Source organism: Cupressus sempervirens, chromosome 3 (genome assembly GCF_028749045.1).
Source record: "Cupressus sempervirens isolate cs-2001-9-10 chromosome 3, ASM2874904v1, whole genome shotgun sequence".
NCBI lineage: Eukaryota > Viridiplantae > Streptophyta > Pinopsida > Cupressales > Cupressaceae > Cupressus > Cupressus sempervirens.
In genome coordinates this window covers 161,691,657-161,835,835 of record NC_143120.1, presented here as the reverse complement: position 1 = coordinate 161,835,835, position 144,179 = coordinate 161,691,657, and the positions used below count along the sequence as shown (strand labels likewise).

At 35.5% G+C, this 144,179-nt stretch overlaps 1 protein-coding gene across 2 annotated transcripts; it reads right to left on the bottom strand.

The window, feature by feature from the left end:
• Positions 1-32,068: 32,068 nt before the first annotated feature.
• Positions 32,069-129,901, bottom strand: LOC149565262 (phosphoglucomutase, cytoplasmic). Of its 2 annotated transcripts, none has more exons than XM_089818813.1 (19): positions 129,742-129,901; positions 129,548-129,640; positions 126,562-126,643; positions 124,756-124,811; positions 124,535-124,648; positions 124,176-124,238; positions 110,222-110,341; positions 109,977-110,077; positions 91,730-91,789; positions 91,433-91,532; positions 91,123-91,280; positions 90,910-91,005; positions 74,139-74,202; positions 73,960-74,041; positions 61,268-61,443; positions 61,081-61,157; positions 32,669-32,801; positions 32,457-32,573; positions 32,069-32,361 (listed from the first exon to the last, which is right to left on the bottom strand). In XM_089818813.1, exons 2-19 carry the CDS (start codon positions 129,626-129,628, stop codon positions 32,290-32,292), a joined length of 1,752 nt encoding a protein of 583 aa, XP_089674939.1. In that variant the 5' UTR covers positions 129,629-129,640; positions 129,742-129,901; the 3' UTR covers positions 32,069-32,289. The 2 variants fall into 2 exon arrangements, with proteins under 2 accessions (XP_089674939.1, XP_089674938.1); XM_089818812.1 differs by having other exon boundaries at positions 129,790-129,901.
• Positions 129,902-144,179: the final 14,278 nt, after the last annotated feature.

Sequence of the window (144,179 nt, the reverse complement as noted above, 5' to 3'; positions counted from 1 at the left end):
GTGTGATAGATATTTGTAGCAATCTGAATGTTGTATGGATGAGTCATGAGATCATAAGGACATTTCAGGATAGCATTGATATACTGGACCAATCATGGTCTCTACAAGATAAATAAGGTTGAAAATCCTATTTGATATTCATTGTGAGTGAGATAGAGGCAAGAATTCTTCTGTGATCCACATTGTGCCAGATTTTCTAAAGCCCTGAGATATGTTTCAAGACATAGCAACACTACTTCTTAATCAATTGATGTGCTCATTTATTGCCTTTACTGGAAGTAATAGAGAAAGGAATATGCTGTAAAATCTTTAAATATTTGTCAATAGGGGGCCTCACCATTGATTTCATATAAAACTAGTCGAGGTACACAAACCTATCTCAAAGGAGCAACAATTATAGACTGACACTAGCTTGACATAAAATCAATGGATCATCAGATTGAAAAGTATAAAAATAATTTATGTTAAATTAAAGACAATAGTTGTGGCATGTTTGTGATTGCTCATTTGATTTTTTTATGATTATTTTTATTGATTTTTTCAAATATGGGGTAGTTCTTGAAGGCTTTAGACGTAGAACCATTTGAGATGGATATTGTTAATGGGTTCTGCCAGTTCTTCTCCATCACAATCAAAAAGTTTGTAAGTACCCATCCTAAAAGATTCTATGATGATATAAGGGTCAATCCAATTGGCCTCCCACTTTCCTTTCTTTTCTCTTGCTACTTTATTCTTAGGGTTCTCACAGAGGACTAAATCTATGTTTTGAAAAACATGGGTCTTGACCTTTTTGTTGTAGTGTCTAGACAATATGTTCTTATACACTTTAAGATGTTTGTGTTCTATGCATTGATGTTCTTCTAGGAATTCTAGTTGTTCTAACTGGACCACTCTATAGTCCTCATGTGACATGACATCATAGAGGGTAGCTCTCAGAGATGTGATTTCATTATCTAAAGGGAGAATTGCTTCACTTTTGTAGACCAAAGAGGAAGGTGTTGCACCCGTAGGCATTCAAACACTTGTTCTATATGCCCATAGGGTAGAATTTAACTATAGATGCCAATCCATACTAGTATCATTGATGATTCTTTTGAGGATTTTAATGATGCTTTTATTGGTGGCCTCTACTTGGCCATTGCCCCGTGGATAGTAAATTGATGATGAATGGTGGATGATGTGAAATTTTTCACATAGCTCATCAACTATTTGGTTTTTAAAGTACAAGGCATTATCTATTAAGATGGCATGAGGTATGCCAAACCAATAAATGATATGGTTCAGGATAAATAAGGAGATTTTTTTGCTAGTGGGGTTTGTGAGCGGTGTTGCTTCGACCCATTTGGTGAAGTATTCAATTTCTTGTAATAATCCATTTGTGTCCACTAGAGGAAGGTGGGTGAATTGCACCAATCAAATCAAACCCCCACTGATAAAAGGGCCATGGTGTGGCCAATGGGTTGAGTTCCTGGGCTAGAGCATGAATGAGGTTACCATGGATCTAACACTTCTTACAAGTCTTGACATAGTTGATAGAATCCTTTCCCATTGTGGACCAAAAATAACCCATTCTAATAATTTTTTTGGCTAGGGTGAAAGCACTAGAATTTGACCCACAAATACTAGCATGAACCTCTTGTAAAGAAAACTTAGAGTCATCAGTTTCTAGACATCTAAATAAAGTTCCATTTAGACCTTTCCTATACAATGTATTAGCCACCCATGTGTAATGCGAGGTTTTTCAGATAAATTTTTATTTTTGGTCTTGGGATAAGAAGGCATAATGTTATCGTGTAAGTAGGCAAAAATGGAATTGTACCAAGGGGAATTGGGAGTGTCTAAAAGGAAAGAAATTTGGGATTTTGGTTGAGTAAATGTAGGTTGAACCACCTCCTCTACTAAGAACTCATATCTTTCTTGTTTATCTAGTAACTAGAGTAGAGAGGCCAAAGTAGCCATAGCATCATCTGCCCTATTCTTGTCTCTTGGAATCTACTCAAATGTAATTTGAACAAAGCATGCCTTGAGAGTATCAACCAAGTGTTTGTAAGGTAGCAATTTTTCATCTTTGTTTTGATATGTGTCATATAATTGATCGATGACTAGCTGGGAATCTCCAAAAACCTCTATTGCCATCAATTTCCATTCTAAAGCTAATTTAAGACTAAGAACTAAAGCTTCATATTCTGCCATACTATTTATGCATGGGAACAACAATTTGTATGACTTTGGTATGGTCATGCCTAAAGGTGTGATGAATAGAATGCATGTGCCAGAACCATGATGTGTGTATGAACCATTGAAGTAGAACTTCTAGGTGACTGGCTCTGTCTAGAGGATATGTGTATTGAGAAAATCAGCTAGGATGATATTGGAGTTTTCTTGAGGTGTATTCTATCAATATACTCAATGTCAAACTCATTTAGGATCATTACCCATTTAGCTAGCCTTCCTGTTAATGTTGTTTTACTCAAAAGATACTTGAGTCGGTCTATTTTGGCTATGATTTTTATTTTGTGGGTCTGGAGATAGTGATGTAGTTTTTGGGAAGTAAAAACTATTGCCAAACAATCTTTTTCAATGAAAGTGTAGTTTAACTCATAGTTGACCAAGGTTCAACTGATGTAGTAAATGGATCATTCCTTGCCTTGGTCATTTTCTTGTACCAAGAGGGCTCCTATTGATTTTTCTATTAGAGAATATATAACAATAAGGGTTTGTGCAGCATAGGAAGCGCCAAAACAGGTGGATTCATTAGGTAATTCTTGAGAAGGTCAAAGGCCACTTGACATTGATTGTCCCACTTAAACTATATCTTTCTGAAGGAGATGGGTAAAAGGCACACACTTCTTGGCTAGCTAAGATATGAATTTAAGAATTGACTAAAGTCTCCCCTAGAGGGAGTGTAGCTAGCTTAAGTTCTTGGGAGGTTGCATATTAACAATAGCTTGGACCTTTTCAAGATCAACTTCTATCCCTTTTGTAGAGACAACATAACATAGGAGCTTTCTAGATTGTACGCCAAAAGCACATTTCCTAGGATTTAATCTGAATTTGAAGGATTCCAAGCATTTGAATATCTTACCTAAAATTTTCATATGGTCTTCATGGGTATGAGATTTTTCTAAAAGGTCATCTACATAATCCTCCATAAAGGTATGCATCATATCAAGGAATATAGTGGTCATAGCTCACTGATACGTAGCTCCTGCATTTTTAAGACCAAAGGACATGTCATTCCAAAAAAATGTTCCCCACGTACAAGATTGTTGTTTTTTCTTGATCTTCAGGTGTTATTCTAATTTGGTTATAACCTGAAAAACCATCCATGAGGGAAAACATAGAATATCTTGGTATTAAGTCTATGATGGTGTCAATGATGGTTAACGAAAAATCATCTTTGGGACATGCTTTGTTGACATCACATAAGTCAATGCAGATCTCTATGCTATCATCTTTCTTGGAAACAGGCACAATGTTTGAGATCCATGAAGTGTAGGCCAATGGTCTAATGAAGTTGGTTTGAAGTAACTTTTCTAGCTCTATTTTGACCAACAATGTTATATGCAAATGCATTTTTCTGAGTTTCTATTTGATTGGATTGGCATCTAGAGAAATGTTGAGGTGATGAAGGATTATATTAGGATCTAACCCTAGCATGTCATCATAGGACCATGCAAAATTAATTTGTCTATCTTTGAAAAAGTGAATAAATTCACTTCTTTCTTTTGGAGTTAATGACTATGCCAAGTGTATGATTCTAGGTTCTTGCTCTATTTCAATGTTAACTTTCTCTGTGGGCTCAATTAGGATCGATGACCGCTACTCTGAATATTTGGGTAAGGTATCAATTATCTCATCTGTGGGTGCCACAGTTGGGTTTTCACCATTAGATGTGTCACTTCTATTTGTTTCTATTTTTTTATCTAGACTTGCCACATTGTGGTTTGGGTTGTTGGGCGTGTGAAATATTAGACCTCTATTCATATGACTAAGATGATTGATACCAGACCCATCCATAGGTTTTTCTTTTGGTCCTAGTTTTAGAGATGGTTCAACTACATTAAGGTATACACAAACATCGCAATTAGTGTCAAAATTGGAAATGTAATGAGACTCGGTTGTATCCCAATCAATAAGCTAAGGATGGATCAAGGATAATGGCTTGGGATATGGATATGGTTTGACTTGGATTAAGGACATAACCTCATTTGGTGACTCATACATTTTATTTTTCAAGTCTATAATGTGCGCTTCTTCTAAATTGTCTAGGAAACTAGAAGTGTCAAATTGCTCATTGTCCTCATTTTTAATTTCTACTAGAAAAAAAATCTAGAAATAGGGTTTGGAATTGGAATTCTTCATGTGGTGCATTATCACTCTAGGGAGTGAGACTGGGTTTCTATTCCATATCTTCTTCTAAATTATTCTATCATGAATTGGTTTTGTGCAATAAATGGGAGTTTGAGCTAGAGGCAAACTCTTGTGTTATGATAGTGCTATGTGTAAGAATGTGAATTACATCACATTCTTTAACATGAGTAGATTCCTCTGATAGTGAATCAAATTCCAATTTTCTAGAGGCATCATCATCTCCATCATTGATGGCATCCATGAATGTTTCTTCTACAATATGCATATTAGGGATCGATAGATTTATATGCTTTAGATGGGATGCACTCTGATCTACAATGTCCTTCTCTTTTGGTACCCAAACCAAAGAGGAGGAGGAGGAATCTTTGTGTCTAATTCATGACTTAGCAAGGTGTGATGGCTTAAGATAATGTGGAAAACCTTCCTTTTCTTGTTCTAAATAGCCCATACCTATTTTTTAGTTTGTTGGATCTGAACTATGTTGTTAGCAGTTCCACAATACCTTTGCCTTTTCCCAAAGGACCATCCCCCTGGTAACCCATTTTTTTCATCAACTCATAGCCTTTTCCAAAAAGGTGGGGGGATATATCAACATGTTGTATTCTATCATCTTCTTCTTCTATTGTGCTTGTAGACATACCATTTTCTTTAATAAAGTGTCCATTTTAAGTGTTCTTTGTAGGTGGTTTACCATGTGATTTAGGAGATGATGGTGGGTGAAACAATAAAAATGAATATTCACCTATGCCCTTGCGTTTTAGTTTGCATTTTTAGTCAAATTATTTCATTAAGAAATCCATTTTCTCATAATGTGTTTGTTTAGACTCTCTTGATGATAGTGGTGATGGAGTGGAAGAACTAGAACAAACTACTTTCTCTTTTCCCTTAGATGTGGTGGATGAGCAGTTGTTGTCTTGACCAATGGAGCTTGAGGCTGCTGGTGATGTGTATTGGCTGACAACACTTGTTAGAATGTTGATTTCTTCTCAGTTATGAGGGACAAGGGAGTTACACTATTGTGTATAGTTTTGGTCCTTGAGTATGGTTACCTCTTGGCCCATGTATGGAAATTTTAGACATTGGTGATAAGAGGAAGGGATTGCTTGCATATTGTAGATCCATGACCTGCCTAATAAGATGTTTTAGGTTGGCTTAAAGTCCAAGACTTGATAGATGGTTTCTTTTACAACCAAGCCGACCCTTATGGGTAAAATTACCATGCCTTTAGAAGATCTCTCCTCATCACCATAAGCTTTAATTGTGATCTTCTTCTTTGGGTCAACAACATCCTCTATATACCCTAGTGCTTTTAACAAACCTAGAGTGCAAATGTTTAGACTGGCCCTGTCCTCAACCAAGGCTCTCTTCACTTTGTTCTTGTGTATGAAGACTTCAATGTGTAATGGGGAATTTTGGGGATGAGTGAAGGAAATTTCATCCTACTCTAAGAAGGATACATAGTGAGGAGAAACAACATTTCTCACCATGTTTTGGAATCTATTTACATCAATTCATTGGGCACTAAAGCTTTGGTGAGTATCTCCTTGTGCTCTATGAGTAGGGGTTTTCAATAGTTGATTGACTAGACTATATTTGGGTATGGTGGAACTTGTTATGGCTTGGTTTGAACTGGTGGTTGCCTCTAACAAAACCACTTTAGAGGCTTGACCTTGGGTGATGATGTTCAAGGCTTGTTTCTTATATTTATCTTTGACCACAATGACATTGACAGTGTCATCAAATCCTGAAATCATGTTAATTGTGTTGTCATAATTATAAGCATAGTTGAACTTGTAATTAAAGGATGTGGGTTAATTACTTTTGGAAGACACACCTTTCTTATGATTCATGAAAGGGTTTTTGAAGGCTGTGTGCTCCTCATTATTGCGAAGATGGTTTACTTCAATTGTCTCATCATCAATCAATTTTTGGATGGCTCCTTTAAGAGCATAATAGTTATTCATAAGATGTCCTCAATTTCAATGATAAGCACAAAAAAGTTTGTCATTCCACCACCATGGTTTGACTTGTGGCTCATAAGATTTAGCTTCTGGTAGTACAATGAGCTCATTAGTTAAGAGCACTTGTAAAGCTTTGTTGTATGTCTCACCAATGGTTGTGTATACTTTGGGTATGTTGGTGGACTTGTATCCTCTTGGGGGAGGAGTTTGGTTGTATGCTACTTGTTGATTGGGATTGCTTTGCATTGGAGGATTAGTTGTATTTCATTGGTAGAATGGACAAATGTTATCTTTTTTTGGTGGGTTTTGGCAAGTATGAACATTGGTGTTATTGATAGTTGGGTATGGTTGATTTAAATAGGGGTGAGGTTGTGGTTTAACATGATTGGCTTCTACCACCTCGTCATTTACGATATTTTTATTATTGTTCTTCCACCATGATTTTTGTTTGTCATTTTCCTAGTCAGATGAGTTATGTGGCTGCAAGGAATTGTTTGAGAAACCTTTGCCATCTTTCGATAACTTAATGATGTCATTGCTTAACAAGGTTTCTTCCACTCTAGCTACATTTTCTAAAGTGGTTTTAAAGTCTTTTGTACCTTGGAGCTATAGCCACTAATTCATGGGTTTAGATAGGCTATTGATGAAGATGTCTATCTTTTCTTTTTCAGGAATGTCTCAATGATATTTAGTGAAGGTATCTCCCCATCTTTGTAAAAATACCTTGAAGGATTCTCCTGGGAATTTTTTTGTATTGCATAAGTCAATCATGGTAACCTCCCTTTCAATGTTGTATGAGTATTGTGCGATGAAAACTGAAGCTAGCTGATTGAATGACTTGATATTGGAGGGGAGTTTGGAGAATTATTCCATGGCTTGTCCTCTAAAACTCCTAGGGAATAACCGCATGAGGTAGGTCATGTCATGAAAAAATTACATACTTAAAGTATAGAATTGTCAAAGGTGATCTTGATGATTTGATGTGTCAAAATACTTGTCATATTTTGGTATCTACATGTTTTGTGGAAAGGGTGTCAAGTTAATGACTCTGTCAAATAAGAGAGGGCATACCTTCTCTAGACTATTGGAATTTTCCCCATTTCATTCTCTTCATTTCTAATTGTAGGTCTTGGAGTTTTTGAGTGACAACCTCTAGGGGTGATTCTTCTTGATCCCTCCTAAGGTTTGATACATCGAAGTCAGATGGTAATTTTACATCTTATTGTGCCAAGGATAACAAGTAACATTATTTATGTTGTTAGAGTATCTTTCCCATTGAGTCAACAAGTTTAGGATTTTTTGGAAATACTTGATCTTTGTTTCAAGGCTATTTTCATCCCATATTTGAGATGAACCCATTTTGTTGGGGGATTCTAAGTCCTATTATTTGAACAAGGGTGATTTGTTAGCATGGTACTTGATAAGCAATCAATGGGTGTAATAGGCTCAATGATATTTAGAGATTGCACAGATTTGATAATTCGTTGCACTATTCTGGCACTTACTCATATGGGCAATCTTTTTGCTTCCCTTTGTTTTGTAGCTACATTGCTTTTACGTAGTGGCATGAGATGCAAATGAGACCCCTTTAGTTCCTCTACATTTCAATGCTATGAGAATTTTTTTAGACCAAAATGTGTTGGAACATCAAGCTATGTTTCAAAAAGGTGTTTTGTGATGTTGATAATGATAAGACTCAATTATGTGAAGTCAGGTAAAGGATGGATGTGTATTTCCATTTGTGTCTAACTTGAAGTACGAAGTTGAGGTAACGATGGCTTATTGGATAAAAGCCCCTATGTACGGATGAAACATTGCTTGCTTCAAAGATGTTGGTTCTTTCAGGATTCCTCCATTTTGTAGAATGTTAATGAAGGAAAAGGGTATCCAAATCTACTGTCTATTTATGGATATTCTGTGCACAGATAGCCTCTATTTTGAAAATGGTCACAGATGCACTGCAAGAATCTTCTAATGCACTATTTAAGTTCTTATATGCATCATTTCATGGTGTGTCATGCATTGTTCTACAGGGTGAAAGCACTGTTATATATGCATATGCGCTATTATATTGTTTAAATGCATTGTTTCACTTACCAAATGTGCCAGAACATGATTCAAATGCACTACAAAAGTAATCAGATGCTCTATTTTAGGTATTTAATGCATTATTCTATGGTATACAATATCATTTGTGTTTGGTTTAGTGCTAGTTTAAAATTGTGTTTAAATTGGCTGGTTTCTAGGGTCTATCTGCTCTGGCCTCCCCTGGCCTCTGCACTGGGCTTCGTACAAGAATCCTCCATTGTGGAAATGTTGTTGCCTTGCCTCAACTCTCATACCTCCCGTGCACTCTAGATCCACCTCTGGATCTACCTCTAGCTTGACGTCTAACCCTGACTCTCCCTCATCCATCATCATCATCATGCTTTCCTCCACTAGAATACTCCTCTATCCTAGGTATCGGCTCTGCCAGATTTGTGTACCTCAAAAAGGGATGCTCTCTGAACCACCGAGAATAATCTCCCTCCATCCCCATATTTTCCTTCCCATCACTCAGTGTTCATACATGTGGCATCTCTATCATCTACATAAATGCCTCTCAGTAGGCTTCATACTCTAATGTCAAACCCTATACGAGCCTCTCTACCTGAACTCGAGCATAATGTTGCACTCCCTGGGGCATCCCTTATCAATGATCAAATTTTCAAACTACCCTCCTAAATAAGAATCTCTCAATCACCGTCAAGATTCGGTCAAGAAAATATTGAGGAGCAAAGAAATAAATTGTCTCATCATCATCCTCTGCCCATGGCTCTGTAAATCTGTACAGTCTCCACATGACCTCATCGAGGTCATCCAACATACATCCCTAGTACTCTATCTTTCTCATATGGGGCTAGGTGATCACACCTAAATATACATAAATGTATGGCATATCATGTAGCTAATGACACACACATATCAGTCGGGTAATGGGCAGATGTTCCCATGTCCATATCTATAATACTACCACCCCTGTCGATAGTGAAGCTACCCTTGAATGCACCACATGTTGTAAATCATGATACAAGTGGGCCAATATGTAGCTCTCCTAAGAAAATCTTTGCGGTCAGTTAATCATATCCTTAATGATACAACCCCATCCAAGCAGACATCCACATCCTCTCCTATCTGGTAGAAGAAATCCCATTATCAATCTGGCTAACACCACAAGCAATGAATCATACTATAACATTTGGAACCATGGAAAAATATCATCCCCAATGATGTTATCCCCAAGTACATCCTTGAATGTTGTCCCATCAATAGTCTGATCATAATAAGCAAGATCCCCAATAGTAGGGATCTTGAGAATCTTGTATACATCCTTAGGAGTAATCGTCATCTCTCCTAAGGTCATGTGAAAGGTGTTGTGGTCCAAGTGCCACTGCTCGGCTACAACTATCAATAATCCTATGTTTACTCAGAATTGAAGCATCTATAGAAGGCATGTGAACCCACATCTATTAATCACCTATCAATCGACCCCTGATAATCTATCAATAGACTCCAATGGCCACGGGTACAATCCCCAAACCATAAGATTTTGCTCACATACTTGTTTCATGAAACAACCAAACAATGACATCAGTTTTTCATCACAAGTGATTATCCTACATCAGTAAAAACCAAACATCTAGCTATCATGCTAATTGTTCTATCTTGAACCTATTATCTGTCCCACTCTGTATCTAGAGACAGACATGTTATTTTCCCTACTCTTTATCCTGAGGGGGGCAATTTTTCTATCTATCAAAAATCACCTAATTGATTTTGCAAATCTCTTTGTGACCACACATTTCCTATTATCTGCCTCATTATGTGAATCGGTCCTTACAACAACTCCAAGCTCATCAATTCCACATTAGGATTATATCCTATATCCTGATCAATGATACACACATTTGACTCTACCTATCAGGACATTCTACTATCAGAAAAACCCTTAAACTAGCCTTATGCACTATCTAATGCATCCAAAGCACTACAAGATCATTTTGTGCTATTTCATTCATCATATGCGCTACTAAATTAGGCGTTCATGCAACAAAAATTGAATGTGCTATTCTAATGATCACATGCGATATTTCCTAGCACGGATGTGCTACAACAACTATAAGCGCTACCACCAGCAGTATATGCACTAGTAAACAGATTGAATGCACTACAACATGTAAATGCACTACTTCATTCATCATATACATTATCTGATTAAATGGATGCGCTATAAAAGACAAAAGCAATAGGAAAACTAGCATATGAGCTACAATAAATGCATCTAACTTGACATTTATCATCATGTCAACCCAACAAATCATAACTATTAGATGTGTTATTCTACCAGGTATATGCACTAAAATGCATGCATCTCATATGCACTAAATACTCAAAAGTGCTACGCCATCATGCATATGCACTATGGTTTTATGATATACGTTGTTTTGTCAAACCTAGGTTCCTATAAAAGCATTATTCCACACCATGGATGTGCTATCCTAAGTCGCGGTTGTGCTAACAAATTTTAAATGTATTAAAATAAACTTCAAATACACTAAAACATTGAACCTACACATTTATGGGGCTAATTCATGCAAAAATTTAAAAATTCATTCAAAAATCCAATAATTTTAATTAAACAAAGGATCATGATGACTTACTAGGGCACCATAGTCAATCGGATGCTCGTATTGATGACCCCTCTCGAATCTATGCTCTCACAATCAAACAACCATCCTCCCTAGCTCAAAGCTCCAAGACAAAAAGGTGAAAATGGAGTGTAACAATGAAATGGGTAAAAGGTCCTTTAACCTATTTAACCCTCCCTTGGGGCATTTTTATGAATTTTTTCAACATTCTACACCCAAATTAATGCCTTTTGACCCATTTCTTTGACCAGGGCATTTTTCCATTTCAAATCCAACATTTTTGTCCACCCCAGTCTACTGTCAAATTTATCATCAACATTTTTCAGAAATCAAACTGGAATCTCCCATATTGCGGATAATTTTTTTTCCAATTTAATTTATGAGGAAGCATTATAACCTACATCAGACTGGGGCATCAAAATGTTCAAACATAAAAAAACATTCTACCCCAACTTTCTACCCTAGCTAAATTTCATCATCAAATCAAATAAAAGTGGGGCATCCAAGCAAGTTATCCTAAACAAAGGATTTTAAACATCGCAATATTGACTCAAACGTCAACAATCAGACATTGTACGAAATTTGAATAAAACATTGTACCAACTTTGAATCAGACATCGTATCAACGTCAACAATCCAACATCAAATCATCAACAATCAAGAAAACATCTTCGATTAGACACTCAAAATGCAAAATTTGGCCTAAAATAAGAAAATTAGAAAAATCTTCGCACTAATATGCTTCACATATTAGACCAAAAGGGTATTTGTAGACACCCTAAAATTGGCAAGACCTAAAACAATGAGAATTTTGATCAAACAATGAAAATTAAGGACAAAATTAGATAACAAAGGAAAACAAAAAACTTTCAAATCAATGATAACATCAAGTCATTCAAGTGATTAAATCAATCAATCACCTATCAAATCTAAAAGGACCAAAATCACTTTAAAAAGAGGAAAAATAATTCATAAAATCATAAAACAAAATTAAAAAGGAAAAAGGTAATTACAAAAGTTGAAAGTAAATGCAATATTTTAATAAATCAAGAAAATCTATTTATCCTCTCAAAAGTGAAAATCCTCCTTTTTGAAATTAAAATAATTGAAAAATCCTCATTTATCCTCACAAACTCAGTCTGTTGGACTTTTCCTCTTGGTGCCTTATGAGATATTTTCAGTTTTACCGTTATCCTCTAGTGAAAAGTAAAATCTTAATCCTTATCCCAACCCCCTCCTAAAATCTTATAAATAGGAAGGAAAAATCAAGAGCAAAGCGACCCAAGCTTGTAGACTTCCATACTATAGGCATTTAGAGCTATCATTTAGCATCATTGTTATTGAGAATTAATGTCATTTTTGTTAATATTAGATTTTAACATATGAGTGACTACACAGTTAGTCATATTCATAAAGTGCATGATGAGTAAGTAGTGTATGCCGACCATAAGTTGTCAGATATTGCATGTGGAGCAAGATATGTAGTATGTACCGAGTAGACAGTTAGTGTTGAGTCACTCTAGTGATGAGCAAGTTAATATATACCTAGTGATTCAGATGTTGAGTGAACAATGGATGTCGAGTCATTAAGAGGTCATGTTACAACATTGAAGATACAGTGAATGGTGAGCATCAGAGGCTTCAAGTGCTAAGTAAACAGTTTTTGACATAGTTATTTGTAATCACACAAACTCTTATTTAAACCATTTTTGGACCGACTTCAGGATTGTCTTACAATTCTAGATGATAAGAACAAATCTATATTAAGAATCCCTATATGGTACATGCAACCAATTAGATTAAGGGATGTTCTAAGTAGTGAAATGGGTGAATCACAATCATTGATTCTCACCTAATCTTAGGTCACCTAGATATTCTTAAGGAAGACAAACCCTAAAACATTGTATGAGCGAAGAGAGAAGTTTGCATGCACAGAGTACATAGCATTCATGGTGACTAAGGAGTTGTGATTGAGATATGAATTGCAAAATTATTTAGAGAGAACAGAGGAAAAAACTAATACATCTGATTAGAGAGGATCAAGCATACATTAGGAAAGAGGTGATCTGATATATATCTAGGAGAGAGGTGCTAACTGAAGGATCAAGGCTAAGACATTTGAGCAGGAAAATTAGTAAAAATCTCTTAACTGAGTAGTCCTAGCATGCTTTTGTAAATCCTTTAACATGGTGCTTACTTTATTATAAGTTGAAGTCCTTTAACTAGGCACATTTCTAATTGCGTGTTGAAATCCTTTAACAGGGTAAGATCTAACAATCATTGTAAGCCTTTAACAAGGTAGAACTTTCATAGGGTAGATCATAGTTTATGATAAAAAATTATAACCTTCATTGGATACACTTTACAACTGCGGTAGTGAAGATTTGTGGTTGTCATCACTACCCCAGTTTTACCTTCTCATTGGTGGGTTTTTGGGTAACCAAATATCTTGTGTCATATATGTGTGGAATTTTTATTTTTTTTCATGTTGTGGATGAAGATGCTTAGTTTGGTATTTTAGTTTATATGCAAATTATGAGATGGATGTGTGGTGAATGTTTTAATGGATAAAGTCTTGAAGGACTGATTCACCCCCCCTCTCAATGGTTACTTTCCCTATTGTATTTCCAACAATTTTATTCATTTTAGCATCATTTTGATATCTACTTGAAATTGTTTAGTGTTGTTTCGTCTTATGCACAAACATATTCTATAATTTTAGTGTTATTATCTTCATATAAGCCACATTTCATATAGATCTTGCATAGACTTTTGTAGATCTGCATTCATAGCATACTCTCGTTCTAGAACTGTCACCAAGATGCTGGTCCGAGAGCAATTTTAGTAGTTGTAGTAAGGGAAACATGAGATGTTTATGGAGTCTTTATTTAACAATGATTTCTTGGGTTTAGATTAGTTCATTTTTATTTCGATTGCACTCTACACTAAGGTCTCATGAATATGTGATTTCACCATGTACAGAGTCATTATGTGAAAATGGGGTTTCAAAGCTATAATGGGGGCATCTATAAAAGACCACATTGCATTATGTTGTGGATATTCGTAAAATTGGACAAGCCATACAATATCACCAAGGAGGTTAGTCAGAGGGTAACAAGATTCAGTAGCACTAGAGGGAAGCTAACCATTCAGAAAATCATCATTAACAAATATATGAAACTAATAAGAGCATGCAAAGACAAAAAATCATGTTTTATTAATGATATTCCAAATTTGGAGATAACATTTGTCATGATGGTATTTTCTTATTGAATCTCTTACTTTAGTAGACAGAACAATGTGTTGAGTGGAGCACCATACAAAGCCTACCAAATTATTCACAATTGTGTTGCACTTGACCTAAGTGGGTGGATCCACAAGAAAATAATGATCAATCTGCACAAAATCAAGGATAATTAAAAGGTACATGCACTGAAATAAGGAGCCATAATCGTAACTACATTCTTTTATTTCAAAAGATAGTTCCTAAGATATCCACCCTTCAACTGGAAAAAGGATATGACAATCACAGAGAAACTTTGCAAAATATATATGCAACTAGGAGATAAAAAGAGATGACTTGATAAGATCATATTTCCAAAAATTCCAAATATACATGCACAAAATGGAGAGAATTCCCTTTACCCTTGTTGAAGAGCATAAGAATGAACTGTGTTTTCTGACAAGCAAAAATTACTGTATGGTGCAAGTTGTTGAACCATAAAAACATGCTACTTGACAACATTTCAATCTAAAATGACTAAAGAAGAGGCAAGGCCTCACATTGATGTGTTAGTGAAAATGTCGATAGACTCTAATTTGCCAAAGTTTGGCACAATCATGATGAAGAGAAGAACTCATCAAAAAAAAGGACAAAGAGTTGGAGAAGAAAAATGAAAGAAAGCCCAACATGAAGAAAAGCATAAAGATGGCCTAACCAACTAGGACTTAAGAGATAAACATATAAGAAGAGTTAGCAATGCCCCCCCTCATATAGAGATTGTGGAGTCTGGAAGCTCCAGTTAATCCTCTAACTCGGATGATATTCAAAGCCTCAGTTCTGAGAAAGGCGGGATCTCTTCTTCAGGGAAAGCAGCGACTTACCATGCTAAAAAATCCCACCCCCCATAACCCCAAGCAGAAAAATCCCTAGGGATCTCAAGCAGAAGCAGGCTGAGAAGGCTGAGGAGGGAGGTAGTGACGATGAGGAGGATCTGGAGTCTGAGGAGGTGGTTAAGGAGACGCAGGAGGAAAAAAAGGAGGAAAGTGGAAGGAAGAAGCGCAAGAGGGAGATATTGGAGGATGTGCGCTCTCAATTTGAGGAGGCGTTTGTGCTGCCCCTTTCTCCTATCCATCTCCACCCTGAGGAGCAGAAAGAGGAGAAAGCTAGGTATGCGAAAGGGGAAGTGCAGACCAATGACAGGAGGAAAGCGTGGATCAACTTCAATGTCAAGACTGCCAAAATGGGAATCTTTAGGGAGGCCATGAATCCCCAAATCCTCGTGGATAATCAAGAAGAGTAGCGGCTGGAAGAATTAATTGATCTGGCAATTGTGGCTATTTCAGATAGAGCCAGGGAGACAAGGATGAACCTTTGAAATAATGCTTGCAACAGCATGATTCATAATTTCAGATCAATCAAATGGCTTTTCCATGAGCTTGAGGAGGTTAAAGATCAGGTGAAACATATTGAGGCAACAAGGAAAGGAATGGATGCCAATAGGAGGACAGATTCGGCTGACAGGCTCAGTCTAGCAGAACAGAGGATACACAACCTGGAAAACTACAATCACAACCTTGAGAATCAAATGTTTTCTTTGTTAAGCTCCATCAACAACAACATCATCTCTCTCATGGGCTGGATTAAAGACAAAGAAATGCATGATGATGAGGATGGTAATGACAGGGATGAGGCCAGAATGGAGGATGACCCTGCAAAGGACAACTCCACTCCTGCTCAAGACCAGGGGAATCAAAGGGCGCAACAGATGGAAATGGAGGAGAATCAACTAGCCTTTGAGGATGCTTAGGTGATGCATGATCTGGAGCAAAAGAATGAGGAATAAATCTCACCTGTACTTTTGTTTATCGTTGTCTTTTGGCTTTTTGTTCTGGCTTTAGGTCATAGCTTTGTTTGTTTCCTTTCCTGGTCTTTTCTCAGAACTCTTTCCTTTGGCTGGGCTTAATGCTTATTATCAGCCTTTGAACTTATACTTTTTTGGCTGGGCTATCATGCTTATTATCAGCCTTCTTATGTACTAACTTTCAAGTTTTAGGTTCCCTTTAAAACCTATTTATCTAATCAAAAACATATAAGAAGAGTTGGGACTCACTGATGAAGCTTCATCAAGTCCACAACTATAGAAAAATGTTCAAGGGAACATTGATTCAGGTTGAGAGTCCTCACATAAACTAGAGAGGATTGTAAAGGATACCAAAGAGAAATAAGTTGACACTAATCACACGGTCAAGATGGAAATATACAAAAGGAAGAGGAATCACCAAGAAAAAGAGAAAGACAAATCACCTTCTCTAGTACTCAGAAAGGAAACACCATCTATAAGAGAACTGACAATGGAGGCAAGAAGAAGAGTGAAGGGAGGTAAGAACCAACCTACTCCACTTTTAATTGAAGATATTGTGAATGATATTATACATAATATCAAGTACAATAAATTAAGAAGTAGTTGTTAAAACTTTAATGAGGGAGACGAAAAAATTTATTGTGTTATTTTACTTAACTTAAGAACATATAGTAGAACCCTAGCCAAGATAAAATATAAGGTTCCTAAATAAACAACACCAATTATTTAGAAAATATGGCAAGCTAGAATTTCCAAATTCAAAGCTATATTGAAAGATGCATTGTCAAAGGTAAGACCAAAGTATGCACCATCAGAGAAGACATATGTGAAGGCATATAGAGACAACTTTGGCACACAAGAACTTGTTGCACTAGTGATCACAAGAAGAGGAAATGACACCTTTGAGAAGGTTGTAAATTTTTGGAACACCATTGCACTACAGTTGAAGGAACTTTGCACAAAAAAGGAAGAGAAAGCCAAAGCTCAAATATCTGAGCAAACTAATCCAAAAGGTAAGATCTTTTTATAGAAAGAAACGAGAGAGAAAATGAACTAGTTGGATCTAGTTACATTATAGAGGAAGAGGGATATGTGGAAGAGATACCAAAAATATTGATCACTTATAACCCCCTCACACCACCAACGAGAGAGGCACACACTACTTCTCATAGTGTGGAGATTCCCCAGAGAGAAAAATCCCTAGAATTGATCAATCCATTAAGGTATTCACCTAAAGAGAAGACAATGAGCACAATAGAAGAAAAGTCACCTAAAGGGGACTACACTTCAATAGGGGGGAAGCTAAATAAAAGAAAAGAAGAGGAAGCCTAAGATGCCTCATCGGTCCCTCCTATGAGCTCACCTACTAAAAATACTCAACAACAACAATAAAGAAATATTGAGGAAGTAATAAATGTTGAAGAAATGAATCTAGAATGAGATTATGACATGTCAAAGGAGGACACATCTGCACAAGAAGCAGAAGAACAAAAGGAAAATGCTCCTAGTGAAGGAGTAAGGAATGAAGATTCTGAATAAATAACTACACAAGAAAAGAAGACTACACAAACAGAGACACTCTCTATAAATACCATACCAATTGTGGATGGAACCAAAAGTATAGACATTCAAGTGCCACTAATATAAAAATCTCCTAAAATGGAGAGAATAGGGGAAGGAAATAAGAATCCACCAATAGAGATGTCATCTCAAGGAGATAATGTTTCTACAAAAGAGAAAAGCCCTTACAAAAATAAGACTCATTAATAGGACAAGAAGACTTCATAGGAGGCAACATGATAGAAGCATAATGATGACTCACCTATCATGAAGGTCACACCAGACTAGTCTAAGATGACCAAAGGTACACATCAAGAACCCTGAAGTACAATGAAATCATGATCTACCAAGAGGAAACTTAGTATGGAAAGAGGTAACACAAAAAATGGAAAAAGGAAAATGAGGAAAGGTCAAATATCAACATTCTCATCCTCATTGGCCACTTCTAGTTTGGAAAATGAAGGAGCAATTTTGAACATAATGTTGAAGATGTAGCGGAAATTGACATTATCAAACAAGAGATTGACAAAAGTAAAGGTAAACTCAATGAGATGAGATGAATAGGAAATCACTAGATATTACAATTTGATTTGTAACAAAGCCTACTTAGGCAATCGAGAAAGAGGTAGAAATGAGCCCAAACATTGGTAAAGTCCAAAAATGTAATAATGGGATTGTCTATTGATGTCCACTATGATGGAACTACATATTTGATAAGTCAATTGGCACAAATAATTGAGACCATTGACATAAAATTCCAGATGAGATTGTGGAAAAGAAACATAAATAAAAGATCACAAACTTGATTAAGCAACAAAGATATGAGATTACAAAAGCCCAGGATGCTATAGTATAAGTCTTAAATCATGTTTCAGTAGTCTTGCAGAAAGTATCATATCCATCAAGATATATGCCTAACCTAGAAAGTACTATGAATAAATCTCAATAGGAGTTGATGCAAATGCATAATTATTTTGATGTTATAACCATTTTTGCAACATAATGCACCACGCTGGTTTGGTCAAAGCTACATATTATCAATAGTATCAAGGTTGAACAAGAGAAACTCACTCTAAACCTCTTAGAGTTGTAATGTTTTCTATCACCACTAGTGGGAATCGTACAAGAGTATGTCAAAGATGTAGAGATACAACTGACCCAAGGCCCTATGACTTCATTCGTTAAATTCAAGGACCATTTGGTGAATAAAATGGTTGAGACAATTACTCTTAGAAACCTCAAAACTTCATGGAAAGTACAAGTAGATAGTGCTTATGCCCGTAACCAGGGACTTTTGTGACCCCGGTACCTAAATGCTTTGTCATTGATGAAAAAAGGGGGGAGGATAAACAAAGGAGGAGAATAAGTAGAGTAGGAGAAACAAATAGGGGGAGACACCCTATGAGACAAAGAGGGATAAAATACAAAGGAGATGTAAAACTTAAGAAGTTGTGTAAAATAGAGTCTATGGGTACTAGTAGACTCTTCATCAATGTGTGGACTGAGTTGAAAAGAGGAAGCAATGTTCATACTATCTCACGGCCACCAATAAACATATACACTGGTCAGATCAAGTGAGAAGTTGAGGACAAGGTAGCACACAATCAAAGATAATGTGTTAAGTCATAGTTAGCATGGTGAGTTACCACCAATGTTACACAATAGCGAGACACACACTACACTGTTATGTGACTAAAGTTTAGATAGAGCAGTGGAAATATGGAAGAATAGAGAGGCTATATCTAGGCCTACAATAGGACTGATAGAGCTACCAATCTAGACACTACTAAATAGGTGGCATGTGTGTCTGATATATAGATCAGACATGTGATTCAAATTTTGAATGCATCGACTTTGGGGGAGATGTTTTTAGGCTTTTGGCATCTAAAAGATTGTGAACATATATAATTTGGAAACTTCATTATTGAAGTGTGGAGAGAGGAAGTGGAGAAAAGAGTGTGTAGTGTTGTGCAGAAGAGGAACTAAGCCAAAAAAAGAAGACAACAATACAAATGAGCTACTAAAGACTGGTGAACTATAGACAGAGAGGAGTAGAGAAGTGAAGAGGCGATACAACATATATCACAAAAGGAATCCAACACTATGAGAGAAGCTCAAGCCATCTTCAAGGTATACACTAGAGATCTACAAGGCAAGGTGTACTACTTATTTAGATTAATCTTTGATTTCTTTCTTACAATTGTAATAAGTTGTACGCTCTTGACTAGGCATGCTTCAGTAGCAATCATATTGTAAATCCTCTAACAAGGTACCTCTTAGAAGGAGAGTTTAAATCCTTTAACAGAGTATCTTTGACAAGCTTATGTAATCATAAGAGGTTGCTAACATTCATAACTAGATGTAATATGGGAAAGAATAGTTGTAGCCTCTAACCGGGCAACCTTTGATCTATAGTAAAAGGCCATGGGAATATTACTCCCATCATGGTTTTCATCCTCTCATTGAGGGTTTCCACGTATAAAACCTTTGTTACTTGATGTATGATTTTTTATGTGAGATTACATGCTTTTATATTACCTCTTTTATGATTGTAATATTAGTTAAGTGGATATTATCTAGTTTTCTTGGAATAATAGTTCAATAGACTGGTTGGAAAATAGTTCATCAAACTAGTTGAAATAAGTAAAACATGTGAAAAAGATAAATGTAAGTACACCTTGCTTGTCAACCCTTGTAGATGGGTACAGATCCACTATATCCACAAAGATGTACACTTTCTTATATGTTGGAATGTAGGACGTAGGATGCCCCCACTTTATGCAATAGATAAATATTTCTCCAAATCATGAATCATTGATGTATGATTGAAGAAGGAAGAAGAATGAATGATGTGGATCTCCTCTCTTGATGACCAGCTCTTTTTCTTCCTATAGGGAAAAAAACTAGATCTATAGAAGACAATTATCCAATACTTAATGGATAAAAAGCCTGGTTTCTTGAATTCCTTAAAGACATAATACCTTGCTTCGCTCTCTTGAAGTCTTGTGTATAATGCATCCTATATGTCTTTAGATGTAAAAATGAGGGGAAGAGGCCTTCTTTTATTGTGGTTTTAAAGATTTTTTGAGAAGTAAACTCCATAAAGAGATAAAGGGAAAATATCTTTCATCGGGCCCTAAAACCCTTTGAAATGTGGGCCTCATAGAATAGGGGAACCCTAGGAGACCTATATTGGTATAGTACTCCAAGATAAAGAGATGTTGGGTTTGAGGGGTATTTGAAACTTTGACAAAAGATAGACATATTAGTGGGAAAATCAAATGTAAAGGTTGAACTAAGGCCAAGAGGGAAGGGGAATAGGGTAAATAGACAGATAAATGGGAAATTTTGCATAGGAATTAGAACCAACATAGATTTTTTAGCAATATTGGAGGTGGAGATGAAATCTTGATTTAAATAGTGTATGAAGTTAAGTGTAATGCAAGATCCTATTGTAAGAGGCCACACTAAGGAGGGTTAAAATGGCCTCAAAAAGTACATATAAAGCAAGTGCTTACATTTTAAAACTATACATTTATCCCCCATTTTAGTGAAAGTATGAAACAAGATCATGCTCATGGTAAAGTAGATACAATACATAAGGAGATTTTATCAAAGCCAAAGAAACAATAAAACATCAAAGACAAGGAAATTTCAAGCCCCCAAGTGATTGAACTCCTTATTGAATCCAATACTAAGACAAGAGAGACGTCACTAACAACAAAGATAGAGAGATGGGTTCAATTACTTAGTCCCTATAGTAGTGTTTGTCTTACTATAAATCACACAAAGAAAAGAATTGCAATAAAGTTGGCATTGAATCTCGAGTGGAGTTTGTGTGTCGTGCTAGTCAATCCATATAGGACCCATCCTTAAGGATTGTATGTCAAAAAGGGGTCCAAAAAGAGTGATTTTTCCTTACAAATCATATCTCCATAATGGATCAAGTGAAAAGAAGGATCTATCCTTAAGGATTGTAGGTCCATGTGGGATCCAAGTATTCAATAGCATAAAAAATAGTCCATGTATGCAAAATGTAAGAAGAATGTATACCTCCACGTTAAATCTATTACAATCAACTTAGTTAGAAGAATGACTTTAACATAGCATATATGCATTCATTAGAGACGTTTTCACTAATAACAAGCCTCCAAGAAAGAAAATTTTGAGAAAAATGAGCACATGAGGTATCTACCAACTCTTTAGGGTTAGTATGACCATATGATATTATATATAATATATTATGTCAAAATAAAATGTCATCGTTACCCAAAGGAAGTATTACTACAACACAATGGAGGAAAGGCACATAAGAATTATGAAAAAAATGATTTTTGGTCCACGTCACGAAGACTAAAAATAATGTGGAGCTATCATTTTTCATTATCCCAAGTGGACAATCACAGACGCACATTTATGAATAATAGAACATGTACACCACAACATGTAACAAGATATAAAAAGTGAGATACAAATAGAAGAATGATTACCATATGTGTGTGTCCTTAATCACCTTGCACTAATAGAGAAATAACATTCATTTAAAGAAATCTAAACAAGATGTATAAAACAAGAAACACATCTTGAGAGAAGTACATAACAATAAGAAAACACATAAAATCCATCACACAAGAGGAGCTAATCAAGTGCATCACCCACATCTTGCTCCATACTATTTAAGGAAGATGGGAAATTCACAAGAGGAAAAAGACCAAGTACAAAGGATGGAACAATAGTTAGTTCCAACAAGGACCATGTTATAAAGGTAGGTCACTATATTTGTCAGTAGGAGTGATAGATAATTGTTGTGAAAGAACAACTAGTAAATCATGGCCAATATCAGTAGTTTCATATATATAATTAGAATCACTGGCATGAATATCATTGTTAGTATAAATGACATAATCATCTAGAGTATCTTCTTCACTCAATATTATTCATAATAGAATCCAAAATATGAATGGAATTAGCATGTTGATTCATTTTAACTTGTTGATATTCACTTCCTCCATAGGCTCAATCATGTGATAATAAAAGCGAAGTGAAGTATGGGGAGGTGTATGGGGTCAAGATATGTTTTGAGAAGCATGGTCATGGGCTCTAGCATGACACTTATGATGGAGATCTCAAGCATGTCATGTATGTTTGGTTTTACTATATATATGAGGTAGGATAGGATCAATCAACATTGAATTATTTTCTTCTTTAAGAGGAAGAACTAAAGTCGTGGTGCTAGATTGAGAGACATGAATAGAATGTGTCTAAGAAATAAGGGTCTGTTTGGTTCGTGGAAGATGATAGGAATTGACTTTTCCAAATTTAGGATTTGAAAATTTTTGTGTTTGTTTCAAAATTGGCAAAATGGAATTAGATTATTGGACTTACAATTTTGTCTCAAAACCAGGTTTTCTGACTTCCTACTAGCAAGTAGGAATTGAAAAATCAAAACCTAGTTATGTTTTTTGAGGAGTGTAAAAAACAGATTGGACTACTTTTTGAAGTCTGCCTTCAGCTCCAAGTTTATGCATAAAAATGTGTCTTCACACACATCTTTCGAGGAATGAAGATTTGAAAAATCTTGATTTGGGAAAACCAAGATTTGTAGAAATCCCAATTTCTACAATTCCACGAACCAAACGAACCCTAAGAGATGGAGAAGAAGTATACAAAGGAGGGATAGATAGTGTAGGAAGAAGGTCACTACTAGGAGCATCCTTCAATTTTCTTAGTTTGCAAATCTTTTTAATTTTTGTTAGCAAATAGATTGATCTCTTCAAATTAATTAATTTGACTCTTTTCTACTCACTTATGAGAAACCGACACTACTAACAATCGGAGAAATTATTATAAGATTAACAATTTTCTTCTGAATTTTATAGGCCCAACTCCCTCCCTAGATATGTAATGAATTATGTTTCAACTTTTAGGCGTATGCTCTTAACCAAAGAGCATGAGAGGCAATTAACAAATACCCATTGAAATACTAAAGATTAACACATTGTCAACACCAGTTTCCATTCTCACGTGAGAATCAAATATTAATGGGACAAGCTAATCTTCAGCCAAATGCACTAAAGACAAAACAAAATTGTGATAAATCATTTTCTTCCAAAGGATGGTAGTACCATGATTCTACGCAAGCAAGCATTTTCTAATGAACTTTTAAAATACCAGAACTGATGTATTAGAATTTTACTCGGGTTACTTTCTGACATACCACTTTTATCATTGATATTTTTAGAATATAAAGATATTCGGAGAAGAAGCCTTTATTGTGCTAACCCAAACAGCAAAGATTTTAAGTCGGTGGCAGATTTGAACCCACGACCTCTTGTTTTCCAGCATATGCCTTCATCGCTATTATTAACTTTAAATCACATGTACCAGCTGAAATTATTTTTCCTTGAAAAGACGCATGAACTCATTCTAGCATGCCCATGAACATGAAGAAACTTTATGTGAAGTGGCTGCCGGGTTTTTGGAAGGATCTCCTCGAAACGTTTGGGGATTGTATGTAACCCATTTGAAATTCGATGATGAGTTGTGAAAATTAATAATTCCCTCCTCGTAGCTGATTCTCAAATTTCAACAAAGCCCAACCCAATCGTCAAGCCCTTTGATTGCATTTTTGTTCCCAGACTGCGGGGACATATCAGACAAATTCAAGATATTGGAAGATTCTGAAATTTTTTGGGGTGAACCATCAATAGGCCAACAATTTTGCAAGGCTGGTACGATTGGAAGAGGCAATAAGGATGAATTTTAGTTTTTTAAGGCATACAAGACTAAAATACATAAAATTTGATGGAGTCTTGAGGTAAGAAAGGTGACTAAAGACTATGATTAATAGGCATTTATGAATAGGAGAATCCATAGCTTTTATAGAGGTAAGTCAAGGAAGATCAAGTTTAACTTGAAATTGATCAAAAGTAGGAATGACAACAAAATTAATATTCATAAATTAACTCCAAACTTCCACATGAAAGAAGATGGGCCCGTTGGAAGGATACTCAAAACTACTGAAAGTGGGATAAAAATATTAGAATTATTATAAGAACTTTATGCAATTCTTTAATTAAAAAATCTACTCTTCATCTATCATATTTATCATGCAAGTGGGATCAATAAGGGCACCATGGCAATGAAGACCATTAAACCTAGCCAAAATTTAAGGAGAACCATTGAGTGTCTTACTTGTTTAGGCTTAGGGTTAGGTTGAGATTGAGATTGAGGTTTGGGTTGGGTATGATCAACTTGAATGACAATACGATTAGCTTCTTAAACCTTCTAATTATTTTTTGTTGAAAAAGAATGTTATCGAATATTGTTGGTGGAATGAGAGGACAAAGTATTAGTGTATATTTAAAAATTATGATCAAAAGGTGCAACTGATTCATTTCTAGAATTAATATCAACATCAATAGATATAGCACTAAAATTAATAAGATCTTGCAATACATTTTTTCAAAGAATAGCATTTCTTAGTATCATGACTACTTTGACAATTATATTGGCAAAAAGATTTGGATTCAAAGAATCTAGGAGGTTTAGAAGGGTCAATTGGTTTAATAGGAGGAAATTTAACCATATTTCCATTCATTAACTTTGGCATCACATTATGTGAAGGCTCATGAGTAAAAGTGCAAGAAGGTCTATAAACAAATGATATAGGAGCCACACCTTTGGATATTGTTGCCACTTTTTTATCTACTATGTTGGATGATTTGTTGATCATATGTTGCTACTCTTATTATGTTTATTGAAATTGGATGTGACATCACTCTTATCAACAAGAACATGAGCCATTGGAGTGTTGCTCTCAAATTGACTCATCGATGATAATGATGAAACACTGCATACAATTGTGGAAAATTAAAAAAATGGCAAGAAGAATCTTATCTCTAATGTATTGTACAAATTATGAATAAATGTACAAAGTAGGTACAAGATAAGAAATCTAAGCATGAAAGTGCTTAAATTTTCCAATAAAATCGGTAAAATTTTCTTTAAAATATTGTTTACAATGCATCAAATTAGTCAAAGAAATTCAAGGACCGATTTTGATTTGCAATTGTTGAATGGAAGTAATAGCAAATTTTTGAAAGGAATTAATGGAATAAGGAGGGAAAGAACAATATCATTGCAAAGATTTGTCTCGAAGCGTTCTAGGGAACAACTTAGTCATGAACCTATAGTCATGAAAACGATGACTACATGAGGTTTTGAAAGTTTTAACATGTCCTAGGATCACCCTTACCATTATTGGCCTCAAGATGTGGAAACTTAATAGTTTGTAGGCTATTGGCTTAGATAATATCAAGGGAAAAAAGAATAGCAGTATCACTAGTAAGAATATTGAACTTGGATTGAGACAAGGAAGCAAGTTGTTTTTGGAAAGAAGAGACAGATTGGGCTAAATTACTGATGATATAATCAATAGAAGAAATCATAAGAGGATAGAAAATGGAGATGTTGGGAAGATTGTTATGTTAAGAAGGAATGTTGGAAAAAGCCTGAAGAATATTAGGAGCAATAAATGACAGAAGATTTGAATATGTAAAATGAACACTATGATAACATAGCATAGATGAAGGCAATAACGCAAATAGAACACTCGTAGGAAGAGATGGAACAATAGGATTAAGGAGACTCACATGTGTAGGACTGGAAGGTTGAATTGAAGTGGTGATGAGAGTTAGAACATAAGTGGAAATGCTAAAAATAAAAGTGGAAATAGGTAAGGAAGTTTCAACACTTGAAGAAGCTAGAGCATAACCTATCTCTTGAGCACATTCGGTAATAGGTTTAACATTATAATTGATAAGATAAGAAATATTTTGTGAGAGGTTGATACTTTGTTTATCATTATTAATTATCTTCCTTAAGACTTCTATAGTGAAAAGAGTGTCAGGATTGTGATATTCTTGAGCTAACCAAGTTATAACTTTTCAAATTCATGAGTAATGTTTCAAACTTGAGTATGAACTCTTAATGCTTCATATTCATTATGGGAAGAATGAGAAGAGTTATTCTTCATTACAAAATAATCATCATGGGAAGGATGTTTCTTTCATCAAGATTCCTAGGAAAGGAGGATTTGAGATCAAAAGAATCTGTGACTACAACTTCTTTTAATTAGAATACTTTATGTTGGACTCAATTTGATAAATCTCACACACAAATGAAGGAAAGGGAAAGCAGATGCAATATGATGTGTGAATGGAAGGTATCTAAATACAAATAATGTAACTACAAAAAGGTGAGTACAAGGTAGATCTAAATATGAAGATGTGAATGTTAATGTATCAAAAGGATCTAACTATCGATTAAGAAGCATATAAATGAAAGAAAGATCACATAAAGAAGATCTAACAAGATGGATACAACAATAAAGATCTAACTACCCAATTAGAAACTAGAAAGTGTGAAAGCATCAAGTTCACCAAAACTTTATAGGTGAAAATGGCAGTCAATGGTAGATCACCACTTCCACATTGTGCATTTGGAAAAGAGGACGAGTGGATGTCAAAATGTAAACCCCTTTTAGATGAAAACGAGACCCTACCCAAATAGATGTAGTGGTGCTAATCCAGGATCCAAGCCTAAGAGGAAGAGTTAATTCCAAGACCTCTTTGTCCTTTGAAGGTGTTCTTTTCCATTCAATGTAATGTAAAACACATGTAACATATATGCAAAGAAAGTAAGACAAAGACTTATGTAATGATAAATAGAAAAAATTTAGATCTAGTGTACCAAAATAAGTGTTATAGAAGAGAGACAAAGAACAAGAACTCACCTTGTGGGCTAGCAGAGGTTGTAATTTTAGATCTGTGGGAACCTTGTCAAACTATGTCAAAACCAAGAATAGAATGAGATTAAAAAAAAATCCTAAGATTTGTAACATCTGGCCATAAAAATCTTAGGGTGCCATGAATAGGTCAACTTTGCACAACATGTACCAAACTTGGGGTGACCTATACCTAACAAGGGTATAGATCACCTTTTCGAATCTGCAATTCCAAAAATTTGCACCTGTACACAAGAGAAGGGGAAATTGTTTGTCGAAAGGGGATTGCCTTGGTACAGCCCTCATTTAGGAATTAACCTTGAAATGAAGTAACAAAAGCATGACACAAGATAAATATAGGTATACCTTTCTTGTCAAACTCTTGTGGATGTGTACGGATCCACTATATCCATGAAGATGTCCACTTGCTTGTATCTTGGAATTTAGGATGTAGGGTGTCTTCACTTTATGCAATAGATCAATACTTGTACAAATAATGAAATGTGGTGGTGTGAACAAAGAATGAAGAAGAATGAATGGTATAGATCTCCTCCCTTGATGATCATCTCCTTTGCTTCCTATGGAGAAAGGAACTAGATCTACAAAAGGTAATGCTCCAATGCTTGATGGATAGAATGCTTGTTTTCTTGAATTCCTTGAATGCACAATATCTTGCTTAGGTCTCTTGAGGTCTTGTGTATAATGGGTCATAAATGTCTTGAGATGTGAAAATAAGAGGTAGAGGCCTCCTTTTATAGTGGTTTTGAAGTCAATTTTTCAGAAGTCAACTCCACAAAGAAGGAATGGGAAAATGCCTTTAATTGGACCCTGAAACCATTTGATTTGTGAGCCCTAATATATATAGGCCACCCCTAGGAAACCTATAATTGGTAGTGTTAGCTCCAAGGTAAAGAGATGCGAGGTCTAAGCAGTATATAAAGTTTTGATGAAAGAAAGATTGATAAGAATGAAAATCAAGTGTAAAGGCTAAAATGAGGCCAAGAAGGAAGGTGAATAGGGCAAATAGATGGATAAATGAGAACTATGCATGGGATATAGAGGTAACATAGAATTTTGAAAAAGATTGAAGGGGAAGAGAGGGTCTTGATTTAAATAATGTATGCAATTAAGTGCATTGCAAGGTCCTAATATGAGAGGCTACATTGAGGGCTAAACTGATCTCAAAAGGACAAAGTGTTTTCTTTTTAAGACTGTACAAAAATAGCTAAACATTACCATAAAATGTATGGTAATCATTATTTAGTTATATATATAATTATTATTTTGGTGAACTACTTTTTAAACACTAATTGGTCTTTCAAACTCTTATTCAATTATTATACGCTCTCACAATCATAAAATTAAATTTAAATCATATAGCTCACAAAGCCTCATTAAAGAAAAGTGTGAGAAAAGTGATAAGCATTTCTTAGCTACAATAGAGATCTTAGTCTATGAATTTTATTGGGTAAGTGCCATCTACATAAAGACAAATACAAGGTATGTCATCTTCATTTATACTCCTCCAAGCTTAATACAATAGTGCTCATGTATAAATATAAAACATTTAGTTGATAATATTTTCACTTATACAAAATTTGTACAACTAGAAAGTATGCATACTTGGATACATAGGTTGTCTATTCAGTTATTCATATCTACGCCTGTTCAAAAATATGTTGGATGAACGAATAATTAGGTAACAGCGTTGTCATAAAAGTAAACATATTATCCACTCTAAAAATTATTGTGGCTGACTTTGATATTTTGAATTTGTAGTATTGAATATTACCATAGGTTCAACCATAAGATATGAAACCCTATAAAAAGATAGATGTAATATCTTGGACGTCATATTTTCGTCACAATGGGTAGACTTATTTAGTGGCTTGTGATAATTCATTTTAATTCTTATATAATTATGACAGAGTAATGTGCGGGTTGATTTATTATCTATGCATTAGTGGAAAATCAAGAACTTCCTATTATGAGTAATACAATATGGATAAATAGATGCATGTTCCATGCTTATCAAGGTGCACGTTCTATTAGGGAATTTGATATAACATAGTGATTGCAAATGTTGCAAACTGGTATGATATTGATATAAGTGAGAAAAATTAATTCGTGTCAACAAAGTACTTGATAACTCATCCTAGACAACTTGATATTACTTTTATAATTGTTTAGTGTTATTAGAAAGGCTCAATATGCTTGCTCGTCAGTTATTGGCCCTTTTAGGTATAACAATCCTAGTATTTGTACTATCAAGGGAACTAAGGAAAGAGTAGTAACACTAGTTAACAACATTAAAGACACTATTATGCAATTCAATGAGAACTTTTGAAAAGATAAAACCATATATAATCATGTAGTAGGACCCCTCCTACTATCTTAATATCATCCATTAAGTGGGAAAGGTGAATGTTATGTATATTCGGATAATTGAAACTGATGATTTGGTGTCATTACATCAAGATAAACCTCAAACATTTGATGGTCAAAAGTTAAGTCAAAGAATGCCCAAAGATCATTTGTGAATACTAATGAGTAGAATTCAGTGCAAGACCTCACTATCTTTAACAAAAGTATTACAATACAAGTTGCTAAGTGGTTATGAGATTCCTCATTTGTCATTAATCACCAATATCTACTGGGAATAGTATAGGAAACCTTGATTATGAGAATTTGAGAACATGTGTCATTTGAGAAATTTGTGAGAACTACATGCAACTTTGAATGATTTGGAAGCAGGAATGTAGATGGTACATGGGAGAAGAATACACTTGCGACCTCAAGTCTAAGCATGGATAACTTTAGGGATTAGGATTATTCCTTACTCATTTACCCCTTCCTCTTTAGTAGGTTTCAAATGAGGCCAAAATAAGTAACACATGGTTATGAAAGAGTTAAGGAAACACAATAAGTTATATTTAGTACATAATATGGTTTGAATAGAAAGGTAAAAGAAATGAATTGGGTTCATTGTCTTCTAGTTGGTATCTACTTAATGTGATATGATGAGTTCAAGGTTGTAATGCTTTGGTTCCATGCAACTATTGTGTTTAAAAATTTAGTACCAAACTTGAAAGAATCGCATATGAATTCCTAGATCATTTAAATGTGATCTACTTTGCTCTAAATTAGGAACCTCTCTTCTAGTTAGAATGAGGTGTTTGCTCATACAACAATAGATGGAGTTAAGAATCAATAAGGGCACAAGTAGATGTTTGTATTCCTTGACCATGAAAACTAGCCTTTCTATTTGAGATGATCGCTGAAAGATAAACCTTGCAACCTGCTCAAGATAAGCTAAGTGCTTGAGATTGATTGTAGTCAAGGAGTGTTCTATGTCAGTACACTATCAGACATACGAACTAGATAGCATATAGATATCGTTAAATGCATGCAAGTAATGGAGCCTCATGTTTATCTAGGAATTGGACTAATTATGCCAAGAGCATGTGGCCTTGGGGCCAACCACATGTCATCAATGGAAGTCCGCGTTGCTTAGTTGCTTGATGGACTATAGGGAAGAGAATTTCTAATGAGGAATAGGCAGCTAATAATTTGACCAACCTTCTAGTACGATTCCAAGCATTGCTTGATGTGGAAATGGTATAAGTCACTTTGTTAGGTGAAGACAAAACACTTGTTGTGGTATTGGGATGCACTAAACTTTCTTTCCAATCATCCATTGGAGCAAAAGACTAGGGAAGGAACAGGTTTCATGGTGCACAATGTCCAACACTCCTTCCATTTGGAATGCCCTATGGCAAGGGGTGGTGTGTCTTATATATGATTTAATCACTTTATTTGTAATGGACATTACAAGTGTTTCACCTTTGTGAGCATCACCTAGATGCAATGAGAGCTAAACATTTCATTTATACCTTGATAGTTATTTCATTTATATCTTCCTTTTTTTTTGGAGGGTTCAGACCTGCGAGGCAACCCAACAAGGCACGAAGCTTGCAAGCTACCAACCAACGAAGGCCACCATAGACTTTTTAGGAACCTGATACAGGCCCACTCGTACCTGAAACCTCTTCGGCTTAGAGCCAAGGACTGAGGGGCATCCACACCATCAAAATCACCCGGGACACAATCCCGGCCTCACCCCTTATGATGTCAAAGCTTTGCACTTAGCAAGACTTGATCCCTAGTGGGCTCTTTGTGAGTCATTCAACTTCACCAGTAGACCAAGGGCCCATTGACTTCATTTATATCTTGATACTTATTTCATTTATATTTTGTTTTTATGTCAACTGCAGAATTCGATTAATTTTCTTTCATGTGAAAACATTCGTTTTATTCTTTTGTTCAATGCTAAAGAAAAGAAATAAGTTAGTTGATTAGATTTTCATGTGAAGTTAGTTGAAAATCCTCTTCAATGAACTTATTTCATGTTCATAGGAAAATGATAACAAATTATTATCTTTACACATTTGTTTATTTTATCTTCTTTCATTTTTGGGTGGTTGTAGTTGGTATTCTACAAAACCAATACCAATTCACTATTGAAGTTCAGAGCTAAACATAAAACTTGTAAAAATAAAATGAATTAGGTTCAGATGTTTGAATTTGGGCCAAAAGAATGTGAAGGCCCAAGGCTATTAGGTAACTTCAGCTTTATTACTTCATTTTTTTTTATTAAAAACATCACATAGGATTTACTTGAAAGTTGACAAAACAGAATGTAGTATATGGCACAAATACCCAGTATTAATATCTAGGCTTTTTCTCTGCACAGATGTTACTGGAAAATTTTCATCCAGGTGTTTTTTTTCACCAGATAAACCTGAATACAAAATACACATCACATTTCCTAAAATTCATGTAATTACTGTAGGAGATGAGCGGCCTGTAAACTCCTCCATCTTTGAAAGATGCAGAGCTACTTCTACCTACAAATAGAACAAAAAGTTATTTGTGAGAAATTATTGGCAACCACCTTGATCAATTACATATTTAATTTTCTTTATGCAAGACTGAAACATACCAGTGGGGCAAGAGCATCTTGTGAATTTCTTCCTATCTTGCTTGGACTGGCTTCATATTGCTCAATGTATAGCCGAATGGTTGCACCTTCAGACCCAGTTCCAGAAAGTCGGAATATCTTACACCAACAAAAGCCAAAAAATAGTAATGAAGTCAGCTATGATAAATATATAAAGAAGTCATTCTACAGACAGAGAAGAGAAATACACTCACCAGTCGAGAACCGTCTTCAAAGAGATAGCGTATACCCTGGTGTTTTGAAATGGAACCATCTACTGGATCTTTGTATTCAAACTCGTCACCATGTAAAACATTAGAAACATCAGCTCTCACTCCTTTAATTATCCTACACCAATTACAAAATATTATCCATGAAGGTCTCAAGTTAGATAAAAAAAAATTTTACAGCCTGCACATAAATTACAATCAGCCAGTTTCTATTAACATATGGAATTTTACAAAATAAAAAAATCCCTTCGAAAGAATAGGAAATTGTAATACAGCTACCCACTTTCAGAAAACAAAAACTTGTATTTAATGTAAAATTGTCCACTTCCTTATCCCTTAATTAGAATTTTAAGGCACCTAAAATTTTATGGTATGGTATGGGGTCCTGCCCCTATAATTTTATGGGCTTTATTGTTGTAGAAACAATGCGGGCAGACCCTATCATTTTATAGGCAGATTATTGGTTTGGGCCCGGTGCATGCAGAGGGAGGATTCAAGTTGGAATGGGTGGGCCCCTACCATACTATGGCCCTACTATTCTTGCTCAGAATTTTGTTGCACCCTGATATATAAGCTGGTGTAGAAAGAGATCATTTGGAAGGAATAATTATTATGTCAACAAAGACACTGCCTAACAATATGGTATTGGGTCTTTTGATGAAAACTGTCACATGTGTGGGGTATTTAATCTGAAGTCCCTTCTAAAAGTAAATTAAAAATTAGGGCCTACGGTGTACTGTGTACTCGGTGACAAAAAAAGATTCATTAATGGGGAGGGAAGGTATGGTGTACTGTTCGCTTTCCCACATACAACTGAAGTGTAGGAGTTAATGGGGACTCAATACCCCTAGGATCAGCTGCTAGATCAAAATATCTTCCAGAGAGGCCAGAAAAACTTGTTTGAACAATGCAAAATTGTTTAATTGAATATCGGTTGAATATGAAAATGTACAATGAAATGGGCTTGCTCATAACGACAAGGTTGAGACATACGATTAGACAAGATTATAATTTGTGTCTAATCCTATGTTATGAAACAACTACTTCAATCAAATATTAAATTACCTAGATAACTAGAATTAAATAGAAGTCATAATAATATCTTATCTAGACAACTAAGACTTCTAGAAGACCACCTAGGACCTAAGAAAAGTCATGTGAGTCCCCTACTGGGAACTAGCTAGGTACAAGTTCATATTCACACCAACACACCTCGTTAGGGAATAGATCATTTTATGCAAAGATGCAAGATTATTATGAGTAAGAACCCCAAATAGGCTCTACGCTGATCACTGTTTGTTTCCCTGGGTGTAATGATTGTTTTTGGTTTGTTTTTTAATGTTTTAAGCTGTTTTTGGGTTTTTGAGTTGATGAAAAGAAAATACAAATATTGAAAACTAATCTTACCTAAAATTATAACTCAAATCTGATTATAATGCTAATCAAATTCATTTATTCAGATGGCTCCTAATGTATGTACAATACTTATTGCTGGAAGAATACATTAAAAACATCATCATTAATAGTTGAAAAAAACCTGATTTTTGTCTCCAATATGCAACCATGCTGCTGGTTGCTTCCTCCTTGGGCAGCGCCTATCAAAAGCCGCAATATTAAATCTCTGATTTTTAATTCACTGTAGCACTATACTGTTCACAGCACTGTAGCGCACTATTCACGGCGGCACTGTAGCATGTTACTGTTTGCGGTACTGTAGCGCACTGTTCACGGCACTGTAGCTGCTGTTATAACCCCTTCCAACCTGTAAACAGATTCATCCACTTTTTTCCTACTAAAACACAATATTGACTCCAGTATGAAGTCAACTCACAAGCAAAATTCAAGTGATATTTCACACCCTCAAATTGCATCAACTCTGAAGATACTACGTTCTCCACAGTCTGAATTCTTCTCAAACTTGTAGAAACCCTTGTTGCCACAACTTCAAGAAATTTCACAAGGCAAAGTTTTTAAGCAATTCTCATAACCTCCTCTTGAAGGAAGACAAGGTTTGTTTATAAGGACTCCTCAACTCCAGAATGAGTCTCCACGCTCAATGTGGGATTAAAGATATAAATATTAAACAAAAAAAAATGTTATTACATTAAAACTTAGAAAATCCCTTTTAATTTTTCCATAAGCTTGGACCCACAATTAATTGAAACGATGGCCCCTTTTATGATATCATGACCCTCACTTAAGTTATATATTATAACTTAACAATATAGGCTCAAAACCAATAATGTTTATTTTAACTAAATAAACATTAATATCTCCATTATTACTCAACATTTTTTAATGTCATTTGGACTGGAAGCTAACATGATAGAATTGCATATGACCATACCCCTTTTCTAAAAATAGCAAGGGTCTATCTTTATAACTCCAAAACTGCTAAAAATAGCCTGACCAAGCCAAACTCAAAGGAAAACTCATCATAAACAAACTCTGGCAACCCAGAAGAGTACTCTGCTCTGGTCCTTGGAGGATCTCCACACCAAGGTGACCCTCTATCCAATCTTATTAGCCTACGAGGGTCTCTGATAGGCTAATCACCAGCTAAAGTGATGTCTCTAGCTAGAAGGGGACATCACAGTCCGCCCTCCTTGAAATTGCTTGTCCTCAAGCAATCTCAACTCTGGATGCTATAAAATCTCCTCGCTCTCCCAAGTAGCATCCTCTACCGGCAAATCCTTCCACTTCACCAAATATTCTCGGATGGTACGTTTCCTCAAGTTCCTCTCTCTAAAATCAATGATAGCCTCCGGTATCAAAACAAGTTTTCCCTCATCATCCAGGGGTGGTAGTACTGTAGAAGGCACAATATGATGCCCTAGCACCTTTTTGAGGCGTGACACATGAAAAACATTGTGCACCTTGCTCTCCGCCGGCAAGTCTAACTCATAAGCCACCTCTCCCACTTTCCTGATAATCCTAAATGGACCATAGTATCGTGGCTTGAGTTTCTCGGCACCACTCTTCTTGAGAGTGGATTGACGGTAAGGCTGCAACATAAGATACACCATGTCTCCAACCTCAAAAGTCCGCTCAGTCCTCTTCTGATCTGCATACTGCTTTTGCTGATTTTGTGCCTTAGATTATCCTTGAGAGTCTTAACAAGGTCTTGACTCTCCTATAACAAATCACCTGCACTGGGCACTCTACTGTCACTCAAAAGCAGATCCATAAAATTGGGTGCCTCATACCCATACAGGGCCATAAAGGGTGACATCTGAATAGACATGTGATAAGTGGTATTGTAGCAATACTCACAGAGATAAATCCACTTTACCCATGCCCTCTATTGCCCTGCTATATAATTTCTGAGATATCCCTCCACCCATTTGTTTACTATCTCTGTTTGACCATCTGTCTGAGGGTGGTAGCTAGTACTCGGAGTGAGCTCTGTCGCACACAACCTGAATAGCTCCTGCCAAAAGTGACTCATAAACCTGCTGTCTCTGTCACTTACAATGCTCCGAGGTAAGCCATGTAATCTGAATATCTCTTTGAAGAAAAACTCTGCCACCTGTGTAGCAGTGTATGTAGCAGTGATCGGAAAGAAGTGTGCAAACTTCGTAAGGCGATCCACAACCACATATATGCAGTCCCTGCCTTGGGCTCTAGGCAGTCCTGTGATGAAGTCCATAGACAAACACTCCCACTTCCTATCAGGAATCGGAAGTGGCTGAAGTAAACCTGCTGGATAGGAGTGTTCTTGCTTATTCTGTTGGCAAGTGGGACACTCCCTAACATACTGAAGTACCTCTGCTTTGAGCCCTTTCCATGTGAATCGCTCTCTAATATGTCGGTATGTCTTGTAGAAACCAGGATGTCCTGCCATAGGTGAATCATGAAAAGATTTCAAAACCACCCTCCTCACTACTGATCCTGGGACCAAAAATATTCGTCCTTTGTAAATGATGAGCTCATTCACAAGGGTGTATCTACTGTCCTGAATAGTCCCATCTATGAATCCAGCTGCCCAAGTGTCTTTTGCATACTCTGCAAGGATCAAGTGTCTCCAATCCTCCGATATGTGTGTCAGTAAGCTCAAATGGGGCCTACGTGATAAGGCATCAGCAACTACATTCTGTGTCCCCTTAAAATATGTAATGTCAAAGTCATAGGACTGTAACTTGCTCACCCACTTTTGCTGCCTATCATTGAGATCTCGCTGCCCCAAAAAGTGTCTTAGGCTATTATGGTCGGTTTTGATACAAAATTTGCTACCTACCAAATATTGCCTGAATTTGGCCAAAGCATGCATAATGGCTAACATCTCCTTATCATATATGCTGAAGCTCCGCTCTGGCCCTCTCAATTTCCTGCTCTCATAAGCAATAGGGTGCTTCTCCTGCATAAGCACCACTCCAATGCCCTCTCCAGAAGCATCACAATGTAGCTCAAAAGGTTTGCTGAAATCCGGTAATGCTAACACTGGACAAGAAGTCATCAACCCCTTAAATTTCTCAAAACACTCCTGTGCCTCAAGAGTCCACAAGAAAGCTCCCTTTCTCATCAAATCTGTCAAGGGTGCCGCATGCCTAGAATATCCATCCACAAACCTTCTGTAGAAACCACATAGTCCTAGAAAGCCCCTCAACTGTGTAAGGTTCACCGGTGAAGGCCACTCCACAATGGCACGAATCTTTTCAGGATCCATGCACACGCCCTCTGCACTGATGATGTGACCCAAGTACAACAACTCTGTCATGCCCAAATCACACTTCGACTCCTTTGCATACAAGGATTCTCTGTCCAATATACCCAGCACCGTGTCCAGGTGAACCAAGTGCTCCTCCCAAGATCTACTATATACCAAGATATCATCGAAGAAGACAAGTACAAATCTCCTCAACTGAGGATGGAAAACCCTATTCATTGTTGCCTGAAAAGTAGCAGGTGCGTTAGTTAGCCCAAATGGCATAACTACAAACTCAAAATGGCCACAATGACATCTAAAAGCTGTCTTCTCGATATCCTGCTCTCTAACTCTGATCTGGTGATAACCTGATCTCAAATCTATCTTTGAGAAGAAGCAAGCTCCATGAAGCTCATCTATCAACTCATCGATCCTGGGAATGGGGTATCTGTTTTTAATCGTCTTCCTATTAAGCACTCTGTAATCAATGCACATCCTCAATGTCCCATCCTTCTTCTTTACTAACACCACTGAAGAAGCAAAAGGAGACTTACTTGGTCTAATGTGGCCCATGGCAAGTAACTCCTTTATGGTTTTCTCAATTTCATCCTTCAACCTCTTCGGATGCCTGTAAGGTGTAATCATGATGGGCTTAGCCCCCTCCTCTAACTCAATGATGTGCTCAATACCTCTGTCTGGTGGTCTACCTGGTGGAATGTCACTGAACACCTTAGAGTGTTTAACTCTAAGCTCCTGAATATCAGGAGGATATTCAATCTTATGCTGTCCCTCCTGTGATGGCATCAACATGCACTCTGCTGCCCACTCTACCTGATCATGTCGAATCAATCTAGCCATTCTACGAAAAGAGACCATCCTAAGATCACTATCCCTGATTGCCTTAAGAATATGTGTCTTCCCATTCACTTTAAACCTCATCTCCATCTCCTTGAGGTTAAGAGTGAACTCACCAATATCGTGCAACCAACTCATCCCAAGAACTATATCTGTATCTCCCATAGGTACAACATAAAAATCTGCCTTAAAGTCATAATTATTAACTTTCAATGGGAGTCCAGTGATTCTACGATCACATTTGAGGACATAGCCATCCGCTACCCTCACTCTAATTCCCCCAAACTCCTCTATTTGTATGCCACGCTTTTCCACCATCCTAGCATCAATGAAATTATGAGTGGCACCTGTATCAACCAACGTTATGACTCGCTGTCCAACAAGTACTCCTCTCATCCGGAATGACCCTTCTTGCTTAATACTAGTGAGACGAGCTTCCCTAAGTTGCCCATCTCCTTCCCCATCCTTGGACTCCATTTTAGACAAGTTTTCAGCCTTGTCTTCCTCTTTTTCACCATCTATTTCCTCTATATCAGACTGCTGATCTGAATTATCTGATTCTAATTCCTCATAGTATGCCCACATAACTCTGTTAGCTTTTCCCTTTGGCCTAAGAGGACAATCATGGTTTGCATCATAGGTTCCCTTACAATAGAAACATAATTTTTTCTTCCTCAAATCGTTTAATGTTTCCCTGTCAAAAGGTGCTGGAGTTTTATCTTTAGAATCATTTTTAAAATCAGTTCTCTCTGGTTTTTTATAAAATGGTTTGTTATCCTTACTAGAAGATGCTCCTTTGGACTGAAATTTGTTTGTTGGGACTGCATATTCCATACTTCTTGCCTTTTTCATCGCTTCCTATAAAGAAATAGGATTAAATGCCTTTATCCAACCTCTCAGTGGTTCGGATAGGCCCTCAATGAAAAGAACTATCAATCTATGCTCTGAAATGTTTGGCACCATGACTGCCAACCGCTGAAATTCACCAATGAAATACTCCAAGTTGCCTGTTTGTTTCAGCTGTGCTAAGTCCCGGAAGTAAATCTCTGGATCTTTTTTGTCAAATCTTTCAACCAACCTATCCACGAAGTCCTGGTATTCTGTCACTTGGTTATGTTGAAGTGTTACCATACCATGGTACCACCAATCATGTGCTATTCCCTCCAAATGCAAGGTGGCATATTTGATAGCTTCAATCTCTGTCATTGGCCTCAGTGCCAAAAATGTGTCAAGCTTATGAATCCAAGCTTGAGCTGTCATCTTACCACTCCCATCAAATGTAAGCATAGTAAGCTTGCCTGTAGCCCTCTTCAGCTCACTATTTTGACCTCTAGGCCTCCTATCTTGTCTGAGTGACCTGTAATGCTCTCTCCTCTGATTTACAAAGCGTTCAAAGGTAATCCTCTCCCGAACCTACGGAGCTAATAATTCCCATTCATCATTTGCAGCCATGAGTGCATCTGCGAATATGGGGTCTCCTGTCGCCTCCTCTACCGGAGCTTCTTCTGGCTCCTCCGGAACAAATGTAGGGCGTGTAGGCCTATCAACTGTTCTGGAATGGGTCCGTTGTGGTCTCTGATTACCTATAGCACTCCTGTTATCTCCCTGTTCTCCCGGCTCCCCATTTTGTCTAACAAGTGGGTTCATCCTTTCTACCATAGTAGTGAGTGCCTGTAATGCCTGTGCCATCTGCTGCTGCCCTGTAACCATAGCACGGTAGAATTCTCTGGTATCCTGATCATCATTATTCCTCTTGTTTCTAGGTGGACTACCATCATGCCTCTCTTCCATATTTCCTGTTTCCTGTAACTGTTCTCTTTCAATCAAAGCTCTCCTACGAGTATGGTACCTGTGTGGTCCAATTTCCAATGGCTGCATATGACTCCCCAAACCCTCAGGATGGCAGGAATGAGGCTCTGATACCAATGTAAGAACCCCAAATAGGCTCTACGCTGATCACTGTTTGTTTCCCTGGGTGTAATGATTGTTTTTGGTTTGTTTTTTAATGTTTTAAGCTGTTTTTGGGTTTTTGAGTTGATGAAAAGAAGATACAAATATTGAAAACTAATCTTACCTAAAATTATAACTCAAATCTGATTATAATGCTAATCAAATTCATTTATTCAGATGGCTCCTAATGTATGTACAATACTTATTGCTAGAAGAATACATTAAAAACATCATCATTAATAGTTGAAAAAAACCTGATTTTTGTCTCCAATATGCAACCACGCTGTTGGTTGCTTCCTCCTTGGGCAGCACCTATCAAAAACCGCAATATTAAATCTCTGATTTTTAATTCACTGTACTGTTCACAGCACTGTAGAGCACTATTCACGGCGGCACTGTAGCATGTTACTGTTTGCGGTACTGTAGCGCACTGTTCACGGCACTGTAGCTACTGTTATAACCCCTTCCAACCTGTAAACAGATTCATCCACTTTTTTCCTACTAAAACACAATATTGACTCCAGTATGAAGTCAACCCACAGGCAAAATTCAAGTGATATTTCACACCCTCAAATTGCATCAACTCTGAAGATACTACGTTCTCCACAGTCTGAATTCTTCTCAAACTTGTAGAAACCCTTGTTGCCACAACTTCAAGAAATTTCACAAGGCAAAGTTTTTAAGCAATTCTCATAACCTCCTTTTGAAGGAAGACAAGGTTTGTTTATAAGGACTCCTCAACTCCAGAATGAGTCTCCACGCTCAATGTAGGATAAAAGATATAATAATAACATAAAAAAATGTTATTACATTAAAACTTAGAAAATCCCTTTTAATTTTTCCATAAGCTTGGACCCACAATTAATTGAAACGATGGCCCCTTTTATGATATCATGACCCTCACTTAAGTTATATATTATAACTTAACAATATAGGCTCAAAACCAATAATGTTTATTTTAACTAAATAAACATTAATATCTCCATTATTACTCAACATTTTTGAATGTCATTTGGACTGGGAGCTAACATGATAGAACTGCATATGACCATACCCCTTTTCTAAAAATAGCAAGGGTCTATCTTTATAACTCCAAAACTGCTAAAAATAGCCTGACCAAGCCAAACTCAAAGGAAAACTCATCATAAACAAACTCTGGCAACCCAGAAGAGTACTCTGCTCTGGTCCTTGGAGGATCTCCACACCAAGGTGACCCTCTATCCAATCTTATTAGCCTACGAGGGTCTCTGATAGGCTAATCACCAGCTAAAGTGATGTCTCTAGCTAGAAGGGGACATCACAGTCTCAGCTCCAAAACTATGTTAGGTACCCATTTACAATACAAATCTCTCACAAACAGAGAAAACGAGAAAATCTATGAGAACAAAACTCCTCTTCAAACAGGAGATACAAACAAGCATAAATGTATGGAGAAGTGAATGATACTCAAGATTTCAAAAACAATATCTTCATCATGAATATTCAATCAATGATTTCCCCAATCACAACAAGAGATGACAAACAAGGAACAAATGGAAACTGATTTTGAACTAATTCTGAAGACAAAGGTGAAGTGACAGTATTTGTACCATAGCTATCACCAAATAGGAGAGATAAATTTGGTTTTCCAAATCTGAAATGTGGGACTCCACAAACAAAGATGTAATGAATGATAGACAGTATCCCAACCAAGAAGACAATAAGATACCTGTTGCAATGCCTCACTAGCTCTCAATGAACCAACAACAAAAGATGAATGTGTGAAAGTAGGAGTTGCATAAGAAGTCTCTAGATCATCAAGACTCTCGTGTTCTGCATCATATTCAATCTCCTCCAAGGTATCATCATCGAAAGAAAGATTGTCAACATCATCAAGTGGAACGAGGATTTCTGATGATCATCTGGGAATGGATGATTATGTGGATCTCCAAAAATCTCCCAAATCTTGGTCTAAACTGTGTGCGGACACCTGATTCCTTAAAATTGACTGTAGGTCTCTTTGAAGATGCTTACATTTAAATTGGAAACCAACAAATCCTAAGATATGATCATTCTGATTACTCCGAACTAATGTCTTCCATGTTGTGTCTGGCTCAAGAATGAACCCATAAAGATGAGGCAGAAGATTTATACCCACATGCAATGTGTTAGGATGCCTTTTTGCCGAGGCCGTATTTGTCCATAATCAGAACTATTACAAAAGGATGAGTTGTCTAACCCATGATTACAACAATGACACTTCTCAAATGATTAAAAAACATTGATCTATACATCAAATGAAGTGATCAGATCAAAACATCACTTCCCCCAACAGCCAAAATGTCCAAGCAGCTCTCCCAAATGAAAATACTGCATTAACTATATATAAACACCTGGTACATAATCTGGAAAAAATGCATGAATGGCTTGATAAAGTTCTCAATACCTTTCCAACGCCACAAGAATCATGAAAATCAGAGTGGAAAAAAGTTAAGGGCTTAAGAGGCAAAAATGAAGATCTAACTGCAAACAACAATTATTGTCATCAAACAACAAAACGCTAGAAAATAACCTACACCACTGCAAACTAGATGAAGCTAGATGCAAAAAGAGAGGAAAATAATTCCTTTTAGGCACCTAGGAGATAAGATAGGCATCTGGGGCTAAAAAATCAGTCAGTCCTTGGTTCTCCATATGACCTCAATTATGTAGATTTGGGGGAAAAAAATAAGGCTACCCATTCCTGACGACAAGCAACAACAATGGTGGCAAGCTCAGCAATGGGCTTGTGACACCATGAGGCGGTTAGCGCCTTCCTTCAAGGCCAAAGATAGTTGATATGACAGAGTGGATTAAAAAGAGGCTCAGGATCAATGCTAAACAAACCGATTGCAAAATTAAATTTAATCAATTTTTTGATAAATATGATTTAAACAATAAACAACCGATGAAGAGGATTACACATTATGTAGAAAGAGTAAAGAACGCGCAGATTAAAGTGCAATGACATAAAAATTGCACAGGAACACAAGAATCTACACAAGAATATGGTAATAGGGATTTTTTCTGTTACAATAACGATTAGTACAATATGAATCCATATGCTTATACAAAATATTTGAACATTGCAAAAATACTTTTGTTTGTGTAATTAAATATTCACTAATTACACTTCACTTAAGCTTATTTAGGATAATGCATTACCTAGTAGTTTGTCATTGAAACACCTAGGAGTTTGATCCTATATTGAGCAAATGGTGTAGGAGAATTCCACAATAGGTGATGAGAATTGTTATCCCATTCTACTTTATGTGTAAGGTCCACCTTTAGTGCACATATCACATTATCATCCTCATCATATCGCACATACTTCATTGCGTCATGGAGGATGATCCACCTTCAGTGGACATGTGATTCCACCTTGTGTAGGTGATAGATTTTGAGCTTCTTCTCATTGTCTCTTATTGCCTTGCCTATATATGCAGGCCTATTATCTACATTTTAATCATGTCCATTATCAATAGTATTATTCTTGCATCTTAATGCAATTGTCTTGCCATTCTCTTGTATAGGTTATCTGGGTCTTTCATTTGATCTTAGGGGCGTTGTAGAGTCACCTAAAACTCTAAAATGGTATCAAACCTCTGAAGGTGTGAAGACCTATTCTCAAGAAGTACAATCTTGGATTAACTCAATTGTGGGTGCAGAATTCGACAATTTGGGCATTGCCATTATATCCAAGAGGTTATTCTGAGGAATTGTGACTACAAATACGCCTATATTCTGGTTAAATTGTTTTTTGTGGAAAAATGTTTTTAGTCAAAAGACCATTTGACCTCTCCCCAATTTGCACAATTCAGAAATTAGTAAATTACTTTTTGTCATTATTTTATCTCTGTGCATTATTAGATCTTAGTTAAAATCTTCCAAGAATCGTGGCAATTCATGCAATTCAGCGATTCGATTCAAGCCAAACGATTTTTTGTGAATCGGTGAATCAAATCAGCGATTCTGATTCATGGCCGATTCACAATTTGATTCGGCCTTGCCGATTCTGATTCTCGTTACTTCGGTTAAAATATAGCCATTGTAAGGACTTGGAAGGCTTTCATATAGATAGTTGCAGCAACATTATCAAATTTGGGCAAAATAATTTCTCATTTTTTTGTATGGTCATCTTTATCTTGCAAGTATTGTGAAGTGGCTATTAAAAAAAAAAAAAAACAGAAAAAGGATTATTTGCACACAGTAGTGGTCACCATATATCTCAGTACGTTTATACTGCATCATTCTTGGCAGTGGTTGGTGCCCAATTTATCTACATCACCTTACTTTTGCCAGATCCAAGTCACCCCAAATCACTGTGGTTGGGTATGGTTCAACAAAAGCCGTGTTTATCCTTGGATCAAGCCTTCCTGGGTTGGTAGCTTTCTGACATCTATTATGCCTTAATGACCTCGCGCGGCATTTTGCTCATCACTTTACATCTACAATTGATGTGCACACAATTCTGACTCTTCTCCAACTGACCTGAAGTAATTAGGTCGGTCTCTTTGCTTGGCGGAAGTCACTCTTATCACCACTGCCCACCTATGACATTGACAACTCATGTACTCACATGGAGATCCCAAACAAAGAGCTCCTATAACCGCAGCAGTCAATAATCACCCCAGAGTGGCATATGACACCTGTCAAAGCCTGACACATCAAAGATCTGCAGACCCACTCGCGCATCCCAGCTTGTCTTCCTTACTGCAGCAGTTTGCATATAGGACCATGGTCCAGCAAGGAAATACCACGTGGGCAGAAAAGGTATTTACTATTTATAGATCCAAGTAGGTCCATTTGGTTACCAACTCTCTGCAACAATAGTCTTGATCTGCCACATCCAAGGCACTGTAGTTCTGGCAGCACATCAACTTTCTTTGCATATAGATAGTATTTGTTGTCGTATGCAGTTCATGCAGAGCTCAACATTGAAGGGGAGGTTGCGATGTGGTTGTGAAGACAACATGTTTGCACCATCAGCAGGTCACTGATAGTGGTCGGAGGTGTGGTTTTCAATCACGTTAAGGGTGTGATGTTCGTGTCTTGGTCATCCGACTGCTGAGAAGAGCTCATTTTCTTTTAGGGTCCGTTTGGTTCATGGAATTGTAGAAATCGAGATTTCGTCAAATCAAGGTTTTGCAAATCTTGATTCATGTTTCTGGGATTTTACTTGAACCATTTGTTTCACTTGGAAGATGAGTGGGGAGATAAATTTTTATCTGTTTGGTTCTTCAAATTGGAATTGGAATTTGAACAAACCAAGATGTGTTACTAACTCAAAGCAGAGCACACACATTTCATGAAGACGAACAGAAGCCTTTATGATTACCTTCATAATGGTGGATATTTTTCTTCACCCTGTCTATACAAGTCAGATGCAAATATTTCTTTGTTTTCTTGGTTGATCTAGTTGTTTCGCATTGATGCATTGTACATATATCAAGAAAACAACAATCACATGGCCAACATGGGAAATTTTAAAGCAACAAAACTGTAAATTACAATTTAGACTATCCAATCAAGTACGAACTCTTCTCCCATGTCAAGCCCGGCAATTTCATCAACAGAAACTTCATGTGCCAACAAGTTTTTGTCCTTTGAAGCAGATCTGTTATTTGATTTGGCTACCATGAACTTGGCTTACATATTTCATTGCATAGCTATGTCTGTGTCTATGTGCATGGGACTTAAGAGAATGCTACTCCCTTTGTTATATGTTTCTATCCTACTCTTCGACATAACTGTGTGTGCTCTGGAGTATGGCAGTCCTTGCAGGCCTGTGAACTGCGGTTTCAATGGAATCTACCGATTCAAGAGCAATTCCAGTAATTGCAGTTGTCCTCCGGGATTTCACTTTGTGAACAATGGTAACCCATCAAAGGGATGCCGTTCACACATTCCTTTATCAGAGTTGCAGGGGAAATGGTACAGAAATGTATACGATTGAGCATGTAGATTTTTATGGAATTGATTGCAGACAATTGAACTTCGCAGATGCAGCTTCTTGTAAGCAGGCATGCCTTGAAGATTGCTTTTGCACAGTGGTTGTCTACGTCAATTGTAGTGGTGGAAATTTCTGCATGATGAAGCAAAATATTCTGAACAAATGCCTGTGTTGCTGATTTTGGGCTCGCAAGAATGACCACAAAAGGGGAATCGCACCCGACAACAAGAACTGCTGGGACCCATGTTACCCAGTGAAAATGAAGAGCAGACAAAACAGTGAAGAATATTTTAGGTAAACAAAGCAATATATTTACGCTCGGGGGCAAAAAAAAGTCCATTTTCATTTTTATCTACTCCCCGAAAAGTGTAACTGAGTACTAAATCTCAATTCCTAGTCCAGAGAGGGAAATATGATGACTTGGTTTTGAGGCAAAATTAGAAGTCGGGTATTCTAATTCCATTTTGTCAATTTTAAAACAAAAGCAAAAATTTTCAAATCTGGATTATGGAAAAGCCAATTCTCGTCATCTTCCCTGATCAAAACAGACCCTTAGAGCTTTGTGGTGAATAATCCAGCATTCTCCGAGACACAAAATTTGTCCCAATAAATATAATAGTGCTCTCTCTCGACCTTGTGTGATTTTTGGGCTTAGTGGCAAGCAAGTTGTTTGCTGACAATGATGTGGTGGGGCCGGTGCTAATAGCACTTATTTTCGTCTCTGCTGAGATAGTGGTCATATCAGCGACCTAAAGCATGCCAATTTGGCCTTCAAGTGCCTAAATCCAACCGCTTGTATGCCTCACAAAGGGGTGTTTTTTTTCCTTCTTTTCCTCATAACTAGGGCAAATGGAGGCCAAATTCAGCAAACAAGATATTGATGGAAAGGGATTTTTATCAACATCGCAAACGTGTAGGTATGATTTAGTGGTTTGTCATTAGATGCTGATATTTTACACTTGAAACTCATTTTTTTGATCTCATTTATGTAATCATTGGTTATCTTAATCACTTTGGAGAAAGGGAACCATAGGTATTGGAGTGAACTCATTCTCACTTATCTTAGTGAGCATCATCTAATGGGAAATATTTATAATCTATTTCCCTATTTGTATAATGAAGTTCCTTGTGAAGGGGATCATTTTATTTGGAGAACGTTTTGAGCTATAGTTTTTTATGCTATATCTGAAAATGTTGATGACTTTTGTGAGACTATTTGTCACTCTGAGGATCCTCTTGCTTGCTAGAATTTTGTTCAAGAGTTATATGAAGTCCACAATTCTTCACCATCTCTTGATGCTGCTCTTTCCAATGCACCTCTTTATTCTTCAAAGCAAATAACCCATGGTTGTAATCCTTTGGAGGAAATTGCAGATGCTTCAGAGGTTCATAATTGACTAGTTGAGATCTCACAATCATCTTTTGTTGGTGACATCCGTGAGTCACTACGAGAGATATCTACTTGTTTTCCTAATTGGGATTCCTATTTGCCATATATTGGCTCATTGTTTGTGTAGTCTCAAATTTCAGATTTGGGAAATATATTTGACGAGTTTATCTTCTTCTTGATGAGAAGTTAGCTAGAGTGGGAACTACTTATTCACCTTCTTTGGAGATTGAAATGCTTAATTCTTCTCCTTTACTTGGTTTGGCACATTTCATAGTTCAATTTGATGATGTGATAGATTATTTGAGCTTGGAGATACCTATTCAAACATTAGAGATACATATTTTGAGAACTTCTTCCTCCTTTCATTTGGATAGGGATTGGTTCATGGCATCATCCTCGTACTTCATTTGGATTCCACTTCCTAGTTTCCATCCACAATGAGAAGTGTTCTTGCATTTGTACTTGGTACATCTTCTTCCAAAGGTAAGAAATGTTGTTTCTAGGCATTAGACTATGTTTTGTCTTCAAACACCCACCATTATACCAGGAGGTTCTTCATTGGGGTAGGGATATGATGCCTTCTTTTATCCTTCCTATGGGGGGGGATCACTACTTGTATATACATGATGTATGTAGTCCATGGGAGGTCTTGAGTACTTCATCTATCCATGCATCTTGTGTGTTTTCATTTCACTTTTTGGAGGAGAATTTTTTTTCCCATGAGGTTCTCTTTCTCCACTTTATAAGAGATTGCATTTCATGAATTGCATTGCATATTGTACATAGGTACATAACATGGCCTAGTAGTTGGGAACCATCTTGCATTGTGGGGGGGTTGTAATTAAATATTCACTAATTATAATTAACTTAAGCTTACTTACGATAATGCATTGTATAGTAGTTTGTTGTTGGGACACCTAGGAGATTGCACCTATATTAAGCACATGGTGTAGGAGAATTCTACAATAGGTGGTGATGTTCCACTTTGTGTGAGATCCACTTTTAGTGCACATGTCACATTATCATCCTCATCATTGACACTTAATTGCATAATGGAGGATGAGCTACTTTTGGTGGACATGTGATTCCACCTTCTATAGGTAATAGGCTAATAGCTTATCAGCTTCTTATCATTGTCTATTATTGCCTTGCCTATATATGCAGGCCTATTATGTACATTTTAATCATGTCCATTATCAATAATATCATTATTGCATCTTAATGCAATTGTCTTGTCATTCTCTTGTGGAGTTTATCTTGATCTTTCATTTGTTCCTAGGGGTGTTGTAGAGTAACCTAAAACTCCGATGCCCCCTTAGACAAATCTCGGATTTAGACTATCTTTTAGTTGATACTTAGGTTTTTGAGTCTTCTAGACATGATGGTAAGGTCAATTTGGCCTAGACTACTCTGGAAATTCAGATACCTCCTAAATCTAACTTTAAACCTACTTGAAACCATTGCAAATATGAAAAACATAATGAAATTTGATGAAATAAAAGCCAAACTTGACTTTCTTACATGCTCTTGATTTACTTATGAGGTCCTTTAAACCTCAATCTACACCCAACAAGTTTTTCAAGCCTAACAATGTCAATTCTGCAAAGGAATCTATAACAGCAGAGCTCTAATAACATGTAGCAGTAAATGGTGACTCCTTAGTACCCCTTGGATTAGTTGCTAGACCAAACTATCCTCCACAAGAGAATAAATCTCAAGACTAACTTGCTTAAAAAATGCAATATCAATTCATTGAATACTAGTTGAATACAAAAAATACAATTTGATGGCCTTGAGTATAAAGACAAGGTTAAAACATAGGATCAGACAAGATTATAATGTCTTAATTCTATTTAATGAGACAACTATCTTAATCAGATATTGAATGACCTAGCTAACTTGAACTAAATATGTGTCATAAAGATATGATAAAATATTTAGACAACCAAGAACATTAAAGACCTAAGTGACTTAAGTCATGCAACTAAGTCCCCTACTAGAAACTAGCTAGGTACAAGACCTTATAAACACCAGCATAAAACCCTCTAACAATAGATTTGAGGTCACAACTAGCTTGAATGCAAGGCAGTTGAGTGTTCAAATCTACCTACACAAGAGGAGCAACTTCTCATTATAGTAACACCTATAAATCTAGTCATTTTTTCCTTCAAATCGTAGGTGCACCCAAGGCGTCCAATGGGAGCATGAGGACAAAGGACAAAGGAAGGCATATTGAAGCAAACAAGGTCAACTAGGTGTTATCAAAGGAAATCATGGCATTTGAAGGCAAAAATAATGATGTAATGGTTAATTGTCCTAAAGGTCCTAATGAGGACCCTACGACCAAATCTTTGTAAAAGGGGTTCAATAGCACCCTAAGGAGTTTGAATAGATTTAAACAATTAATAATGATGTATTAATCCTAAGTGGATAGGGTTTGAGGGGTTAGGAGAAAAGAATAAATTGTAAGTTATACTTTCAAATTATAACGGCTAGTGAAAATTAGGAGGGAAATTAAGTTTTATTTTTAATGATTTGGGAGGTTGAAATACACTCATATAAGCCTGATCAAGGCAATGAATGAGCAGTGATAGAAGATTGGCACTCAAATTATATGGATTGTTCATTTATGAAGCAATAAAAGCAATTTTTCTTGCAAAATTTGATGGTTATTTGAATTCTGTATTGGATTTGAGTGTTTGCATGGGAACAGCACAGGGGTACTTAGGGTACTGTTATGGGTACAGATACGACTATTTTCCAAAATAGGGGATGGAGGTACTTGCGTACATCAAGCTTATTTTAATATAATTTAATATTTATAGAAAATTTGAAATTCCGAGTCATGACAATGGTTTTTCAAAACAAGAGTAGTAAAGTTTGCCAATGTAATGTATTGTTTTCAGTTTCAGATTTGCAATATGTTTGTAATAATAATATATCATAAATGGTTAGATGCATAACATGAAGGCAGACTTTAAACACTACTGTCTTGAACAGTGATAAAGTTTACCGTTAATCAGTATTGTATCAAAGTTTTAAACTGATTATCTACTGAATTATTGAGCTTGATAAACAACACTGATACACTAAAAAAAAAACTGAAACAAAAAACATAAATCTTAATCAAGGTCCTTAGCTATGATGCTCTCCACTAAGTACCCAGTACTTCGGGTACATATACCGAGTACTTGGGTATGTGGGTAGGCATACAAGGGGTGTGGGTACGTGTACCCATGCAACCTAGGTTTTGAATCATATTCATGTTTTAGCGCTGACAGGTGTAAGGCTTTGAGTTTCCATTAACATAGTTTTGATTGGGATCAAACTAACTTAGTCTATTTCTTGAATGGCCATCTGATTCTCAGGAAATGGACTTATTCTAACATGTATTATAATGTTCTAACACTAAATGTGCCAGGAGATTAAGGATTGCAGGGTACCCTAAGAGTTTGATGGATTTGGGTGCTTGGAAAGTGAGGCTAGCCTATAGCAGAAGAGGATATGCTTGAACAAGACAATGTTTTAATGAGTGGAGAAGTTTCACATGATCAAGGACAAGATGTAGGAATCTTCATATGAGTCTGGAAGCATTGGTAAGTCGTTGTATTGAAAAACCCTTGTTTTTGGAGCATTTTGGTGAGGGTTTTACGAATTTCATACAAATTGATATTTTGGATTGAAATTAATTGTGGAATCTTTTGATTTGGGACAAAATACAAAATCGTACAAAGTTTCATAGATTGGGGACAAGTATTTAGAGTAATTCCTTTGTAGAAGTGGGTGTTTTGGGGCTTAAAAACAGTGCCAGGTGTGGAACAGCAGGGTACGGTCCAAAACAACACCATCTAAGGTTTTTATATGTTGTAGTAGGCTGAAATGGGTGCCTCAAAATATAATTTGTTTTTCAAGTTGTTTGCAAACATTTTGAAAAAACAGCCAAAAATAGTTTCAGGAGGGCTAATTGGGGGCTACTAGGCCTAAAGGTGAAAGTTGGAGTTTGCTATAAAAACCAAGGGGTGGGGTTCTCAACCCTGTTGAATCACTTCACTCTAAGTTGGAACAAACATCCTAAAGCATTTGGAACCTTTGGTTAAGTCAGCTTTAAGATTCAGTTCATTTGAAGCATTCTGGTGCCATTCGGACAAGGAGTAAAAGCTAGGAGTCCATCATATTTTTTAGTAAAGAACCTGATAGCCCTATCACTCCTCATCAATGCGGTTCCAATTATGTACACCAAATGTTGAGGGAATGTCTCCTTTTTGTTGCTCAAGTGGATAACCTTAGAATGAGTAATTTAGTATCTTAGCACTCTTCCAAACTTCTACCAAAACCTAAATATGTTTTTCCCAAATGTTGTGTGCAAGTTAAGCTACAAAACCACCCCTAAATGGCATCCCTAAACAGAATTGTGCAAAGTTAAATAGAATTCAATCCTCAAAATGAAGTTTGAGGTGTCTTGTTTATCAATTAAAGAAAAAAAGGGTAAGACTCCAGATCAAGGTTTGTTTCCTGCCTTGAGTTAGTAGCTAGGGTTTTCCCCCCAACTAACCAACTTGAGTAGAGAACTCAAAAGTCATATAAAACCTCCACATGCTTTACACAACCAACAAGCCAGATATACCTATTTGAAAATTATTGTTATGATCTTAAGCTAGGCCAACAATCAAAAAGACAACTATTTGTTTTTTATACATTAAAAACATCTGTCAGCCCAAAACCAGGAACCCATACAAAACCTCCAAGAACCATTTATACCTATTAGAAAATTGATGTTAGGGACCTAAGCTAGGCCAACAAACAAAAGAACTATTTACTTTTTATACACTAAATATATTAGTCAGCCCAAATCTAAGCACACAATCAAAATTTTCAAATATTATATTTTATTTGTTTATTTTTATTTAACTAATATTGTTGTTTATAAGCACCTTTTTGTTCATGGTTGGCCGACTTAACTAATGAGAAAACACGATACTTCTACCTTCAAGCAATTTCAAACTTGGATGCTAAAAAATCTCCACAGTAATTTCAAATTTGGATGTTAAAAAATCTCCACTCCTTCCCATGCAATGTCCTCTTATAGGAAGATTCTTTCATTTCACCAAATACTTCAAAATAACCTTGTTTCTCAACTTTTTTTCTCTTACATCAATAATTGCCTCAAGCTCTAAAATGGATTTCCAATCATCATCAAGTGGGGCCAATTCTTACGGGGGATTGACTTCTTGTCCAAGTTGGCCATCTCAAGGCATGAAATATGAAAAATATTATGAATTCTATTGTTATATATAAGTTCCAACACATGCACCCTCACCAATTCTCCTTAAGATTTTATTGGGTCCATAAAATCATGGCTTTAACTTCTCAGTAGCACTTCCCTTGAGGGCAGATTGTCTATACTCTATAGGTTGTAATCAAATCTCTAACCACTATTTATTACAATATTAGATAAGTTGTCTATTATTAGTTAATGGTTATCTATTGTAAATATCTAATTAGCTTTAGTTTGCTTTCATTTTTTGCTTTCTCTAGAATAGAATGTTTCTATTCTTTACGATCGTTTCCTAAGAAAACATCGTTTCATTCTTTTGTATAAATTGACAGTCTGGTCTCTGTTAATAACAAGCAAGTATTTACCAATTACTTTCGTAATATGGTATCAGACCTAACACTTAAATTTTTTCGAAAAAAATTATAATTTCTTCTTGAAGTTATCTGTTTAAATTTTTTCAAAATTATTTCAGTCAATTTTCTCTAAAACCCGCCTCGGGTTTTCTGCCTGGAGAAACTCGAATCAGACTAACATCTTGAGCTAGGGTTTCCTGCAAATCACGTCTAAAAAATCTGGAGCTCCAAATCGCGATTTTTTCCCTGCCTCTCAACTGCAACAATTTTGTAGCTCATGACTGGAAAATCCATTTGCAAATATACAAATTGTGTATCATCTTGCAAGCGCCAAATCACAATTCCTCAGGCTCGTTTTTTACTACAAATCATCCACCATTTTTTTTTGCTATAGAAAATTTGCAACGGGCATCTTTGGTTTTTTCGTTTGGAGTGGCAATCAACTAGAAAAACTTTTTTTCCCTATCAATCTTGCCACAACCTTTACCCAACAGCTGTAGTTCTAAATCCGCCTAGTTCTTGGTCTGGTTCTGCAACGTTTTTTCTCAATTCTGCCATTATTTGGAGCTTGTTTTGCTACCGAATAGGGTTTTGCCCGAAACCTTAATTTTTGGGTTTGAAAAAAAATTGATTCCAGATTCTTGGTGGGTTTTTCGAGAGCTCAATCGAGTTGTCGTCCATTTTTCATGGTTGAGCACACCTGAATCAGATTCAGGAAATCCGTGATCAATTACTTGCCATCAGTCACAAGATAGAGGAAGAGGATATTGTGGTTGTCACTCTTCGGAGTTTACCAAAATCCTATGAGCATTTTATTGAGACTCTCAACATCACATCTTCTGGTGTTGATTTGAAGTTCACTGATCTTTGCACCTGTTGCTTCAGCAAGATCAGTGGAAACAACAATTCGATAGCAGCTCCAATTCCACCTCCACAGAGTAAGCCTTTGCTGCGAAATCATTTTACAAGGATAAAGACAAGTTTTAGTAGCCATCTCAACAGAAGTCTTCTGCTCCAGCATCAGATGGTTCTCAAAAGAACATTCAATGCAACTACTGCCACAAGTTTGGACACATGAAGATTGAATGTCGAAAACGCTTAGCTGCACAGTCTATGCAATCAAGTTCACAGGCCAAAGCGAACAGTGCAGAGCACACTAAGCAAGCGGAATCTGTCTTTTACGCCTTCATGGCTAAAAGACCTGCAGCTCATGTGAAGTCATTTGCCTAGTACATTGATTCAGGTGTCTCTCATCATTTCACTTACCACAGAAACTAGTTTACTAACTACCAGCCTTATTCAAACTCTGTTATTTTTGGTGGCGGAGAAGTGTACACGATTGTCGGCAAAGGCAACATTCAGATTCAGTCTGTAGGTAGGAATCTCATATTCCTTGATGTGTACTACGTTCCAAGGATGGAACTAAATCTACTCTCAATCAGTCAATTGCTACAACATTCTCCATACTTGGCAATCACCTTCAGTTCACATCAGTGCACCATCACTAATCAGGCAACTAAGTCTATTGTTGCAGTGGGTCTTATGGATCATGGTCTTTTCAGACTTACTGACTCTAGTGATTCTCAAGACTCAGCTATGGTTGCTCGGAGGTGTTTTGTTAGCACACTTTGGCATCAGCAATATGGGCACTTAAATGTGCATTATCTCTCACAACTTGCTCAGGATGAGCTTGTTCTTGGATTGCCAGAGATTTAGACTCAATAGCTTGGAGTTTGTGATGCATGCCAAGCTGGGAAACAACATCACACACCTTTTACCAGTGGCGACTCATGGCGAGCTTCTTAGGTACTTCAGCTTGTACATATCAATATTTGTGACCCTATGGCCACTTCTTCTATTCTTGTGTCCAAGTATTTTTTGTTGTTTGTTGATGATTTCAGTAGAAAAATGTGGGTGTATTTCCTTAAAAAGAAATCAGATGCATTTCCTGTATTTCAGAAGTTTAAACCTTTAGTTGAAAAAGAGTCTAGGAAATCTATTATTACTCTTAGATCAGACAATGGGGGGGAATTTTGTTCTAATGTTTTCTCCAACTTCTTGGATACACATGGCATCAAACGCCAATTAACCACACCCCACACGCCACAACAGAACAGTGTAGTTGAACGTCGAAATAGGACAATCACCGAGATGGTTCGATCCATGCTCGAACACAGACATGTTCCGAAGTAGTTTTGAACAGAAGCAGTTAACACTACAGTTTATCTATTGAATCAGTAACCCACAGTGGCAGTCAAAGGTAAAACTTTGGAAGAGGCCTGGTTAGGTCGCAAGCCCACAATCAGTCGCCTGAAGGTTTTTGGCTCCCTTGCTTTTGTTTGGATCTCTAATGCTTCACACACCAAGTTAGATACCAAGAGTCAGAAACTAATGCTTGCTGGATATAGCAGTCTTCACAAAGCCTACCACCTGATCGATGTTGAGACATCTCATCTCATCTACAATCGTGATGTGGTCTTTGATGAGCAATGAGGACCTTTCATGCCTGTTTCTCTTGTTCCTGATCCAGAAGACCAACCTATGCAGGCTCATGATTCGGGAGTTCGGCTTCCATTAAGTGCACCTCATGGGAGGGCTCCAGTAGCTCTTGCAACTCCAGTTATACCAGTAATACCTGTACAGACACCTCTGGCTTCTCCTGCAGGATCACATTGCTTTGTAGATGCTTCACCTGAGTTTGATTTAGATTCTTCTGATAAGGATCCTGCTGATCAAGCATCTCCTGGTACTAATGTTGGTCATTCTCCTATTCAGCCTGAGTGGTGGGCTAAGACACTTGCTGATCTTTGTGATGATGAGCTCATCGATGGGAGAACTCCTTGGAAAAAGAGCAAAACTACAAATTATGTTATCTTTGCTCTCATGGCCAACATTCACAGTGTGTTCGAACCTCAAACATATTTCGAGGCTAAAGGAATTCCAAAGTGGGAACAAGCCATGACATCTGAACACCAGAGCCTACTGAAGAACACTTGGGTCCTTTCTGATCTTCCACCAAGGAAGAAACCCATTGACTACAAATGGGTCTACAAAATCAAATACAAATCGGATGGTACTTTGGATAAGTACAAAGCTCGTTTAGTGGCAAAGGGCTTTTCTCAGCATCAAGGCATTGATTATGAGGAGACCTTTGCTACTACTGCAAAGATGAGCACCATCAGATTAGTCCTAGCCATGGCAGCATAGTTTGGCTGGAAGGTCCATCAGATGGACGTCAAGAGTGCTTTCCTGAATGGTGATCTCCATGAAGGGGTCTACATGACGTAGCCTCTTAGTTTCAAAGTTGCTAGTAAAGACCATCAAGTTCTCAAATTAGTAAAAGCTCTCTATGGCTTGAAGCAGGCCCCTCGGGCATGGTACATAAAAATTGATAAGTACCTCAGTGATCAAGGCTTCAAGAGGAGTCCTTTAGACTCAAATCTGTACATCAAGACTACTGATAATGACATCATCCTTCTAGTTATTTATGTGGATGATCTAATCATCACTGGCAATTCAGCATCTTTGATTCAGGGAATCAAACAGAACTTATGCCAGTCTTTTGATATGACTGACCTTGGGCTCATCCATTATTGCCTAGGTGTTGAAGTTTGGCAACAATCTTTTGGTATATTCATCTCTCAATCCAAATATGCCAAGGCCCTGTTACACAAATTCCGTATGCAGGATTGCAAACTTGCATCTACACCTATGGAGAAAGGTCTCACGTTATCAGCAAAGTCTAATTCTCCTTCGCTTGATGATACTACATACAGGAAACTAGTAGGCAGCCTCATCTACCTCTTTGCTACCAGGCCTGATATCAGCGTCGCAGTCAACTATATTTCACACTTTACGACAGCTCCTAAGGCTGATCATTAGATGGCAGCAAAGTGTGTGCCTCGTTATGTGAAGGCACTTCAGATTATGGACTTTTGTACTCTTCAAGTTCTAACCCTAAACTCAATGGGTTCACAGATTCAAATTGGGCAGGCTTTGTTGATGATAAGAAGTCAACATTTGGATATGTGTTCAGTTTGGAATCCAATGCAGTCACATGGACCAGTAAGAAGTAGCAAGCAGTTTCTTTCTCCTCTACAAAGGGACTATTAAGGCAGGATGTGAAGTTGTTTGGCTTCGTCGGATGCTTGGGGATATGCAGATGTCACCAATAGGACCGACAACTCTGTTTTTTGATAACGAAGGCATTATCAAGTTAGCATGAAATCCAGTCTTCCATGAACGAACCAAGCACGTGGATGTTCACTGTCATTACATACGACAACTAGTTGAAGATGGGACCATAGATTTGCAATATGTTCCTACCATAGATGAGACTACAAACATTCTCACCAAGCCTCTTGGTCCTGATAAGTTTGTCAAATTCAAAGGACGGCTTGGTGTTTTAGATAGATTAACCATTAAGGGAGGGTATTCCAATAATAGATAAGTGGTCTATTATTAGTTAATGGTTATCTATTGTAAATATCTAATTAGTTTTAGTTTGCTTTCGTTTTTTGCTTTCTCTAGAATAGAATGTTTCTATTCTTTACGATCGTTTCCTAAGGAAACATCATTTCATTCTTTTCTATAAATTGATTGTCTGGTCTCTATTAATAACAAGCAAGTATTTATCAATTACTTCTGTAATACTATTAGTCTTCTGACTAGAATAATCAAATATGAATGAAGTGGCATCATGACTATACAGTGCCTTGAAATAAGTTCTAGCTATACATGCGATGAGTAGAATCGTACAATATTCCCCAAGGTGTGGCCATGTAACCATGTTGTTTGCTGCCCTATGACATAGTTTCCCAAGCAACCTTCTATCCATCTATTCACAATTTCCACTTATCCATCAGTTTATGGATGATAGCTAGTGTTGGGAGTCAATTCTCCTTTACTTGTCAATCAAACAAATTCTAGTCAAAACAAGCTAATAAATCTGTTGTCCATGTCACTAAGCATGGTTCTCAGCAGGCCATTAAGTCTAAAAACCTATTTAAAGAACAAATTTGTCTTCTATGGAGCCTTATAAGGATATATGATGAAAATGACCATATTTAGTTAGCCTATCAATAATCATATAAATACAATCCCTACCTTGCATTGTTGGGAGTTCTGTGATGAAATCCATGGAGATACTCTTTCCAATTTTTCATTTGAGATATATGGGAATTGCAACAAACAGCTTGAAAATACATACTCTATTTTGTTTTGTTGACTAACCAAAATACTCCCCATTATGTCTCTTGCTTGTATGTCTTGCAGGATGTCTAGTAAATCATGTGTTACGGTATGCCCTCAAAATTTTCTCCTTCGCCCTTGATTGTAGAACAGGTTACATTTGAATCTTCAAAGAATGACCTTATCAACCACTTTGTACTTATAACTTTGTCCTCTCAAATGCTAAAGTGTGTCTATTTTTCATCAAAACTGTCACAATTCCCTCTTATAAAGCATCACATCTAAAATCAGAGTGAGAAATTTAGAATAGGCAAAACAAAACATGAACTTATTACCTCCTTGAGCTTGTCAAGAGCTCTATGTGCTAAAATGCTCCAAAAGAAGGCCTTCTTCGTCAAATCTATCAATGGGGCTGCAACTTATTAAAACTCTTTCATAAACCTCCCATAGTAGTTGCATAGACCCACAAATACCCTCAAATATGAAAGTGTTTGGCTATTCTTGTATCGCCTTCATCTTTTCCTCATCCATCCTCACCTCTTCCGCACAAATCTTACTTCCCAAATATGATATGGCTTAATGTAATCAAGCTGTCATCAAATAAGACTAGCAACAAACATCTCAATTGTAAAATAAACTCACTGAGGTGGTCAGTGGGTTAACCCAAATGGCATGACCAAGAACTCATAGTGCCCCTAGAGACACTTGAAAGTTAATTAGTGGACATCCTCGTCTTTAGCCTTCATTTAATGATACCCTGACCATTAATCAACTCATAGTGCCCCTAGAGACACTTGAAAGTTAATTAGTGGACATCCTCGTCTTTAGCCTTCATTTAATGATACCCTGACCATTAATCAATCTTCAATAAGTACACTACACCATCAAGCACATCTATGAACTCGTTGATCTTGGATATGTGACAGCTATTCTTGATTGTCTTTTTGTTGGGGCTTAATTATCAATACACATCAAAAAACACAAATGAAGCAAATGGAGGCTCGAACTGGGAGATATGTGTCCCATGGCCAATTAATCCTTAATTGTCTTCTCAGTCTCTTCCTCGTACCATCCAGGATGGCGATATGGTGTAGTTATAATAGATTTTTCTACTTCCTCTTGCTCAATTACATGTTGAAAAACTTGATTTGGTGATAAACTAAGTTGCTGAATCTTGAGACTTTTTCTGGGCGTTTCCGGATACAAAACATACCGGAATCTGATTCTGAAACGAATCTCCTGTGAGTACACATCTGGGGTATGTGTTTTTAAATGCTGAAATGTTTAGAGTTCTAGTTTGATATTTTAGATATTTTTAAGACCTAGACTGTTGATTAACAAACTCTGAACTTATCTACCATGAGATTCTGACTTGATCTTCTTGATACAGAAACCTGAATTTAAATTAGAATGATATGTTTCTAAATTTGAAATTTGTAGCTGTTTTGTTTAGCATATGTATAGGCATATGACATTCTAAACTTAATTCTATTTTTAAGCTGCATATATAGATACATACATACATACACACACACACTCAGACATATGAACATACCATAAACGTACCCAACCCCCTACAAAAATTTCTGCTATACCTGCATTCCGTACCCACGTACCCATTCCCATTCTGATTCAGCAACTTAGGTGATAAACTTGGTGAAATTTTGTTCAAGACCTTGCTGTGTTCATCCAAGATGGATTGGATGTTGATATAATTAGACTTACCATCCCTGATGGGCTTATATTTGTAACCAAGCACTTTTCTACAAAGCCACTTAAGCCTTTACAAAAGACTACTTTGCTTGTTCGAAACCATCATGGGAACCCCATTAGGAAGGCCATGCATAACTGACTTCTTCCCATTGGATTTGAATAAGTTCAACTCCACAGGCTAATAATTCTATGTCTACTTGTCAGTAAATTGTTCCTTCCAGAAGATGCTATGTAAGCAGGAAAATAGCCTACGTTTGCAATAGACTGTTAACGGGCATGTTGAGACAAGATGGGACTTGTCCATTTGTTTGTCTGAATGTGAATGGGAAATGTTGAAAGGGCCTGGGCAGAAGGATAGTTATGTACATACATTTACTTCTAAACAAAGAACAAAGCACTATGATTTATGCCCTTTTTTCCATCTGTAATGCTTAAAGTACTCTAAATTCCTTCAATCAGCTGCAGCTGAACTTCCAAGAAATAGTTACAACTTTTTTCACTAGTGATGCATTCACCAATATATTTTTCTGTTGACAAAATTGTTTGGCACATATCTTAAGAATACACCCAAACTGCAGCTGCAGCTCATTTAGTTTTTTGGCCTGTCAACCTTGGCTAGCCCACTTTTGGCTAATTCTGCCGTTTGTTGCAGTGTGGAAAACTCTCAATATGCAATGGTCAAGATTAATTTCAAACCATATAATCATAGCAAAATGTTCCATTCTGATGTGGTTTGTCAGAGTGTAATGCTGTGAATATTCGGATTATAATCTATTGTTATCAGAGAAAATGTAATGAATTTTAACTAGAATGTGTCAGAAAAATTACCTCATTGATGAATATTTAGTCACTTTTTCACAAATTTCTATGTACAGAATTATAGTCAAAACCAAATCCATAAGCATTGATCAAGTGTACAATAATTGTGTTGTAGCTTATTTTTCACTACTTCATATATAGCTTAAAATAGTGTGATTATTAATTTTATGCCTATCTATGTTCAACAAGAAAGAAAACTAGCATTTCACTAACAATGCCAAAAAGATGGTGCATACTTGTTAACTTCAGGGAGAGAAGACTGCAATGAAACCAAATGAGCCATGAGATCCTTCGCAGCAGTTGCATCAACATTCTGAGAAAGGAGAAGTAAAATTTAATGAATATTGTATTTGATTTTTGAATCCTCAAATTATGTTCCTGGGAACCTTAAATGAAAACAATATACTAGTCCTAGTTTCTTACTTCATAGTCATAACGTGTGTAATAGTGACGACCATAAGAAGCCCAGTGGCTATGGACTATGTCCTCAACAGAGACAAGCTTCCCACCAGAAAGATTGTCCTTATTTTTAAAAGCAAGGATTGAAAGCCATGCTAAAACTGCCCAGATTCCATCCTTCTCTCTAATATGATCAGAACCTGCAAACATTGAAGAGGTGGAAGATTATATGCTTTACAAATTTTACTTTGGATGAAATTTTACAAAATGTTATCATTCCTGATTTTTCCACTTTTGTTTAAATGCCTTAACTCTTCACATTTCAAGTGTGACCTCTAATATCATTGACCCTGTAGTCCGTATGCATCCACTAATAACAAATCAATATCTTTAACATCTTCTCTGATCTCTAACAGATAAACAATATCTTTAGCAAGATGCTTCTTTTGATGAAGTCACTTCTATGGTCCCTTGTGGAATTCAATAATGGAAACTCCCTGGTTTAACTAGATAATCTTTCTGAGATTTGGTTTCGGTTTTCTTCTGTTATCCTGAAGATGTATGCAACAGTATAAGAGAACTAAGTATAAATTTTCTATTCTGGGAAGAATACCTATCAGATTTCACAATGATCAAAACAAAAGCTAGGAAACGATGGTAGCCAATCCAGAAAATGATGAAATAATGCATGTCCAAAAAAGTCAATGTAAATTGCAAGATGCTAATTTTTTCAATGACACCTTTCACTTTCTAGGGAGTTTCCAGATATGCTTACTACCATTGCTAATGAACATCATGTTTCTTTGATGCCAAGTATGAATATTGTTTTTGCCAAGAACACTCTTTTATTCTTAACAACTATGAATCTCTAGAAGCTTAAGCAGCTTTTCTTGTCTTAGAAACGCATGAACATGTATCTAAAACCCCTATGATTTCATGAGCTTTGATAAACAAGAAAATCTTTGTATCTTTTAACCAGGCTTTGAGTGTTGAACAAAATCAAAATAAAAACAAAGGAGACAAGAGGCATTCAAAGCATGTCATAACATTGACCTGCTGTGAGGTTTTCACACCATTGCCCCATTGCAAATGGGGACCCATCTTTTTTCTTTACCAGCTAGTAGTTTAGTAGTTTTAGTGGCATAGAAACAGCTTTTGAGCTCTTAGATGACAAGTCTTTGAATGGCCTTAGAGTAAAGTTGGAGTCTAGGAGACCATGAGATTTCTGAAATCATAAATGCCATATGAGGTTCCAAGACTTAGTCAATTTTCTCACCAAGTGGAGAATCATACAACTCGTGAAGTTTGAGTGCACGGAAAGCTTGTGGACTTTGGGAGAACAAGAATATGGCCTTTGGAATTAAGTTGAACTAGAGAACCTCAAGTGGCTTACTAGCAAAGGTTACCCCAAGTTTCTGGGGCAGGTATGGCATGGCATAGAGGATGAGTATCCAAGACCACAATATTTTTTTTTGCCAATTTAAGGACAGCTATTTAACAATAGTGAAAATTGAAATGTGTAGAGAAATTTAAAATATTCATACAAAAACATGGACAAAGCATGCACTTACACCTAATAGAACCTTTAAAAAGAATTAGCTGAATTCATATGCCAAACTTGTGTTACCTTTAGAGTCAAAATCAAATTTCCTCTAGAAGTCAAAGTAACCCTAGGCATCCCTTGTTCCCAGGACATTTCCATGATAGGGATGCCTTAAAAAATATCGAGGACGTGTCCCTAGCTAACACTTTGACTAACAGAGCAAAAGAAAAGGAAAGTCAAGTGAAAAGTTAGAACCAAAGGAAATTTGAGCAAAGCAGCAAAAGATCAAGCAACAAAGAAGAGAGATCAATTCATAAACCTTAAGTTTTGGGTTGCAAGCAAAGTTGAAAAACTCAAACTCTGCAATATCTCAATAGGCCCAAAAACTTTGAAATCTCGGAATCACTAAAAGCTCGGCTAAAAAATTAGCAATAAATCAACACTTTTATCGAACATTTGAAAATATACAATTTCTTAAAATATTTTTAAAAACACATATATACACCAAATCTGTAAACCATATACTAATTTGAGATATCCACCATATATTAATCAAAGTTTTGAGATGAATACATAGCAATTAAAACTTAGTAGATTAACATAGAATCATAGAGCAAAAAGCAAGTATGGCATTTGAATATATATAAGTTCAATACATATAGAAGTCAACTCCATGAAAGTACACTTCTAAGTACATATTAAGTTCAAGTTTCTATATCAACAAAAGCTACAAGTAGAAATCATAGATTACGTGTATGACTATGACTCAAAAGAGATCACTGTTGTTGCATGAGTGGTATTGAAGCAATTGCAGCATCTTCAATAGGCGCTTGAATAGGTGCCTCAAGAGAAGCCTCAAGAAAAGGAAAGTCAAGTGAAAAGTTAGAACCAAAGGAAATTTGAGCAAAGCAGCAAAAGATCAAGCAACAAAGAAGAGAGATCAATTCATAAACCTTAAGTTTTGGGTTGCAAGCAAAGTTGAAAAACTCAAACTCCGTAATATCTCAATAGGCCCAAAAACTTTGAAATCTCGAAATCACTAAAAGCTCGGCTAAAAAATTAGCAATAAATCAACACTTTTATCGAACATTTGAAAATATACAATTTCTTAAAATATTTTTAAAAACACATATATACACCAAATCTGTAAACCATATACTAATTTGAGATATCCATCATATATTAATCAAAGTTTTGAGATGAATGCATAGCAATTAACACTTAGTAGATTAACATAGAATCATAGAGCAAAAAGCAAGTATGGCATTTGAATATATATAAGTTCAATACATATAGAAGTCAACTCCATGAATTTACACTTCTAAGTACATATTAAGTTCAAGTTTCTATATCAACAAAAGCTACAAGTAGAAATCATAGATTACGTGTATGACTACGACTCAAAAGAGATCATTGTTGTTGCATGAGTGGTATTGAAGCAATTGCAGCATCTTCAATAGGCGCTTGAATAGGTGCCTCAAGAGAAGCCTCTACTGGATGCCAGGATCATGTTCCTCCTCACGTGTTGCCACTTCTACATCCCAGTCATCTTCGTAAATCTCAAACCCAACTAGTTGTTCATCAGTCAATAAAGGATCCACATGCGCATCTACATCATCACCATCAAGAAGAGAAATCCAATCTATTGAATATGGATCACTCTCATCAAGTCAAGTGCTTCATATGAAGCTTACCCTTGCACCTTCTTTTCATGCAACCACGGGCTGTATTGTGCATAAACAAGTCAATCAAGCATGTCTGAGTCAACATGTTGTGCTTATTTGTGTGTACATTCTCAAAAATACTCAAGTTTTGCTCACAACCAAAAGCACTACAAGGTTGCGATAATATTTGGATGGCAAGCTTTTGAAGATTCCACCACAGATCTACAAGGATAAAAAACCATTTATAATGTGGTGAAGATTCCAATAAAATTAATAAGCGAAATAAATGGTATAATAAAACTAAACATAAGTTCTTTGTTAAGTTTTAATAGATTTGTCATTGTTGTAACTTGTAATAGCACTTGTAGATTTTTTTTGTGTGTTTCAAGTTACCTTCTCAATACATACGTATATGAAAATAAGAAGCATGTCTCCGTAGAGAGACGTCTCTTTAACTCTCATTAGTTATCAAAAATATTTGCTACTAATGCTCCATGATAATAATCATGAAGGGTAGATACTAAATGTTTGAGACCAATAGGTCATTCAAACATTTGATTTCATTGATTGGAATCATCCGATTCACGCTGCAATCATTAACACTCCCTTTTAGCTAGGGAGGATAAATAATATAATTAATATTGCCTCAATAGAATATCAAGTTACATGATATTCACCAAGTACTCGGTTGTTCATAAGGTATGTGTACACGTATCCTTAATAATACTTACCATAGGAGCATTACATTCATGGTTTGTTTAAGAAAATTAATCCACAATGAAAGAGTTACTCTATCATGATCTGCTTAGACATCATAAGATATCCATCATAATAGAAGATTAAGTTATTGTAAGATCTTCACCTTCTAGTAACTTGAACAAATACAAGTGATAATCATTTGCAAGTCATCACTCCTCGTGATGTATACAGGGGGCAGGCCCATTAAAAATCATGTAGTCACACATATGACATCAAAATTTTATATGAAGTCACTATGGCTACTCTCATGTGGCGTTGTCATGACATCCACCATGAACCATATCAAAAAATAAGGGTTTTCACCTCAAAATTCTCTCATTGAGAAGAATGTATTACGAGGGATTGCACTTTGAAGTCCTCCTTCACGAAGAAAAACTAACCTTTTGACCTTCTTGTCCAAGGTTACTTCTAATGAAATGTCAAACTCCCTCTAAAGCTGATATCAACTTTTCTAACCTCCTTGTACAAGGTTTCCTGTAATGGATTTTCAGATTCCCTTTGAATGTTAGAACCTATCTACATATGTTCCACCAACTCAACCCCATGACAACAAGTTATTTCTTCATTCTTAAGATGATGTTTGAATCTTTAATCTAAGCATATGGGCATAGATAATTTATCAAGGACAAATGATCATAGCTTGGATTGTACTTCTTTATGAAATTGGGGAAAGGTTGATGATTATGTAAAAGTAACCTAGGTTCCCATGATGGAATATTCTTTTTTTTTAATCCAACATTGTATAAAGCCTTGACATATCTCTTGTGGTAGTTCAACAATTAAGATCTCAATTGTTGCTAGATTGAGATAATTTTTTAGCAGCTTACCTCTAGCCCCATTTTTGAAGTACGCAGATCTCACTCTTGTACACCAAATCACGAAAGGATACATGGATCTCACTCCTCCATGTGTGCCTTGCCTATGCTTCTCCAAACCACATGTTTCTTCCCACCACACACCCATCCTTCTCCTGTGTTGTGAATCTTCCTTCTTTAATGCCCCAACTAAAGAGTCATTTCTGCCCAAACATACGTGTTCAACCTCCATCTGGCATTTCCAAGGCTATACGCAACACAACTTCTCAGGTTCTCCTTTAATGCATGGCATGAATAAGAACAACCTTCAATGTATTCCTCTGATTTATGACATTCTTCTCTTTCTGCATTGCATATGTCAATATAATAATTTGTATCCTTGTCTTCCAATACATACAACAACTTGGAAACAAGGTTCTAGTTATTAAATTGTCATTTAATGGATAATGACCAGCTAAGCCTAACTATAATTTGTATTGTTTGTTGTTGACAATCCACTACATTTTCCCTCCCATTCCTTGACCCCGCCTTTTTTGCTATGACAAAGCACATTGGTCTATAAAAAACACTTGTGAATAAATCACCGGTTGAATGGTCATTGTTTCCCCCTTTTTATAATATATTAATTTCTGACTTATATAATACTTTTGGTTGTTTCAGTTACAATGACAATCCCTTTTTTCTAGCTGCCGACTATATTTGATACGTATTCCTTCTATTTGGATCGCAGACTTATTCTTTTTGGGTCTGTCCTCCAATGCAATTCTTATTCCTTTGTATCCCACTGCCAACATAAAAAATATTACTAATTCCTTCCATATGTGTTCTCATCTAATCTCAAACAATATTGGATATTTTAATAGATCCAATCTGCTCCTTCGTAGTGTCTACGACAATGACTTGCAAGTCTAATATTGGTCTCTAGTTCTTAATGTTTCATCATCTACCAATTTGTAGGGAATGACAAATATCCTCTCGGACTTTGCTCTAATACCATGTTAAGTTTTAATAGAGTTGTCATTGTTGTGACTTGTAATAGCACATGTAGATTTCTTTTTTGTGTTTCAAGTTACTTTCTTATTATCATGATTAAGAATGTGATAATAACTTTTATGTATATATATATATATATATATATATATATATATATATATATATATATATTCACTTTTTTATCAATAATACTAATTCTCTATGATAATAATCATGAAGGATAGATATCAAATGTTTGAGACCGATAGGTCATTCAAACATTTGATTTCATCAATTGAAATTTGAAATCATCCAATCGACACTACAATATTTAACATTTACTTGCCTACAGGTTGTATCTCATATGATTGCACTCAAGCAAAGAAAACAATGGCCCCTCTTCCCTCTTGTAACTCTGTGACTCATCAATTACGAGGTCTCAAAGCTCCACATCAACAACTAATTGTCAAACACATGTCCATGCCAACTTGAACCTCTACATCAGCTTTGAAAGTGTTCGAAGTAATACTTGGGGTTCAAGTAGTGGGCAACAACATAAATATGTTGGTGGAGTTGTCGGTTCCACCTATGATCGATTATGTTCCATATTGGTCTATATTTGGTCTCATTGACCTATACAAGTGTTAGATGGCCTCTTTGGTCCTATCCATGGCCTCATATAGAGACATCATGGGGTTTTTATCCCCATCAACAATTCATAGAACCTTCACCAATTTTTTCGACACCTAAACATCATTTTTTTTAACAAAAATCAGCAAATTGCAATATCTAAAAATTAAATGATAAATCATTAATCAAGGTTTGAAAACTTACATTGACGGTCTCCTCCGTTACCTTGCCAAATCTAACATCAAACACATCCTTCACAACCTTCTCTGCTTCAAGCTTCTTGACATAAGGAGTCTCCAACCAATCACTCCCAAACATTTGCTTCAGAATGGGCAATGTGGCTATGCAAGGTGAGAAGCAATTGAAGAGTCTACATTGTTAAATTATTGGCATTTGCATAGTTTATATCTATTAAATGAATAGCGTAAGTCCCTTAGTGATACCCAAAAAATCACATCATGTAACTAATTAAGTCCTTAATTAGAAGGAATCTTGGGGTTTTCTTAGTTGATCACACAATCATATACATTACTGAGCATATAAGCTTTCTTGTCCAAGAGAGGAGTTGTTATTTGGTGTTACATCTTGGAAGACAAAGTGTTTCATCCTACATGTAGGAGTGTTCACAAAACTCCAATCTACATGACCATGATAAGTCAAACATTTAGGAGAACCCCTGCTAGCTTTCAGTCTTCTCAATTAAATGACTCATCCTTCCTTCGCCCATCTCAATCACGATTCTTTCCTAGAATGTAAAGGGCTTGATCACAGACATAAAACAAAACTTTGTTAGACAAATTGTTGAAGATTTTAACAATTGTATTTTGTAATTCAAGAAACAAAGTTTCCTACTATGTTTTTCACTACAGCATTGGTAGATATTATGAAAGTATTGTATTATTCCCTTGGTCTATATCATCGTCATGTGTGTTTGAAACTTTAAATATTTGTCTTCAAAATATTTCTTATGCTGCAATTGTGGTCTCTCTTTAAAGGTTCTTCTCACATCCAACACTCACAATGTCGTAAAGACTAATTGTTATACTACCAAAGCTCTACAAGGTAAGGTTAAACTCTAGGATCATCTACAAGTTCATAGAGGAGCTTCTCCTTGGAATTATCCTTGAATTACAAGAGGTGACTTTAATGTTATCTTATTCCTCATTAAGGGGAGTGGAGTTCCTACCCTTCATCTAGTTAGTCTTCCTATTCTACATAAAAATAATTAATTTCATTTAATTGATATGCCTTGTAGCAATGGTTCTTTCACTTCTAACAGTTGAAGCACTAGGGATGCTTTCATTGAAGAACATTTAAATAGATTTTTGGTTGGTGATTCTTGGCCTTCTCAAAACATTTGACTTACTTCTTCCATCTTAGAGCGTGTGGGCTCCAATCATTGGCCCATAGCTTTGCCTCAAAAGAATCCTTTTAAACACAAAAATTAAGATTTCAGCTCACGTGACCCAACAATAAAATGACCTAGAAGAAAAGATTAGACTTTGGTGGCATAAGGCTAAACATAATCATGACACAAATTTTAATATTTTTGTCAAACGAAAAACTTGAAGAATGGAAATTTTCTTCATTCTAATATTATGCAGAGCAAAAGGAATATTTTGCATTGGTTGGAGGTGATTAAAGGTTGTGTTCAAGATTAGGACATAAGAAGAATCTCTAAACTCAGCATTCTAAACTAGAAAATCAATAAGAAAAAACTAAGCTATAGGATGAAATCATTGAGCAACAAAAATCTCACGCTAAATAGCTAAAAGAAAGGGACCAGAATTCCATTTTTTTTCTTTCTCAAAAAAAAATTCGCTACTATGTTTTAGGACAAAAACATGTTAATGCTTTCAAGAAGATTCACAAAAAGGATGGATCGGGATTGGACCCATGATTCCATTCAACATATCCAATTACACTTTGTTCTCACTTTCATGAGAAAGTTATAAGCCCCTTTTGATTTCTTTGTTTATGAGAAACATATCATTAAAATGCATTCCAAAACTTATCTCCTCACTAGATAGTTCCTTTCTCAATGGCTCTATTTCCATGGATGATTAGAGCAAGTTATTGGATGACCAACTGGTACAACAACAGCATTCTTACCTTGCTTCCCTACCAAGGTGAGAATAATAGATGACATGGCAAGATTATTTCAATGACAAAGATAAAATCCTAGCTCCACATAGATATTCTATTGGGTCCATAATAGCTTTCTAGAATATAGTATAAAATCACATTTTGAAGCCTTCTAAGAATCTACACACTTCAAAACAAATGTTAAAAGCTCCTAACAACTTTTTTAATGGTCTAATGCCTATGAAAGATCATGTTTATACCTTTTTTTCTTCCTAATCTAATACTTTGCAGCTAAAACAAATAATTCCTTTTTATTATTCTCCTAAACAAGGGTATTTGTTCAAGGACACCAAACCCTTGATAGTCTAGTGCTATTGTCCAAGAAGCTATCCACTCTATGCATGTTACCAATAAAAGTTTTGTGTTCATGTATCTTGATTTTTCTGAGGCATATGAAGAAGTATATTGAAGCTTTTGGAAATATATAATGCCTTTGGTTTTTATAATGATTGGATTCAATCATTAATGATTTTTTGTACCTCTCCTTTCTTTTTGTAATTATAATGGTTCTATTATTTTTCATTCTGAAAAGAGGCTTGCATCAAGGAAATCCTCTCATCTCTTTCTAGCTCAAGCAAAAGGACTTGGCAAGTTGTCAAAGCACATCAAGCATCCTATCTCTATTTTCAGTTATCACATTACAAATGTCAAAAGGTATGCAATCACTTTCCTATATTCAGTTTGTGGATGTCACTTGTTTGATGGGTGAACCACTCTTAACAATTCTTTTAGGTGATCTCTTGATATTGTCACAAAGCTATAAATCAATGCACAACCCATATATGTTTCTTTCTCTCGACAAAGGCCTAATTACATGCGGCATTGCCAAACCTTACTTGTGCCTTGCATTGCAAATGATTCCTCTCTTGAACCTAGACTATGCCTCTAAGAATCAAGTGTTCCCAACACTCAATTTGCTTGCACACCCTTATAAAAGAGAAGACCACGCCAATCCTTCAGAAGGGTCTCCTTCACTCTAGTACCCCTATAGCTCCTAGCCATTTCTCTTGTCCAACACAATAGAACAACCCTTGGACCTAGTGCAACCTTGTCTCTGTCCTCCAAAGTGTCCACACTTGTCTCCACTATTAGACATTGGCTTCTAGCTTTGACCGCTTGAAAATTTCCTACGTTTCTCTACTCATTCACACACCCTCAATTCTCTTGAACTAACTCCTCGAGTATTCAAGGACTACCAATACCCTTCAACCATTTGGGACTACTTGAGTCTTCTTCTCCTTTCTTTGCACTCTCCTTGAGCATGCCTAGCACTTCCTCATTGTCAGTGCCCATCTTGGGCTTCAATTCCTTGAACCCCTAAAGTCACAATCATACTTAATAGGATGGCCACGCACTTCTTGAGCTAACCCAATGCACATTTCTACAAGCTCTTGTTTGAAAGGCTCCATGTCCACTAGACCCTTTGGTGAATCTTGTTCTTGACTTAAAAAGTAGGAGATATTTTCCATAGAAAGTCAAATTGCGAAATTGCTATCAAGATTCAACTATGAAGTCAAATTGTGAAATTGATATCAAGATTCAACTATGTCATGTCCTGTTTTCAAAATAATTTTTTAAAAAATTAATAATTTTTGCTAAGGCAAGCGGGGTTAAAAGCAAAGTTTTGGGACAAGGGGCTAATATTTGGAAACCGGTGGATTAATAAATGTTAAATATTATTAAAATATATCTTATTCACCCCTCTTGGTCGTGAGTTAGGGTTATGCCCTCTTTAAAGAGGTTTGGAGACATTTCAGGCTCATTCTATAACTTGATTTTTGCTCATTGCTTTGTTGTTCTTCAGAGGCTGCCAAACCTCTGGAGAAGGAGACCTAAAGACGGGAGTTTGCAGATTTCTAGAAAGGCTAAGGATGGGAGTTTGAGTTCATTCCATGTGCAAGCTAATGCAGACTTTTCCCTTGTGCTGAACAGTGCAGATTTGTGAGTCTTCGGGTGGGTTTCTTGTAAGGATTGGTGTTTTGGTTGAGTTTTTCATATCAGTTTGGTTTGCTGCTATATTGTAGCCTTTTTGGTGTTAAAATAGAGCTGAATACATGTCTTGGGTCGTGAATCTACTTCTGTGATAGATTGCTAGTGTTTTATGGTGTTTTCGGGCTATTTTGTGTTGTTTTCAGGGGCCCGATGAGCATTGTATTTGTCCTCCATTTTGGAGTTGTTGTGTAAACTCTTTGCAGATCTGGAAATGTCATTTTTTAGGCCATTATGCTGGCAAAATTTCTGTAAAAATGTCTATTATCAGATTTATCAATAATATGTGAAGCTGTGAAGTTTTTTGGCACTATTTCGAGCATACCTGATTTGGGTTTATTTGAAAAATTATATAATCTTTCAAAGTGTTGTTTGTTTAATTTAAAAATCTGATTAGAGAATGCAAATATAATGTAAAAAATCAGAAAGGGGAAATTTCAAACTATGCAGTTCTTGAGTCAAACTTGTTGACTCATTTCATGAGTAGTGGTTCACATGAACTCATCTCTCGTGAGAATGAATGGAACACTTAGCAGTCATTGGATCTAGGTGATGCTCACAAAGGTGAAGCGTTGGGACTTCCTGGGAGGTCACCCCTCTTTGTTCTTCATGTTTCTAGAGCCACTTACACTATTCATCATTTCCTATTAGGCCCTCACTCGGCTTATTTGTGGATCAAAGGAAACTCTGCTGAATTCTGAAATACAACTCTAAATGCTTTACAAACATCTTCTCTTAAAATATAAATTGTGTCACAAGCTCTTGTAGTTCTCATACCAATTGAAAAAAATGCTGACATGTTTAAGTAATAATGGCAATGGTACACAAGTAAAATGTACACGTGAATTCATGAATGACATGATCACAACAAGAATAGCTTTGCATTTCATGACACGATGTACAAAATATTATTTTCTATTTCATTTAGTAATAGATTAAATGTGGTGTGGAATGTAGAATGTTTAAGGAGTGATATAATAATAATAATAACTGCTATTACATCCTTATTTATTACCATACATATACATATCGAATTATTAACGTTTGATTTCAAAAAATGTTTCCGTTCAAAAAATCTAGCACATTGATATTTTCATGTTTTATAGAATGGACTATAGATTACTAATTTTGTGGAGATCTATGAAGATTTTGAGTCCATGTGTTATAATCTTCAAAAGAGATCCAACCCTTTATGTTTGTGGGCATGCCTTGCTCAATTAAAAATGAAGATTGCAGCAAAGTCAGAAGAGAAGGCAACTAAAAAGAAATGCATAAGCTATCAAGCTATGATTTATTAGAAAAATTGGGCGTCTGGTCTTATAATCTTCAACTAAATTTTCATCAGTCATAGCCATTAGCAAGTTTGTGATGCATTTATTATTGAATAACAACCACAGAAAACTATTATGGCATAACTCCGGTACATGTTATAAATTAGAAAGGATGTCATCCTCAAAAGGTCCTTAAATAACAGTTTAGTAAAACCTGAATACACATGATAAATGTTTATTCACAAAAGAAAGCACAAGGTGGAACTCATGGACAGGTTAAATTTTTGGATAGTATAAAGGGGAAAATATATATTACAGTGAATAATCGAATTCAATAAGCTTTATCAAGTTCAGTGTAACTTTAACAAAAAGAGGATGGAATCAACAGTTTGCATATTTCCTGAATTTAACAAGAGGAAAGCAACAATACTTGCAATTCCAACCAACCTGTACATAATAGAACAAAGGAACAAAACATTCAAGAAATGTACATCAACTAGAAATACATTCAAATCAAACAAATGAATGCTAACCTACTAATGAGACTCTGAAATCTATACATCTTTACCAAGTTACAAAAAATAAATCACCTACCATAATTACAATTCAAAACAAGAAGTCAGAGTTGGAGCTCAGAATGGACAACAATGATTGCAAGAAAAACATACAAAAGTTGACACACTCAATTAGAAAAGCTTTTAGAAATTCAATGCAGCATTTAATCTCATCAGTTGAAACAAACAATATGAAGCTTTGCAAACAGATACATTTCTTTTTGAGAAGAGAGATGCCACTTCAATGCTGACATAATGAGCTATGATTTTGTTTTTGTCTATATTAACTTTTACATTTAAGTGCACACATTAAATATTCACTAAGTAATGTATGCTAAAAATAACTCTTAAAAGGGAAGAAATATCTAACTCACCAGTGCCAAAGCTTTCTTCACCACAAACAGAACACATTCCAGCATCCATTAAATTTCCAAAGAACTTCCAACCAGTGGGCACCTAGTTTATGAATACAATAGAAAAAGGCATATTCTCTCATTACTCTTATACAACAGTACCAAGGGAAAAATCCATATAAATAAGAGTGGATTCGTACCTCAAAAAACTTGAGACCTAAATTTTTGGCAACCACATCAAGTGCAGCTGATGTCGGCATGCTCCTGCATTAGTGATTGCATCCAACATTACATGAGAAACAACAGTACAGAATATGAACCAAGTAGGTTCCATTTGTAGTTGGAAATCATCTACAAAAGAATCGCTTGCATTACAGTTAGCTGATAAAAGAGACAGCATAACAGCTGGATGATAGAATAGAAAATGCATGACAGCAAATGGCAGACAAGAGAAAAGGTATATCAGCCCAGACAAAGGGTATTGCTAGCTTGCTTTCAGCACCCTAGTTTTAAACTTTTGACAATAAGCCCCATGGAAGGAATTCCTAAATTATTTTGGTACCTTGTGGGTTTTACTGCTAATGACGTTTTTGTGAAGTATAATTTGTAAAGGGGCAGCATCCCAAGGTTGTATTGAACTTGAACTTGAACTTTGAACCTCAAAGTTTAAGGTTCAAAATGAAGATTCATAACCCAAAATTTAAGTTCAAAGATTAAAAGTGCAGAATGTCCAAATTTAGATGCAACGGGGCAATGTTGCGGGGAGCTGTCGAACTTGAACCTAAACCACATATTTCAAGTTCAAAGTTCAAAGTTTAGCTTCACATCTGCCAATTCAAAAATGCAGGTTAGGGCAAATTCAATAGTTCAAAGTTCAACGGTTTGAGATCAAAGGTTAAAAGTTCAGGTCTAGAACCAGAATTCAATAGTTCAGAGTTCAAAGCTCTAATCAAGTTCAGAAGTTCAAAGTTTGAATTCAAAATAACAATCTTAGAAAAACAGTCTTGATAGGGGGGCAATATCTCCAAATTTAACAGTTGGATTTCTCTCCATTTTGGATATTGTTGAGAGGCAAATTTCCTAAATTCTCACCCAAGCGATTGGCAAAATTTTATCAAATGTAAAAGTTATTAATCTCTGAATATAGGCCTATCAAAATAAACCAACAGCCTCAAGTTTTCATATTGAGCTTGAACTTTGAACCACATAGTTCAAGTTCACTAGTTCGGAAGTACAGATCCAAGTTTAGATTTAAAATCCAACTGTGACCCAAGATTCCCAAACCATAAATCTAGTTCAAAATTTCAGGTTCAAAAGTTCAAGTTTGAAGGTTCAGATGGGCAGGTTCAAGTTCGCAAGTTCAAACTGTTCAGTTTTTAGCAACAGCAACATGTAACAGCAGATTTTCTGAAAACTGAAAATATGGGTCTCAGTGCAGGGGGCATATCTATTAGCTCCACCGTTGGATCTTTATGATTTTTTGATATGTTGTCCAAGTTCAAGTTTTCTACATAATCAACGGTGTGATTTTTGTAATATGCCCGGATTCAAAAGTTATAACCGACTGTATGCAGATCTATCAAACAGACCAACAACCTCTTATTTTGACAGAAGATATATTGGAAATTAAAAAAACTCTACATCAATGGGAATGAAATAACAGAGAACGTGAAAATTGTTTGCCTATGGTGTATAATAGTCCAAGTGGCACGAATCATACGTGGATTATTTTGACATGATAATAAAGTGTTGTTTAAATGGATTGTGGCCACATGTCAAGCACATATGCATGCCAGCCCAGATGTTGAATTAAATATCATTTAACAATGGTGAAGTTATTATAATAATGTTTGGTTTTTATAACCAAATATTATAAAGGGATTTATAAAAGTTGAAGAAAGTATTCAATTTTTCAAGAATCATTTACGGATGGGAAACCAGAAACTTCCAGCAAAGATTACTTAATGGAAAAAGCTTTCCAAAAAAAGGGGTTCTTTTCTGCCGAAAGTCTTGTGGCTACAGGGGAAGAGAGAGAATATTTTCCGTATACTTATTGTAACAGGAAAATGAGGGGATTAATTTATTTTTCTGCATCTTTCTTTATTGTAATGGCAGGGCACTAAATGATCTTGTGATCATTTTGTTTTATTCAGGAATAAAGATGAGTCTATTTAACAGATCATGTGGTCTGTATATTTACTTTTCTGATTAAGATAAATCACACAGTTGCCTTTCTCATATTCTTGGATATCCTCCTCCACTATGGTATCAAATATATGTTGTATGTAACTATAAGGTTGGCATACTCATGTTTTGCAGAATTAGACTTTTAACTCCTTTTGTTTTCTCTATCATGAGAAGGGATGTATAGGTAGTCATATGGCTGTTTGTTCATCTTTTCTTTCATTAAGCCTGTAAATCTGATAATCACATTTGTTCCATATTTATGGATGAATGTCAGAAAGCCTTTGTGTCTTCAGGTTATAGACACAACCAATTTATCTGATTCATTGAATATCTTTCTAAGAGGGAATTGTACCTCTAAATTCAGAGGAGAACTATCAATCTCATAATACTCTTTCCAACTGTTAGTTTCGTTTGTCTTCTGACTCTTCCCATTTTGGGCATTTAAGGGTCATTTGTAAAGGTATTTTTTCGAAGACAAATTTGTTTACTAACAGGTGTCAAACCACCTTCTTGGATGGGAAAGTTCTTACCTGGCCTAAAAACTCAAATATCAAGAATGCATGTACTATAGGAGTTTGTGATGGATGTTTATACAAATTATGTAATGTTCAAAATCAAGCGTTATGCTCAGAACCTTCATTTTGGGCAGAAGCCTTTAATACTACTATTTACATATAAATGTCCTCACTCTATACTTAATAAATAACTCTTGAAAATTGTTTTTTTAAGTCATTTAAGGGTCTTTCGTTGTCCTATCTATATTCCCGGCCAGAAAACAATCAAGCTAAGCAGAGATGTAACATTTTGAAGAAGACATCGCAGATTGATGAGGCAGATAATGAACTATCTCATAAACATGAAAGAGGATCCTAGCATTGAGATTCAAAGGGAGACACTTAAGGAGATGATGAGCCTATGAATCCAAATATCTTAACCAAGCCCCTCCCCAATTTGAAGGTGGATTACTTCAGAGGTAAACTTGGTATGGTAAAAATGTAATTCTATTTGCTGTGGTTGAGTCTCAGTAAAATTTTAATACATCTATGTTATATTTCTTCCTTGTCTTGTGAATTACAACATGATTCTATGAAAACATCATGGAAGGTGACGACCTTTCATTGATATTTGGTTGTGGTTACTATATACTATAGTAAGGTGACTATCTTACTATAGTCTAACCTACTATCATGATGGATGTTATAATGATGTCCTTGGAGATCATACTAGTGCATATCTCATGTGACCGAGTTAGTGGTTACTGAGATATTACATTAGTCTCTTAAACTGTCATGATGGATGTTATAATGATGTCCCTGAAGACCATTATAGTACATGTCTCATGAAACTAAGTAGTTCTTGAGATATGGCATGGTGTATACTATGAGACTTAGTATATGGAGACACCATGTGCAGATATTTTCTTTGGTAGGCATCATGTGACTTGATGCCAGTGCACATACCAAGGGAAATATAAGTATGGTGAATATCTTCTCATAGATACTCTTGGTTAAACCATATTTTTAATAATACCATAAGGTATCATCTAAATGATGGATAGATGTTTGCTATCCTCTTTAACATTACTTCCTAAGTTGTCATATTGAGATGATAACTCGAGAGTAGTATGAGTTGATCAAACTAACAATCCTCCCTAGCAAAGAGGGAGTGTTAAAGTAGTAGCTTCAGTCAGATTGATTTGATTAGAGATAAACTATGTTTAATTAGTCACCTTGATTAATTATTTATTTTTTGATTAATATTTATTAGACAATTGAGCAACTGATGCAGGCAAGGTAAGAATTATTAGGGCCCAAAGGCTCACCCAACTACCCAAACCACCCTGCAAGAGTTAACACAATGGAAACGAACACAAAGAACAGCAACCAAAGGAGGAAGAAGAGTGAATTACTTTTATTGATTCATCAAAATATCTTATACATGCCCAGCTGTAAGGCCTTTTGGGTTACAGCCAATTACAAATACATTCACATTCAAAGATCCAACTGCAAATTCGCACTTTCAATTCTACTCTCTAATCTTCTTCCCAAAAGCTTCTCCGAAACTTCTCTGAAACTTCTTCTCTTCAAAACTTGCTTAACTCTAAGCCTAAACTCTCTATTTATACTTGCCAAAACGGCTTACAAAACATTCTAGAACATTACATAAGAGGAAGGCCGACCCAACAATGGTTTGGACTCATCCCAAGAAAAGATCTTAACATAAATGTCACGAATGAAATAAATCCCGCAAGTCGGCTCACAAAATCACGTCCAAATACTGACACTCGGCATACACTGGGTAACTCGGTACATGAAGAAACACTCGGCATGCATTGAGTAACTCGGCACATGAAGAAACACTCAGCATACACTGGGTAACTCGACACATGAAGAAACACTCGACATACATTGAGTAACTCGACACATGAAGAAACACTCGGCATACACTGGGTAACTCGGCACATGAAGAAACACTCGGCATACACTAGGTAACTCGGTACATGAAGGAATGCTACAATAACTCCGCACATGAAGGAAAACAGGGTTACTAGGCACATGAAGAAAACAGGGTTACTAGGCACATGAAGGAATTTCTAGGCACATGAAGAATTGCTAGGCACATGAAGGAATTGCTAGGCACATGAAGGAACTGCTAGGTGAACAAAATGAGGAAGATTACAAGGCAACCCAGGATGCTCGTACATAAGACATCCGGGGTTGAAAGAAATGATTCTCATAAATCATTGAGATGTCCCAACCTGAGCTGAATCCAACTCAAATTGAGAAATCCATGAAGCATCTTCAATAGGTCTGTTCTTCCATTTCACCAAATATTCATAGTAATCTTTTCCTCTTGTACTCTTGCCAACTCTCTGATCCAATATCTGTTCAACTTCCTCAATGTATTTCTTAGGATAATCATCTGGTATAACAACTTCATCCTCTGACTCATGATACTTATACAAATCAGCAATATTAAATATAGGAGATATATCCATGTCATCAGGTAACTCAACTTCGTAAGCATTACCACTGTCAAACTTCTTCAAGATCTTACAAGGTCCAAATTTCTTCATCTTCAGCTTGCTATATGTTCCAACTGGAAATCTTCCTTTCTTTAGATGAACCATCACCTCATCACCAACTTGAAAATCATGGTGTCTTCTAGACTTATCAGCATTCTCCTTATACTTTTGATTGCTTTGTTCCAACCCCAACTTCACTTCCTTATGCAAAGACTCCATAAAATCAGCAAATTCTTCTCCTACAGCGCTTTTCTTTTCTTCACCAGCAACATCTCTCAAATCTGATATACCTCTTGGATGCATTCCGGTAACAATCTCAAAAGGTGTCTTCCCTGTACTCCTATTCACAAAATTGTTATATGCAAATTCAGCTTGTGCCAATACCATCTCCCAATTACTCAACTTATTCCCAACTAAACATCTCAGTAAATTATCCAAGCTTCTATTCACAACCTCTATCTGTCCATCTGTTTGTGGATGGAATGTAGAACTAAACTTCAATTCAGTACCCATCTTCTTCCACAAAGTCTTCCAAAAATAACCAACAAACTTACTGTCTCTGTCTGAAATAATGCTTCTTCGTAATCCATGCAATCTCATAATCTCTTTAAAGAAAAGTTCAGCAACATGCTCAGCATCCGATGTCTTCTTACATGGTATAAAATGAGCCATCTTAGAAAATCTATCCACTACAACAAATATAGAATCATACTCCTTCACTGTTTTAGGCAATCCAAGAACAAAATCCAAACTAATATGAATCCAAGGTTTCTCAGGAACAGTAATAGGTGTATACAAACTAGTATTTTGACTCACTCCCTTTGCAACTTGACAAACTCCACATACTTGTCTAATATGTTCAAGATGTTCTTCCTTAGTCTTACTGAATATCAGAATATCATCCAAATAAACAATCACAAACTTACTCAAAAATCTTTTCAGAACTTCATTCATCAACCTCATGAAAGTACTGGGTGCATTAGTCAAACCAAAAGGCATAACCAACCATTCATACAAACCATCTTTTGTCTTGAAAGCAGTCTTCCATTCATCACCTTCTCTGATTCTAATTTGATGATAGCCACTCTTCAAATCAATCTTGGTAAAATACTTTGCTCCACTCAAACAATCCATTATGTCATCCATCCTTGGCATAGAAAACCTATATTTCACTATTATCTTGTTAATGGCTCTGGAATCAGTACACAATCTCCATTCTCCATTCTTTTTAGGTGCTAATATAGCAGGTAGAGCACATGGACTCAAGCTTTCTCTGATCAAACCTTTCTGCAACAATTCATGCACTTGTCTGTTAAGTTCTTCATTCTCTGCAGGTGTCAATTTATATGGTGCTTTGTTTGGCAAACTAGCTCCAGGGATCAGATCCATACAATGACTTATACTTCTTATAGGAGGTAAACCATCAGGAATAACTTCAGCAATAATGCCTTTATACTCATTCAGTAACTCTGCAATTTCTCCTGGCACTTGATCAATACTACCATCTGTCACTCGGTCACCACTGACTGGCACTCGGTTAACATTGTTTTGTGGCACTCGGTCTCCATTGACAAAACTTGGTTTTCTTGGAATTATAGCAAAACAAACCTGATTCTTCTTCACTTCCTTTTCAAATTGTTTCCCATTAACCATGCAAATTTTTATAGCAGTACAATTAACCTCATCTAGACTTTTGATCAAAGGCAACAATGTTTGTTTCTTCTCATTTACCCAAAGAGTATATTGATTCAATCTTCCATCATGTACAGCATATCTATCATATTGCCAAGGTATACCTAACAAAATATGACAACAATCCATGGGCATTATATCACACAAAACTTCATCAAAGTAATGTCCAATTTTGAACTTCACAAGGCATTGCTCACTTACCAATATCTTATGCTCATCTTTGATCCATGAAACATGATAAGGTTTGGGATGTTTCAACCTCTGCAACTGCAACTTTGTAACTAGCTCTTCTGATGCCAGATTTGTAGAACTTCCACTGTCAATGATCACTTTACAGCATTTTCCAGCCATCTTACATCTTGTCTTGAAAAGACTTCTCCTTAAAATAGGTTCTTCATCACCTCCCTTATTACATAAGGTTCTTCTCACCATCAAATTTTCTCCAACCTCAGGTCCACTTGGTGAACCCTCATCATCTTCTTGAATCACAGCATTTCTATTACCTTGTCTACTTTCAAAGGATCTACATTCAAAAGATCTATGTCCCTCTTTACCACATCTAAAACAATTAACATGAAATCCACCTCTAGAATACGAATTACCTCTTCCTCGATAAGAATTAGTGCCTCCTCGGTAAGAATTACCACTTTTCCATTTAGTCTTGCCTTTGTCATCATTCTTCCATTCAGATTTGTCTTTATCCTTCATAGAACTGTCAGATCTGCCACTTTCTCCATAAAATCTACCTCTGCCTCTCTGGAATCTACCACCTCTGCCTCTTTGTCTTTGTTCATGCTTTTTTGTCAAAATCTCCTCAGCTTTCAAGGCATATTGATATGCTTCTTCTACACTTTCCAGCTTCACAAAACTTATTTCATTCTGTATTCCAAATCTCAATCCATTAATGTACCTTGCAATTTTTTCAACATCATCATCCATATGTCCAAATCTGATGTCTAATCTATAGAATTCCTCGGTATATTCTTTTACAGTCATGTCCTTTTGTTTCAAATTTTGCATTTTTCTCAACAAGCTAACTTGATAATTAGCAGGAAGGAATTTGTTCTTTACCTTGTGTATATATGTGTGTGTGTGTGTGTATATAAGTATATTTACACACACACAAACATATATATATATAGACAATTGAATATTTAAACACACACACAAAAATAATTGTTAATAATGTCTAAACAAATAACAATAAAAAACGTTTAAGTCAAACCTGACATGCTATGGTGATTCCCTATAAACAGATCAGGTCTCATGTTATACCCGAAAATATGCATGTTAAATATATCACCAGTTATTTACAGTTGTGATTATTGATCATTTAATGTGATCGGGTGATATATATTATCACCAATCACATTACAAATGTTTTATTGTTGTAAGAGATCACAATGGAAGATCACAGTTTATTAAAAGGGAAAACCCGATAAATTTGTGCATCAGTATTTTGGTTATGAAAGGGCATGTGCCATATAGAGCATGTCCTATATGGCTTTGGCCACATAGAGACATGACCCTATATATATATATATATATATATATGTATGTATATTCTGCACCTTGGAGTTATAAATATTAACGGCAGTGATATCCAAGCTGCATCAGTATATCAACATCTCAGTATTTTTCAATATAGAGGAAATCTAAGTTGGAACAAAAAATAGTCATCAGATACATACATTGAAGGAATACTTATAAGATAGCAATATCGCTATAAGAATTATTTTGTGAGATAATATTCTGTAAGTGAAGTATATGTTAATGTAAAGGTATTACAACTGATCTAATTTCCTCAACAATTCAAACCAAATACAGGAATAGTCCAAAACCTACTGTCATGATCTTGGCAGGCTCATTACAAGGTTTAAGAGGTGCATGTTTCATTGAACTATCCAAAAAACAACACTGTTTTAGTTGGAAATGCTGCCTGTAGACCAGTTCATACAGCTAAGTAGCTGAGTCAGGTACATTTCTATGCAATGAGAATCAGCAGAACTTATACAGGGGATGTTTGAACCTCACTAAATTAAACTTATTTCATAACCTCACAACTTGATGCTAGATCACATGCCTCTGACAGGATAAAAATAACTCCATAATCATGATAATCAAAGAGTAGTGTATTTCCTGTAGCACCTCAGTGCACCCTGCAATTTTACTATGCTTTGACATGCGTGGTTTAAATGCAGTTGATCGCCCCCTCAGCCCCCCCAGCATATTTAGCTATCCTAAGTTCATTAGGACCCCAAACACATCAAAGAATCGGTTTTGCCGCTTCTTTTAATCCTATGATTAATTCTTACAGATTCATATGGACTATGATGAAGTCTTGTAGAATTTAATTAATCAACTCATCCAAAAGTTAAAACCATGTAAAACATATTTCTCAAAACCTGAAGCGTACAGCTCATATGATGTATAACCAAATCCTTCACATCCCAACAAGAAGAAAGTATTAAAATATAAAAAATAAGGAAAATTTTAAAATATATAGGGAAATTAAAATATTCATATGAATACATGGATAAAGCATGCTTATATACATTATAGAACCTTATCATATAATGTTTGTGTTGAACAATTTAAATTTAGAGTTCACATGAGTGTTGAAGAAAAACAAATCATCAAAACTCAAACGTTAATTCTATGGGACAGTCAGGGGATTTGTTTCTGCATGACCCCAAGTTTACAGGATGGGTCAAATAAGCTGGGGGATGCACCTGGGTAACACTTATTTATTTGCCTCGTCAGTGGTCTGTCCTTTGGATCAAAGCTTTAATATTTGATAGCAAGACTATTTTTTATCTCATTTTCACATAAGCATATGTAAGAATGGTACTTGTGCATATGCTAGAGAAGATAGAAGTTAAAATTGATGTCTATTGAAATCGCCTTCTATGAAATACTTTTTCTCATTACTAACTCAAACAATGCATAGAGTAAAAGCATAGTTCAAAATATCTCAGATATATCTGTGATAAGTCTATTTATCTTGGATAAGTTATTGCAGAGAAGTTTCAAAATTTCGCAGAGAATTTGGTAAAATATCAGCGATATTTCACTGTTTTATCGCGATAAATAGTCATCACCCGAAAGCCTGTTATAGGAAGGGATGGCCAAGAAAAATGTTTGTTTAATTGGAAAAACAGATTTGGAGAGGAGAGAAAGGGCAAAGAGGAGAAACAAGGTTCCATCGGGATTGGAAAAACAGATTTTATGTTTCCAATATTTTCCCAAAAAGTTTACAACTTATCTCCTATATTTCCCAATATCTTCTTTTTTTCCCTTGGCAATAAGTTGTCGATAATGATCTTTTGAACTATGGCATAGAGTACTAAAACCTAATACTTTGGATTTATTATATAACTTGATGCCAAAATACTGTCATAGAAAGTAGTTTGACAAGGATGTCGAAGGGAAAATCTATAGAATGTGAAATATCAACATGATTTACTGGTTTAAAAGCTGAAACAAGAATTAGCTTTTGCAGACAGAAGACTTGCTTTGTCCAGAACATCAAATATAGAAAGCAGGCACATCAAGCTAGCCATTAAGGAGGTGGTGTGGACCGTAGAAGCATAAGTCTTTTCAGGAATAAATCAACAAACTAAAGCAGGATTTTTTTTTTTTAATCTGATTTACAGGAAAAGGTAAAAAATTGACTGGTTATACTTGGCGTCATGTACGGCTGTTTTTTGGTCCTTTTGTATTTTGGACTTCAGACTCTTTTATCAAACTTACTATGGCTGTTCATCGGATGTTCTTTGTTAAAACTTAATATAGACCTATATATGTTTATATTAAGTATTCTGCCCCTTTGTAATTTTTCCACCCTCTCCCTGTGGTATATCTTCTCCAGTTCCCTTGATTTTGCAAGTCTTCTCTAGCTTCCATTGTTATACAGGTTTGGGTGTTATCTCCTTCTTATTAATTAGTTCTATCATTTTTATCAAAGTAGTGAAGCATGGATTTTCTCTCTCAGTTATCAAATTTCATTGGATTGAGATATATTAGCACGTCTTGCTTTATTGATTTCCAAAGTTAATTCCTTTCATAGTCCAACTTTTATGGTTCAACCATGATATGATAGCATGATTTTGCTCTTTGGCTGGATTTCTAGGATTGAGGATTCCTTTGAGACTTTTGACAAATCTCATGATGCTTGCTGAGGATGGCTCCTATAGCTTTATTTTCATTCTCAGATTCCTCTTTTTCCTCTAACCAGATATTTTGTTCAGTTTTATTCCCTTGGGTGGTAGGTTTATGGTGTTTGCAGGTTTTTCCTGATGGCATCAATAATAGTCAAGCTTCACTCAGATGGCAGAGGTAAGTTGGAGAGATGTTCCCCAAACATTCAATGGAAGGTCTTGTCTTTTTGCAGGTATCATGATCTGGGTGATTCATCAATCTATCTACCTTTCTGTTGATTTTGATTTGTGTGGTTGTACTCTATTCCATTTGTACGGAAGCGTATTCCCTTCCAAGTCCTCTTGTGATGAACAATTTGTACCTTCATGGTAGTATGTTATGTTTGATATTCTCAAATATGTAAGGAAGCATATGCTCTTCCAAGACCTCTTTCTCTATTAAGGAGGTAGGCACTGTTGCCTCCTTACTGTATACAAGACCTTGGTCTCGAGCTACACCAGGGATTTTCTCCCCCGTACTTTTTTCCCTGGCCCGCACTTTGAACGGGGACAAAAATTTGCATTTATGAGATTAATAAAATGTTGGCTTAAGCCATTCATTGATCAAAAAAAATTTAAGAAAAATAATCAATAACTATTTTTTTAAATTAAAGGACATTTCCATAGCATAGATGATAAAGGACATCCATAAATGATTCAAAGCACTTGCACAACCTCCTCTAGTATATTTTTTACTTGAAGGACCTAAAGTTTTAACAGTGATTTTGTTTGTATAAATTTCAATCAAGCGATGGTTTGAAGTCACACAAAAATATGATGTGGGATTTCTTATTTTTCAAAATCAGAATGAAGCTTTCTTCACAAAATATTGTTAATAAAAGGAAATTTTCATATTCGTATTAGTAGAATTCATTTTCTAGATTTCTCTCAAGTTTATTTTATTATATATACTCAACAAAGAATTATATACAGAGTGGCATGATATACACATATGTGAAGTAATATGTCCACATGTATTTACCAAAACAACTTTGTATGTGTCGAAGTAAGAGACAGAATTGCATGAATTATTTAAATTAACTTCGAATAGAGTTTTAAATATCTAACGATTTCATTAATTGAAAGAATTTCTGTTATGATTGACAAGCCAAAAACAATTATAACGATTATTGTAAAGCTTTTTGTTTTCTCCAAAACAAAAGGCAAAACTTTGTTACCCTTCTTATTTAACAAATAAATAAGGCATCTTTCTAATGGTCTTTTTTGTTTCATATTAGAACAATTCAAAAATTTGAAATTTATTCAAACAAAACCAATGTTAAAAAAAGAAATAGCATCAGTCAAGCTAAACAAATATTCAAAGTAGAAAGAGAGGTGAATTTTGTTTGGAATCACCCATCTCCCACACTACTTCCCATTTCTACAACACTTCAGGACTTTGCAACACTTTTGACCCAACTTTGTTGGTTGCATCTTCAGCATCACGCATCAATTTTTATAGATTCACATTACCAATTTTTGGGTATTTCCAATCAGCGCCTCTTTTATTGTGGTAAAATAATGAATGTGTTATTAAAAAGAGATCATAAATATTCTATGTATACAAGTATACACAAGAATGTTCCTATAACGAACAAAGAGAGAGAAATAGAAACATTCTAACAAGAGAGAGAAAGATTCCATATTGAACAGTGAGAGAATATGGAAACATAGGAGTGACAATTAGAAATAGAAGTAAATCTACGAAAGAGAGAGAAACAGAAGTAGAGAGATTTAACTCTAATACTCTCCTTTAGTGGTCATTCTAACTTCAAAACAAAAAAAACTCTAGGAAAATTCTCAAAAGGCGTAAAAGGCAAACTTGGCCTGATCAGTGAGCTCTACACGTTCTACAATGTTGGCCTATGGCTAAGACCCTCCCTGCTTATGTTGTTCAAAAGCAATGCAGGACTGTTTATGTTGTTCAGAAGCAATGCAAGTCCTGCACTCTCCGATCAAATGACCAAAATTGTGGCAATATTTGCATCGGATTTACTTCTTCTTGGAGCTATCTTGAGACTGAGCGGATGACTAAGATAGGCATTTATCCTTGTGAAAGGATTGGCCTAAAAATATTTGTTCAAAGGAGGATGAAGGGGCACTGCTATCAAACTATTGGTTCCAATGGTCCTAGTAAAAAAGTTTGGTGCACAAATCTGGAAATTTGAGGTCACCATTAGTTGCAGTAATGTTGAGCGTCTCAATAAAGTGCTCATAGGATGGTGGTAGACTTTTCCGAGTAATGAACACCATATCCTCTTCCTCCATTGTATGGCCAATGGCCTCAAGCTGATCGCTGATGTCCTTAATCTTTAAAAGAAGTTCATGTAAGGACATGTGCTCATCCATAATAATAGAGAATAGATGATTCTTCAGAAAGAAAGCTCTTCTTTTGTCTAATGTCTTGTAGAGATCCTTCGATGTATTCCAGATCTCTGCAATTGTCTTGTCGGACGAGACTTGAGGCAATTGATCATCAGTAACTAAAAGCTTAATGAGCACAATTGCTTCACGATTACGCTCATCAAACTTCTCTTGAGTAGCATCGACTATGGTAGGATGAGTTTTAGTACCCAAAACAAGCGCCTCAAAGCAACAGTACTCGAAGATTGTCATCATTCTTTGCCTCCAAGTGTTGTAACTCTTTTCGTTGAATCAATGACTTCCCTCCAAGAGAAGATTGGTGAGAGATGCCATGACAAGATTTATATGCAAGAAAAGGCACGAACTTCGAGGGAAATTGTCAAAAGTCCCAAAAAATGAAAGGACACCCATAAGAAAGCTCAAAAAACCCACGAAGAATCTAAAATTAGGTTCCAAAATCCATTGGCTCAAAAATTGAGACAGAAAATGATGCACCCAAAAAAACAAAGATTGACCCAATTGAGATTTACAAAAACCCACCAAGAATTTGCAAAAAGTTTACTAAAACGACAAAGCACCTGAGAGTTTCAAAGGAAACCCTAGCCGTTTTTGAAAAAAAAACAAAAAATGGCAGATTTGACTGTTAAAAAATGATGCAAACAAGAGCTTCTTGCCACAGATCAAAGACATTTGAACAGCCCTAGACAACGCCCAAGGAGTAGAAAGAGACCTCGATTTGTAGAAAAAATGGCAGAAAATGGGCCACAAAATGAAAATCACGTCTGTAAAAAACACGTCAGCAAGAAGAGGCAACGATTGATGTGGTTTCTTGCAAAAAAATAACAAGAAGAACACCGCATGAAGTCCACGCACGATTTCACAAAGGCATTGGGAAGCAAAAACCTTTAAAAGAGAGACAAAACAACTGCAATTTGAGGCACAAAATGCAGAAATGGCACCTATCTTAAGATGCAAAAACCATAGGTGGGTTCCAAAATGATTCTACAAGAAAAACAAATTTAAACACACCCAAGCAAAAGATGTTAAAAATCTTGAGTCTAAAATTTCATGACGAAATTAAAGATTTTCAAGACTTATTTCAAAAATTAACTCAAAAATTTTCAATAATGAAATTATTAATTTTCAAAAAAAATAGCTTTGTTACCATATTATGGAAAAATAATGAATGTGTTATTAAACAAAAATCATAAATGATCTATATATACAAGTATACACGAATGTTTCTATAACAAACAAAAAGAGAAACAGAAATAGAAACATTCTAAAGAGAGAAATATAAAGTTTACATATTGAACAGAGAGAATATGGAAACAAAAAATAGTGACCATTAGAAATAGAAGTAAATCTACGAAAGAGAGAGAGAGAAACAAAAATAGAGAGACTTAACTCTAATATCTTTTAGGGTTTCCACTAGTTTCCTGTGATTTTTTTGTCAACTAATCACCTGATAAGTAGGAGATGATTTCCACAGCTAGTCAACTAATCACAACTAATCACCTAATAAATCACAATAAAAAAAGGCGTGGAAAGTCATTGGCCAAGAAAATTTGATTTTGGGGGAAATAAATCACTGCACATGCCAACTCCCTATTAATCACCACACATAATCACAACTTTTTTCCCTTTTTTTGCTTCTATACTATTATTATATATATATTAATGGTCAATTATAATTTAAATTTTATAACGACTTTGTAATATTAATTATAAACTATAGGGGTTTGTTCCTTCAATGTTAAAAGGCCATCTATAATAGTGCATAATAGTTCTAATTTTAAAGTTAGTATATAATATTATAAAACATACTTGATCTCATCAATCTGATGAGTAAGGTGAGACATGCCAAGAAATCAGGCCATATTAAAACTGCAATTTATATAAAATTCATTGGCTGCTTTAACATTATCTCACATGCCCCCCACAATTTAGGATAATTGAGGCCCTTCCAATTTTGTTGATGACTGTCATTGCTCCTCCCACTCCCTGTTTAGGGTTTTAAAAAGGTTGAAAAGAAAACTAAAGGAACATTATTACAAAAAAATTTCACACTAATTCTGCATTGACTTTTGCTTCCGTCCTAGAATCAATCCTATTTCTGAGTGATTCATCAATTTCTAAGTTTTTTTATAATGTTCCGTATAGGTTTTTCAATAGTTGAAAATCTAACATGTAAACTGCAATATATCATGATAAATCAGGAATGGAAACTGTCCCAATATAATCACTGTTAAACTTGGCAGCAACTTATACTTTATTGTGTGGCAATTTCAACCCCAAAAAAAAAGCAGAGATCACGTGTGTTTCTGAGAAAAATCAGTTATAAAAAATGGTGAGTGAATGAACAGTGAAAAATGACAAAGCGACCAGGTTAACAATGACTGCAAAGATGACGTTTGTTTGTTTCTATGTATCATTTAGGCTAAAAACAACACCAAACGGATGCATGAAGGTGAGGCTGCAACAAACATCATTGATTTATGGTTTAACCATTCATTTACAGACATGTGGCAGTTTTCCACAATCATTTACAATCATTTTATTTCATCTGCGATATTGCAGGTTTTTACTCTTTTTAAATTTATTTGCGAGTCTCTATTTATGTTTTAATTATTAGTATTGTCACATATTTTATGTTTTTTTCTATTATTTATTGCCGATTTCTGAATATTTTAAAATACATTATTATTTTTATTATTTAGATATAATATTACTATTATTTATATTATTATATTTTATTTTATGTCAATTTATCTCATTTTTTTTCTGCTGAGCCTGAGTTTTTCAAAACAATTGTGTCAGTTGAGTTATTGCGGAGTCCGAGTTTTTAACTATGAGTTTTTCAATGATTTTTTAGCTCTTTTGGGCATTTTTTAGGGATTTTAATATGAATTATATGCACTTTAGATGCAAAAAGGTCATTGAAAATCAGGTCAACAATTGGTCAAAAAAAAATTCATGTATCAGGATTTTTCAGGGGAAAAGTTGGGCTGACTATAGGATTCAGAATTATTAGGTCTAATTGGGATTTTCTGCAGATTTCTACTTCTATGGCTGGACCACACATCAAAAAGAAATACTGACAAGTGACATCCCTCTACGGAGTTTGATAACTATTCTAATATGTCAAGAAAGTTTCCATTTACAAAAGATTCAAATGTTGATTGCTCATGTCGTCTCAGAACATTAAAATTGATACAGAAATATAGCTTGGGCTTGTTATTTTAATTCATAAAAGCAGCATTAGTTCAGACAAAGGGTTGAGTTCAAGGATCAATATAAAAACTGTCTCTGCATTTTGAAAATGAATAAACATGGAAAATCAGAATGAACAACTTCATTCATTTAAAAAATTAGGAAAAGCACCAATTAAAGCATTTGCAATTAAATCTTTTTTATGGTTTACCGTTCAATATATATAAGGACATCCATGTCAACTTATATAACTCGTTTACCATAATCATCAAATTTTAATTTCTTTTATACCTTGCAACACCTTTCAAGCCAGAGCTGAAGTATGGAATGGCTTCAACTGCATTTGCTGCAATGATTGCAACAGAGTCTGATGGCGTCACAAAAAACCTGAAGACAGAATATAATAGCATAAACAACTAAATACATTTCCAAATGCCTTGCACTGCCAGCATAAGCTTTAGATTAAAACAAGCAGCAACAAAGTACTATAAATTTAATTGGTACCTCTTTCCAAGGATCATATTACGATCTGCATCACCATCAGCAGCAGCGCCAAACTCTGGCGGTTCTAGTGCAAGAGCCTCTTTACCCAATCCCATTCGCGCTACCAGTTCTTTGGCATATGTTAAATTTGGATCTGGATGGCCTCCTCCAAAATCCTCCTGCTCACATCAAAAAGTCTGAATGTGAATAGCACCCATGTACAGTTAAACAACATATATATTAGGTGTAGATAAAATATAATTGCTCTTCATCAAAAGAAAAGAGTTCTACAACCAATCAGTGTACAGTGTTTCCACTAAAAACAGATTACCTTTGGAGTACAATTTATTAATGAACTCTCATCTGCAGACAACTCCTCAACAAATATTCTTTTGGCATATGCTCCAGCCACGCCATGAAGTGCATCATAGCTGAAATGTACTAGGAAAACGGTATCAGATAAAAAACTCTGAAGAAGCAATTCAATTATTTTTCACTCCCAACTGATATAAACATTATAAAAATTACAAGGCTATGCCATCAAAACAAAAGCACGGATGAACGTTCAAACAAAAGCACATCAAACTGTAAAAATTGGCAATATTTATTGCCTAACGAGGACTCTTACCAGAATGTGAACTTGGGACAGGTAAGCAACTTTTTAATTGCTTCAAAATCAAAGATGATCCTGGAATACCAAATTAAAAGGGAACAAAATCAATTCAGTTGTTAATGTTAAACAACATATTAGATTAAACAATATATAGATCTGCCTCTAACTATCATATACATGTTATCTTCTTTACTTTGATTTCAACACTGTACAATGATATTTTTAGTTGAGCTAGCAATGCCACAATGTATTCATATCAGTTGCACTCTACATTCAACTTGACCTAGAGGAAAAGGATCAAGTGAAGCACAGAAATGGATAACACAGTTCCTAAACACACTGCATGGTGCATGGTAAAACATAACAGCTATTTCAAAGTAAAATATGCATTTTAAACTAGCAAGTTGGGCCCCCATGATCTAATATAGCTTTTGTGTGACTAATTTACAAATATCATAGTTTCATGTGCAAATACCTAGGATTAAGTCAGAAACAGTAAAATAAGACAAGGCACGCATATGTGAAAAAGGAAAAACAGAAATACAGATCAATGCAAAAGCAATGCAGTATGATAAGCGTCTGAGGATTTCTAGACATTTAAATCTACAGATATTATTTTCCATCCTTGATTTCTTTTAAGTTGACATGCATGTCATCTTCAAATGGCAAGAAAGGGTGTGTATCATTCTGATCCCTCAGCATATTAAGTTCTTCATATGGAAAATAAAATAAAAATAGAAATGTTATATTATATATTAAGAAGTTTTGTAGCAACGGGGATCTATCAGTTTACCTCCTGACATCCTTTAAATTTGCATCAAAATAATTCCAGCTACAAAAAACAATGGAAAAACAAACTCTGCTCCATCAAGTATCAAATATATTTGCTTCTCACTTACATGAATCAACTTGGTAATAACCTATGGTTTCCCCATCTTGCTAATATTAGTATTATTATTAAGGCAAAAAGACTAAGGATTCCATGTTGATTAAAACCCCATTATTTTTATGGTTTATAGTTATCAAGTTTTGATTTAAAATAATGAACGGTATATCCCTGAAAAAAAAAGTCTTTAAATTAATCAAATCTTGATATGATTAAAAAGCCGAAAAATATTTAATTGGGCTACTTTCTGAATGACAATTCGAAATAATGATTATTCTAAGTCCATAGAAGTGAAAATCGTTTAGAGAGAAAAATTAAAAATCAGCAAACTAAATGTGTAGGACTTTTTTTTCCAAAAATTGTGACCAAATCAGGAAAATTTTGGATTTCCAAAAAAATGTGCAAGTTTGTAGAAAAATAGAAAAAATATTTTTATTGAACTTAAGGGCATTTCCATACCATAGAGACATTTCCATAGCATACATACATATATATATATATATATATATATATATATATATATATATATATATATAGAGAGAGAGAGAGAGAGAGAGAGAGAGAGAGAGAGATTGTGTGTGTTTAACCTATGAACTCTAGAGAACAGATTTTTTTTTTTTATATTCATATTGCTAGTTACATTGGCAAATGTTCATTTACAAGGACAGTCACCAAATGGTTGTCTAAATCTGAGATCAAATAATAGTTAAGTTTATGAACTAACTGAGATAAACATTTATTAGACATTTTAAGAGGGCAGTCATCAAAGAGTTGCCTATCTATAAGATTAAATAATCACTAAGTCTACGAAATAACCAAGATAAAAAATTATCAGACAATGATCTAGATGCTATTAGGAATTTAGTAGAAGTGGAAGCCAATTTGAAGTGATCCAAGACTTTCATTGCCATTGAGGCAAGGAATTTTGTAAGGGTAGTCCAATACTTAGGAATGCTTATCAGTCATATTCCACAAATGCAATGCTTTACATTCTATATTGGAAATTGGTAAGTCATTTATACAGAGTAGAATTCAATAAGCATTTGTTTGTTTAGATGAAGTACATAATTAGCAAGCCATTGGTTTTGGGCTTGGCAATACCTAACTTGCAGCTACTACTTTTGGTGCAAACAAACGTTAATAATAAAATTATATAAAATTATTATAAATTAAACTTCATATAAATATGTCTGTAGATAATAAAATTTGAATATATTAATAATTATAATTTATAAATTAAATATATAAATTATTTTCAATGTTAATTCATCTATATATATATATTCAATAATTATTAATAATTGAATTTTTTTATTGATAATATAGGTAAATTTTACTGAAATTAAAAATTGTTTACAAAAAGCCACTGAACTAGTAGACAAATTGTACCAACCCTAAAACCAACTAAACCTGACTCGAGAGCCCACTAATGCACCCTTGTGCATATTTGAACATTACAAAGTTTTAACAAAAAAACCTTTAGAAAGAAAACAATTAGCCCTTACTACCAAAATGGGCATGCTGAAGACCACCACCATCATTCATCACTGGAAAGAGCCCACCACCTCTTCATGGGAGAAATTTGAAATGGGATGACCACCAGGAGCAACAACACTAGCATCGGAATCTGTCACCTTGGAGTCGAGATACCATCTCTCCTCATAGGCGTCGTAGACTATATTGGTGTTTGCTTCATCTTCCTTCTCCACTCCGTCAACAACTCCAACCCTTCCTTATCCTTTTTTGCAAAAAGTTCATGAGATCCGGCCACGCAATGCGCACATCCACCATGCGGACATCGAATGGGCGATTTAAACATATACATCTGAAGATTTTTGGCTCTAAAGCTTATGGATGGATTTCAAATGCCAAGCGCACCAAACTAAAATCCAAGACTCAAAAATTGATGTACACAAGGTACACACTACAACTATACACATAAGGCTTGTCAAACAGATTGATGTCGTTATTGATCATCTCATATTCAGTTAAGATGTGGTGTTTGATGAAGAACGAGATCCATTTGAGCCCTCAGGATCAGCCTCCACCACCTACAAATATGGATATTTGTGTTCCATTTGATTTACCTGATGGGAGGGCTTTAGAGGACATAGTTCCACCTGCCCCTTCGTAGGCTATTTAGGCTCCATGTCCACCAAACATTCCAAGTAATGTTGCTCCTACAATAGATGTTGGTTCTTCTACTCTCCCACCTAAGCAGTGAGTCAAGACTAATTGTGATCTTTATGATGATGAGCTTGTTGAGGATAGATTTGTAAGGAATACGAGCAAGTAGTGTACCACAGTCAATTGTGCTCTTATGAACAATATTTTTGAGCCTCAAACATATTCAAAGTCTAAGGGCATAACAAAATGGGAACAAGCTATGGTTGTTGAACATCAAAATCTAATGAAAAACAACACACGTGTGTTGTTCGATTTTCCACCAGGGAAGAAGCCCAATGGCTACAAATGGATCTATAAAATTAGGGTTGATGGCACACTTGGTAAGTACAAGCCATAGTTAGTAGCTAAAGGTTTTCACAAAAGGAGGACATTGATTATGAGACCTTTGCTCCCACTGCCAAAATGATTGCCATTCATCGTCCTCTCCCTTTCAGCTCAGTTTGGATGGTAAATCCATCAAATGGATATCACAAGTGCTTTTATCAATGGGGATTTGCGATGACACAACCTCTTGTTTTTAGTTTGTAGGTAAAAGATATCAAGTTTGCAAATTGGTAAAAGCTCTTTACGGCCTCAAACAGACTCTGTGCATGGTACATCAAGATTGATAAGTATTTGATTGATCAAGAGTTCAGCGTGATCCTACAAACAGTAATTTGTATGTCAAGCATACTAGTGATGAGATTCTTATTTGTGTCATCTATGTTGATGATTTGATCATTTTTGGTATTGCAACATATTTGGTCAAGCAGGTCAAACAGGATTTGTGTCAGGCATTTGACATGACAGATTTGGGACTTCTCCATTATTGTCTTCGTCTAGAGGTTCAGCAGCTAGATATCTCCATCTTCATTTCTCAGTCAAAGTATGCCAAGAGTATGTTGGAGAAATTTTGGATGCATGATTGTGAGGTCCCCATCTGCACCATGGAGAAAGGGCCAAAACCTTCAGCCAAATCAGATTCCCCGGTTGTGGATGAATCAGAGCATTGCCGCCTCATCTACCTCATTCCTACAAAAGCTAACATCGGCTATGTTGTGAGATACATTTCTCACTTCATCACAGCCTCAAAAGTTAAACATTGGGTTGCAGCAAAGTGTGTCCTGAGATATGTGAAGGGCACTCCTGATTTTGGCATTTTGTACGCCGGAAGTCAAGATCCTCAGCACATTGGGTTGCAGCAAAGTGTGTGTTGAGATATGTGAAGGGCACTCCTAATTTTGGCATTTTGTGCACCGGAAGTCAAGATCCTCAGCACATTAGTTATATAGACTTAGATTGGGCAGGTTTTGTTGATGATAGAAAATCTACTTCTAGGTATGTTTTCAATTAGGGTAGAGGTGCAGTCACGTAGGCCAGCAAGAAGCAGTCAACAATATCACTCTCATATACCAAAGTTGAATATCGAGGAACTGTTAAGTCAGCTTGTGAGGCAATTTGGCTTACGCAGATGCTTGTAGACTCACACATGCCTCAAGCAAGAGCTACTCCCTTGTTCTCTATGACCTTCATTGTCACTACATCTGCCAGCTTGTCAAAGATGTATCCAAGATGTCGAGGTATGTACCCATTGAGGACAACACTGCAAACATCATCACCAAGTCTCTCAATCTGGATAAATTTGTCAAGTTTAGTGGGAAACTTGGTGTAGTTGATAGAATGACCATTGGGGGAGGATAATATGCGATTTTTAGTATAATAGGTCCTTGTTTTTAGCTTGTAATCATGGTATATTAGTTAATGGCCATTTAGGTTGTCTTAATTGGTCCATTTTAAGTCATTTAATTTAAGACTGTTTTTTCTTTTTTCTTAAATAATTTTTTTGAACTCTATATATTTGTGTATTGATAATATAATATTATTCACTTCTTTTAAAGTTTCGGTCTCAAGATCCCACATTGCTGACATAGGGCTTAATCAAGTTGATTTTCTTTTGGACTTTTTCTGACTGTGACATGAAGTCGGGTCAAGATAGTAAAGTTGACTTTAATTATCTTTTAAGTCTTTAACCATTAACATAATGATTTTTTTAGATCTAATTTTTGGTAGCCCGTTTGTTGTTACCTTATTGCATTAGTGCATGGATTAAAGAGTGAAGGTCTAGTTGGTCACAAAGTTATAATTTTGTGCATAACATAATGATAAAGTAAATCCAAGTAAGACTAACACTGTAATCACTTTATCAATGCAAATGGTAAAGGTTGAAAAATCTGAAATTCAGAAGACAAAAGAATTCTAGGGGGAAAAAGGAATCAAGATGGCAGAATAGGAACAAGAATAACAGGTGATTGAATTACAAGGTCCCAAGGCATAGGAGAAGTCGAATTATGCTCAAAGCAAGTAGATCATGGCAAATTAGAGGAGACAGCATCAAAATCGATTCAGAAGAATTATTGACTTTGCAAGAATAGAGAGACTGAATGCCAGCAAGGTAAAACTGAGGGAAGGAAAAACCAAAGCATGGGAAATGCCAAGAAAGCACAGGTACCACCCATCGGAGCTAAGCCAAAGCCAAGGGCAATCTAGAGAAGCTAGAATATTTCAACTAACTGCTCAAAGGGACAAAACCATCAAAGATGTTTACATTAATTATCTGTCTAATTACTTAATAATAATTGTTCAAAGTTTTTATTTTAAAATTAAATTTCCTTCATACAAAACTAACCATATCCTTATTCCCTTTACAATTATTTGAAATATACCAAGAAAGATACAGATGACATAATCATACCAACATGTATTTAAGAAAACTAAAACTATAAGATAACTGTTCAAAAATAAAGACTCTTTTCAGTAAACAAAAACAGCTCTTCTAGTACAAGTAAAATAAACTGATTCTTAACCAATTCTAAAGTTAAAACAAAACAACTTGTAAGCTAAGTTACCGATTCGGGTGTGGATGTGGACGAGGGTACAAGAATTGGGTGAGCTGACACATACTTTTTTTCTTTTTCTTTTTCTTTTTACTTTTTTTTTTTTTTTGGGAAGGGGGCTGGGGGAGTGGGAGGCAGGTGGAGTTGGATGTGTTTGGGTGCATTTATATATATATATACAAGAAATATACAAAATTAAATCGTTTGATAGTATGATATTTCTTCATTTTTCAAGACAAATATTAAATGTCAACTGATAGTTCAAAAATATTCAAATAAGACATATCATTTACATTTGTGTTCACAGGAATGGATTTTTTGGGAAATGGGTCCAAAAGGGATGAATTAAATTATTTCTAAAATGCATCTCAATGAGAGTAATGGATCTCTCAAAATCTTTAAAAGTGGGCTATTATTATTAATATTGTGTTGAGATTCATTCTAGCAAAAATGAACCACTCCAGCACTTAAGAAACCCCTATATCTATTTGGAGAGTTCTACTGCATTGTAAATCTTTGTTCTTGTTAAGCAAAATTGAGATCTAGTTCATGAAGTGTCAAATAAATTCCTTGTCAGTTCTCCATGCAACTGTCCTCTTGGTCATGTTTTTAATCACAGAAGTTCTGCCAAGGGATCTTTTAGTACATGTTTTAAGTTTTTTTTTTTTTTAAGTAGAAGTCACTTTCTGGCGGTTTCTACTATTCTAGGCCCCTAGATGAGTCTAGATGCTTGGGGAAGCCCATATGGAGCGTTACAGGTCCCTCTGAATGCATTGTGGATGCACTGGATGTGCATCCACAGGGAGTACTCACTGTGAGCATCCAAAAGCATCAAAATCAGCACCCGTATCCAAATGCATCCAGATCACAGGGCTTCTAGGAGAGCATCCAGTAGCCAAGCTTTTAAGTGAATAAAATAAAACGAATTGATGCATCTATAAGGTTATTGATTAAGTGTGATGTTGAAAGCTCATTTCTCGACTATTGTGGTTGTATCAAATCTTGTGTTGGGTGGCGACCATAAACCTTATTTCAAATTGTGCAATTAATTTGCATTGTATATGTACTTGTTATGTGATGTCATTTTCACATCGTTTCTTGTAATTGTAACACGTGTGTGTATGATTGGTCAATCAACTATTCCAATTTGTGAGCATTACCAAGCTAGAGACACCAAGCCTCCTTTGATTTGTGAGCGATAGCAAGCTAGAGGCACCAACTCCTCATTCAAGTTATGAGCACCAGCCCACTAGAGGCACCAGCCCCCCCTTCAATTTGTGAGCACTAGAAAGCTAGAGGCACCAACCCTTCACTCAATGTATCTTCTAAATTCTGCTATAATCTTGGTCACCAATCCGCAACGATTCTGATTACAAATCTGTCAAAACCAGATTTCAAATATATGCAAAAATCTCATAACAAATACGCCATAAACCTTCTCACAAAACTTGCTCTGGTATGCTTTATAATTTTGCTCCAATATCTTCTTTATCTTTGCACAGAACCCTTTTTATGGATCTGCATAAATACTTCTTCAAATTCTTCATATATTCTTGTACATGTTTCCTATATATATATATATCTACATATTCTCCTTTTCAAAGCTGCATATGTTTTATTCATATATCTGCTGTTATATACTTAAGATATCTACTCTTCTAGGACTGATTATTAATATTTTCCACTTGCTTATCTCATGTCTTTTTTATATGTCATGAACTGCTGTGTATGATGAACTTTACTTTTGACTCCATTCACTTATTCCTTACCTATACACATCAATAAGAATGTGTCTTCATGAGTTTACAGTTTTTTTTCTGAATGGTATCTCCTTATATCACTTGCCCTCTTCTATATTATTTTAGACATCACAATCTTATTCCAAATATAAACCTTGCTGCCCCATCATGAAGAGAAACGACTTTATGGAGAGTAGCAACTTCAAAGAGAGGCTATTATGTGCAGACTAATTTCCTACTTTCCAATAATTAAATTGTTATCTTTACAATAATCTTAGAATTGGTGCTTGATGATTATTGTTTACAATTAATATAAACAAGTATAATCAATGATGTTGGTATTTGTCGCCTTAAGTTTTTATCACTGCTCTTTCAATGCTTATTGCTCTATATCTTATTAATAGAATCACAGTTCATTTGCACATTGAGTTGTTTAGCTATAACTAATAACCGTTTGGCTTGCTCCTTAAACTCTATTGCTAGCCTTGATGTTATCTTAAGTGCTGTCTTTATACATTAAAATAATCGCCAACTTTGGTAGCTCTTACCAATCATTGTTTTGATATTCAAATTGTGGCATTCAAAATCGTATCCCTTCTTATATTAATATAGATATTCTCATCTCACTAATCTAATCTGTCACTTTATAAACAAATTGTCCATACTTTTAACTTATTCCACAAAGGATGTCCAATTGGCAGTCTTGTCTGAATTATTTCCTTCAATGAAGTATCCAAATGTATTAACATTGAATGCATGAGCACAAACTTTCTCTTTTAAGGCAATGCAAAGCACCAGCATCTCCTTTACCAACAATGTTCTCTTTGCACTAGCGCAATTCAGACTTGTATTGCTTGGTGGTGTCCCTCCATACCTCATGCATATTAGTAGCTAGTCAAACTATGCATAATTCTAAAATAGTTGAGGATAAATTTTGTAGAACTCATTATTGTCTGTCTGCATATCATTGGAATCAGCCTTTGCTTCATTACTTCATGCTTCAAAAAATCATCTTCCAAAAGGCCATCATGATTATAACTTCTTATTTTAATGCTTTGTATAACATTGTATTCTTGGAATCTTGTAAACATGTAAACATATCCATCATTCCATCTTCAAGATTCTTATCATTTAATCCAACTCTTCAAGTCTATGTTAAATGAGGACATGTCCCCTTTCCCCACACCCCATCCTCGAGTCGTTTCAAGGGCAAGGGGACGTAAAGGTCAAGTCCCCTTGCTGTCCCCAATTGCAAAAAATTGTCAGAAGCACCGACCACAGCTAGGGGATGCAGAAACTTACATTAGTCATCCCCAAAAAAACTCTATAACTCAGCATGAAAAAAAATTGTCATTAAATGCTTAAAATTTTAATTTAAATAACAATAAATATATCAAATTCTATATATTAAATAACGAGGCTTGGTTTAGTAGCATATGTTTGTAACTTATTATATTTTGATGCTTGAAACTTCTAGATACATGTTTGAGACATTTTAAAAAGGATATTTGTATTAGTGTACCCTGATTTTGATGTTTGAGACTATTGCTATTATTACAATAATAGATAAGTTGTCTATTATTAGTTAATGGTTATCTATTGTAAATATCTAATTTGATTTAGTTTGCCTTCGTTTTTTTCTTTCTCTAGAATAGAATGTTTCTATTCTTTACAATCGTTTCCTAAGAAAACATTGTCTCATTCTTTTGTATAAATTGACCATCTGGTCACTGTTAATAACAAGCAAGTATTTTACCAATTACTTCCGTAATATGGTATCAGAGCAAATATTTAAATTTTTTTGAAAATATTTATAATTTCTTCTTGAAATTATTTGTTTCAATTTTTTCAAATTTTTTTCAGTCAATTTCTCAAAAAACCGCCTAGGGTTTTCTACCAAGAGAAATTCGAATTAGACTGATACTCGAGCTAGGGTTTGAACCCTTTGTGCAAATCGTGTGTTCTCTACAAATCAACTGCAAATCGCGTCTTCAACATACTGTGTAGGATGTCTTGTCTTCAGCAAATCTACAAAACACGAGTTGCAAACCACATCTAAAACCCTTTGAAAAAAATTCACGATTTGTTGTTGGATAAACTCGTGATTTGAGGAAGAAATCACTATGGTTTCGCCATACCCCATGCTTCTTAGCTCGTGACCAAATCCTCACTTCAGAGGTCATTTTTTTTTGACTTTTTTTTACAGAGGGCTCTACGATTTAAAACCATATGTCTGCCAAATCCACCACCGTTTGGAGGTCAACTCTGTTTTTTAGCACCATCTTAGCCTAAAGTCGCACTCTGGGAAATAGATCGGCCATTTTTTCCAAGAAAACCACCATTCTTTCTGCAAATCCGACCTTCTAAGCCGCTAGCTAGGGTTTTGCACGAAACCTTATATTTTGAGCTTGGAATTTTTTTTGCTTGCAGATTCTTGGTGGGTTTTTCAAGAGCTCAATTGGATTGCCGTCCATTTTTTCAAGGTGCCTTGATTTTCGTGACTCAATTTTTGAGCCAGATCCAAAAAATGATAGCATATTCCTTCTGGGTTTTCTCTTCTAGGTTAATATTTGATTTTTCTAGGTCTTCCGTCTTTTTGCCTCGAAGAACATGTCTTCATGGATTTTCACAATTTTTTATTGAAAAACGTGCCATGGCATCTTTGACAAATATTTTGCTCGAGCATAACTCCAAATTCAATGGTCAAAATTATGGCAAATGGAAGCAGCGATCATCGTGATTTTTTGAATATTGGAACACCGATCAACTTGTTTTGGGTGTTACGAAGCATCCGACTTCTTCGAGTCCTAATCAAGATACGTGGGATCTGAATAATCGAGAGGCAGTGATGCTTCTCAAATTATCCGTGGTTGATGATCAACTTTCTCAGATTCCATCCGACAAGACAATTGCTGAGATCTGGACACATCTCAAAGGTCTTCATGAGACTTCTGACAAAGGCAAAGCCTTCTTTTTGAAAAACACTTTGTTTTCTATTGTCATGGATGAGCACACCTCGCTCTAGGCACACCTGAATCGGATTCAAGAAATCTATGATCAATTACTTGCCATCGGTCGCAAGATGGAGGAAGAGGATATTGTGGTTATCACTCTTCGAAGATTACCAAAATCCTATGAGCATTTTATCAAGACTCTTAACATCACATCTTCTAATGTTGATTTGAAGTTCATTGATCTCTACACCCTACTGCTTCAACAAGATCGATGGAAACAACAGTTCGGTAGCAGCTCCAGTTTCACCTCCACAAAGCAAGCCTTTGTTGCGAAATCCTTTCAAAAGGATAAAGGCAAATTTCAACAGCCATCTCAACAGAAGCCTTTTGCTCCAGCATCAGATGGTTCCAGAAAGAACATTCAATGCAACTACTGCCACAAGTTTGGACACATAAAGGTTGAATGTTGGAAACGCTTAGTTGCACAGTCTAAGCAATCAAGTTCGCAGCCCAAAGCAAATAGTGCAGAGCACACTGAGCAGGCAAAATCTGCCTTTTACACCTTCATGGCTAAAACACCTACAGATCATGTGAAGTCATCTTCCTAGTACATTGATTCAGGTGCCTCTCATCATTTCACTCACCACAAAGACTGGTTTACTGACTACCAACCTTATTTTTGGTTGCGAAGAAGAGTACACGGTTGTCAATAAAGGCAACATTCAGATTCAATCTGTTGGGAGGAATCTAACATTCCTTGATGTGTACTACATTCTAGGGATGGAACTAAATCTACTCTTAGTCAGTCTGTTGCTACAACATTCTCCACACTTGGCAGTCACCTTCAGTTCACATCAGTGCACCATCACTGATCGAACGACTAAGTCTAGTGTTGTAGTGGGTCTTGAGGATCTTGGTCTTTTCAGACTTATTGATTCTGATGATTCTCAGGACTTAGTTATGGCTGCTCGGCAATCTTCTATCAGCACACTTTGGCATCAGCAATATGGGCACTTAAATGTGCATTATCTCTCACAACTTGCTCGGGATGAGCTTGTTCTTGGTTTGCCAGAGACTCAGACTCAACAGCATGGAGTTTGTGACGCATGCCAGGCTAGGAAGCCAATGGCGATTCATGGCGAGCTTCTCAAGTACTTCAGCTTGTTCATGCTGATATTTGCAGCCCTATGGCCACTCGTGTTCTTGGGTCCAAGTGTTTTCTGTTGTTTGTTGATGATTTCAGTAGAAAAATGTGGGTGTATTTCCTTAAAAAGAAATCAAACGCATTTCCTTTATTTCAGAAGTTTAAACCTTTAGTTGAAAAAGAGTGGGAAATCTATTATTACTCTTAGATTAGACAATGGGGGGGATTTTGTTCTAATGCTTTCTCCAGGTTCTTGGATACACATGGCATCAAACGACAGTTAACCACACCCCACAAGCCACAACAGAACAATGTAATTGAACGTCGGAATAGGACAATCACCGCGATGGCTCGATCCGTGCTCGAACACAAACATGTTCAGAAGCAATTTTGGGCAGAAGCAGTTAACACTGCAGTTGATCTATTGAACCAGTCACCCACAGTGGCAGTCAAAGGTAAAACTCTAGAAGAGGCCTGGTCAAGTCGCAAGCCCAAAATCAGTCACCTAAAGGTTTTTGGCTCCCTTGCTTTTGTTTGGATCCCTGATGCATCACGCACCAAGTTGGATGCCAAGAGTCAGAATCTCATGCTTGTTGGATATAGCAGTCTTCACAAACCCTACCACCTGATCAATGTTGAAACATCTTGTCTCATCTACAGTCGAGATGTACTCTTTGATGAGCAGTGAGGACCATTCATGCCTATTTCTCCTGTTCCTGATCCAGCAAACCAGCCTATGATGGCTCATGAATTGGGAGTTCGGCTTCCATTAGGTCCACCTGATGGGAGGGCTCCAGTAGATCCTGTAGCTCCAATTATACCAGTGATACCTGTACAGACACCTCTGACTTCTCCTGCAGGATCACCTTGCTTTTTAGATGCTTCACCTAAGTTTGATCCAGATTCTTCTAATGGATCCTTCTGATCAAGCATCTCATGGTACTAATGTTGGTCATTCTCCTATCTAGCCTAAGTGGTGGGCTAAGACGTTGATCTTCGTGATGATGAGCTCATTGATGGGTGAACTGCTCAAAAAAAGAGCAAAACTACAAATTCTGTTAACTTTGCTCTCATGACCAACCTTTACAGTGTTTTTGAACCTACAACATATTCTGAGGCTAAAAGAATTCTAGAGTGGGAACAAGCCATGACATCTGAACATCAAAGCCTACTGACGAACAACACCTGGGTCCTTTCTGATCTTCCACCAGGGAAGAAACCCATTGGCTACAAATGGGTCTACAAAATCAAATACAAATCAGATGGTACTTTGGATAAGTACAAAGCTCGTTTAGTGGCGAAGGGCTTTTCTCAGCGTCAGAGCATTGACTATGACGAGACCTTTGCTCCTACTACAAAGATGAGCACCATCAGATTAGTCCTAGCCATGGCAACATAGTTTGGCTAGAAAGTACATCAAATGGATGTCAAGAGCGCTTCCCTGAATGGTGATCTCCATGAAGAGGTCTACATGACGCAACCTCCTAGTTTCAAAGTTGTTGGTAAAAGCTCTCTATGGCTTCAAACAAGCCCCTCGGGCATGGTACATAAAAATTGATAAATACCTCAATGATCAAGGCTTCAAGAGGAGTTCTTCAAACTCAAATCTGTACATCAAGACTACTGACCATGACATCATCCTTCTGGTTATTTATGTGGATGATCTAATCATCACTGGCATTATAGCATCTTTGATTCAGGGAATCAAACAGAATTTATGCCAGTCTTTTAATATGACTGACCTTGGGCTCATGCATTATTGCCTAGGTGTTGAAGTTTGGCAATAGTCTTCTGGCATATTCATCTCTCAGTCCAAATATGCCAGGGCCCTATTAGACAAATTTCGTATGTAGGATTGCAAACCTACATCTACACCTATAAAGAAAGGTCTCAAGTTATCAGCAAAGTCTGATTCTCCTTCCGTTGATGATACTACATACAGGCAACTAATAGGCAGCCTCATCTACCTCTTCGCTACTAGGCCTGATATCAGCTTCGCAGTCAACTATATTTCACGCTTTATGACAGCTCCTAAGGCTGATCATTGGATGGAAGCAAAGCGTGTGCTTCGTTATGTGAAGGGCACTTCAGATTATGGATTTTTGTACTCTCGAAGTTCTAATTCTAAACTCAGTGGGTTCACAGATTCAGATTGGGCAAGCTCTATTGACGATAAAAAGTCAACATCTGGATATGTGTTCATTTTGGATATCCAGATGTCACCAGTAGGACTGACTACTCTGTTTGTTGATAACGAAGGTGTTATCAAGTTAGCACGAAATCCATTCTTCCATGAACGAACTAAGCATGTGGATGTTCACGGTCATTACATGCCACACCTGGTTGAAGATAGGACTATAGATTTGCAGTATGTTCCTACCATAGATCAAACTACAAACATTCTCACCAAGCCTCTTGGTCCTGATAAGTTTGTCAAATTCAAAGGATAGCTTGGTGTGTTAGATAGATTAACCATTAAGGGAAGGTATTACAATAATAGATAAGTCGTCTATTATTAGTTAATGGTTATCTATTGTAAATATCTAATTAGATTTAGTTTGCTTTCTCTAGAATAGAATGTTTCTATTCTTTACAATCATTTCCTAAGGAAACATCGTTTCATTCTTTTGTATAAATTGATCGTCTGGTCACTATTAATAACAAGCAAGTATTTTACCAATTACTTTCGTAATAGTTATACTGTTGTTACACAGCTACTGATGATTCATATTACTTCTATAACTTATGAATTCGTGATTTACTTACATATTGTCTTGTTGGTATCAATTATTGACATATCTCTCTTTCTAATGTTGTACAAGGCTAATGTATCCCCAAAGGAGATGACTAAAACCCCTAGAGAAAACAACACAGAGAAGAAAAACACAAGAAGATACAATTGAAAACAACCTTTTTATTAACAATAGATCTTAAATTACATCAAATGAACACCATAAATGTCGGGCTATAAGGTTTTCCCAATTACGGCCAATACATTCCAAATTACAAACCTACTCTTCTACCTCAAGCCTCAGCTATCGCTCCCTTCTCTATATTGAGCATGCTACCTTACAAGACACATCTACATTACATATATAGCCACCACAACACACAAGTCGATTTTGAGTTCACATTCTCCTAAAATATAAAATGTGTTATACAATATAGGATTGACCCATAAAGATTAAATGACTGAATACATAATACATCATAAGAACATTTGTGGCCTTAGATATAGATCCTTACATAATCCAAGAAACCATATGCAAAGCCACAAAACCACGTGGAAAAAGATGAACCTCACAAAAGCAAAACACCAAGCATTGTATGAAGAACCAAATAGAAAATCAGCACTGAAGAAGATGAAACATAGCTCCAAACATACGTAACATTAAATTCTGCAATCATGGGATAATGATCCAAGATAGGTCCATATAAGAAGCCAAGCCCACAGAATCTGGGACAGGAAATCAAGTGATTGCAAACTCAAATTGTCAGACAGGAAACTGGAAAACAGAAAATAAAGCAAATAATTTTTTGGGTGATGCAAGATTGCCAACAACCCAAGGATGCTCCTGCATCACTTTCCCTCTCTCTATTCATAATATCTTAATATATTTTCAAAAATTCATATATATATATATATATATATATATATATATATATATAGAGAGAGAGAGAGAGAGAGATATGTATATATGTATATATAGACATAGCTATAGATATATGTGAGTGTATGAGAGTGTGCATCTGTGTGTGTACTATCAACCCTCCATCCTTGTCCCCAAAACTTTGTCAAATTTAGCTTCAATTCCACTCTTTGCATTTCATCCTTCAAAATGTGATTCTCAATAAGAGGTAGGCAAGCTCCTCTTATAAGCTCTCTGTTGGCCATGGAAGTAAGCTCTCTTGCCTCCAAATGCTATCTTCAGTCTCATACTTTTCCCCGTTTATGATATCTTAGTCCTACATTGACATCAATGACAATTATCTTGCCCATACACTTTGACATCAATATCAAAATTCTAAGAGAGTTGTTTTGTGCTAGTTTCTCCTCTTCTTTGCTTATGACACAGCTTTTAGTATGTGACGTACTTTCCAAGACACGTGATCATTACTACTACCTAAGTTGTGCATTTGGAATGTGTTGGTGCTAAATACTAGTACCCTGGTTTTATTATGCAGTTCAGATAAACTTGATTAGTTTATACTTGAGCGCATGCCATTTCACATAGAGAAACATCTCCTGGAGGTGCTTTCTTAGGTAGGTAACTTGCTGTATTTAGCAAGTTGTTTACTTAATTTATACACTTAGTGACTCACATGATGACCCACTCAGACTCTTTCTTGTTAGTTCTGTTAAGTATTGCAAAATAATAAAGCATTAACTATTTCATTTACACATGAATTCTCCTTTGTAGATGCATTTTGGTTTTGTAAAGCCTCCAAGTGTCTTTCACAGTTTGCACATAAGTAATGCAAGTCTTCTAAACATGTACTTGTTTATTCTGAAACTGAAAAGCCAAGTCAAAATAATATCCTTGCATCCTTGAGATTAAACTATCTTTGGAGAACCTAACTCAACCTCGTCCAACAAGAGTGAGAAGTACAAGTGTAGGTCCAGACTCCGAACAGACTGAACTACATCTCACTCTTGCAGGGCTCAAAGACTATCAAACACATCAGAGCTACCAAAGTGAATAATCTCTCAAACTTGCATTTAGTTAAACCAAAGGGAAGGAGTTTTGAGCATGAAACTTTTCCTTGTGGCATCAACCATTCTTAGATTTTGTCTCAGTTGTCCGAAAAGCCTATGGAGCTGAAACTGGACTGAATCAAGCTGATTTTCTCTTCTGTCCTGGTAGTCTGTGTAATGAAATTAATCATAGGCAGGTTTACTCTTAATTATTAAGATTTTTAGACTGATTTTTGGTAGTCTGTTTAAGGTGTTACAACCTTGTGCGGATATAGTCCCCAAAATTATAATCATTGGACTCCTAAACAGAGTAGCTATACACACAACAGGGTTAAAAATACTCTGGGATTGCATCAAAAGAAATGGATTTTCTACCATTTCTTATAAATCTCAACCAAAATCCAGACCTGAAACCAATTCAGCATGTGGTAGCCTTACAAACTGCACAACTGTTATAGTAATCATGTAATGTTTCTATTATGGTCATTCAGTTAGGATCTTTCCTTTTTGTAGTTAGTTCTTATTCAGAATATTTATCTTCTGTCTTTCATTTCTGTTTTTTAAACTCTGCATGTCAATCGATTATCGTTTCATGGTATCAAAGCCTGTCTGGGTTAGTTTTTTGATGAATTTTTTAAATTTGTAGTTTCAAAACCTAGAAAGTTTTTTTAGAAGTTTTTTACTGATTTTTTATAAAAAATCATGAGGTTTATCTCCAATTTTCTTTAAATTTTTTGGAAGATATTTACTGATTTTTTAATTAAGTCAAGTTTTCAGAACAGACCATGGGTTTTCTGAGTTCGCATTTTTCAGATCAAGCTACAAATCACAAATGAAGGTTTAAATTTTTTTTAGCATAGAATCTTCTGGTACATGATTGATTCTGGATTTTGTGTGATTTCCCAGAGAAAGAAAATAGTGGGTTTTCATATGCTTTTTCAAAAAAAATCAACATAATGGGTTTTAACTTCTCTCATGATTTTTTCCTAAAAATCACAATTTTATTTTTTTGGCTATTTTTTATACAAGAATTGTGAGTTCTTTCTCTACTGGAGGTTGTTTGCCTTTTACCACAGAAAATCAGGATTTATGAATGCATTCAGTGAGAATACCATCAATGACTTAACAATGTGCCCAAATATAGTACTTTTTCCCTCGCCTTTGTTGTTTTGACAAAGAGAGAAAACTCATCTTTCGAATTATAAGTGGTTTTACAAAAAACGAAGTTTGGTGTTTTGAAATAAGAGATAGAGAACTTATCATAAAGTACCATGTATTTGCTTTAACAACTAATTGAATTTTTGGGAAATTGAGGTCAAACTATCAGCCTCTCAAAGCCTTCATTCCCAAGCAGAAATGTAAAAAAAAATCATACTCGGTATGAAACTACTAGACCATTGCAGACCATTGTTGAGGCCAAATCATAAACCAACACTACAACAAACAAGGAGAACCCATGGTATTCAAAGAAAGCATATTGGTATACAAATAACCAAAAAGACATCAAAGGAACTTCAATACAGTAGTCACCACTAAAGCAAGCCATGAAGCATCTCCCAAATTAAAAAATGATAAATTAGATATGTGATTTCAAAATATCTATCTCAAATCAACCTTTTTGAGTGTGTAGTTGTTGGAGTCAAAAAATGAAAACCTTACAATCATATGATATACTGGCTATCAAGAAAGCTAAAATCAGCACATATATGATTTAATCTTATTGATCCTCCTAAGGCAGGAAACAAGAAAGTTTAAAACAAAAGGCCCTCTGACAGAGACTTACTTCATCAATTTGACATAATCTTCAGCAGAATCAAAGACATCCACATCAAAAGGTCCCCCACGGCCACCAAAATGTGTTATGCCTATAGACGATATGTCTACCTGCATCATGGCTACATGGCATTAAACTAAGGGAAACAACCACATTAGATAACCAGGCTTCCCACTGTTAAGAGTGACCAAAAATTTAGGTTTCATCCATGAATATTCATTTAAAATATACTGAAGATAGGAAAAAAAAAATACATCTGGGAGATCTTCAGCAATAAAATACTCCTTTATTGTCTTTGTATTCTCATATATCATGTTAGTAATCCCTTCAGGAGCTGGTCCACCATTTTCCATGTTGTACTTTATACCAAAGTCCTGTAGCACAAACCATAGGTGAAGCTTTCAGAAAACAATATTACCTAACCAGTAATTCTGTATAAAAATTAGAACCCCAATAAAGCATAGTACTAAAGTAAGATAAAGATTATTCATCATCACGCCAGGCATGTGGAACATTGGGACACGAGACAACAAACCAGGCAGTCCTTAAAGAAGGGTTTGAAAATGTCATTTATACATTCTTGGCATTTAGACCTCACTTCCTGTTCAATTTGTTATACACATTATTTATCTTTAATAATATAGTATATTCATTGTTGTATTGGTTTATCAGACATTAATATAAGAATACAAATAAATTATTGATTTAAAATTATTTAATATTTAAATATGTTATTTAATAAACCATATAAATTTGAGACAAGAGCCTACAACACAATGGTGACTTGTGAGCCTCTCATCTGGGAGGTCTTGGGTTCAAGTCTACTTGAGCTTAACACATAATAACAGTATAACACCAGCGATGGGGTATATGTTGGGATGGGGGAATGCCGAGACAAGTTTTCAAGACAGGGGGAAATGTCCCTCAATTTCAGGACAGCAAGGGTACGGCCATGGGATGACAGCCAGGGGACAACAGGGCAGAGAGGGTGTTGTTTACTATACATATAGAACTTAAAATGCTAGTTATGAAATGATGTTTATGTATAACTTACCAAATTAAAATATTTGAACATAGCAAAATTGCAACATGAACAAGAACCATTGAACATTCAACATAGTGACATGGTACATACCCAATAGTAGTATTCAAAAATCAAAATTCAAACAGAAATCCAAGTACCAGTCACAACAGCTGCCTGGTTGCGGAATGGCAGAGGTAGGAGTACTTGGGTACTCCAAGTATCCGGGTGACAGTACATAAAATCCAAGTACCAGTCCCAACAACTGCCTGGTTGCGGAATGGCGGCGATGCGGCTGCCTTGGGTACTCCAAGTATCAGGTGCAGGGACATCTCGGGGAAAGTTACTTCAAGGATTGGGAGGGGGTGCAAGTCACCGTGTTTCACTACATAATAATAATTAATCTAGTCTTCAGCCCATTACCTATCAAAAAAAAACATATACATTTTTTTAATAGATAAGTGCTATCAAAGGGGATATCTCCCTTTAGAAAAACAAGTAACTTCTTGGTTTACAGCTCTCGCACACTCAAAAAAAAAAAAACATAAACAAACAAACAAGACCCAAGTACAAAATACTCAAACTATGAGGGAAATATAAAGCACAGCCAGCACCATCCCCAACCCCACACACTTGACAGAACCAACAACAGAGAGCCAATTGTCATTGGAGTCCAGAAGTTTGAAGAACGGGACCTAATTGTTGGTAATGATACCAAATATGAAGACTTCCCATGCATTATTTATAAAGAATTCCTTCTTTCCTTCCTCTCATGGTGAAAAGAGAACTCCGGTGCATCAAAATCTTACTCATCATCATTGGTAAGAAAGTTGGCACTGTTAAAACAAACTCGCAATACTGACTAGCTTCCCAATGTCCAGATCCAGGATGCCATTTACAACTGCCTCACAAATAGCTTGGATGAAATCACTGATCTTCTCAATGCACCTTTCTCTAGGGTCTATTATATCGACCAGCAGGCTTAGCACCGCCTCATAAACAAAGCCATCACACCAATGTTTACCCTCACCCAAACACCCAACCAAACAAAGCCATCACACCAATGTCTCCCCTCGCTGAAACACCCAACCACCACTTTCCTGATAGCCTCATACACTCGATCATCTCAAGCTCTGAACAGATGCCCACATTGAGTTAGGATTGTCTCATTCCTGCATAAGCAACTGAGACCAAAATGGTAAGCCATAGTGCAGAAGATAATTTTGCAATCGGACCTTATCATTTTTATATTCACAATTTGCCCATGTATCATGTGACCAATTATGTTAAGAACCTGATGCACACTCAGACAGTCCGCCAATCAGTTGTGTCATCAATCCCTTGAAATCTTTGATCACCAGTGTCTAGGTCAATGAGTCTCGAGGAAATCCAACTTTGAAAAGGGATATTAAAATCTTTATTATGATTACCCAAGCAGAACCTATCCCGAAGTGAGTCAGATTCAAATCTGTATGTCTGCAAGATGCATTCTGAGCAATCGTAATTCAGTGTGTAGTTTGGTACATCCTGAAACCACAATAGTGTGCAGATTGACCTCTGTGAATGACAGTAGAAGACAGTCATGGCCTGAGTTAAGCCCCAAATTGTAGTTCCAATCAGTCTATTCAATGTCAATCATAGCCTCATACACTCGATCATCTCAAGCTCTGAACAGATGCCCACATTGAGCTAGGATTGTCTCATTCCTGCATAAGCAACTGAGACCAAAATGGTGAGCCACAGGGCAGAAGATAAGTTGGCAATCAGCCCTTATCATTTTTATATTCACAATTTGCCCATGTATCATGTGACCAACTATGTTAAGAATCTGAACATTCAGACAGTCCACCAATCAGTCATGTCATGAATCCCTTGAAATCTTTGATAACCAATGTCTAGGTCAATGAGTCTCGAGGAAATCCAACTTTGAAGAGGGATATTAAAATCTTTATTATGATTACCCAAGCAGAACCTATCCTGAAGTGAGTCAGATTCAAATCCGTATGTCTGCAAGATGCATTCTGAGCAATCGCAATTCGGTGTGTAGTTTGGTACATCCTGAAACCACAACAGTGTGCAGATTGACCACTGTGAATGACAGTAGAAGACAGTCATGACCTGAGTTGAGCCCCAATATTGTAGTTCCAATCAGTCTATTCAATGCCAATCCCATCCCATGATTTGCAACTAGGAGAATCATCAATTAAGATCTTTAGGAAATCCATCCAGGTGCAGGTATTGTCGATAATCTCCTCTGCATTTTTTGGTAACCCCTAAATTTGCCATATAATATACTTCTTTGTTTAACTTGTGGTAAACATGTGATTAATAAACCATATAATGATTATTATACTATATATTAAATCAATTAACTATAAATATACTGCATTTTGATTTCTATAAACTGTTATCCACATAATACTATAAAATATTATTTACGTATTAAAAATTTAAATACATACCTTAATATTATAAGCATAACTATTATCTACACAGTATACTATTTCAAAATTAAATATTTAAATACAAAATTATTATTAATTATACATAGAAAATTGTTTGCTTAAAAGTAAGGTTTACAAGAGGCGCAAGATCAAAGTGATGAAAAACAGGGTTTTTACCTCTTGGATTAACTAGATATGGTCACAAATTATGTAGGTTTTTAATGCAAATATTTCAATTTGAGATCATTATGTACTTTTTAATGTGAATGTTTCAATTTTCAATTGCTGATCATGTTAGCTTTTTAATGTGAATGTTACAATTCACCCTAGAGTTTTGAACACTCCATTTTGAATAGTTTTGAGTTGTAGGATGCAACATACAAAAACACATAAATCATCAGCTATGTTGTAAATGCACTAAAGAAAGACAGACAAAACACCTAATACCAACAAATCATTAAAATCTTGCCTTCAGTTTCACTAAGGTTGCTATTTCTATTGAAACAGTTTAATGGGCACCTTACTGTTATAGCTTGTTGGAAACAGGATGAGAAATTTTAAATCATGGGCACATGAAACAAGGACCTTGTCTGTCAGAGTATCATTATATTAATGAAAAGGTCATCTTTGGAGCAATGGGGGATATTAAATTTAAAAAGTGACTTTATTATTAAAGTTGGAACAATTGGTTATTGTTCTTCAATGCAAGGCTGTGATCTGCATTTCAAGGTTCTATAAATTTTGCATTGGGCTGCCATTATTGTCTACAGCACCTCAAGTCAGATTATTGGGCTTCCATTTTCATTTCCAAGGCTGCCATTTCATCCTGACTGGGCAGCATTATTTCTCAAGGGCCTGCGTTGGGGTTTGGGCTCGTTTTGACATTGACAAGAGCCAATGTTCAACATTCTTCATCCACGGCAAAGCTAAAGATACATTGTTGGTTCCAATGACTCAATCCAGCCTCCAAATTCATTATATATATTGAATAAAAAAAGTTGTGTCTTAGATTTCTTTGTAGCTTTCCTACAAATGTGATCATACCATATATATGAAATAAATAAGATGAATGTTCATAGCTGAATCCCATTTCAGTTTTCTTGCATTTTCAATTGTTTATAACTCAAAATAATTCAAAAAAACATATATCTCAAAAATATGAAAAAAATGCAAACTTTCAAAACCAAAATATCAATCTTTCAGCATAAAGCTGTTAGAAATAGGGAATACTGGGGGGCAGGGGGGTGATCAGTATTCCAACACCTTTTGGCCAATTTTGGATTTCAGCAATTAACCATAAACATGCATAAACAAATAAACTCAATAAAAATAAAGAGCACGCCCAAAGAAACTCATAACACAATATTTGTTGATTGGGGAAACCCTGGCCAAGGGAAAACCCTCGTGGGGATGGTACCCACAAGATGATGCAATAATCAAAAATACCTTGTAAGAGGTTATGACCCTATTAGGAACCTATTACATACATTTAGTACATATGTCCTTGTTAGAGGCCTCAAACCTGTTAAGAGTTGTATTACAAAATGAGCTCACTGTTCTTGCAACATCATACAAATTTATATAATCATTACAAGTGATATAGATACTATACCAAGACTGGCTATATTGATTCCTTCAATATCTTATTAATTCTTTTGTGTTCCTCGCATCTGATCAAGCCCATAAAATCCTCTGATCTACTATAACCATCAAAACATACATATTCCAGCATAAACAAAGCTTGCATATCATAACCATACCATAGCATTGTCATATGTATCTTCGCATATCAAAAAGATCTCCTTTTATACCCTTTTCCTTGACTTTGTTCAGTCAGCCTGAATAAAAAATGTGTTACATGTTTCCAAACCTTTTTATCACAATCTACTAAGTGAGGGTAAACATCTAGGATGTTGTCCCTACATTACTAAGTTCTTGAATTGTAATGTCAATCTTCTTCTTAATTCACATACCTCAGTAAATCTGCAAAATTTCTCCTCAGAGTCTCATACTCTATATCCCATATTTTCTTCATTGACTCTACCACTGGTATGACTACACATATAGCATAAGCTTCTATGTCAACTCCATTTAGGTCCAATGGTGTGAAGGACTCGTAACTCTTTCTTGAAGATTCCAAAGTTTTAAGTTCCTTCCGCAGCATATCAAGTTTGGGGGTTGGCAAACTTTGAAATAAGGTAAATCTCCCCAATATCCTGTCTCTCTCTCTTTCAAGTATACTTACTAATGGCATCATAAGTTTTACTGCCAACCTTACCCATATCGGTAACACTTAGATCTTTCTGCTTAAATTCATTAGCTTGTTCTAGCTTCTTATCTTCCTCAACGCATTTTGTTACATCCTCTACATACTTGGTTGATCTGGTACAAGCAATATAGATCTTCTTACCCTGTGGAATGCATCCTTTGATATCCTTTATACATTCATCGATGACCTGAATGTCATTGGCTATGTTCGCACATACTTTGTAGAACTGTTCTGATTCAAACTATCTCTTTGATTTAACTCTAGCTGATTTTGATAGTAAGTAATAATAAGAGTCAAAGTCTTATATTAACCTGCTCAAATTCTCTATAATGTTGTTGCCTAGGAGTGGTGTAGGGATAGTTAATGTCTTATAGCTGATTCTGATAGTAAGTAATAATAAGAGTCAAAGTCTTCTATTACCTTGCTCAAATTCTCTGTAATGTTGTTGCCTAGGAGTGGTGTAGGGATAGTTAATGTCTTATGCATCTGTCTAAGACTTGCTCAAAAATCTTCATATGCTTTTCTGACTTCTTCTCAGACTGCTCTTTTGCTTTGGAATAAGCATATGGTAATATTTGCATAAATCCATCTTCATCTGTGTCTTCCTTGACCAACTTAGTAATATCATGGCTCAAATTGCTACTTGCCAACAATGCTTGGAATGAAGTACTTGGTGTAACAAGTGTGGCAATTTTCTTTGCCTTCTCAATTGTACTAGCTTCTTGCATATCTATCCTTTGCATTGGTGAAGTGATTTGAACTTCCACTTTATTACTATCATCTACTATGGGAAAAATGAAGATTCATTTGCCATAGATGTCAATTCGGTCTGATCAATATCCATAGCTTTCTTTTCTTGGTCCTCTTTTTGAGTATCTTCTTGATTCTAATCTTCATTATTACTACCAATTTGACTTGTCATATATATTGCATCTATTATGATGTCTCCAATGTCTCGTATATTATCATCAAGAGTATCCTTCTCTTGCTCTTGATCAGTTGACTAGCATTTAATGTTTCAAGAATTCCACTAACAAAGAAATCTAGACGTTGAACCGTGCTAAAGAATTGATTCACATCATCTGCCTCATCAGTAGCTTTCTCTGTAGGTTCATTTATAATTATACCCATTTATCTCTTCATAGGTTTAGTGGCATGAGACTTCTTAAGACTAGGATCATTTAGCACTTCTATAAGTGCCTATTCTATCTCTTCTCCTACCTCATCATATAAGCCAGCCATAAATTTTATTAATCTCATTTTTGTCCTCATCTGAGGCCTTACATTCTCTCATTTTCTTGTTCTCCTCTAATGCTCTTATCCAACTTATTAAACCATTTTTGCATACCAATTTGCACCATAAGCTCATTCTAGCTTAGTCTTGCATTTTGCATATGGAGAGAGCTCTCTCTTCATCTTTCATGGGTGTATCGGCTAACTGCGTTCATTCTTCTCTTTCTTCTCCTCGATCATATCTAGTCATCTTCTCTCGACTTTCATTGGCATCTTTCTATCATGTCATCCCAAAGGGTTAATCATATCATCACATCTACATAATTTTGATGTTTTGGATCCATTTTCAGGATCGAAATCAAAATTTGAGTTCATCTTGATGGTCAAAACTGTGCTTTAAAATTCTTCCTCCTATGCAGTTGGCTGACCTTTTGAAGTCTAATCTTCGCTGAGGCGTCTTCATTTCTTCATGTCTTCATCATTTCCACACTTCTCACCTCTTCCAATTCACCTCATTTCATCTTTCTATTTGATTTGACCTGACCTTAATACTTTATCCTTCTTGGTCAACTCTAGTCAAACTAGGGCATTCTATCACTTCCTTATGGGTTTGGTTTAATTACATATCTGTCATCATGGACCTTGCTTTATCTCGTTTTGATCATCTCTTGCTCATTTCTGCATCCCCTTTACCTAATTTTGATTTCGATCCCGAGGGAGCAAAAATATTTTTAGGAGCATATGGTTTTAGAATTTATTTCTCAAGAGCATATGCTTGACCTTTCCATTTGCTCTTGATCTATCTGCTCTGCTTGATGTTAGTACTCTTCTTGAGCTTTGTTATCGCCTCTCTCTCCCAGTGTTCAATATTGTCGCTACTAGGCTATGCATTCAATACTTGTTATATCGCTCTACTTTTTGTTCTTCAGAATCAAATCTCTCTATCTGCTGCTACCTACGTGGCTTCTTTATTCTTTGACATAATGTGTTCCCAGACCAATCACACATTAACCAAAGAGGGACAAATGTAATCACCTAAAAATGGTCATCTAGACTATTAGCCCCCTTCACAACATTTTGGCTAAATTATTTAATTATTTGCCTAGGCCAAATCTTTAAAAATTTATTTATTTGATTTTATCCTATAGTTTGACCATTATATCCTAAGTTCATATTTAATTAAAAGGAACACGCTCCCCTTTAATTAACTAAAAGACCCCTTCTTCTAACCCACTCAATGTTGCATAGATAAAGTCTTTTTCCTATTTACAAATTAAAAGAAAAGACATTTGTCTCACATGAAAAGTCAACTCTCTCTCATTGGTTGACTTGATCTTGCACATGGATCATGCTAAAAGTCAACCCCCACCCTTGATCATCCACTTCTTGATCTTGATCTCAACCGCTCATACACATTTAAAAGAGAGATCTCTTTCCCTCTCTTAGAATCCCCGATTTTGAACTATTGTAATGTTGCAGGTTTCTTGACAGATTTTCTTGGAGCTTTGTGGAGAACTTCTTACTTCTTGTCTCATTCTTGCATTATCATCCCCATTCTAGTTTAGATGCATTTGCAATAGTTTATCTTCCTTTTACAATAGCTTAGATCACCTGGTTTAATTAAAATGGTTGTAATACTCTCATTTTGCTTAGTTTAGTTGCATTCCTGCACTCCATTCTAATATAGTTCATTTCTTGCATTGCATGTTTGAGAACTCTTTGACATCATCACTCTTGCTCTTGTCTAAAGAATCTCCCGTTGCATGGTTTACTAGCAAGGGTTGCATCTCTAAGGTTCAACTGAGAGCTCTTTTCATGTTTATGCATACACCTTTGCACTCCATGGATAGGGAGCTCTAAATCACCATTCAAGCATTCCAATCTATGGGATATCTTGGATAGAAGGGTTTAGAGGAGTGCACTTTCTTAGCATACAGTTAGTATTCGCATTTCTTCTAAAACCATAATTGTTTCTTCTAGCATTAGGTGTTCTCATTATGTTCAAAAATCTATTTAATCTACAGATTCTAGTTGTATGTCCCAAATTATTGCAACTATGACATGTAATTACTGAATTTCCATATCTTGGTCCAAACTAATTTAGTTGCAACCTGCAATCTCTAGCTATATGTCCAAAATTGTTACATTTGTAGCATGTAACACCACTATTGATAACATTGTTCATTCCCAAAGGTCTTCTAGATGTTATGTTAGGCCTTTCATTTGCTCTCACACCAATTTATGTCCATATAGAAAGCAATTGAAACAATATCCAGTAAAGGGTTTTGTATCCATGTTACCTTTACAATCCTTCTTCATGTGGCCATACTCATTGCATGCATAACATATGCCTTTGAATGATTTCCTTTGTTTTCTAGGTTGCTCAATCTGATCTGATATCTAATTAGGTTCATGTTCACGTTCTTGTTCATTCAATACCTCAGATTCTTTAGAAAATTCTCCTTCAACATATCAAATACCTATCATGTTTCCTTTAGGCTTCTGTGCCATTAACTTCTCATCAAGTTTATCAATACTTAAATATAATTCGTCAAGATGTAGCTTGGTTTGAACAAGTTCACCTTTCATAATATTGTTGCACTCCTCAAGTTCTTTGTACTTAAATCAAGTTTTGATTTCACCCTGGTAAACTAAGAGTTTAATTCAGTAATCTTATATTTAAAATCTGCTTATAGTTTGTTCTCATCTAATACCTTGATCAACTTTAGTGATTTGACTTCATGTTCATGCTTAGAGTTTGATTCTCCTTCTTCAATTTGGTAACCAAATCTGAATCCTTGATTTCTTTGTAGCACGCCACAAAGAATCTCATAACACCATATTTTGTTGAATAGGGAAACCTTGACCAAGGGAAAACCCCAGTAGGGATGGTACCCGCAAGATGATGCACTAATCAAAAATACCTTATAAGAGGTTTTGACACTATTAGGAGTTTATTACATACATTTAGTACATATGTCCTTGTTAGAGGCCTCAACCCTATTAGGAGTTGTATTACAAAATGAGCTCACTACTCTTAAAACAATATAAAATCTATATAACCCTTACAAGTGATATAGTTATTGTACCAAAACTGACTATACTAAGATCTTCAATATCTGATTAATCCTTGTGTGTTCCTCGTATCTGATCATGACCCTGTAATCCTCTAATCTGGTCTGACCATCAAAACATACATATTCCAGCATAAACAAAGCTTGCATATCATAACCATACCATGGAATTGTCATATGTATCTTCGCATATCAAAAAGATCTCCTTATATACCATTTTCCTTAACTCTGTTTAGTCGGCCTGAATAACAAAATGTGTTACACATTTCCAAATCTTTTTATCACTCTACTAAGTGAGGGTAAACATCTAGGATGTCATCCCTACATTTGCTAAGTTCTTGAATTGTCAAGACAATTCAATTCCTTAGTCTAATTACCCAATCTTTACCATATTATTTGGTTCTACGATTATAGACTGTCTTTATGTTATTTTATATTCCTGTTTCTGGGTAAGATTGTGTGTGATTTTTTTGGCAAAAACTCACACACGATCTTACCCAAAAGCATGAATATAATATCATGGATTGTGGAAATTTGTTATCGTTAATTCATGTTATTTACCCAAAACTCATACCAACTAACATATTAACATTAGCAAACATAAACACATCATTTACTCTCACTATTCTACCATATTCCAAAATTGTGGCCTTTCATCTGCTTCTAGTGAAGCTCATTAACTTATAATGTTTGACTGCGAACAGTTTTCCTGATTTGTACTTAGACAATTCCTTCATCACAACATACCAAAACTTTATTCTTAACATAAGCAAACTCAACTGATTATAGTGTTTACATAAATGGCAACATCTAACCATTCACATTAGCCAACTTATCAACAAGAGCCAACAAGGTTCTTTAAATTCTCAGAAAATGATAATGTAATGTCCCGTTTTAGGACATTTTGGATTTTCCTTCTATTTTGTATCCATTTCGTAATAATGTTCTTATCTGATCCTCTTTCATTGTTTGGTATCCTATATTTATATGCATATCTCCAAGAGTCATGCCCCTTCATTAATATTAATTACATTAATAAGATAATTATATTAATGAGATAATCATATTATAAATTAATTATGATTATATAGCATATTCCTTGTTATATTTAATCATATATTATATTTAATCATATATATTAATTAATATAGTATTTTAATATCTAATATATAAAAGTATATATATATTGTATACTCATATAGTTATATGATAATATATATAATAATATATATATATTCTTAATTTATATACATTATTAATCATTTTAATATAAGTATAATACTTATATTATACTTATCTATTGTTAGATTATATATGTCAAGATGGGGATATCACAGATAAATCCATAATTACCAATATATGATTATATCATATTCTTACTTTGTAAAAGTCTCAAAATGTCATAACATAATGAAAAAAGACAAAATGGTGAAAAATGCTTGAGAGATGAATAAATGACCAAATGTATGCTTTACTGGTCAAATTAGGATATAGAGGCATTTTAGTTTTAAACAAGAATAAAAAAATTGGCATGTTTGACCCAACTTTGGGTACCCACATTCTTGGATTCTCGTGGATTCCTTTCGATTCCTTGCCTTGATTTCAGACTGGATTCTAGAATCTTTGTACTGCAAAATCCATAGACAATTTGTATTCCAATCTAGAATCTTGGCGAAATCCTTGCAGAATCTGGAGAAAATCATTATTCGAATCATACTAGAATCAGATTCTAAGGGGATCCAGTAACACAACTTATCGATGATGAATGAATGAATGAAAGACTTTTAATGACATCCATGAGGCCATAAGCCTAAGGGACCCACATAAAACTCCTAGTCAATCTGATGTGATTTCTCCAGCCTGTCTCTTTTGTTGTGAATTTGCATAAGTAAAATGGCCCCCTTGAGGAGTCTTGGTCCTTCAAAAAGGTCTTTTATGTTGTTCACTTTTATCGTTTCTTTGTGTCGGTTACGGATGTCTTCATATGCTGTACAATCCTTCAAATAGTGCCAGTCTGTTTCCACAACACCCTCGCTGCAGAATCTACAAATTTTGTCCTCCCACTCTTCCTTAGGGACCTTCCATCTACCAGTTTCACATCTCAAATGGTGGGAACTAGATCTCAATTGTGCGATTAGGATTTTTGGCCTTTCCTTTGATCTCGGCTCCTAAATATTCTTTGTCGTCATGTTCGCATGTGGGATTAAATTCTTTCACATAATAGGCTTTTTTCTACCTAACTGAGCTCTAATGAAACAAATCATCACACTTGAATGAAACGATAAGCTTGAAAGAATGAAAAATAGGCATTTGATCGTTAGCAACCCACAACAAATCTTGCAAGAAAATGAAAAAAATTATCAGAAACTTTCTTCAATGACATCTTTTTGTGTTTTGAAAGTTAAACTTGGACTTCTTTGAGAAGAAGATGCACTTTTGCGACATTGATGCAACTTTTTTATGATTTCATTTTGTGTTGATGTTTGGTACTTCAGTCGGATAAACCTATGTGACTAAACTATTGAAGATATATATATATAATTAAAATGGTCATTATATTAATGAATAGATGTGTCCCATGAAGGGACATGTCTCTTCTTGATTTATTCTCAATATAAATATAAGAGATCACTGTCTTCGGAAAACACATACCACATAGGCAGTGCCGTTACATTTGTAGCGATCCTCATAAATCAACATGGTATCAGATCAAGGCTGCAAATGTAATTCATGAATTTAAAATACATGGATCAGATGTTGAGCGCAGCAAAGTCATACCACAATCTGAAGATGTTTGTAGAAGGAATGGTTCTTTGATTCTATGGAGTGACCTCATTACAGAATTAGATTCTTCTCTTTTACATATTCTATTAAATAGAGGGTACTGGTGAGGTGATCTTCTACCATGAAAGACTGATGAAATACCATTACCAGTAGCCAAACTCATGCGTTGGAGGAAGTGTTGTCATGACAACACCCCCCCCCCCATTTTCAATTATGTCCTACTTGGGGAATTTATTGCTTTTACCCATTTGGATAATTTGTGGGGATTTCCCTAGCCCTGCGTCTGTAACAACACCTATTGGAGTTTACCAGGCTCAAGAAAAAATACATGGGAAAAAAAAAACCTGTGAAGGGCCCCACAACCTGAAGCCTGAAAAAGCACTTCAATTGTTCAAAATTGAACTCACACAGAAGACCGAAGATGATGATGAAAACGAGAAGAAAATTCTAGTGTGGCAAGGAAAGAGGAAGAAAGGTCCAACGTGCAGAGAATATTAATGGCAAGGAATTTAAATGCCATTTCTGCAGCCGCAAGTTTGGGAATTCTCAAGCTTTGGGAGGGCATAAAAATGTCCACAAGAAAGAACGACAGAGAGCAAAGTGAGCCCATGCAAGGGTAGTTAACAGTCTGGACAGAAATACCATTCTCACATTAAGAATAAATCAATTTACATATTATTCACTAAGGGATCAAAAGGAACAATAATGAATAGGAAACCATGGGGTGACCATAGAGGTTAATGCAGAATTTCATTGTTACAATTAATATGTTCAAAGACATAACAAACACATCTTCCATAGACCACAAGCATAGGGGTTGAAGAAGTTAAGGTAATGTTGGAGGTAAGTATTAATTGTTTATTTCTTATGAATATAAGCGAACATAGATTGGGGAAATTGGTCAGTACATATATATATATATATGATGGAATACATGCATATATGTTCAAAGTATATATTTAAATTAGACATTTATCTATATTATATTGGAATGATCTTATATTGATAAGTAGGAGATGATTTCCACAGCTAGTTAAATCCTGATATTCACATCACAATGATCTTATATTATTATGCAGAATTATTTATTTTCCTTGAGTATTATATTACTCTCTCTTTTATTTGTGTTTAAATACATACTATAAGAGCTATTTGCCTTAATCTTTCCTTTCTCTCCGAGGATGTTCTTACAGGGAAAGGATTACTGACATCAGATTCGGAGGGAGTCTAACACTTCAGCAGACGCAACATAGAGGAGCTCAAAAGATTGATATTCAAAGGAGTCTGAAAATCCATGTGTGTGGCTGCATGATTTTATGGGTGTACTCCCTGTGTACATCATGAGGAAGTGACCGGATCTTTAGAAAAGTTAAGTTATATTACCTCATGTGGACCTCCCGGATTATGGCTAGCTGTCAATATAAAAGCTCCAGATGCTTTCTCTCCCTGCATTTGCAAGTTGCATTATATAAATGAGCTGTCACAATATGACATAAAGACAAACAAACAGCAATGAGAGCATAAAGATGCTAGTGAATGCTATAACAAAAAACATATTATTTAATTTAATAAAGGGTAATAGAAGATCCTAGCTCAGCAATATCAAGTGCCAAGAAGATTTTTCATACTGACAGCTTGTCAAGACACTGATATTTTTGAAACTCTTTTACCTAATGTCTGATTATAAAATGATTACAAAAACTTTCTAACTTTTTAGAGACAAAAAACAATGTCAAGCTTACATCTGCCCCCACTCTGTCACGTATAACTGCTGACACTGCAGGTGTTGAAAGCAGTCCATTTTGGCCTATCCAAACGCGCCTCACTCCATTTGCAGCAGCCATCTTTACTATTATCTACCAGTTCCAACCATGGCAAGCAAAAAGTGATGAATGTGATGGCAATGATCCAGCTGATTTCCAATTCTCAATCAATATGTTAAAAGAAAGCAAGTAATGAAAACCTGAATAGCCTCTTTTGAGTAGTACCGTCCATCCCCAGACACAACTATTGTAGAACCTGCATGATCTTGTAAAAATTATAAACATGCTATTCCTAGTTTAGATAATTTTTGCTCTTTTAGAAATAACAATCATGATTTTCTTCTAAATATGCAGGAATTGAGATTTTAGCATAAAACCTCCCAAGGAAAGCTATGCATGTTTTTTTAAATTCTAGATGATATGAATTTAATTCTTTATAAAGTTGAACCTGCAGATCCTTTCTTTTATTTGATCTAACTGTTGAAAAAAAATTAATTGAAAACTCAAAACTGCAGAAAATCCATCATTTTTTCAAGGTTGCAGAAAACGCACTAAAATCTTTCCTGAAATTTCAACCAAATATAAAAGATCTGGGTTGTACAAACCACTCCAAGCACAATGTCATCTATATGTGAGAGATTAAAAGCACACCAAAACATCAAGAGAACCTTTCCTAAGCACTTCCCACTATAGAAATATTTCCTCATTTGTAAACACAGCTAAACAATGTGGATTTTACAAAGATACTTCTCCATTAATTGTCATATACACTGCAGAATGGAACAGGAGTAAAACCTCTTTTTCGAATTCAGAGGGGAAGCTCCCCAAGATCTAAACTCAAGCCAAACCTAAGATAAGTTTCATTAACTAATTTTAATCTAAAACTGTAGAGAAGATATATAAATATGCACGCTATACAAGATTCACTAAAAGTATTTTGCATAAATAGATTTTATTTTGTGCCTATGTTTTTGTCTAGGATACATTTGCTGAACTATTAAAAGTCATGTCTTACAAATGAGAATTTCACTTTCAGATATCAAAACTACTAATCTAAACAATCAAATGAGACTTTCCACTTCACTAAAGAAAAGACCGGTTATTGAGTGCAAACAATGATTAAAGGAAATATTGCACATGATATCTAGAAACATGTAGCTAAGCTACATTCAATCCACAACTCAAGTAAACAAAAGTCTTAAAACAAAGCTTGACTTAGCACTAGACGATGGTGTAATTATGCGGTATCTATTCCTAAAAGCCTAGTAGTAAATACAACTCAAGAATCTTGTTGAATCTGCCCAGCAATTAAGCTGGACAGTAAATCAAGGATATTAAAAAGGAGATGAAAAGAAAAATAGAGCTAGCGCTTTGGAGTAAGTCAAGAATAAACAGTACCAACAAACAAATCCAGCATTTAAGATTGATTCTATTCCAATCAACTAATCCGAAACATAAACAGTCTTTATTAAACATATACCAGGGAAGATTCAATCTCACTAAATCCAACATGCAGAGATGTAATAAAATGCAGATTTAGAACTGACCAAGGATTACAACAACTTTCTGTGGGTCAAAAACTACTCTAGAAAGTAACATTTGCAATGAAAAGAATTTAACACAGAATGCTCATCCATGTTCTTTTGTTGAAATGAAAATTTGAATGATTGATTTGCAGGTAACCCTTAAGTCATCTACAAAGTACGTACAGATCAAAAATAGGTACATCTACAAAGTCATCTTCTATTGACATTGTTTGGGTTACATCAGAAGCTAGTATTAAAGGTATTTAGCAAAAAACAAAATATTGAATTTTAGAACAATCATATCTAAAATTAAAATGCACCAGCAGGCAATTAGATTTTGATCTATACTAATAATTTCTAGTGGTCTCTAGTTTCAAACCCAGAAGATGCTAAAGAAAGATACTATTTCACTTAACCTAATTATATATGACAAATTGTTATTTACTCCCTACAATCATAATGAAAAAATAATAATCTTGCCTTTTATTTTCTCCACTGATAGTGCATTAAAAGTTGCTTGAACGAAGTTCTCCAAATAATTCTCTTGCATGAAGACTTTAACCTGAAAATAAGAACCAAATGAGGATAGCATATCTTAGCAAGCTCCATAAGTATCTTAATAAACACATATAAGAGACAAATAAATATAGTGACTTCTTGTAATGGGTTGTGAGAATTTGAGGTGAAATATAAAGAGTCAAATATTGAAATCCACCAGTCATACATCAGCAAAGTTTTTGATCAATAATATTAAATACCACTAGCATGAGACCAGGAGACTGCATCTAGGAATGCTTGGAAAAGATATAGTTTTCAATATTCTATGCAATCTGTGACAGCTGAATAAGCCAGTAAACCTCAGAGAAATTATGGCCCACTATGGCAATGATAGTGTGTTAAGTTTTGATTGTTTGATGGAATCTGTCCCATTGACTGATTAGCTGTTTCGCAATCTCCTCCTAGATGGGAAGAAAACCTCAACAATAATTTCTTATACTACGATCTGAGTGCCCCCCAACTGCCCCAGATTTATTTGGTTTCGGATACATCATAAGGTATTAGTTCCAATATAATGAAGATTTGAACATAATATTGACAATGAATTTGATCAATTGATTCACAATGAACTACAAGTTTTATGCACAAAAAAGAATTATTATTGTATCTCCCATTAAACAAGCTCATTTGAAGAACCCAAAAAAAATCATATTCCAATATGGGCTAAAGAATGTACATGAGGTTAAAGAGAGGCACAAAATGTCAAAAAAGGTCTTCACATTGACCAAAAAAGAACCTGCAAGCTATCATGACATTGAACTGTTCAACTATGTAACGAGTACCCTGATTTTTTTTTAAGTAGTTTTCCCACACAAATAAATTGCTGACGCAACTGGAAATGCTTCCAAAATAAGGCCAACCTGATCTATTTATTCACTCGAAGCACAATCCATATCTTGGAAAACATCACTAACAAAACCTATATTAAAAATAGTAATAACAAACATCAATTCCAACTAATTTCAGTCTTTACAACAATTAAATACCACAAAATGGCAGCCAACGTAATCACCACAGGTCTGTTGAAGAGTGCAGATTTATAATAGCCATTATCAGTATCATGTCATGGCTTCTGGTTACTGAAATCAGTCATCTATGAGGCTGCTGGTACCAAAATCACACAAGTCTTGTGAACTAACCATCCAAACTGCTCAGAATTGTTTGGAAACAAGGGAAACACTTTGTATGAAATTGTGAACTGAATATTGTTCAGAAACCCTTCGGCAATGACTTTTGCACCTGATCGCTGTCTTCTTGAACTAGGATGCCTATCTAAGTTTCAACCAAACTCAACACCAATCTCCAAATCTTCATTCATCAGAGAACTAACAGTAGAGCTGAAAATTGTGACAAGTCTGAATGATGAGGGTTGTGCAGTTTCTATACCTCATTTTGAGTAACTATGTAGTATGATCACTTTATAATTATAGATTTTTGAAGTAAAATTCTAAGGAAAAGTAAAAAGCATAGTTACACCACCCTAGGGAACGGGGGGACAGTGGAATGGGGGAACAAGTTTCCAGGACAGGGGACGGAGGGGCCTTAATTTGGGGCAGTGGGGGGACAGCGGCGGGGGATGGGAGGGGTCGTATATACTATACATTTAGTACTTAAAATGCTAGTTATGAAAGAAAGATGTATTGCAATATAAGCTATAAGGATGTAAAAGAGTAAAAACTTGAACATTGCAACATTGCATTGAATTTCAACAAAAGAATGTTTGTTACTATGGTAAAAAGTGGGGGGAAGCCAAAATGTGCAACCACACAATAAATGTGTAATTTCAGTGCTTACATAATTTCAGCTCCCTCTTTCTATACAGCTAAATTTTGAAATCCTAAACTGTAACTGCTCGACTATTTTATAACAAAACTGAAAATTTCAAATTATGCAATCTTTAGGAAAAAAAACCGCATCCATCTTCTACCCAAGCCTTAAGAAAATAAGCGGCAAGAAGGTTTATAGGACAATCATGTCAGCTTATCCACTGTCAAAGATATTATCCTAAAACTTTAATTCACATTTTTTTGCTTGTTTGTGTAGTCCTCCAAAAAAAACTTATGCACTGGAAAAGAGTGTTCCTTGTTACTTTTACATAAGCAGCATTTCTGCGGTTTATCAAATTAAAAGATGATTTCCCAATTCACCTGTGTGGTTTTGAGCTGATCTACATCGACAGATATTTAATGAGTAGCAAATAGACTATTTATCTATTAACATCATCAGATTTCCATAATAGATTTGAAATGTAAATTTTGTTTCTGGATTTGATCAGATATGCAACTTAGTTCTCCTATCAGTCTGCTTAGGAATTATTAAAGAAATATATTTGTCGTTTGTGATTTAAATTTCTATAAAACAAACACTTCATGCAACGCCACAAAGAGACCCTAGTTTCTAGTTTTCGTCAGATTGACAGATTAATTGATCCAAATGGTTTATAATGTCAGTCCTAAATTTGTTTCCCGTTTGTTCAGAATCCGAATAATTTCGAAAACAGAGAGAGTAGTTATCATTTACTTCACTTTAAATATTTAATATTGATTTTCTCTGCCACAGTTTGCACTGTTGCGGAGATCTACTATCATTTTTTGGTCATTTGTTCAGATTTACACTTAACTTCTCAAAAAGTCATCTCCAACTCATGCGATTGTAAGGCGATTTCGCAGCACCAGCCTCTCAAAAAGTGAATCAGTGATATAACCAACGAAATGGACAGCTCGGAGAATTATAATGTCGCAAGACAACAAATATAGCTCATTACTCAAATCCTACGGTTTTTTAAGATTTGCTAGCAATCTTCATTCAACTACTAACTCACTCAGATTCACTACAAAAATCAAATTCTCAAGATTTGGGAGGAATTCAGGCCAGCACTGTAAATTAACGCCGCGATTTCCACACTCACCTTCTTCCTGAGGCCAGACGTCCCAGGCTTTTGGCCATCGTATGGAGAGGTCTCCTTCTTAACCACTTTGAAAAGCACCATTTTCTCTCTGACCTGCACATTCATTCAAAGAATCCAAGTTCTACATCAGAATGGCGTTTCCCATACAAATCTTTCTAGATTAAGTGAAACAAGAGAACAGATCATAATAAAACCTTTGAAATTTCAATATTCAAGCTCCTGAATTGAGATCTAATACTCACCAAGCAATGCAAGAAATGAGGATGTTATATACACAACGATTATACCCAGCGCAGGGGTTTGATTGAGGATGGATACTGAAGCGCCCACAGCGAGTTATAGACTATCTCATCTGCTTACGTGGGGCGTGATGTGTGGAGTTATGTAGAAGGAGCGTTTGTTTTACGCTGCTCAGATGGTTTTGGAAAAATGTGACATGGCAGCGTCTCGTAATGCGTAAACTAGTAAAATACAGAGCCATAAGAGTCATATTCTCCAGATATGCTAACGACGGTGGGCCCGGCATCCACTATTTTCTTTCGGAACCTGATTTCGTTTTAAAAACTATGTCGATTTTTCAAATATGCCGACGGTTTGTAATTTAAGCGGCTAGGCGCCACGTTGTTAAGAATTTTAATCGTTCGCCCATATATTTTAAATCCAACTAATCTCTACAAGATCTTTTCAGGCTAATTGCCTAGTAAGGCTACAAACTGGGAATTGGCTTTTTTATAAACTGGATTTGAAAAAATTTGTGTGAAATTAGTAAAATAGAATTAGAATACTACATTTTTAATTTTGTTTCAATATCATACTTCTCACTAGCAACTACGAATTGAAAATTACAAATTGGTTATATTTTTTGAGAAGCGTTAAAAAATTAGCCCTGACAATTTCTTTAAATCTGCATGCAACTAGCTTTGAATCCATTGTACTATAACATTGTTTATCTAGATATGTGTTGAAGCAACAATCGTAGGAATGCCCTATGGGATTTTAATTTATTAAGATTTAGAAAGGATGAGCAATATTGCATGATTTACTTCTCTCTATAAATTTCATGAGAGTGTTGATTTCGATTGGCAATGTTTTTAAAAAATTAATAAGTTTTTTCTAATTTGTTCTATCAAATTATAGATCTTTTATAATTTTTGTGATCTTTGTCAGATACCAAATTACAACCAAACCCTAACTAAAATTTCTTAGGGTTTTGAGAGTCGTAGCAGCAGGGCAAGGGAGGATGTCTCATATCGTTTCATAAGTTTATCAAATTTAATGTTTTATTTTCAATGTGATTTCATAATCTGCTAATGTGTGACCTTGTGCTCCACTATGCCGCTAAATATTACTTTTGTCGTTACCTACAACAAACCCCAAATGGATGCTACATGAGTTTCTATTTTACCATTACCAAATGTGTTTTTATTTTATCACTCAGTTGAAATTGTTATTTTCATTCTACTTATGTTATGATTCCATATTCAAGCCCACGGGATTAGAAATTGCTCAAAGCACATTATTAGGAATGAAGTTGAGGAATCATGTAAAAAAAAAGAGTTAAAATTGAGAAAGATGTGAATCTGTGAGAGACATTTTGTTTGATTATGAATTTAAACTATTTCATGTGAATGATGTTAGAGGTTAGCTTATGCATTTTAGTCATTGTATCTGAATGATGTTACGGATCTAATTTGTTATTTTGTATTTAAACCATTGCATCATTTTGTGTTCTAATTCCAATTTCAATTTGAGAAACCAAATGCATAAAAAATGCATCTTTGCAATCATCTTTTGAGTGAAATGAATGATTCAAGTAAAATCCCAAAAATAGGAATGAAGATTTGGAAAACATTGATTTGGCTAAATCAAGATTTGTAGAAATCTTGATTTCTACAATTCCACGAACCAAATGGACCCTTAGGGTTCATTTGGGTGATGGAATTTGCTATTCTACATTTGCTATTTTGGATTTTGTCAAATTATTGATTTGATATTTTGGATTTGTTATTCTAGACTTGTTTTCTTCACCGAAAATTTAATTTAATAATGTTTTCTCGCTTGCCTTGAATATAACACTTGACAAACAGATTGAGCTCTCCCTTTGGCACAATTATGATAAGTTCATTAAGATAATGTGCAACAGATATTTTGCAATGGCGCCATCGAAGGCAATTCTTTGTTCATGGCCTAGTGAGGTCGAGCCTCATGCTTGAAAAAAGTTATCTACTTGGTCTCCTCCCATACATCCCTATTCGTGTGGTCGTAAGAACCAAAATTATATTTCATTCCTTTAATAGTGTAAGCTGAAAGAAATTAATCTCCACGATTGAATCAAGTTGGTTGATCTAATTTAATCAGCAATATATTCATATAGCATAATGTCATAGGTACTAATATTAATATTGGTTGGATATGTTGACCTCTTTAAATATATTAATATTGGACATTGTTTGTAATAGAAGTCCAATATGAAACTATACAAATATAATAGGTTGCAATGACTACGAGTTGATTCCCTATGGAAATGAACTGCATTTATATTACATAGTTTTGTACCTTCTCAAACGAAGTGGTAGTGAACCGCAATGTGTTTGGATTACTCAATCATAACACAATTCTCCACATTATTACTATAAATTATTGTCGGATATAATTGAAGTTGATGACAACTAAATCTTGTTAGAAAGTAAATTCCACCAAGATAACTAAGAGGGGGGAGGGGAATCAGTTATCAGATCAAAACAACTTTTATTAACCTTATTAATTCTCATACATGTGATCAATATAAACAACAACCATAAGATGATAACCATACACAATAGCACCATATATGTTAACTAGGGAAACCCTTGGTCAGAGGGAAAACCTCAATGGGGGTGGTACCCACAAGATGATGTACTAATGTATAAGTTCATTGTAAGAGGATGGACTCTGTTAGGAGCCAATAAAATGCATTTAGTACATATTAGTCCATGTTAGGAGACTTTGAATTCCTATGAGGAGTTTCCAACCCTGTTAGGAGTTGTAGAAGGCAAAAGGACCCACTGTCCAAACAACTTCAAGGGCAGACCACTGAACTCACTATCCAACTAGCCTTTATATTATCCATTGTAGAATAATACCAAATACAACTGATATCAGCAACTCGTACTCTTTCTATGTCCTCTTACCATGCCCCTTTTGCACCAAATACTTCTTAGAGCTCAATACCATATCCACTTACTCACATATGCATTATACTTTGCATATCACTTCACAAAATCACATCCACATTTCATGTTATGTATAATTACAAGGAAAATAACTTTCCTTTATACCAAGTCCTCAAAATAATTAAAAGAGTCAACCTCAACGCTTTCCCAATTTACAATTACAATAGGACCTCATTAATACATTGTTACATTACATCTTTCCATAATTACATAACTTTGTCATCTCACAGACTTTACAAATCTTGACACATGCAGCCTTGAACTTTGTGCACTCACTAAAATCGCTATTAGGATGTCTTCTACATCTATCTTACTTTGCTCAACTAGATTCTATCCCTATTAGGAGATATAACCCTATTACAAGAAACTGCTTCTCAGGAACTCTGTTTGTAAACTATCTTCTATAAGTCTCAAAAACCTGTCACCAGTCTTCGATTTTCTACATGCACACTTAACCATGGAATCAAGACACTTTGTATAATATGTCTCCAACTGTGCTTGACCTTATTTTTACTCCCAGAACCATACGGTCACAATCATTGTCTATTACTCTATCAATCTTCAATATGTTGACATCAATGATGAATATTGTCATGAATGCAACATGTAACCTCTGTAACAATCTTTCAAGTGCTCCAACAATGCTAGGATACTCCCCCATAGGAATATCATTAGCATTCATGCTAACAATCTCCCCCTTTAGCATTAATGGCAACATAGAAGAAAAACATCTAAGATCCAAGAATACCAAACATACCACTCTGTTGCAACTAATTTGTTCTTGTAGTCATCTTCTTTTCAAATCCTCTTCATCAATCAAATCCGAATCTCTCATGAACAACTCTTCATCAGTACAGTTGCTCCTCCATTGATATACTCCCCCATTGACATAAATATTTTCTCCATCTAATGAACAACTCTCCCCAAATCCAAAAGATGTTTTTCATGAACTTTTCTCCCCCATTGACATCAATGACAAAGGATTTATTATGTCAATATGTTGCTTAATATCTTCAATCAGCTCGAATGTCCAAAGATATTGTTGAAATACCAATTACCTAGAGTCCTTCATGACTTAGTTCAAACACATATACTCCCCCATAGAGGAAGCATCAAGCATTCAGTCAAGATAATAAAGTAGTGCTCTATTACCACTGGACCGATGCAATCTCTACATCATCTACTATGAAGTAGACAAGGACATAACCCCAAGAATACCTCTCAAATACCCAAATGTGTCCCTAGGTAAAGGCTTTGTAAATATATCTGCAATCTTCTCTTTTGTATTAATATATTTCAATCTTAATAGTCTTAAAATGCAACACAGGATTCTTAGACATACCCATTGTACTTGTGTTATCACAACATATGATAACAAATTGTGTACACTCAACTCCAATATCCTTCAACACATATTTCATCCACATGATCTAATTGAAATTGTTTGTTGTTGCTACATATTCTACTTTTTTCATGCTCTGTGAGATACAATCTTGATTCTTTCTTAGCCAAGAAACCAATCTTCCTCCTAGAAAGAATGCTTTGCCATTTGCACTCTTTTTGTCATCCATACTGCCTACCCAGTCTGCATTAGTATATGCACATAAAGTAAAGTCATTTGATCCCTCATATCATAGTCCAAAATTAGGCGTACCCTTCAAATATCTAAATATTCTTTTTACTATTGCATAATGTGATTCCTTAGGATCATCTTGAAATCTTGCAACAATTCCAACTGCATTAGCTATATCTTGTTTAGTTGTATAAGTCAAATATTGCAAACCTCCAATAATAGATCTATACTTTTAATGCTCAAAAGTAAGCATCTCATCTTTGCAAGATAATTTATGACCAGTTACCATAGGTGTATCAACAAGCTTACAACTTTCCAAACCAAATATCTTCAATAAGTCTTTCAAACACTTAGTTTGTGATAGGAAAATATCATCATTGTTTTGTACAATCTATAAACCCAAGAAATACTTCATCTCACCAATCATGTTCATCTCAAACTCTTTCTTCATTTCATCAGCAAATTTATCACTTGCTTCTTCATCACTTTTAAAGATTATATCATCCACAAATATCACAATAATCAATAGATCATTCTCAAAAAAATCTAGATACAAGTTACTATCTATAGTACCTTTAGCAAATCCCAAATTTGCCAAATATTTTTCCAACCTCACATACTAGGTTCTAGGTGCTTGCTTTAATTCATACAATGCTTTCTTCAACAAAGGAAAACCTTCAGGGTGCTCAATGTAAACTTTTTCTTCAAGTTCTCCATTCAGAAATGTTGACTTCACATCCATCTGATACACTTTGAATTTTGTGTTAGCTATGTATGCTAGGAACATTCGAATTGCTTCTATTATGGAAACATGTGCAAATGTATCCTCATAATCTATACCTTCTTGTTGTGAATATCCTCTACATACCAGTCTTGCTTTGTTTCTCACAACTTCACCTTGTTTATTCATCTTATTTCTTAAAACCCATTTTGTTCCAATGATATTCTCGTCTTTAGGTCTTAGAACTAGTTCCCAAGTGTTATTCTTCTCAATAGGCTCCATTTCATCCTGCATTGCTTGAATCCAATGATCATCTTTGCAAGATTCAACACTTTTGGGTTCAACTTGAAAAATCAAACACAATTCTTTATGTACCTTGTTTCTTGTCATAAATCCTATGTCTTTTCTTCCGACAATTTTTTCAGCAAGGTGATTCTCTGTCAAATTATTTTTTGGTGTTATTGTTTAAACTCTTGCTCATGCTCCCGGTTCATATCTCGATTACTCTCTATGCTCAACAACTTGAATCTCATTTTTCAAATCATTGTTAGTTTCATAAAACAATTCAATAATTTCCTGATTATTCTTAGGATTAGCTTCTTCATCAAAATTGTAATCAAGTATTCTTTCTTGAACTCCAAACTTCTCATCCACTTTAACATTTGTGCTTTTAGCAATAGTCTTAGACCTCTAATTAAAACATCTATAAGTTTTATGTTTCAATGAATAACCAAGGAACATACCTTCATCACTTCTTGAATCAAACTTACCAATATCATCATCTCTCTTAATGCAATGTTTACTTCCAAAAAAGAGAAGCGAGTAGTAAGCGGGAAAGGAAGAGTTCAAAATTCAAATGCCAAGGAAAGCGGGAAGATACATGATGGAGCAAGATCGTCTAGAAATGGAGGTCAACAAGGAACGATTGATGGGGTTTTTCAATAGGGGATGGATCCCGATGGTGTCGATGTTTTTGGGGACCCAGTTATGTAGTCTTTGATCCATTTCAAATGATTGATGCAAAAAAACTAGTCAAGCTTGTTTGGCGTCAAACTGGCCAGTAAGTCCACTCTACCCCCCGTGAAAAATATTTTGAATGTTGAGCTAGGTTCTTTTGGGTTAGATCCTAGACCAAATCATTTTCTTGAATATCTCTCAAATGGATAATATTCTCATTGGGAGGTTCTTGGGAGCCATACCAAATATTAAGATTGTCAGGGCCTTTCTAAAGAGAAAATGGATTTTAAAAGGGCAAGTTGATGTGGTTGTGATGTCCAAATGAAGCTTATCTTTCTATTTCTCATGTGATGAATATCATAGAAATATTTTTAGTGGACCTTGGCTAGTTGGGAAGAACACCATGATCCTACATAAATGGTGACCCAATCTAAGCTTTCAAGATGAAATGATAGTTCAAGCACCAGTTTAGATGAAACTACTAGGTATGCCCTTGAAATTTTGGGTGGAAGATGTTTTTAGAGGCATCACAAACACTTTTGGAGAGCTTCTTTCTGTAAGATGAACAACGAGTGTTCATCTAAAATGTAGAGGAATGAAAGGGATATAAGATCTACCTCTAAATCCAAATTCCCAAAGGAGATATCCAAATTGATTAACCAAAAAGGCTAACGCACAAAAGAATCAATCTATGGAGAATATGAATAGAGAAGAAAACTTTATATCTTGTTATAGAAAGTACGTATTGAAATATTAATTGAATTTAAAACAAATGCTAAACTTAGAATAATTATGGAAAATGTTATTTTCTGATGTCTGTATATAGTTTTGGGTAATTCTACAATTGGATCTAGACTCGAAATGCATAAACAAAGAAAACCAAAAACCTTTTCTCTTCTTAAAGAAGGTCAACCTTGATCCAAAGTTACGGTAAGATCTTAGCCCTTTATTTCTGACCTTGACATGCACTACTTCGACAAAAATTTTGTTCGCGGATCTCGAAAGTTCATCAAAAAGGGTACTCAAATCTACACTAATATTCGTTGTCCCACACCTACTCGTGCAAGAAAAGAGAGCTTTGTTGTTGGATGATAGGTTTATCTTGGTCAAACCCTAGTTAGGAATTAACCTTTAAAAATGAAATTGAATTTGCAATATAGATAAACAAAGTAAATGGAAATATTCACCTTGCTTATGTGGAAATCCTTGTGGAGGATTCAAGTCCTTAAATCCACAAGTATGGGTGCTCCAAATGAATGTAGGATGTATCAAATCAATTGCATCAAATCTTCAACACCAATCTTGAATATATCTTGGAATAGAAAGAAGCTCAAATGAATGTCGATCTTCAATAAGAGGGCCCCAAAGAGATTGAATCCTTTAATAACTATCAATGGATCTCCTTGATGAATGGAATTCTTGAATTCTTGGATACTTGAAGAGGAATGAATGCTTAAATGCTTTCCTTCTCCTTGTTTTCTTGATCACTTGATTGCACTTATGCTCGAATTTAGTGGAGGGTGGATGCTTGATCATGGAAAATATTGATTGTCTTGGTCATCAAAAGGTGGATCTCAAAATGAGAGAGAAAGGCTTCCTTTTACACTAATATGGGACACAAACTTCTAAAGAGGCTGATATTGGAGAATTAAATCCCAATTAAGCATTAACCCCTAGAAATGGACCTAAATTAAATACAATTTAAGATTTTACCACTCTAAAATTTGAAACAGTCGACTAGGAAGTCAGAAATGAAACTTTTCAAAGCCCAATATCCCAAAACCTCCAAAACTTGAAATTTGGACCTAGGGTCAAGGTCGAAGTCATCCTTGACCCAGGTCAAATTCGAGATTCACCTTGACCCTAAAGGTCATCCTTGACCCAGAAGGTCAAAGATCTCAAATCTTTAGAAAAAGGTTGCTAGAAAAGGGCTAGAAACAGGGGAGAGAGAAGCAAAACAGGGAAAAAGATAGATCCAATCAAATATCCACTCAAGGCACTTGACATTACCCTAGACCACCTGCTCAAAGGGCTAAACTAGTCCTAAATGGAAGTGCTTGCATTTTCTAGCAATACACTTTCTATGGACCAAGTTACGGTGTTCAAAAAATGACTTACATATACAATAATTTGTGTTGGTGTTATTCAAGGTGTGGATATGCCTAAATGCATTACGCTATAGTCAAAATTAGGGACATGGGTGCAAAAGATTGAATATGAGTCTATCCTATTTGCATGTTTCCATTACAAAAAAGCTGGACATTGGACAAAGAAATGCCCTAGCAGAGCCAATATCTCTAAGAAGTTCAAGAAAGAATGTGTCAAAAAGGTCATCAAGGATTCTGATCCTAAGGGCCAAACCCTAACGAATAATGAGAAGAGCAGCGATACTAGTAGCAATGATCATAATTTGAAGAAGAAAAAGAGTGATTCTAGCAGTAATGATCAAAAGTTGGAAGAGTTGAAGAAAAATGATAATGATAATGGAGACCCATCCTTGATAATAGATCAAGATCTAGGTTCATATAGGGAGTCTTCTATGACAACCTCTCAGATTGTGAAGGATACCTATAACGGGGAAGTCCAAAGTAGAAAAGAAGATACATTAGTTGATAAAGGGATCTATGATGTGAGCATTATTGAGAGAGAAATGTCAAGGGCTAGTTGTGAAAATCCTATCACTAGTAATGAGATGGACTTTCAAGATGCCCAAAAGTGTATTGCTCTTGGGGATGGACTTTCTGAGTGCTCTTGGATTAATTCCAGGATGAGAATGAAGTAGCCCCAAGAGGTGGGAACACCAAATCTAAATAAGGTTAGCACCCCCAAACGGGGTAATTCAAAAGACATTAATCTCGTTTTACAGGGATAGGATGAAAGCAATGAAAATGGTTGGACAAACATTGTAGACAAGAAAAGAAATAAAAATAGGAAGAGAGAGGATAATTAGAAGAGCAACAAGGATAATGTGGTGGTTTTCATAAATAGCACAAATAATAAAATAGGGGATGTTGGTTATACTCACACCCCACCGAGAAGAACTTCAAATCAGGAAAAAAAAAAAAAAAAACTATGGAGGCGAGTAGGAATATAATGGATGGTAGTCATAGTCGAGCCATCTTAGAGTTGGGATCATTCCAAAAGTAATGAAGATCATCTCATGGAATGTAAGAGGGTTAAATAACCCTCACAAGCAAGATATGGTCAGGAATATGATAAGAGACAATAAACTAGATATGGCGCTTCTTCAAGAAACTAAGATGCCTAAAGATAACATTGAGAATCTGATTTTTTCAGTAATGGTAAAACCATAGGGGTTGATGTTGATGGGGCTTCTAGAGGTATAGACGTGATCTAGAATTATAATAACATCAAAGGATAGAGCAATAATATGGTGAATGTCAGATGTTGAAATACAAAGGATGATACTTCGTGGGTCCAAACTAATGTCTATGCTCCTAATAGGAAATGGGGAAGAAAATCTTTTTGGTTTGAAATATCTTATCAAAGGAGGGACTTTTTTTATGAGGGATGGGTTATTATGGGAGATTTTAATACTCCTTTAAAATAAAATGAGTAGGTGGGAGGAAGCCAACCTAATCTAGACAACATAATTGATCTCGTGGATTTTATTGATGAACACCTGCTTCATGATATTGATTTACAAGATACAAACTACACTTGGACAATAGAAGATTGAGAAATGATATCATACAAGTTTGACTTGATAGAACCTTAATAAGAAATGATTAATTTCAAAATTACACTTGCTTTTTATCAGCTTATGTGAGAGTAGGGTCTAATCATTATCATATTTCTCTTTTGGCTGATCCTATCTCTATGAAAAGAATTTTCCTTTTTGTTTTGAAAAAATGCAGAACTTACATCCTAACTTGGAAAATCTTATAAAGGAATTGTGGGTGATTAAGGTTGAGGGGACAACAATGTTTAAAGTTGTGAAGAAGTTGATAAATGTTAAAGATAACATTAAAAGATAGAATAAAGAAACTTTTGGTAACATTTTTTACTGCAAAAGGATGATTTTGGAGAAGCTGAAAGAGATATAGGATAGTATCTAGATGAATGGTTATGAGAATGTGTCTAAGGAGGAGGAGGATGCAAAATTGGTGGATTTACATGACATTATTACTAAAGAAGAGACTTTCTAGAGGCAACGTTCAAGAAAGATCTTTTTGAAAGAAGCAGATAGAAATATAAAGTACTTTCACATGACTACTATGAAACATAGAATGGCTAACAAAATTTCTAGATTAAAGGTGGCTGAGTTTATTACTGAGGAAGAAGAAGACTTCAAAGGTGAAGCTACCAAGTATTTCAGTGAGTTATCAAAAAAGGATATCCATCTTGATAGGGATGAGCAGAAATATTTCTTGGACTATATTCCTAAAATCCTAAATGAAGATCATAATAGAGCCCTTACTACTATTCCTTCCAAGGAGGAAATTTGGAAGGTTGTCTTTTCTTTTGAAGGGGACAAGGCATTGGGCTCGGATGTTTTTCCCTTTCTTTCTTTCACACCTATTGACATATCATACATGAAGACGTTATTAATGGTGTCAAGGAGTTTTTTGGATCCAGAAAACTTTTAAAAGAATTTAATGATACTTTCATTGCTCTAATACCCAAAAAGTAGGGGGCAAATAGTATGGATCAGTTCAAACCTATAAGTCTTTGTAAATCTTTTTATAAGATTATCTCTAAAGTTTTTACTTTAAGGATTATGACTTTTCTCACTTCTTTGATCTTGAGATATTAGAATGGTTTTGTGCCAGAAAGACAAGTCCTGGATTCTATTATTTTTGTCCATGAGATTATCCACTCTTTGACAAAATCTAATAAAGAAAGGTTCCTACTGAAATTAGACTTATCTAAAGCCTATGATAAGGTGGACTGGGACTTTCTGGCCTACAAGCTTTTGGTTTCAGTAATAGATTCTTGGATCTCATTCATATTTTGGTATCTTCTTCCACTTTCTCAGTGTTGGTTAACGGGTCCCTGACTCCTTTCTTTCGAGCCTCACATGATTTAAGACAAGGTGAGCCTTTATATCCTATTTTATTTATCTTAACAGTGGAATCTTAGGTAGATACAATGATAAAATGGTCCACTAAGGTAACTTTTTTGGTCTTAGACCCTCATCTAAGGATCAAATTTGTCTCACAAACAATTTGTGGATGATTCTATTGTGATGGGAGAGGCTACGATGAAAAATGCTAGAAATATTAGGAAGGATCTTGATAATTATGGAGATGTTACTAATTAGGTTATTAATGGGCTTAAAAGTTCTATCTACTTCATAAATGTGAATGAGAATAGGAAAGCAAAGATCAAGAGAATTATGGGTTGTGAGGTTGGTAGTCTCCTAGGGCCTTATCTTGGTCTGCCCCTTTGCCTTGATCCCCCTAATTCCTTTTGGAGATCCTTGATAGATAAAATTTATAACAAGCTTGTGGTTTGGAAAGTATCTCTCCTTAGCCACGCTAGTAAGATTATTGTGTTAAAAACTACTATTCAAAACATCCCTCTGTATGCTCTCAGTGTGTTTAAGATTCCTAGGAAATATACTAATATTATTGAGAGAATCCCAAAAACAATCCTATGGACAGGCATAGAAAAAAGAAAAGATTGGCTCTCATGGCCTGGGAGAAGATTTGCAAGCCTATTAGAAAAGGGGTTTTGGGGTTGAGAAGAATCAATAATGTGAATGCTTATTTCTTGACTAAACTTATTTGAAGATTTTTTAATGATTATGGAGAATGGAAGAATATTTGGAATAACAAATATAATATGGATAATGGGAGATTCTTCACCATTTTCTTGATAATGACAATGTTCAAGGTGGATCCATAATCTAGAAAAATGCTAAAAAAGACAAACAAATGGTCAATAAGGGGGTGAGATGGAAAGTGGGTAGTTGTGAGACTATCCAATTCTGGGATGATAGCTGGGTGTTGGATCACCCTCTTTGTATTGATCAACATTGGAATGGCTATATGACGCAGTGTAACATGGCTTTTGGTACTTATGTTGTTGATTACTGGGAAGATGGTAAATGGGTGGACTTTACTAGAGTGGATTTATCTCTCAAGGATCTAAACATAATGATGAATGTTGTCTTTTTAGTTGAAGAGGAGGATTATCTTATTTGGAAGCTTAATCCCAATGGATTGTTCTCAGTTTCCTCTCTATATGTTCATAATTTTGAAGATTGGCATGAACCTTGTTGGGTGAAAGCTTGGTTCAAGGGCATGACCCCTAAAGTTAACATCTTTTTTTGGATTTTGTTGCAGGGTAAAATTCTCACCACAGAAATTTTAAAGAATAAAGGTTTATGCCTTGTCAAGAAATGCTACCCTTGCAAGGAGGAAGAGGAATATGTTGACCATATGACTTTACATTGCTCATATGTCAGAAAGTTATGGGATAAGTTTCTTATACTCTTGTGTATTGAGTGGGCCTTTCCTAACAATATCCAAGATTTTTTTGTAGCTTGGAAGTCTCCTTCTCACAATATTATGATTATCAATATTTGGAAACTTAACCTACCTCACTTTTGTTGGGGGGTTTGGAAAGAAATGAATTATAGATTCTTTAGAGGTAAGGAGTCAAATTCTAACCAAATTTTTACAAGATCAGGAGGGCAGTGACTGAGAATGTTAGGATGAGTGGTAAAGTTCAAGAGCCTAAAGATGACTGGGAGACTACCATCATGAAGAATTGGAAGGTGGATGACACTCATCATCTTCACATGGAGAATAGCCATAGAAGAAATACTAGATGGGATTGTCCTCCTAAGTGGTGGTAAAAAATCAAAATTGATGGTGCTTCGAAGGGCAACCCAAGGATTGCAGGATGTAGGATCATTATCAAAGATGAAAATGGTTATAGTAATGGGTTTATGGAGATCCCTATAGGTAATCAAACTAATCATATAGCAGAGGCTAGTGTTGCATTACATGGTCTCTTGTTTGCTAAAAGTAAGAATCTTCAGAAAATATGGCTTGAAGGGGACTCTTTAAACATCATCAATTGTCTTTATAAGGTCACTACCCCTTCATGGACTATTCATAATATTATTTACAAAGCCATAAATCTAACTAATTCCTTTGATGAATGTGTTATTACTCATAGCTATAGAGAAGCTAACATGGCAACTGATTAGGTTGTTAATGTGGCTTGTAAAAGTCATATGAAGATTGAATGGTATAATGGTAGTGGCAGCCTTATTGAAGGCTCATCTCTAATAGAGTGTGATTAGATAGGCACCAAACAAACAAGTTTCAAAAAATGATTAATTTTACAATAGGTATAATTATGAGGTGAGTTGGAAAAGGCATTTCTAGCTGGGGTACAATTATGATGTGATCACTTACTTTTTGTCACACAGTTTATGGGTGCTTTTGGAGAACTGAAGAGATAGTTGTTTCTTCGAGGCCAAGAATGTGAATTTCCTTACTTTTTCTAAGGAGACAGTAATTTTAGCAAGAGCAAAGATATGGGTGGCAAGAAGAAGAGATTGTCAACCTAATAATTTTTTGGAGTGGAAACAGATTCCAAATATCCAGAGTATTCTAGAAAGGGGAAAGCTTATGAACTATCTTGAAAAGCTTAAGGTAAGTAACCCCTCCATCACTAGACAATTTCTCAAAACCTAGAAGAATGGAACATTCTTGTGGGGAATCAATGCATGGAGGTCACTGAGGATGTTATTGCTAAAGCTATGGGTTTGGAAATGGAGGGATTCAATTTCTTGAGGGACATAAAAGTTTCTGACAAGGATTTTGATGCTTTTACGAAGTTAGACCAAGAAAGAAAAAGATTGGTTAAAATCAGTAACTCTCACTTTAGCCTAAAAGTACTTCTAAACCTTGGAGATTTTTTTTGCTTGTTTTGATTGAGTACATTATCCTAGATTGGTGCTACTCCAAAATTTATGGTCATCATTTCATGCTGGTGAACCATTTTAGGCATGGGGTTAGGATTAATTTCCCTTTTTACCTCATGCAATCCCTGGATAGCATTATTCTGAGCTTACAAAATGACCTAGATGGGGACTATGCCTGCCATGAAGGGCTTATAGTTTTATTCATGAATTTTTTGAAAATGAAGAAAGTGGAAAAACCTCATATGAGTAGGAAGACTTTTGAG

Coding starts and splice junctions, on each gene's coding strand:
- LOC149565262 (XM_089818813.1), bottom strand. CDS start 129,628: ATGGTGCTTTTCAAAGTGGTTAAGAAGGAGACCTCTCCATACGATGGC. Junction 126,644..129,547: donor CGTCTGGCCTCAGGAAGAAG/GTGAGTGTGGAA, acceptor TCTTATTTTCAG/GTTAAAGTCTTCATGCAAGA. Junction 91,790..109,976: donor GATTATGTCAAATTGATGAA/GTAAGTCTCTGT, acceptor TTGGTATTCCAG/GATCATCTTTGATTTTGAAG.